General features: G+C 51.4%; 1 protein-coding gene across 21 annotated transcripts; it reads right to left on the bottom strand.

Moving 5' to 3' along the window:
• Positions 1–257: 257 nt before the first annotated feature.
• Positions 258–113070, bottom strand: LRRFIP1 (LRR binding FLII interacting protein 1). Of its 21 annotated transcripts, XM_081095825.1 has the most exons (24): positions 112918–113070; positions 58831–58917; positions 53206–53223; positions 50096–50143; positions 48528–48572; positions 47916–47966; positions 46673–46711; positions 42887–42946; positions 36048–36092; positions 34883–34948; positions 31162–31239; positions 24796–24831; positions 24269–24394; positions 22553–22624; positions 20784–20954; positions 19782–19874; positions 18657–18749; positions 17070–17162; positions 15355–15496; positions 5264–5313; positions 4127–4244; positions 3383–3462; positions 1965–2069; positions 258–684 (listed from the first exon to the last, which is right to left on the bottom strand). In XM_081095825.1, the coding sequence occupies exons 1-24, from the start codon at positions 113011–113013 to the stop codon at positions 574–576; spliced, it is 1923 nt and encodes a 640-aa protein (XP_080951951.1). In that variant the 5' UTR covers positions 113014–113070; the 3' UTR covers positions 258–573. The 21 variants fall into 21 exon arrangements, with proteins under 21 accessions (XP_080951951.1, XP_080951946.1, XP_080951947.1 ...); XM_081095820.1 differs by lacking the exons at positions 22553–22624; positions 34883–34948; positions 36048–36092; positions 42887–42946; positions 46673–46711; XM_081095821.1 differs by lacking the exons at positions 22553–22624; positions 34883–34948; positions 36048–36092; ... (1 more) ...; positions 46673–46711; positions 112918–113070 and adding an exon at positions 72302–72621.
• Positions 113071–121896: the final 8826 nt, after the last annotated feature.

The following is a 121896-nucleotide window of genomic DNA, read 5'->3' as shown; positions in this document are numbered from 1 at the left end:
ACGGATGCAAAAATCCCTTAGAAAAGCTTCATTTGTTGCCTGTAAAGAGTCTTCTTAAGGTCACTTTTGCGCCTAGACCACTCCCTTGTTTCTAGTGAAAGAGTTTCGCTTGGTAATGGCTTGTGGTTCCACAGTGTTCGTGTGTGAAAAGCGTAGACTAAGAGATACTACTGAAACCGCTCCAATCGCAGATTCTGCCATGAAAGGAAGTCCCAACCGTAACATTTCCCCTTATTTTCAGCAAGACACATGACAAGAAAACTCAAGTCCCACTTTAATCTTTACTCAGATGACCATTTTAAATGGCATGAAGAGGCTGCCGTGCTGTCGGGTACTGACCCCCACGGGCCCAGTGTGCTTATCGAACGACCTGCAGGTTGTGGGTGGCGCCCAGCTGGGTAGGGATCTGCGGGTCTGCGGACGGAGGCGTCGAGGCTGCTGGGGCTCCTGCGGCTGAGTCCTCGGGTGTCCTCTCAGAAGCAGGAAAAACGGCAGCTCCCAGACAGGAACGGAGAGAAAGCTTGCGTCCCAAGGCTCTCCATGCCCAGCCCGGCTCCCGTGCGGGGCTGGCGCTTACTGCTGGGATAAGAGCGCGCTCCTGTTCGCTTTCATTTTTTCCAGACGCTTCACTAAGTGGCCATTGCTCACCTCCAGCTCTTCGGTTTTGTCCAGTGCGGAGCGGAGCTGCGAACAAGGAGAGGCAGCTTTCAGGATCTGGCTTCCTCCAAACATAACAGGATTACCAAGCCGCAGTCCTACCGGAAACACAGTTTAACCTGGACCCACTGCGATCCCCACATCCATACTCACATGCACGTGTGAATGCACGTTTTTAAATTTAAATAGGCTAGGGGACTGTCTAGGGCGGGGGGATAAAATGGACACATATGTAATACCCTTTGTAATACTTTAAGCAATAAATAAAAAAAATAAAATAAAATTTAAAAAAAATTTAAATAGGCTCAGGATCCTGGCCTCATGAGCAACTTCCTCCTCTGAAACAACTAGACCCCAGACATGGAACAAGCTTGGGGATCATGGTGTCACAAAAGGCAAACAGGAGCTGACCCAGGCCCGCTGGAGGAGGTGGTCTCCGCAGCCCTGGGCAGCCAGGCAGAAACCAAAGCAGGAATGCGCAAGGCCAAGCGAGTGACGCCCGGGAGCGTGGGCCACAGAGCCTGGAACAATCTGCTTCCGATCCCAAACCCTCAAAGATGGGGGCTCGGGTCGTGGGACAGGTTAAACCCCATTGCCTTGCAAGCCCTCTTTGCAGGAAATTCCAAGTCAGGCCTGGAGTGTTCCTGCAAATTAAAATCCAGTGAACCTCACCAAACACCAAACACATGAAGGGACAAACCACTGGAGTCAGCAGAAGCAAAAACAGCACAGAATCAGACTCCTAAAGACTGAACAGGTTTCAGTTGCCAGGTGTGCAAAACAGCACAGCTGTGCACGGAATCTTTAAAGAATAAGGACACAATTAGGAAAGAGAGCATGCATGACCACACAACCAGGAAGTGTCAGGAATGAACACACCAGAAAAACAAAGGGAGGTGAACGGGGAGATCCCTGCCAAAACTATACCGCAGGCAACAGAGAGAGAGGTAAGGAGACGAGGCAGCCTTTAGTGGGTACATGGGAGGTTGCAATGAAAAGGTCTGATCTCTTACTGGACTCCCAGAGGGAAAGTGGAGAGAATAGGGATCGGGAATGACATAAGGAGATTATGGTTAAAAAAATTTCCAAAATCAAGAGAAAAGACTTACCAGAGCCAAGAAATGCGCACATTCCAAGCAGAATAACAACTCACACGTACCACATTAGAGTGAAACTGTAGGAAATCAGACTGAGCTTCGATCTCATGATGAGACGGTGGCTGATCCCCCCACATAAGTCCTCTCTCTGCTCGCCCAACTAGAATATTGCTACCCCTTGTTTTCTTAGAAACAGCCCAGAGCCGTTACCTCTCTTTGGAGTTTCCGTTTTTCAGCCTTCAGTTCATCTTCTATTTTTTCTGCATTTTCAGCAGCTGATTTATAACGTGATACTTGACTCTCTAACCTTATTACCTAAGAGGAAGGAAAAACCAGCTGCAAAAATGGATTGGCCTGTTTTCTTCCTCCAATTGCTTTATTACACTTGAGATCAAAGGATATAATTTAATAAAATGGGAAAGTACACCATCCAAAGAATTACGACCAAGCCTTCTTGACTATTAAATAGGTTCTAGTCAAGCAAGCTATTTGTTCTTTATTTTTGAGCAACCCAGGACTGACCCTATCAGGGACTCATTTCTTCTCTGGCCCTAGTCCAACAGCGTGGCTCCCATAAGAGCTGATACCCTGCCACCATCGTTCCCTTTTACAGGACGAATCTGCAGGAAAACGGGCTGGTCCAAGCAGAACAGAGCTGGGAAGCAAAGACTCCACCAGGCCCTCTGCTCCAGTCTGATCTCTCCCAGAGTGGGGTGAGGAGGCAGGAGAGGGAGGAGGAAAGGCAAGAGCTGAGACAGGAGTGAGAGGAGGAGGGTTCGGGTGGCATGGCACCGTCTGCCGGAGGCTTCCATTCTGCTGAGATCAAAGCAAGTTTCATAAAACTCATCACTTTCCATGTGCTCTCCTCACTCTGTCCCTATAAAAACTCCAGAAGGTTCCACCCACGTGTACACAATAGAGCGGGGAAGAGTGCCTGCTGTTACCTCTCCCTTGGTTAGGACACAGCTGGCTCCAACTGCCCAGCATGCGAGATGCATGAGTGCTCACGAGGGACCAGAGAGAGCCGGCCCGGCTGGGAGAGAGGAAAGGAGCCAGGCGAGAGGGCGTCCCTGAAGGAAGCATATTTTTTTAAAAAAATTAAATTATTGCCGAAACCGGTTTGGCTCAGTGGATAGAGCATCGGCCTGTGGACTGAAAGGTCCCAGGTTCGATTCCGGTCAAGGGCATGTACCTGGGTTGCGGGCACACCCCCAGTGGGAGATGTGCGGGAGGCAGCTGATCGATGTTTCTCTCTCATCGATGTTTCTAACTCTCTATCCCTCTCCCTTCCTCTCTGTAAAAAATCAACAAAATATATTTAAAAAAAAATTAAATTATTATTTTAGAAATTATTTTTAAAGAAAAAAAGAAAGAAACAGCAACCCTCCGTGGCCACATTAGTTACATCCTACAGCTAATCCATCTCTTACAAAGGGTCAGTATCGGTTACACAACTCAAATCCCAACAACGCCCTTTCTTTCCCTAAGTTCTCTCTGTGTTGGAAATACATTGAGGACCTTGACTTTCAGTTCTAAAAATGTCGGCTTCTTTTTGTCCTCAGCCTTTCAGGGGCGAGGTCGCGCACACATCGGTGTAGGTGCCTGTTACTGCTGGAGCGTGCACGTACATTTTGTTCTAGTGCAGTTATCTCTTGCTCAGATTTTGCAAGTTTAAATTTGAGGTCGCTGATCTGTCTGTTGGCATCCCCTAAAGGTTGAAAAAGAAGGAAAATTTGTTAAGCTCTTGGGCTTTTAAAATGTTGAAACAATAGTTACTGGGAACCAAGCCCTTACTTCCTGATCGCCTTGTAAATATGTTAAGTCCTGGCCCGTGGCCCCCCCAGCCCTCCTGAGCTGAGATAGGAGGGTGCTCTCTCTATGGACCCAGGCTGGGAAAGTGCCCAGGAGAGAGTGCGCCTGTGAGTAAAGAAGTGGTGGTGGTGGAGGGGGGGGGGGGGGCGCGCGGGGCGGGGGAGACTGGGCCTAATTGTATCTCCTTAAGCCCCTTCCTAGTTTACTGGCATAGAAAAAAAACACCTTCTAACTTTCCATGCAATCAGCAGGCCAAAAGGCAGCCGTATCCAGCACAGTAAGTGATTTCCTGCAGCACATCCTATGGTGGCCTCGCTGGGCACGATTTGGGGCACCTGTTCTGCTTCTTAGGCTCACACAGAAACATCCATGCCTTGCCCACCTGCCCGTCCTGTTCTGTCTTACTGAGAAATGTAATCAGGGCTTCTGGGGAGGGGGGGGGGCGGGGTGTGGGGAACACTGGGCTTCTCTCGCCACGGCATTTCTCCCCTCCCAAACAAGCACGCCAACAACATCCCACACGTCAGAGCGGTTGCTCCCGCACAAGGGTCGACATTTACTTTGCAGGTCCATCACGTGCACGTCTGTCCCGTTCTCTAAGACAGCGTCCTCAGGGCGCAGCGTGTCTAGCTTGCCATTCTTCTGTCTTTCTGCCAGCTGCCCTTTGAGTTTCTTAATCTGAAACACCCACCGAGAAAGGATGTTAATTCCTCTATTCCAAACAGACAGAGAAGTTGAGCCTAGAGCCTGCCAAAGGAAACAGCAGGTAAAGGAAAACACCCATAGGTAGAACTGGATGTTGCCTTGCAACTATTTCACACGGATGCCAACGAGACAGAGGTTACATAAATAAGCCCCAGAGAAATGCAGAAAAAGGTGACAATCCATGAGAAAGGGAGTGTCTCCTTTAATGAAGGAACGAACACAAATGAACAAATAAACTACCTTCTGCCAGTTAGTACTCCTCTCAGAAACTAAGTGCAATGAATGAAAATGCCATTATATTTACAATTTCAGGCACAGACCATTTTGTAACTTGGTGACAAGTTATTCGAAGGCTGCCGTTCCTCTTGAATTCAGGAGGAGAGCATACATAAAATCGTTTAAATGTTTGTCTGAGTGTTAGCAATTCAGGGTGCTATTAACCTCTGCTTGATTCTCTAAGGCAGTGGTCGGCAAACTGCGGCTTGCGAGCCACATGCGGCTCTCTGGCCCCTTGAGTGTGGCTCTTCCACAAAATACCGACTTCTGCGCATGGGCCACGAAGTTTCAATCGCACTGTACGTGCGCGCCCGCACCTGGGATTTTGTGGAAGAGCCACGCTCAAGGGGCCAAAGAGCCGCATGTGGCTTGTGAGCCGCAGTTTGCCGACCACTGCACTAAGGAGCCAGGAAGGGCCACCTGGGCCTCCTAGGCACAGAGGTGCTGAAACTGAGTCCCCACCAGGCGAGTCATGTTAGGCAGCAATCTGCGTGCTGCCTCCCCACCCAGCACGTGGCCGTGGCTCTCTGAGACCTCCTCTCCAAACCTCTCCTTTGACTTCAGACGGATACGAATTTCAAGAGCCCGAGCTGGCTTGATGGTTATTTTCAAGCGTGGTGCGTTAGGGGTCCGGACAAAGCAAGCAGGAAGGATGGGAAGGTTCCTGGCTTCAGGCGCCCCACTCGACAACTCGTAAAGCAGTAAAAGGTTGTTACCTGTTCCAGCAAGCACTCCCGTTCGTCAACAAGCTTTCTCAACCTAATGTCTGAAGAAATCAGAAAGACACAGGTTTAGGGGTCTCTGTGCACCGCACCGTCAGCAGACGGCTACACGGGAGAATGAGCACTCAGGTTAGTGAAACTGATGATGAGGGTATTAAACACGTACCACGCGAATGAGGCCACACACAGGACGGGGGAGGAGTTCAGCCTTGGGGGGTTGAGGTGGTCAACCTCCCAGCACATGCTTGTCTCGTCAGCGTCCGACCGCATGCAAACGGGCTAATCTTCTACTTGGGGTTAGCATGCAAGGGCTCTAGGGCCAAACCACACTGCAACACAAGATCTCACAGGCTTCATGGTTTAACATCATTAGCAAGGTACAAACACACTGGGCATTGCCACGACACATCACCGGCATTTTCATCAGCCCGCACCTCCTGACTGTACCCCCAGAGGTATTTCTCTCATGGGCTCACCCAGGCTGGAGTTCTGACTGTGACTACAAATCATAGTTTCCTGACTACATATGTGCCAACCCACTTGTCAAACACTTTTATTCTTTTGAGGAAGAATGCAGGAATAATTAGGTTCTGTCCTTCCTCCCACCCCAGATATATCAGGATGCATATATATATAAGCACCCAGAAATCTCCCTAAACATCTCCCTGAATGCAGTGTTCAGTGCAGGGGGGAACCACAGCCTGCAAGGAGTGTGGGTGTTTGGGCCAAATCCTACACAAGGAGAACCGGGTGTGACGTGATGAGAGCGATGCTCGTGTGTCCTGCGCCCACTCTGCGCCAGGCACGGCCACCAGCCTCTCTCTCCCATGAAGCCCTGCGGGTGGCTCTGTTATTCCGTCCTAAGACCCAAGGCCCAGAACAACTAAGCAACTTTCCGAGGGCTCACTACCCAGCCTCAGGGCGTCGCCCCTAACTGTGTCACTGCGCTGCTTTTCTAACCCTAAACTCAGACCTCAGAGCTGGGCCCGGACTCCCGGCCGGAGGGTCCTGTACCCGAGGGACCAGCGTTCTCACATTGCCTGCTTTTGATCAGCCACGTGAAATGGAAACAATTCACATAAAATGTACCTCTGTCTTCTTTTAAAAAGTCATGTAGCCCCACTCTAACCCAAGTTACATGCTCACTCCAATTGTTTTCCCAAACACCCCAAGTTGTTATTTTAGAAGGCACAGTAACAAACAAATCCAGAAAATGTGGAGCACAAGATTATTTCATGATCCTTTTGAACTCCATTTTGATTTACCCACAGTCAAACTGCTTCTGAGGGAGGATCCATTCTTTCCTTCTATAAACCCACCCAACACTGAAAAAAATTTTATAGTTATAAACCCAGATCTCTTATTCAATACCACTTTTCATTTTATCTTATCTATTTTATATTCCTATGTACAAAATCCCGGGCATCATAAGAAACTCTGAATATATCAGAAAGTGGACTTAAAGCTCATTTATTATACCATTTTATTATTTTTCTATTGGGAGACTTCAAATACCTTAGATAGCAAGTGAAAAACAAATGATAATTTGTAATAATAGTCTTAGGGGAAAAAATAAGGATCCTCTAACCTTGAGTCTCATAATGAGAATAGGAAAAATAGATGTGGAATTTTTAAGAAAGAGAAATTTTAAAGCAGAATTAAGATGGAAACGAAATAGTTTTAAGATAATGGAAACAAGAAAAAGGCAAAATTATTTAATATGAAGTAAATGAGTACTTTTAAAAATAGCTTTAAAAACCAACAGTCTAAATTGTTGAGTGAATGGTGTTACATCACTGGTATACTTATTGTAATTCTTAACAAGAACATTGCAAACCTATTACTACCCTAGTAGCACTGCTCACCATTGTTCTCTAACACCCGATTTTCAAACAAACCCATTTACAGACTTTGGACTTGCAGTTTTCAGAAACAAGGCATAAAGAACTTGAAGTCACAAAGACTCAAATGTAGGGCTTTCTTTCATAGTGGGAAGTTACAATGGGTGGCCATTGAAGGTATTTTAGTAATACTGGTAAGGATTACACTTTTAAAAAATCTGCTTTTTATACTAAATTCCAACACCTTTTCTGGTGTGCATTTGAGAAACAAAAAAGCTAATTAAGGCCTAGAGCCAGTCCCTGGGCAGCCGGACGAGCCTTGGATTCTCCGAGCCCTTCTGGTCACTTGTTCCTGTGGCCTCACATTGTCACCTCACTCGCCCGGGTACAGCAAGGTCCACAACGAGTCGCAGCCACATCACCAAGCAGTCCCTCTTTCTGGCGCTGTGACCGAGGTCTCTCAAGAAACCACTACGTGCCACTCCCTCCCCACAGGTCAGTTTCATAGCGTCTGTTTCGTCGGCCCTGGGCCAGGCCCCCAGGCCAGGACAATACCTCCTCCTTACTGTCAAAGGCAAACAGGTTGCTAAGGACGATTCTTTTTTCTCCTGTTTACAGGGCCCAGGAGGTCCGCTCAGATGGGAACTGTCCACACCAGCCCCGCTGGCTTCCGTTCCATTGAACAGCGGAAGCCATTCACATCTGGAAAAATGTTAAGTCTTTGATGTAAGGACAGTGGACAGGGTGAAAGGGAAAGAGAGGGTTTTTCTCCTGAAAGACAAAGTTTTCCCTATGTATGATCATCACACTGAACAAGCACACATGAACACACACACACCCACACACACACATACACACCCCTTTTTTCCTTCTGGAGTCTGGACGCTTGCAGTACATCTTACTGTGGTATTCACGGTGGCATACTAGGTAAGGTGCTCTCCTGGGGCAGGAGTCTATTGAAAGAAAACAGAAATCCCAAACTATCTAACCCCCGAGAAAGAGCATTCCAGGTCCTGTGACAGTGGGAATGTATATGATCAGGTCATTAACTGGAAATACTAACTTTATAGAAAGCAGTCAGTGCAATCCATCTCATTCCTAAAACCTCTCACAAACTTTACTACGTCCCAACCTTCATATATTATAAAATTGCAACCTATAATTCCAATCTTTTCTTTACATGCACCCACAGTGATACTTAATTATACTTCTGAAGGAAGATTCACATTCTACATACAGTAGCTGCATTCTGCTTTGGGGTGAGAAATATCCCAGCTTTTCGATGTGAGCTATTGTGATCAATGTGCTCCTCTGCTCTGTCTTATGGTGGAACCTCTGTGGTCTAGGTTCCCCTGGGGATGTGCTTGGCACGATGTGCTTGGATGATTTTCCGAGTCTGAATCTTTCGACACTGAAATGTTTCCAGGTTGCTGGGAATACCCCGTGCCTTGCTAAACCTCACAGGCCTAAGGTAACCCTTCCTTGATCATTTATGGGCCTCCACTGTGAGCAAAAGTTACTGTGCTGGGGTACACCGTCATCTCACACTTGGAGCAGAGGAACTGATGCTCACAATGAAGACTCAAGATGACCAGGAAACGGTTGGACTCTTCAGAGTCCTTCTCCTCTTTGGTGCTTCTGTCCTAATTCTCAGCTGTCCACTGCCACTGGGAGCTGGGTCCTATCTGCTTGTTCACTGCACAGGGCCTTTCCTATGTGAAGTGATGAACAATGTCTGCTTATGAAACATGTGACTAAGGGAGGCTGCTGGCTGGCTGGAGGAATGTGGAGTTTACCATAGTGTCCGCAGGTGTGCTGCGGAATAACCTGGGTAAGGGAGGAAAGAATGTAAGGTGGCTTAACGATCTCACACTTAGTGAGTTAGGCCCCAGAGGCCTTGGAAAGGAAGGCTGTTTCCCAGTGTGCACTCCGGTGTGAAAGCAGCTTTGCCGAAGTTAGAGACATCAGCTGAAGCCCTCTCAACTCCTCTGCCGCTCTTGGACTTGATTCTCCAGCAAGCCTCAGGCTTTTCTGTTCACAGGCACCCGTGGGCTTCTGGCAGCCCCATCACCCTCCACTCAAGACCCTTATGTAGAAAGTCAGCGTTTACCTGCCGTTCTCACCACACTCTTCAAAGCGCGCTAAGTCCTGGCCCATGGAATGGAGATCTTTCTCCTCAGAGCCACAGCTCCCAGGCGAGGCTGCGGGGGGAAGATCTCCGCGGTCCTCCCCAGATGACGCAACTTCAGCCCGTCTAGATGCCGGGAGAGAAGTTCAGTCCTTACTGACAAAGGGTGCTCAGCGGGAGTCCCTCCCGGGACCCCGACAGGGAATCAGTAACTTGGAAATGGGCACAACCTCACAGGTGAATTAGGTACAATAGCAGCCAAGGTCAGAATCCAAGGAGCCAAAAGAGTGGAACCACAGGCTTGTAAAACTAGAAAAATGTCTTTATTTCAAATACATGATAACAAGTTTGCCTCAAATTTTATTGAGGCTTTGGTCTTTTTTACATTCAATTATATCTTGTAACAGTACGATGAAGTAATATACTCTCATAAAGTGTTAACAGTATTCATAATGTTCATTCCCTTGTGATTTTAATATTTTACAATTATTTTTCAATTTAATGTTACAATTATTTTTTAAAATTCTTTTATATAGAAAATATATATTTTGTTCAGGAAAACCAGAACAAGAATTTTCCAATAAGACTATACGGAGACACAACAAATGCAAACATTTATACCAAAATACCAAAAGTGATTCAGCTACTGAAAACATCCTGTCATAGTCTAATTAGCAGTTTGCTGAAGAACAGTACTGTTTTCTATTGGTCTTCTGAATAATGATTAGACAAACAGAAAGAGAAGTAATTTTAAGGTTAAAAAATAAATTTTAGAAATGATTCTCCCCACCCTAATATTGTATAGAAAATGCAATTTCAACATACGTCTCTTCCAGAAAATAATTTTTAAAATCTGTGTGTAAAGTGACTTGGATACATAATTGGCATGAAATGAAGTCAAAATCTATAAAATAAGCCCTGGCCAGTGTTGCTAGTGGTTAGAATGTCAGCCATCACACCAAAGGGTGCAGGTTCGATTACTGGTCAAGGGCACATACCTGGGTTGCAAGTTTGATCCCCCGCCCCAGTCGGGGTGTGTGCGGGAGGCAACCAATCAATGTGTCTTTTTCTTTTTTTAAAATACATTTTATTGATTTTTTACAGAGAGGAAGGGAGAGGGATAGAGAGCTAGAAACATCGATGAGAGAGAAACATCGATCAGCTGCCTCCTGCACACTCCCCACTGGGGATGTGCACGCAACCAAGGTACATGCCCTTGACCGGAATCGAACCTGGGACCCTTTAGTCCGCAGGCCGACGCTCTATCCGCTGAGCCAAACCGGTCAGGGTCAATGTGTCTTTTTCACATTGATGTTTCTCTCTCTCCCCCCTTCCATCCCTCCCTCCCACTTAATTTCTTTAATTAAAATTTATTAATTTTTTTAAAAAAGAAAAAGAGAAAAAAAACTATAAAATAAACTCAGGTATCATGAACAATGAAGTCCAAAGCATTAGCTGAGATAAAATCCTTATATGAGGTAAAGGCAAGTAAGAGCTCCCAGGACTTTAAGATGTTCATTATCCCTAAAACGATGAGCTATTGTCCTAAGGTGCAAATCTTATCACTCAGGGACCTACATGATGTTTGGCCATTTATCTCCTTTTTAAATAAAATACCATGCAGGTTATCGTGTACATATCAAAAGCACATATGAAAGCACATATATTTGAATAAGACAAATTAATTTACTCATGATGTAGGAATCCTAGAATGCTATCTGGTCATTTCAATTAGATGCTGATATATTTGGTCAGGAATATCCACATTCATATCAGCCTAAGGCAGGCGTGAACTATGTTTATTTTGATTATAAGCAGAAATATAAACAGTGTATGTTATCATTTGATACTACTGGAATGCTCTCAGTTAAAACTTACGTGATAACAAATGTGTCTGTCTTTCTAATCTGGGTGAGAACCCTAATAAAATATAAATCTACAAGTAACAGTCTATAACTTAGAGTAGTAGATAACGTGGTGGCAGATTGTCACACATGTCTACCTCCATCTAGATCATTTCATGGATCTCACCAGCGGAGGAAACGGCAAGAGTCTGTTGCTTGGACTCACTGTGCTGTCCCGGACCCTCTCTGACTCCGCCCGACAAGCAAGCCTCGACCTATGACAAGGCGCAGTCTTCTTTGCTTTTGTCCTTCTCGCTTCTGCCCCTCGTCTCCTCTTTGCGCTCTGAATGGGAGTCCCCTGACTCCCTTGCTGGTGCCAAGTCATCGTTTTCTAGACTAGCGCTACCTAAAACCTTTCTCACTCCCTGGCTCGGCCCCTCGGACATCACACAGCCCTCTGTACCTTCTGTTTGTGAGGCGGCGTTACCGTCCTCGGAGGGACTTCCATTTCCGAGCCGGGCGCTGCTTGGCAAGTCTTCATTCTCTGGGGGGCGGCTGGGAGCAGCACTGGCTCCTTCAGCGACGGCTTTTACAGCTCCTTCTTCTGATCCCTCAGCACAGGCTCTGGAGCCTGAGGCCTGCCTGGTATCACCTTCAAACAGTTCTCCATCAGCTCTTCCTTTCCCCGCCTCGGCGTTTCCATCGCCATCTTCGTGGTTCAGTTTTCCAGCCAGCTCCATCTGAGGGTCCTCTGGAAAGCCCAGGTTGTCACTGCTGCCGGCCACAATGCTCTGTTTTGGATTTCCAGTGACCTCATTCTGTGTTTCCACACCTGATTTTTCATCAGGAGATTTTACCTGCTTTTCTTCCTCAGCTTCACTGAGATCTGGGTCCTGAAATGTTAACTCTTTCTTAACATCCTTAGGGGTTTCTACAGGTGCCGGTGACTTTTTCTTCTTGTTTTTCTTTTTCTTGTTTTTCGTCTTCTTTTGGGATGAACCCAATCCCTCCCCCTGTGGGTCGTTCTTTTCTTCACTGGGTTCTCTCTTGGCCTTTACCGTACGTGCACCTGCTGCCTCCTGAGCACGAGCGGCTGGAGAAGAGGGACCGGCCGGGACTTCTGTCTGGACTGGTTTCTCATTCAGGAACCCCCTCCCCTCATCCTCTTCCTCGCTGTGCTCCCCCCCTGCTCCCGTGCTCGGAACTGGGACCTCCCTGGGTTCAGCCCCTTCCTGGTTGGTGAGCTCTTTCTCTAAACCTGGGCCCAACTCTGTGGGGACGTCTACTGCACATGTGTCATGACTCCCTGTGCCATCGCTACACTTGGGAGGACGTGAGGCCACTGTGCCCGCTTGCTCCTCCAATCCAGCTAGCCCTGCCTCCACCGCACCCTGGGAGCTGCTCACCTTTTCAACTTCAGGTATTTGCACAGGAGCAGATTCCTGATGTGGTTTTGTGCTAACCTCTCCCAAACTGGTTTGAACATCTTGCTCTTCTTGTTCCTGTTTTTCTGCAGCTTCTTCGCTGTGGTTTTTGACATCCACGGCATTCCGGCTGCCCTGCCCAGTCGCAGGACCCGGGGTTTCACCAGCTGGTTCACTTGAACTCTTAGCCTGCTCAAGGGGAGCCCCAGTCCTAGCATCTGGGGTGCTTGTGAGCTCCCTGGACTCAACCTGCTCTGCATGTTCAAGGAAGGACGTGCTCTCTAGAACTGGGCTTCGGACCTGCCCCTCCTTTGTAGCTAATGCTCCTAGGGAGGGGGCACTGTCCTCAGAGGTTTTCGGGTCCTCGGCACTGCCACCAGGAGGCAGGACCTCAGCGTCCACACAATCCTCCACGGGGTCCTCTTTGTGCTGTTCCTGCTCAGTATTTTGCAAGATTTCTCTTTTCCCCACATTCTCCACAATTTCATTTTTCACCTCCACTGCAGTGGCTTTTCCTAAAAGACCATTGAGAAAATTGAAGGGACCCCATGATGTGACCACTTAAAATACACGACAAGGTAAACACAAGCTCTCATCCCCACCCAGCCCCACTCCTCGAGAGAGTCAGCACAGCGGCACCCGGAACGGAAGCCCGCCAGCTCTGTGCCACGAAGCAGCCACCGCACCCGCCCACAGCCCCCGGCCAAGGCCTGCCACCGCCTCCCGGCGAGTGGCTGCTGGTGCCCTCTTGTGTGAACTGATTTTCAAAGGTGAAGTTAAGTTTTAACAACTAGAAAGAGCTCTGGATCAGGCAGCCCAACAATCCAAAATGATGGGTTGTAAGGCCTTCAGGCGGGTGATCCCCATGCTCATTCCCAAATGCACGTCTGACAACTCACACATTGTCAGCTCTCAAACTGCACTGCAGATCCCACGGCCCTAAAGGCAACCTCCCATCAGTTTTAAAAGGAACATTCAGTTTGTCTTAAACACTCAGCCTCGAGGTGAGTCTTGAGGAAGATTCTTTTCCAATAGCTCAGACAAGATAAAAAGAAACCCACTCTCCTCCACCTAACCGCTGTCCCCCGAGAAAGTGGCCTGTGCCCCAAATACCTTCCCTCCGTTCCTCAAGGAACAGCGACTCCCAGCGGGAGGGAAACGCTTACATTAGGATGACCACTTAGCTAAATAATAAATGACTCATCAATTAAAAGATTATGCATTAACAAACATGTCACTGCTTCGGAATGAAGTTATGTTTTGGATTCTTCAGACAAACAGAACCGCAGCATATAAGATACCGAATCACTGAAGGTCAAAGCCTGACAATTTCATGACCCAGCGGTCTCCACGGTGGGTGCGGTGACCCGGGGAAAAGGGGGAAAGTAGTAGGACTTCCATTTATGGTTAGTTTTGCTTCAGCCTTTAGAGATTTCTATCAGTGCTGGTTTTATAATGTACATTTATATTAATGAAAGCTTACATGTATTTAAGTTAAAAATAGACGTATATATTGGGAAGTGCCCACAATTCTTTACTGTTAGTGTTTAAAGAACTTTTGGAGACCATTTATAAAACTGGTATTTCTGGTTCCTTAAGTGTCTGTTTCACAATGATTATCCAGGACTTGTAAAATGTGTATTTGAACAAGAGCAGCATGATCAAATTCCTAACTGCTCAGCTAGCTAGTACAAAGGTATGGTGGACATAACCAATGTATGTTCTTTCAGCGACCTTTACAGAATTAAAAGAGCTGTGTATTCCTTCAGTGTCATAAAGAGAGTGAGGCACCCCTGGGAAGCGAGCCCTGAGGTTTCTGCATTTCCACAAATAAAAAGGAGTAAGATGAAAGGTTCCACATGGAAACCACAGTCGCGGCCTGACCCCACTCTGGCCTCACTCTAAATCTGGGACACACAGGTGACCAGTGAGGCCCCACATGCAGTGGCAGCTTCAGGCTGCACATGATTCTGAAGCGTTATCCTCAGGCCAATTATTTTGACAAATATCAATCGGTGAGCCTTTCAGATATTCCTACAATCTACTGGAATCCCAACTTACATTCTTTCAGAAGCAAAAATGTGACATACATGGAAACGTCATCGCTGACAAAGGGGCAGATATATCCAATTCTCACTGGTAAAGAACACCATACTGGCCACCAGGGCCCCTGTCCCTCCCCCTCCCCACCAGGGCCCCTGTCCGTCCCCCTCCACCAGGGACACCTGTCCCTCTCCCTCTCCATCAGGGCCACCTGTCCCTCTCCCTCTCCATTAGGGCTGCCTGTCCCTCTCCCTCTCCACCATGGCTGTCTGTCCCTCTCAAGTGCTACACTGAGAATGGCAACCAAGACCTCTGTCACAGCCTCCACTTGCTGTCCACAGCCGCCTTAACCCCTCAGAGCATCTCATAGGCTGTGCCGTGTTGGCTTGCAAAAATGGTTGACTAACTTGATTTACAGCCTCTGCCATTTCCACCTTTGGGCAACTCCGTAACAGAGTAAGTTAAAAAGCCACCCTTGGCACATGTCCGAGGAAAGACAAGTAGCACTATCAAAACTGTCACTTGATTTTGAGACTATTTTCCTTGTGTTCACAGTCTCATGTGGCAGCTCTGAGAAGCAAGAGAAATGTATCCCCAGCCATGGATGGGGAGCACTGGTCAGAGGTGCACGCCAGACAACACGCGTGGGTGATCACATCGTGCGCAAGGAACTCCATGACGAGACAGACAGGTGGCATGCGGTGTGACTGTTAATGGGCAGTGATGACTGCTTCGACCCTGACAACGCAGTGAGGGTGAGCCAATGCTGTCTGGAGTGACAGGAGCCAGGAAAACAAGGACTTACCTAGGGTCCCGTCCCCTGTCGCCTTGAGGGCATTCAACTCTTCTTTTGTCATCTTGGTAGGACCTGGGTATCCAACACTATTTAGGGTGTCTGAAGTCTCTCCATTGGTAGCTGTTTCTGAATTTAGGATTATTCCATGTTTCTGGAACAAAAACAGGCTCGTCGTAATACTCACTGAGTGGTGTTAGCTTAAACTCTATTAATAATAATTTCAGAAGAAGCTATTTTTCCTGAAGTCGGGGAAAATTCTACAGAGTCAAGAAGAGCTGGGCACCATCCTCGTGGCTATTCTTTCTATCAACACACAGATCCAGGCTCTCCTGCAAGGGCTGGTCCTTCCGCAGGCCCCACCCATGTCCTGATGTGTGGTGACCGGGCGCTTTCAGCGGGAGCCCTTTTAAACTGGAGGCGATGCCTGCAGGCTGCCACCACAGGAAGCTTCGAGCAAGTCATGGTAAGGTGAACCTGACTTTTAAAACCCCGGATGGATTCTTTACAAAGAGATACAGAGAAAAAGAAAGAAATGTGTACATGTCTGGGAGGAGTGATGACATTTAAGTTAAGGAAGGAATTAGTCTGGCATATTAAAAAGAACTATAACTTGCCGTGGCCGGTGTGGCTCGGTTGGTTGGAGTATTGTCCCGAGCAAGTGCGCGCGCGCGCACACACACACACACACACACACACACACACACACGGTGCAGGGTCCAATCCCCAGTCAGGGCACATGCCCAAGTTGCAGGTTTGTTGTGAGTTGGTGCAGGAGGCAACCGATCAATGTTTCTCTCTTTCTTTCCCCTCTCTCTCTCTTTCCCCCTCCCTCTCTTTAAAGTCAATTATTTAAAATAAATTTAACTTCCGCTCACTCCATAGTGAAACATTTTAAAGCCAGCTGTGCCTCATGACTCCAGGATCTCCCTTGACTATGGATGACTCACCCCCACCCCCCGCACCCTCATCTGCTGCCCCAGCTCCCTCGTGTCCTGGGAGGGATCCCCAACCCTGCACTCACAGCCCTGGGGGAACCATCTGCCGAACGAACCTGAGCTCAAGCCTGCGCCATCTGGTTCACTGCTGTGGCCTTGAGCCTTGGATATAGCAGCCACAGACATGTCTCCGTTGACTATGCAAGAATTAGCCCATGGCCGTCCCTGCCTCAACACTGCCCCCTCCACCGCTCACAGCCCACCCAGAGCTCTGACCCCCACTGCTGCAGGCTGGGAGTTTTTTTTCGGTGTCCGGCCAGCAGCTGAAGACCCCTGGACACGGCCCAGACAGAGCATGACTTTCCTACAATCCAGTGGGCCTCAAAGTGTAAATGGCATGAGCCTAGCCCCACTACGTTCAGCTAGAGAAGTCCCTACAGTTGAGCCTTTGATTTAACAAACAAATGCACCCTCTAACTTTGGGGAGGGCCCGGGAGAACTTATTAACGAGCATGGAAAGTACTGACACAGTATATAAGAAAGTTCTTGGAAACCAGAGTTGCTTTCGAGCTCAGATATGCTTGTGAACATCTGGCCACGGGCTGACCCCACAGAACCTGGACTCGCTTTACACATCTCTTCGGTGTCAGTTAACCTCAGATTTGCATTGGTTAACAGAACGACATAAAAGGAATTAACGCCGGCGCACACACACATTCCTTCCTGGGAACCCCAGCATTCCCTGTGGCAACCGGGACTTTCTCTTTTAGCTGTTCTTGGGCTTCATACCTTTAGTTCCTCTTTCAGCACGACTACTTCTTCTCTAAGATCATCTCGTTCACTCCTGATGGAATCAAAGAACTCTTTCTGCCTCTCTAAGGCCTGAGTGTGCAGCGGAGCAGAGAGAGAGAAATTCACACAGGTAAGCAGGTGACGTCAGAAGCAGAGTAAGGAAGAGGCTTCTACTCTGTAAAATGCTACAGTCAGGGCGTTAGATATCACACGCTCAGAGATACAAACAAAATGCCAGTAACAAACTCTCCTCCAGTTTACGACAGCCGAGCAACGCTGCTGCCCATGCTCCTGAACGAAGGCACCGGAGGGCTGCATCTGCATCGCATTCTAGCTCAGTCCGGTTTCACAGCCGTGTCAGAGAACTATCAGAGGACATGTGGCCTTTAGATGAGGCATAAATACAGAAGAGGAGGAAATGCTGCAGAATCCCGTGACAACTACCGGGTGTCCCCCAAATATATACACACTTTAACAGCTGACAACACATAATTTTCAGGTTTAATTGATTTGAAACAATGGGTAAAGCCAGACTAAGCTTTGAACAAAGAAAATTGGTCCTAAAGTGACACTAGACTTTTTTTCAATGGGGATACATTAATGATAATTGGCAGCAGTCGACGAATTGAAGGCACACAAATACCAAACGAAATGATTCTGGATGTTTGTGATTCCACTGTTTTGCCTTATCAGCAGTGCCTGGACCAGAACGGTCATCAGTTTGAAAACAGGAGTTGACAAAAAATATTATTCATTTCTGTAGATTCTTTTAAATTTTGAAAATGTACTGTATGTTGAAAAACACTTATTTTATAATCATTCAAAGTGCGTATACATTTTTTGGGGATGCCCTGTATTTTAGCAATTGAGACTATTTCTCTACCTGGATTCTCAGCAACTGTTGGCACAGACAAACACAAAGTGGTCCTGAAGCAAACACAACATGCATGCATGCACACGTGCACGTGCACAAAACCCCGAGTAAGCATGGACGAGCGTATCAGAGTGAAGACAGGCGTGGCGTCATACTGTCAATGCTCTGATGACTTTGCTCGAGCGTTGGGGGACCGTCACCAGACCTATGTGGTATGACGGGCCACTACGTTCTGGAGCTACTGCCAGGAAGCACAGCAGGTGCTGTGAGTGGTCCTGTCCTTCCCCCTCATCACACCTGCAGGCAGGTGGGCTGCCTGTTGTGTTCTTGGGGAAGGAGGGGGTCTGAGGACCCTCTGGGGAGATTTCAAGCACTTGCCACCTTACAGCTTCCTCAGACCCCTTGAGAAAACGCCCCAAGACGAGCGGGGAAATGCGCACATGAGAGTGCCCGAGTGCCCCCTCATGGAGTGTCTCCCTCCGTCAGTCCCTGGCTGCTGGAGGGGCAGGCAGAGCCGGCTCATGCTGAGCAAGCGAGACTGTTCATGTGGGAAGCCAACTTCCAGTGAGTTCGTATTTGCTGCATGATTGAGTTTGCATCACGTGGGGCTGCATGCATACACATCCAAGCACACCAATGATCCTAAAAGCAACACACTTGTCAAGCATACAGCTTGTCTGAACAGATTTTCAAAGATTTGAGAGCCCTACCCCTATCTTTTTGTCTTTCCACTCTATCGTCTCCTGAAGATCAGAAATCTCCCTGATATAACTCGCCTGTTTCTGCTGCAGCTGTCGGATTTCCTGAAGAACAGCAACAGAGAGGAAGAGACAGATAAAGGGTTAAACAGGAAGGAATCCCAGTGTCTCCAGAGAGTCGCCAGGAGCCAGCAAACACAGGGAAGCACTGGCAGCTTCTCGCTAATCCCGAGCTCATTCTCGAAGGCCAGCAGGGCTCTGGGTTCTACTCCCAGCGTCCCAAAGCGCAGGAAGAAATTCGTCTGGGGGAATTTCTTACTGAGAGGCACTAAAGTTCTGATCAAGCCCAAAAGGTAAATAACCCTGTATGTTTCCTATTGGCACTGCAACAAATTAGCACAAATTCAGTGGTTTCAAACCACACAAATGACCCAGCCAGCGCGGCTCAGTGGTTAAGCACCGACCTATGAACCAGGAGGTTACGGTTCGATTCCCAGTCAGGGCACATGCCAGGGTTGCAGGTCCTATTCCCAGTAGGGGGCATGCAGGAGGCAGCCAATCAATGACGCTCTCTCATCATTGATGTTTCTCTCTCTTTCTCCCTCTCTGAAAACAAAATATATTAAGAGTGTATTCTAACAGTGTGCTGCAGCTCAGAAGTCCAAAATGAGTCTTACAGGCGGAGGCCACGGGGTGGGCAGCCTGGGTTCTTTTCTGGAGGCTCCAGGAGAATCCACTTCCTCCCTTCTTTTAGCTTCTAGAGGCTCCCAATTCCGTGGCTCAGGGCCCCTCCTCACATCACCCCCTACTTCTGCCTTTGACCTTCCTGCCTCCCTTCTGTAAGGACCCTGTGACACACCAGAAAACCTGGGATAATCTCCCACCACAAGGTCCCCTCTGCCGTGGAAGGTGACATTTTCACAGGTCCCAGGATTAGGACACATTACTCTGTCTGCCCCACCTCCTCCCTCACACACACACAGGACCACCCAGGAATGGGAGGAACAGGACGCCATCAACGAGGCATGGAGAATGAGCCTAAGCCCTCGGTTTCCAGAAAACCCGTGGCTTTAGTAATAAGCCAACAAAATGCTCCTGAGTGACACAAGAAGAGCAGAATGGGGAGCAGCTACCCACCTCGAGCATCTCCTCTCTCTGCTGCAGGGCGGCTTTCACTTGGGCGAACTGAAACTGCAGCAGGCTGTGGGTGTGCTTCTCCCGCTCGAATTCCTGCGGACGAGGAGCAGGGCATCAGGTGGGGGAGCCACGGTTTCCCGTTGGTCGAGTTCACGCCCCCTCGACTTACCTCTGCCTTGGAACGCATGACCTGGGACCACGTCAGCACAGTGTCCAAGGCCTTTTGAACACCATGAACCCATTTCTCTGGACTTTCTAGAAGACACCCTGTGGTTTACTATAAAATTATTGCAGTTGATGGAACGGACAGCGTTTCCTGGCTCCTCTCTAGGAGATAATGCCCTAGGAAGGGTCTCCGTGAAGGTGACTGACTGCTGTTGTCCACGGAGCTGGCTGTGCCGAGGGCCCCAGTGAGGACCCAGCTTTGCAAAGGATTTATACTAAAAGTATCCCTAACTTTGAAATATGACAGGGAATACCCTTTGGGTTAAAAAGGGGGCTAAATATGCCTACTTTGGTCAGCCTATCTCTTTAACAGAGGCTGACCAACTCTGCCCTCCAGGGACCAAACAGAAAAGGTGGGGGCAGCAGAAGAGCTTGGCAGCGCCCCCCTACCCTTCCCCCCGCCTCAGACCCTCCCCTTTACAAGACTCACTCCAGAGACCTGGCAACATGGCTCTCCGTTCTCTGTTTGATTCCCAGGAGGGCACATGCCTAGGTTGTGGGCTTGATCCCCAGTAGGGGGCTTGCAGGAGACAGCCAATTGATGTTTCTCTCCCTCTCCCATCCTCTCTCTCTAAAACCAATAAAAAAATAAAATAAACACACATACATGCATTGAAAATGAAAAAAATTATTAAAAAGAAAACTCAGACTTTTATGGAACCTGGAAAACACCCCCCCCGACACACAACCACACCGACACACCATATATGTACACACCATATACAAGTACATACATTTACGTATCTGTTCTACCGTTCTCACTACACTGAAGCTTACTTTGCTTTTCTCCTCATACTGCCGCCTAGACTCCGCCAGCTGTTCCTCCAGCTCCAGCAGCGTGTCCTTCAGGGTATCGACCTGGTACATGTAGTTCATCTTCTCATTGTCCAGCTGGGCGTTGGAAACCATCGCCTTCTTATACTTCTCTTCCACTTCTGCTAGAGAGTCCTGCAGAAGCCAGGCCATATTGTTGAAATTATAGTAAGAAAACAAAACAAAAAAAACCACAAAGTTTAGTCCGGCATTCTTAAAAACAAACAATTCAGCTCTAAATTTAGACTTTCTTAGAGCAAATGGATCAAAACAGGAAACACACGGCAATTTCAAACGCATAGAAATGCCTCCCTTTCAATGTGATCAAATTCTCGGCACTCAGGAAGTTAGTTGTTAGCTGTGCCCAGGGATGAAGATGGTTTACACAGTCACAGGACCAGGGAGACGCCTGATGGACAGGGTCTGGTCACAGGCAGTGAGTCCCAACCCCATGATGCAGCAGCTGCCTGGAGTGGGTCAGGCGGTTCAACAGGTTTCTGAAGTCATCGTTCAAGTGACGTGGCGAGAACTGGGGACCGCGCCAGCTTCTCTGAGAGAAGCAAACCCCTGCCCTGAGCTACCAGAGATCCTTGTCTGTACCCATGAACCAGGAAAGGATGAAGTGGAATTTCAGATTCTCAACCCACAGGAAAACTACACCAGGCACACAGGCCTCAGCGGGTGGCCCTGGAAAGACAGAGGCCATCCTGTGAGAGGACCGCCCAGGGGAGAGCACGCAGGGCCCTCACGTGGCTCCCGCCCTCGGAGGGCAGGCAGCCGAGAGAGCACAGTGGCATTTAGCTCCCAAAACAGAGAGCAGGGAAGGCGACTTCGGAGGCGAGAGCAGAGCGCCCGGCTGTAAGCCACCTAAAGCTAAAGGAGGCTGGCGCTGCTTGGTCAGCTGTCAGGGGCCAGTGCTGGTCTCACCTGCGCTCGCAAACCAGGGCAACGGTTTTGGGTGGGACCAGTGATTCCTGGGCTGCCTCACTGGCTCCCTTCTTGTGAGTTAAAGGCCAGGGTCTTAATTTTTCTTTTTAAAAAGAGGCGACAAATATGAAAGCGATTCGTTGTGTGATTTGTCACCTCTGCTCTGATGCCCCTGCGATACTGGGGGGTCCTTTCTGGGGAGCTCGGGGAAGTGACAGGTCTACCTTCTATTGCGAGATCGTGGTCTGCCAAGGCTGCCTACCAAAGACAGGACACAGGCCCTGACTGTTCCAGGAATGACAACTAAATGTCCTGGTTGGAACAACAGAGTGATTCCACGCCCTAATACGCAAATAAACCCAACACGAGGCGCTTTCAGACACTGCTCCAATCAGTACAGCGTGACAACATGCAAATGACTCGGGTGTTTCTAAGCATGGCCACAGGGACTGTGTTACTGCAGACATCAGATATGTGGCGAGGCAGATGAAGTAAGGCGGTGTGTGTACGTAACCGCTATGGAAAGCGGAGAAAACAAAAAACCCCTCTTCGCCTGTCTGCTTGCTCCTGGTTTCAGCCGGGGAGGAGGGCTGCGTGAGGACAAGATGTGAATCAGGAAACGTGTTAGTAGCTTTTTCTTGGTTCAAAGGCTTCACAAAGACATGCAGCGTGCACACACCATGTAGCTCTCCCCATTTGGAATCTGGGGCGTCAGTAGGGTTAGCATGCGCTTTGAACGTCTCCTTTAGGATGTTTTTAGGTTAAGCTAGGTTAATGTCATGAGCCCACACTCCATCCACTGGTACCTTCATCTGTTTCAGTCCCTGCATATATTTGCCTTCCACATCCTGAATCTGGTCCTTTAACTCACTGAGCTCCTGGGGGGATGGCAAGAAAGGCAAGTGATGTCAAGGGAGAGGTGGACAAGACCACAAAGACAGAGGCAAGAGCTTCCTGCTTCTGGGCGGCCTCCTCTAACAGTCTGAGCAGTGACTTCCTTCTTCTCCCACCCCTCCCCAATATGTTTGCATTGATTTTAGAGAGTGAGGAAGGGAGAGGAATAGAGAGTTAGAAACATCGATGAGAGAGAAACATCGATCAGCTGCCTCCTGCACACCTCCTACTGGGGATGTGCCCGCAACCACGGTACATGCCCTTGACCAGAATCGAACCTGGGACCCTTCAGTCTGCAGGCCGACGCTCTATTCACTGAGCCAAACCAGTTAGGGCTGTTGTTGTTTTTTTTTAAAGAGTTGGAGAGAAGGTTGCGTTGGTGGTATAGTGGTGAGCATAGCTGCCTTCCAAAGAGTTGGAGAAAAATAAAAGAAATTTCCATGTTACAAAGATTAAAATTCAGGTATTGTCACAAGATTTTATAAAGCTGAGGTCTATCTCATATGGTATATTTGCATAATTTTGTAAGACAGGCAAAAAAGATTCAGAAAATGGAACAAGACATATTCCTTGTGGTTAAGGGTGCACTCCAGCTCCTAGAGTTCTACTCTGTGCTGGATACAGTGCGACACCAGAGACAGAAGCCAGCACGCCTGTGCCCTGCATCACGGAGCCCCGGGCCCACTCCGCCCGTCCCCTTCACCACCACATCCCTGTGCCTGGCATCTGTGGGAGCCCGATGCTCCATAAGCACTTGTTGAACAAATGACTGGTGCTCACAACCTGGGGGCAGAGACAAACCCGGATTGCAGCAAACAGCAAATATGGCATTAGTGGAGCACAGGAATGAACAGAGCTGCAGGCGGCCCGGGGTTGGCCCAGGGCACATGTTAGGAAGAACAGTAAAAAGATACTCGTATGAAGCACAGGCCTCGCCAGGCACTTTCGAGGGACCTGGTCCACCCCCGCTGAGACTTAAATCTCTCCTCTGGCCTCCCTGGCAAACGGGCCCCCAGCGGTTCAGAAAGCCCCCGTGGCAGCTGGTTCTCTTTTATGCAGTTTAATTATTAGAAAGCGCTTCCATAGATGAAGCCAAATCTGAAGCTCGGAGCTCCTCCTCTGCTCTCGGAGGACACACCTGCCCTCTGCGTGGGCTCCTTTCAGATGCAGGTACTTTAACAACAGCACTGCATTCCCGTCTCACACCCAGTGTTGAGGATGGTACAGAGAACAGTGTCCACATCCCAGCGGAAGAGGAAAAAGCCACTCGAACAGCGTGGTGAGGTCTCCTGAAGGTGTGTGACACAGAAGGAATGGGCAGAGGTGTGCAGAGGGCAGGCGGACAGAGTGGCCCAGCACCTCTGTGTAGCGTGGTGAGTGCTGGCACAGGTGTGCCCCAGAGCTGAGGGGGAGCAGAGGCCTGGGTGCAGATGGGCCCTGCTGGGGTGGGGCAGGCAGGGACGGCCGCCTGGGGCGACCAGGTCTGCGCTGGGTCTTGGTGTTACGAGAACACCTGTTTATGGAGGCAGAGGAGACAGGACTGAGAAAAAACATCTGGCACTTTAGGAATTAAGCCTTTTTCCCCCTTGGAGACAGATCTGAATAAAGGGTCATTAGTAGAGCTTTACCTTGATCTCCCTAATGGACGCCTCGGTGTCGATGGAGATGGAGGTGTCCCCGCTCCCCCTCCGGGAGGAGGTGCCGCCCAGCGAGGCCAGTGTGGCTGCAGACAGGCCGGGCAGGTTACGAGACCCCTAGAGCATGGCAAGAATCAGACACGATTTTAGACAAAACCCAAATTCCCTGCACGGGACCTTCACTGGAATTCAGTCTCCCACTTGGAACACCTTCCGTGGGCTTGCGGAAGCCAGTACAGACAGCTGCACACTGAGGGGCCCACGGTGCCGGGAACTGGCATTCACCCTACCATCCGTCACTGTTCCGAGGGTTTAACGCACAAACTGGAAGTGACCCCCGGGGACCCCTCCCCCAAGGCTGTGACGCTGGCTGGTGGCCCACACTGTCCTGTTCACTCACTGGTGAAGACCTTTATTAAAGGTCAAGCAACGTATTTTCTTGTTAGTTTTACTCATACATTTTGGGACCCACTAGGTTCATTAATGACATAATATAAAGGCTTATAGAAATTCCTCACCTTCTCAGTGAAATCTTTTTCTGGTCTCTCTTCAACCTGGAGAGGAAAATGCACAAATATTAAACATAGGCTTTAAATGGATAATTGAGATGGAGGGTAAGATGGTAACACAATAGTTCCCTTTGTAGTTTAAAAACCACTTTGCCCATGAGACCCTCTGATATGCCTATGCCAGGCAACACAGACACTGCCCACAGCGGCTCAGGGAGCCAGGCTTCTCAACTGTTACGGTTTCCACCGGAACGTCATGACGCCGAAACCACACAGCGATCGCAGGAAGGCCCACGGTGAGGAGCTTGCTCAGGAACTCGGTTGAGCCCGTTTACTTTCCGATTCCTGCAGCTCGGTGTGCAGGTCTGTGTCCGCACAGGAGGGGACCGCACGCCCCACACCTGTCTACCCTCTGCAGCCACTGTGACTAGACAGCGAGAACATGGGGGTCCTGGGGCTGGAAGGTGCAACCACGGAGTGTTCATTTCCACTCGCACTGAGCGTGGCCTCTGAAGCAAGAGAAAGCAGCGAGCCAGCTGTAGCCGTTTCTTCAGTGACTGGGTCAGTGTGAACCTTCTGGTTCAAACATCTGGAGGTGAGTGCCAGATGTGGGAGGCTGGTTGGGGGGCACGGGAGAGGGGGGGCTGAAGGTACAGGAGACTTTGCCAGGTAAAAAGTGGGGCCCCAAGCATTTGCCTTTTCTCAGCTTTGCTGTTTGTATGTGGTTCCAAGGCCCGTCTTCTCCCTTCGGCAGGTAGGCGTCCCGGTGGGACGGGACGAGAGCAGCCACGCGGATGCATGAAGAGCAACCTGGCCACCCTTCGCCTCAAGAGGTCTCAGGAAGAGGCCACGCTGACAATGGCACTACTTCTTTCTCTGCTCAGTGTCCAACAAAAGAAACGTTTCTTTTCCTTTTTCCCTTTTTTGGTACACAGAGGGATCCTCTCCACAGCCCACTGGAAGGTCACAGAGGATGAGGAAACCCTGTGCTCAGCCGTCTCCAAACTCCCCGGGGAAAGCCGCCATTCATCATGCTTTCCCCGTCATGTCTCCAATCTGCCTCCGGAAGCTCAGAGTTTCTTCCATTCGAGGCCTGGGATCCACTGCGACGAACTGGTGAGGGCAGAGCACGGCTGAGCCAGTCAGCCTCATCAGTGACTGGGGACCCTCAGACCTCTGCATGCGTGCCCCACAGCCGGTCCAGACTCTGGGCTGAGACCTCCCCACGGAGCTGGGGCCCAGGCCATGCGGAGAGGCTCGTGAACACAGGAACTGTGACAGTGACGCTGCCTGTGGGGCAGCATTCGGGCGCAGGTGCTAAATACTGGTCAGGATGTCAAGGCAGTGACGCCCTGCAAACATGGCCACTTCCCGTCCTGTGTGCGCCCTGGGCCCACGCTGGGCAGCAGGCTCTCACTAGCCTGTCCCCCACCAAGAAGGCTCACCACCTGCCACCTTCTCTCCTCCAAACCTGCACCTCAACTTGCTCTCTGAGAGGAGGATGCCTGAATGGACCAGTAAAATGACACAGCAAAGCGTGACAGCTAATCACCAACCAAGGGGGTGAATGAAACCTGACAACATGCTCGGTCTTTCCGAAAGGAGGCAATTCCAAACCAGTTCTCAGCTCAGAATGGCCAAGCTCGACAGACCCAAGTTCACCCCGGGATCTGGCTCCCAGAGCACCTGTTGTCACCTGCCCGCCCGCACCTGGGCCTCCAAGGAGGAACTCTGCTCTCGTCTGAGTCTCCTTAGTTTCGGAAGAGCAGGAGGGGAAACAAGAGCAGGGACCATGTCCCTCGGGCCGGCCTCACGCCCTGGGGTGGGGCTTCAGATCCTGGGGCTCCCTGTGCCAGAGCACTCTCCTGTGCCCACAGCCGGCTGTCCTTCAGAGACCAGGGCAAAACGGTGTCTCATGGGAGCTTTCCAGAACTCTTGCCCACAGGCGCCCTTTTCACTCAGCTTGGCAGTTACATCCCATTATGGAGCTCTGACATTCCAGCCGCGTGCCACACCACCTGCACGTGTAAGAGTGCACATCTAGAACTGTTATGTTTTCAGATGTGCGTGCCACCTCGGCCTGACTAGATATTCTGGGAATCGAGGTGGCCTCGATCGAGAGGGTTCTATATCACCACCCTGTACCCCAGCTCTGAGCTGTGATGACTTTAGCCCTTCAGGGGTGGGTCTTCTCTCCACTTGGGAATAACATTACTGAAAATTTCAAAAGACTGATGAATTTCAGAGGAAAGGCGGGGGTGGGTGTGTGGGTGGGCAGTGATTAATTGGGGAACTTATACGCATACATGGACAGAGATAATAGAGTGGTGAAGGCCTGGGAGGGGCGGCGGCGGGGTGGAGGGGGTCAATGGGAAAAACGAAGGGGACATCTGTAATACTTTCAACAATAGAGAAAAACATTTCAAATAACCAAGGAGAAGCTAACTGTCAAGCACCCGGTTTGCTGGAAATCAATTCATTAAACCAGCTGGGCCCAAGGCCTTCAATCCCCCAAATAAGCTAATTTGCAGAACAAACAATAATGAGATGAAAATAAAAAGAGTAACTTAACTCTTAGTGGAAGAAGGCGGCCCCATTTAATAGACCGTCAAGCTATGTGGAGAAGCCCGCTGCTGCTTCGCTTCGTGGTTGAGTGGTAGCTTTTCTGACTGGTCATCAGCGACAGGCGAAGACTGTGTAGCTAAGTGAAGCCCCAGAAATCCCACGTTCACCTTCAAAGGTATCTGTCCCTATAAAAGGGCTCCACATTTTATTTTTTTAGTATTTCTTGCAAGAAAGATAAGAAAGAACAGACACAGAGCACAAGTATTGGTCACATAGGGACTTTAGGCCAGCTTCGCTCTGCGTCATTTCGCCTGTACCCAAAACGCAAATATTGTGTTTGTAATTCGCCAAAGAGCAAATGAGGAAGAAAAAAACCCCTAAAATCATAGTTTTCTCTTTAATTTTAAAACAAGTTTAAAAAAGTTTTAAAAAGGCCTTTGCTCTGAAATAGGTAATGGACTCAGAATGTGAACACTGATGTTTTTAATAGAGATCACGTAGAAAAATGACGTTCTCAAGGAAAGTTATAGCCAATCTATGCCTAACTGTTGCTGCCAATCTCTATTCTACATATTAGAGTACATGTGTTCTGTCTGCTTTCTGAGTGGCAAGGGGTGGGTGGTGTTTGCCCGCCTTCCTGAGACCCAAGTACCTGGAGCCCCGGGAAATGGACAGAGCAGCATGAAGCTGTTGCAGTGCCCGGGGCTCCCACTAGATGGCAGTGCGCCAAGCTGTCAGGCAGCTGCACCCACTTTAATAAAGCAGTCCCTTCCTTTCTCCCCCAAACAACGTAACCCAGATGGTGTGTTTAATTTTGACACAAAGCTCAGCAGTTTATCTCTGGAAATAATATACAAAGAGTCAAAACAAAGGAACAGCATGATGGCTGCTGCCCAGGCGGATGAACGGAACCCGACGACATGGTGTGGACGTGAGCAGTGAGACCAGGGACAGGCCCGGCCACACCAGCATGGACGTCTCATTCGTGGAAGGGCGACAGCGGCCACATATCTTGCAGCCGACTGCATTCATGACTTTCATCTCCTGAGCGATACTAAACACTGTAGGTCAGTGTGGCCACCTCATAGTAATAGGTTTAGGAATGACGTACAGGATTTCAGCCACAATTGGGTGCATACAAAACACAGCTGTTACAAATCTACTGGAAAGAGTCACTTCTAAAAATACTTCTGTGAAATTTTAAATTATGGCAACTCTTCCTTTGAAAAACAAATGCTGAAAGCAGTACATTAAATATTTAACTCCAGCCTTCTAACATCCTATAAATGAGTTTACTATGCAGACTCACTTAACCACAGCGTCTGGTGAGGTGTAAAATTTCAGGGTCTTCATACACCATCTGGCCTGCCTACCTCCCTAGAGTACAGTCTGTGGGCACAGAGAGACCCCAGCACAGGAACAGGGGCCAGGCACAAAGGACTTTTCCTCACGGTGTCCCCAAACTACCTCCCCCCAGCCAGCACCCTGACCCTGAATGGGCAACGGGGTCACAGAAACAATGTCACTGCACAGTCCCTCTCAACTGGTCGCCCGGCCGTGAGTTTTGGAACTGGCGGAAGGGGCCAGTGCAGTCTGAAGTCTCCTCAGCCAGACCCTCAGTTAAAAGGCAAGATTTATAACGGTGAGGGCCCTCCACCCATTGTGCTTCTTTCCCTGATGGCACCTGCAGAAAAAGCTGCGACCCCACCCACAGCTCCCAAGGGTGGAGACCTCACTGGGCCTCAGTTGCAGGGACACCCAGCTCTGGTCACCAGACCCTGGGGACACCAGGCACATTTCACGCTCCCCTCTGCTTATGGGCATCCACTAAACCTGTGATATGGGAGTAAATTTGTCACAATTTAGAAGCTTCTGACAAAGAAATCTCTATCTGATTTCAGTCTCTTCAGTCTGACTAGGTTGAGCCTGTTATTCTGTGGCGTCATCACGATGCCTGAATAAACCTGAACGTCAGATAACCACAGGTTTTACAATGCCGTGTGCTCAGGGGCCAGGGCCCTTTGCAAGTGGAGCCACAGACTTCGCTGGTCAGCTGTGACTCCTTCTTTCCAAAAGGAGGATGGGCTTGCCATTAACTTCCATGGAGAATGTTTCTTCCGAGGAGTTGGAAGGTTTCACACAGGTGAGTTGATGTGTGAAAACCTAGGGAAGAGCCGAGCTGGGAGGAGGCTCGCCCTGGGGGCCGGCAGGTGTGCCGGCCTCAGTCAGCAGGAATTTGAGTTCGAAAATAGTGCCCTTTGGTCATTTTGCAACATCTGTAAGAAGCAGCTTTGCCAGATTTTAAAAACGGAAGTTACATGATCTTGAACAGCTGAGTATCTCGCTCTTCCTGCCCGATGGGTGCTGGCGAGTGATGAGCACCTGGCCTGGAGGGGTGTCCTTACCGCCCGGCCGAGTGCGTTCAGGACGCGGCTTCTCCTGGTCCCCTCACGCCTGGTCTCCAGGATGGGTGGGAGGCTCCAGTGGCGGTGAGGGTGGGCGGGCAGGTGACACGGGCACAGAGGTGGTGCCTGCAGCCCACGCTGGGGACATCTTCTGTTCTAACACCCACCGCCTTGACCCATCTGCTGTTTTCTCACCCCCGCTGGGTAATGGTGGAGAGGGACATTTCTCCACTACCAGGAACACACCAGTGCAAGCCCAGAGGTGACTGGCACGGAGGCAGGACCCAGGGAGGGAGCACCAGGGCCGCCCACCCACCCCATTCAGCAATATGAGCCCAGTCTCCAGGGGTCCCTTTGCCTGCTTCCCCAGAAGCAGCTGACAGCTGCATTTGGTAGGGACCCTCGTGACTTTAAAAGACTGCATCTAATTTAAAGAACATACAAGCCACCAGTGCTCGTGGCCACGTGTGCCACGGAGAGCTCAGCTCCAGGCCTCTTCTCGGACTGCCAGGAGCACGGCCTAACTGAGTTCAGAACCACACTCGAGCGTCTCCATGATGGAGGAGTGGAGAAAACGGACCCACGCTGCCCAGCTTTCTTTCCTGTGTCCAGGGTTTACTGTGGCCCCGCTCCTGCTCACTGAGCACCCCTCCCTTGGTCACGGCCAGCCTCCCCCAGCCCCAGGAGTCCCCGGGCAAAACCACCCTATAAATCCCTTATTGTTCAAAGAATGTGTAGCAGCCACATACAAAGCATCCGATGAGGTGAAAGTGCCTGATGTTCCAAAGACTCAGGGAAACGCGTAATGATGACACTCCAAGGATGGGGACTAGATAGTAGGGCCCCTTATTTTCCGAAGCAAAACACAGGTCATTCCATGCCGAGTGACCAACAGGAGTGCATCCTGTGGTTTCGCACACACTGAAGAGGTTGAGACCCCCGGGGGTGGCGGGGTGGTGGGGACCGAGCACAGCTAGGGATGCCGCGGACTGTCAGGCCCACACCGCGTGGAAAAACCACCCGGGTCGAACAAGTAACATGTCAAACAGAAAGTTAAGTCAATCCTTCCAGTTTTCAAATAATAAAAAACAACACACTGATGCACATGACTACACTCCCCCCACTGTTCAAAGCTCCCTCTTCCTAGTAAGATCCACCTCCCAGCCCCGCTGTTTAAACAGCCCTCACCCGGTCCTTTAGAAACTCTGCAATGCAATTCCGGGATCACCAAATAGTAATACTCCAAACTGGGTAGTGCCCCGCCCCGCCCCCCGCACTTGTGTTTGTACTTAGACATAACAGATTAAAGAAGCCCTGCTACCTTCTCCTGCGTCCAGGCTTGTGGAGGCGGACAGAGGACAGACAGGTGAGGAGGGAGAGAGGCAGCAGACAGAGGCACACTCACCACTGGGCTGGCCCGCGCCGAGCTGGCTCTGGAGGAGGCGCGGGAGCTGGAGTTGAGGTGGCCGCTGTGCTCCGAGGGCTGTGTGCACAGCCCGGTGGGCCGCAGGCAGGCAGAGAGAAAGGGACAGGTTAGCAGAGATGCATGGAGGATAGAGGCCCCATTTGGGGCTGTTAGCTGAGAGGCAGCCCCGTGCAACGCAGACGAGAGGTGAGCATGGAGCAGGCTTCCCACTGAGCGAAACCATTCGTCATCACGTCAGAAGAACACAGAACGCTTGGTTAGTAAGGAGGAAGTGACACAAAGCCCCCGAGGACGTGGCGTGGAGTCGCGCCTGGTGGGTGCAGAGGGCCGCCTCACTGCTGTGGGAAGGACGTCTGAGAACGTGAGCCGCCTCCCGGCCCTGCACGGAGCGCGGAGAGCAGACACGGCCCGGGGCTGGTCAAGGGGAATGCTGGCTTCTCTACCTTCTTCCCAAGTGGAAGCACAGTAAGAGTTCAGGTTCAGACAAAAGACAGGCATCGATCTGCCTGTCCCCTACCTAAACCCTCTCCCGGGAAAGGAAAACTCCAGCTTATCTGGAGGCCACACCCTCTCAACTTCGATTTGTGGTCACGTCTGTCCTCATCCTAGATACGTTTCATGTTTCCTTGCTGCTGTTGTTTTCAAATTCTTACTTTCCTCTCGAGCACGGCAGGGTGGGATCACGGGCGTCCAGCAGGCTTGGCCCGGCCAGAGGAGCAGCCCTGCGGGGGGCGCTTCCCGACACAGACACAGGGCACCCACCGGGACACCCGCAGGAGTTACCCCATGCACATTACAGGGGCCAGAGCGCTGGGGTGCTCGCCATTGTCATCTTAAACACCAGCTCTTCATGGGCCTGTTTTCCCAGCAGATGTGATTCCCTAAGGGTGAGGACGGCATTGATATCATTCTGAATCCCAGGGACCAGGTAAGGCCTGGCACACAGTGTGCACTCAGAAAATACTTGTTGAATGAAAAATTTCATTTAGTCACACACACTCACAGGCAAGACGGTGTCTCAGGTGCACCGACAATGGTATGTAAGAGCCATGGCCATACGGGACATACGAGAAATGTACAGCATCACTAGCCTCCTCTTGTAGCTTTACTGTGCAAAATAAAAGAAAATACCTAATTGCACCTTAAGGCAGAAGACGTCGCCTTTGGGTTTGCAGATATGAGAGAGGAGACTTCCTCCGGCAGACAAGTCCTGCCAGTTCCTGTCACCCGCATCCTGGTTCAGGGTGCAGAGAGAAGGCAGAGTGTTCTGAGCTTACTGCCAGCCCAAGCCGCCCCAACTCCTAGGCAGAAACTGTCGCGATGGTCCGCGTGCCGCCCGGAGCTGCCTTTGTTTGGGAGTTAGTGTGATGCACAAGGGGCTGAGGGAAGTTGGAAAGATCTGAGTTCCGGTCCAGACTCCATCGGCTGGTGGCCATGAGACTTTGGAAAAGTGACTCAGCCTGTCATCTGTGACGGGAAGTGAGGACCCGGACCCCACCAGGCACCGAGGGCTAAGGGAGGACGCACGGTGGGCGTTTCCCCGCCTGCCTCTCACTCTTCTGCTAGAAAGACCGCCCACGGTTCCTGATCGCTGCCCGGTTCCTGATCGCTGCCCGGCGTGTCAAACAACCGAGAGCCACTGCACACGCAGCCATGCGTCCTTCTGCACCACGCACAGGGCTTGGTAATGGCAAGGGAGGCGTAAAGCAGCCAGGTTTTCAAGCAAAACAGCTCTACTTTCCAGAACCAGTCATTCAATCTCATGCTAATGAAGTCACTTAGCTGAAAACACGTCTTGTGGTGGAGGCTAACGTCTTGGGAGAATGGAGGCGAGAGGGGTCCTCCTAGAGCAATGCTGTCCCGGGCAGGCTGGGGGCAGCCTGGGCTCTGAGGTCGCTCTCGGGGTTCTGGAGAGGGTGGGCCCCGAACTTGCTCACAAGATGTGTGTATTTATCAGTGGCCACAGCTACTCTCTGGGCAGAGAGCCTGGGGGAGCTCTGCCAAGCCCCACCCTGAAAGGGGCCCCCTGTCCACGTGGAGAGGGACCGTGAGGCTGGTGAGATGGGGTGGGAGGTGGGAGCTCTTGAACCTTCCTCCCACTCAGCCAGCTGGTTTGCTGCTGAGAACAGAGCTGACGCCCCAAGATCTCTTCCGAGAAGTCTGACCCCAGGGTTCAACTTATTCAACTGAAGAAACAAACGCGTGCTGAGCTCCTCGCGCGTGGGAGGGCACTATTCAGCCGGGAAAGAATTTCTTCTTATTCTCTAATTTGTCTGCATGGTGGGATTCCAGGGACACGCGGCCCTATTTTAGGGACGAGAAGGCCTTTCATTTCCTTCACTCCAGGAAAGCCGCTCCCGCGAGGCGAGTCCTACCGGAGGCTGGACATACAGGAGCTACTGCCTCTGAGGGCCAAGGTCAGCTACTCCAGAAAAGTCCAGCCACAGAGGCGGCATTTAAAGAGAATCTATGGCACACGTCCCACCAGACACCAGAAGTTCTACTTGGGCCACAGGAAACGTAGCTGTTGGGGAAGTCTCGTTCTCTTAAAGAATGAGTATGCTGTCTCTTCTGATAAAAGAAAGTCATTTAGTGGCACTTATCCATCACATATGACCTAAAGCTGTTTCACCCATGAGCTTTATGAACTTCGTAATGGCCTACACAAATACCTAAGAACTGGGAAAAGCGGGCTCCACCACATGAAAGATGTTATGCAACATAAAATTGGTAAATGTCTCATTAGATGTCAACAAAAACTAATGCGATGTTCGTTAATTATTAGATATAATATTCATAAAAATCACATTCTAAAGAAAACTGTAGATGTTACTGGTTACTTTGTAAGAATCTCTGAATATTCATGATGATTGGAGAAATAGAAAAAATCATAAAATTGGATTATGTAACTAATTTATGAAGTAGCCAATCATTTTGGAAAGCAAAATTAAAAAAACACTTTCAAGTATTTCTTAGGAAGCCATTTTATTGCACGTGGGGCGTGGTGCATTTTTATGGGACTTTGTGGGGGTGCCCTGGGATGCAGAACTGCTGACCATGGGGAGGGCTGGTTAGGGCTGATGCTCCGTTTCCACTGGTCTGTGGGAGGGGCTCATTAGCTTCCTCGCTTCCCGGGACTGACTGTTCATTTCTCTATATGCTCACCTCTATCACCCACTCATTCACTCACCCAGTTTTTTCATTCAACAAGTATTTCATGTACAACTACCACACCTTTACTGAAATACCATTTCCAATCCTTTGAAGTGGGGGGAAGGCAAAATAAAATGAGGAAATGGCATCCGTGTAATGTTCTGAGTCTTTGAATGTGTTCATCGTCCTCGATGATCCAGAGGTGGAAATAACCGGTGGCCTGTCTGAGTCCTCTTCCTCCTCCTAAGACCAACCCCTTCACTACTTACGTACTGTCTGCCTGTGGCAGGGAAAGAGCTGATGAAGCTCAGCCCGGGTCAGTCTCCTCCCTGTGACTGCAATGAGTGAGGACAGGGAACTAACGCCCACAGGCTTCGTGATTCCCATTGTCCATGCCCCTTCGTCCATGGGAAATTGGGACGAGACAGTCCTTCCTCCCTGTGACCTAGGCCAGTTATCCCTGGGGCTGAACGGTGCCGGGCGGGGCGAGCCCCCCAGGTCATGCAGCAGACGGGAGGAAGCTCTGGGAGCACAGACAGCGCCTTACAGCATAGGAACCAGAGGCGCTTCCCCGCCGAGGCCCACCGAGACTGCCGTCCCCGAACACAGACGCCTGTGGAAAACAGACTGTCAGGACAGGGCGCCTTCCTCTCTCCTGGCGCCCAGAAAACTCCGCAACACAAGCCGAGGCAGACCGGCACATGCCGGGAGCGCGTCCTGAAAGACACCGAGAGGGAAGGCATGCAGGGAGGGCTCAAAGCTACCGTCCCAGGGCGAGTGCTGGGGAGCAGGGCAGGGATGTGCAAAACCCAAGGGAGAGACGTTTAGCTGCTGCTGACACCAGTAGGCTCTTTCAACCTATGACTCTGAAAAAGACGCCTCGCTGAGTGAAAACCTGTGAGCCCAGATTTAGCTGAGCAGATCATTCAAATATCCTGACTTTCATCACGGCATTCTTGTACCCGGCGTTTAGAAAATGACTCTAATATGAAGTGGCTTCGGAACAAAATAGGACATTGATTGCAGTTTGATTTTTATAATTATTTAAAATGTGTGAACTAGAAAACAGAATATCTGATTAACATGAAAATCCCATGTAATGAAACACCAAGGGTAACAGGAGTTTATAATACTGTGACTGGCCATGTCAGCCTTTGCCCAGCTCAAAGGGCCTCCCATTTCCCGTTTCCCCTGACACAGCTGGTTTGCTCAGCCAGTGACGTGTCTAATTCACAAGTGTGCAATCTGGTGGAGATTCAGAAAGTTATTAACCACTCAGCATAGCCACTTTGAATATTTAAGTTTCCCACTCACATAAGTACCTTGTATTTAAAACTGGAAATTTCCAAGGTAATACAGCACACAACGGATTAATACCTGTTAATGTTACACCAAAGCAATAAAAAACCGCCTTTCTTTCTGCCAATGAATTGAGTAAACGTTACCTTGCTCCATTCCTGTCCAGCAAGGCTAGACAAACACTGCCTTCCTGGGGACGGAAGCCGGGTGACAGTTACTGTCAGCTGTGGGGAGAATAAAACCCAGATCTGGCCAAAGGTGACAGACACCATGCAGGTGTGAGCGCCATGTCACCGGCAGGTCATCCCAGCAGGGCTGCTGACAGATGCAGGTGTGCGGGGTGGGGCGTGCATGCGCAGTGGGGGCACGACGGGGCGGGCAGAGAGGCCTGGAGGGGGGGCGAGCACACGCACCCGGGAACTCCCCGCTGGCCGGGCAGCGCTGTACAGACAGGAGGGCTGGAGGATGGAAGTAAATGGCAGGTTTTAAAAGTCTTGACAAAAAGGGCAACACATCCCAAGCCAGGTAATCAGATACTTTCGGTTAGCATGGCAGCCAAAGTGTTGTGCGACAGTTAGAAGAAGTCGATGTTTTCAGTGTATTTGATAGATACAAACGCAAGTTTACAGGAAAGAGAAATGCAAGATGATTGTTAACTTTAAAACACTATACTTCCCCAGCATCTTTGAAATATGACTATTTTCTTGTCATTTCTTTCCAGGTATTCCTGGAAGAAGGTGTGAGGGGATGAGGCAGAATGGTGACAAGGTAAACAACACCCACAAGAGCAACCAAACCCGCAGTCAAACCCCAGGTTAAGAAAGCATGGAGGAGTGTTAATCCACACACGTCCACGCAGGGAGAGGGAGCGGCAGTGCACTTATTTCTAGCAGAGGGTGCCGGGAGCAGCCTTCACGACACACAAGGAGCTGTCGGCCTGCGGCTGCTGGCCAGCCAGAGCCCTGCAGGGTGTGCTGGGACGTGAAGGCTGGTGTGGCCGCAGACTGAGCCCCAGAATAGCATCGTGACTCATTTCCAGGCACAGGCCATGGAAAGCCCGCAGCACAGGGCCACCGGGCCAGTCCTGGAATGTGCATGACCAGGGATGAGTCACCCAGCGACGCGGGGGACAGGACAATACAAGGAGAGGACAATTCAGCCTCCATGACTGGGTCCCTACTTGGAGCTCCGACAGGGCCCCCCTGCAGCTCACAGGCCCAGCACCCGCTGGCCTGCAGGCGGGCCCGTGCAAACAGGAAGCCAGGGGAGCGTGAGCCAAAGAAACAGGGCTGTCCCCCCTCCTCAGAGACAGAGGAGGCCGATCATGCCCCAAAGCCTTCCAAATTGCTTCCTGGACACACCAACCAGAGAAAAATATTTTTTAAGAAAACAAATGAAACCCCAAATGGGGAACAATTGCTGGAAGAGGAGGAGGGACCCAAGAGACCAATTTGGGGGCCCTGAGCTTTTGAAAAGACCCATTCGCTAGAGCCTCCTTCTTCCTAAATCCCCCTTTTCTATATAAGGTCTGAAGTTATGTGCGATAATGCTTTCAACAGTTGAGAAAAGCCTTAGCAAGTCAGTGAATGGAAACCACTGCTGGGCTCTGCTCCTGGGAGTTCATGTGGGAGAGGGTGAGTGTCCACACATTCACTCAGCCGTGGATGACACACAGGGAAGGAGGAGGAGGAAGCAGGGACGTGAGAAGGGGAGACAGACCCGGCTTCCACTCTGGGCGAACAGGACTTGGGGCGCAAGGCCACCGCGGGGAAGGCCGAGGTCAGAGCAGGACGGCCCCTGCAATCAGAGAACACAGCGGAGGGGACGAGGCTGTGGCTTCGTTTCATCCCCAAGGCACACCGCACTGTACATTCACACAAAACCACTTTTACAGCCAAACTGGTAACGGGCATGCACTGCCGGGGGCGGGAGACAGAGGGACGATCAGAAGGAAATAAAGACGGTCTGTTAACTGACGAACTACGGTGGGGACCACACCAGGACTTCCGAATCAGCACACAGGCAAACCAGATTTCACTATTTCCATCGGCAGCAAGACCACGGGGGCGTTGAACGTCTTTGTAATTGGAGTTCTGATTTTTAAAGTTTGGTGGGAAAAAGCTCAAAACCAAGAATTTGCGGAGATATCAACCTTTATTTTCTGTAGCGGAACATTTCATTGGAAATGGTCTTTGGCGTGGCCCCCTGGGTATTCGCACAAAGCAGGCACCCACAACTCACAGCAGACACGGCCAAGTCAGCGCTGTAATTCTGAGACCAAGGGTCTAGAGCAGCGGTTCTCAACCTATGGGTTGTGACCCCTTTGGGGGTCGAACGACCCTTTCACAGGGGTCGTCTAAGACCACCGGAAAACACATATATAATTACATATTGTTTTGTGATTAATCACTATGCTTTAATTATGTTCAATTTGTAACAATGAAATTGCGGGGTCACCACAACATGAAGGAACTGTATTAAAAGGTCAGGGCATTAGGAAGGTTGAGAACCACTGGTCTAGAGAATATTGCTGGAGGATACTACTCTATAAATTAATAATTTCCCCAAATAAAATGTTTTACCCAAACGAAAGGACCCTGGGAGAGGAAGTTCTTTGCTCCGTTTCTGTGCTCCAACCAGACAAGAACAGGGCCGCCCCTGAAGGTGAGGTGGTTCCGTTCAGGTAGCTGGGTGGCACCTTAAGATGCCCGCCACCCCTTCAAGGCCCATAACTTGTGCCTGCCCCCCTACACCTTGAATAAGAGGTACCAAAATGACCGGAGCAGGCAAGTGGAATTCTGGGCTAGACAGGAAGAAACTGAACTGCCTAGTATTTGGCGCAAATGGTGAGACTTGTTCCGGGGCTGAAAGCACGGGGCCCACGTGGCCACGTGGGAGAAAGGGCCTCCGGACACTGCACGGTCCAGTGCGGGGTCTGCTCCGGCGTGGCCGGCGGGAGATGCTCCTTAGAGAGGTCTTCAGTGCCACATACTGCACTGACAGCTTCCTGTTATTCGATTTAAGTGAAATTCAAAAGCCCAGCAACGGGCGGGGAGATGCTGAGGGCGGGCGAGTGACGGGTGCCGGGCAGCGTGATGGTGGGACACATACGACGAGCCTTATGCTTCCAAATGGCCAGCTCTCTTTGTGACTTCACCCCGGGGATGTGGTTCTTCTCTTACATGAATGTGAGTGAGTCAGACACATGCTGAGCTGTGGCGAATAAGTCCCTGGTGGGCACTGGGTCTCTACCACCATCTTCTATTGGAGAGCAAGCATCTCCGCTTGGAGAGTGAGCAGGAAGTTTTCTGAGGGACAAAGTGCTCTGTGTAATAGCAACAATTCCCCGGAGTTAAGAAAATGCACATAATACCCACAAAACTCTTAAAGTGTTAAACCCCATCAATAGTTTAACACTCAATAAGGTGTTAAAACCCACCCATATTTTTCTGCTTACAGCTCACTCAAAACTCTTGGGGGAAGAAAGGTACAGGGGCCCGGAGTGAGGCTGGAGTGTTGATTACTAACAGGGGCTGGGAGGCAGCGGTGGGCGTTTGGAAAGTGAGAGAGCAAGTGATGGGGCTGCCAGCAATGTCCCGGCCCCCGACCCCCGCACCAGAGGCAAAAGCAGGAAGCAGGAGGGGACCAGGCATGACAGAGGCGAGGAGACAGACTGCTGTGGCTCTACCTGGTTACTTTCCGCTTATTCTATCTTTCCCCCCTCTGTTTACACCTGAAGGTGAGCACACTTCTTAGTTATGACACTTCCTGGCAAAATGAGTTTCTCCCCATCACCCGCTGCACAGGGGTATCGGGCAGGTGGGCCTGTCTTCTGTTCCAGACGTAAACGCTAACATTTGTGATCCTCCTTCCTACACAAGCTCCGTGTTTGCTGTGAACACAAACCTGACTTAGGACAAGCAAGCCTCACCTCCCAGGGCCCTTAAACTATTGAGGACTATTTGCCTATCAAAACGGATGCACATCTGTGGGAAGGCACTCTGCTGTGTAGAGTGGACTTGGATTTGATTTTCTTGCCACCAAGTTTGCATGCACCCTAACACTAATTCTGTTTCCGGGGACTTTCGAGGAGAGACGTTCAAGCTTTCTTATTTTTTGTTTCCTTCTGATTAATTCTAACTACCAAACAGCCACATAAATACTTCCTTCCATTGTACCCAGCTGACCAGCACAATTCATCTGAATTAAACATATCATACTAATTACTGCTCAACAACCGACTTTACAATCCACCCAAATGAAAATCTGTAAAGAAGATGTTAAAAGAGAAAAGAGTGGAATTCACACACACGAGGTTGCATGCTATAGAACCTGTCGTTTCTGGAGAGAGGATGTGAAAGATTTAAATGGAAACGAACCAGCTTCTCCTCTCTGGACGAGGACACAGTAGAGGATCTGCCGTCACCGCTGTAGGTGGAGTTCTGGGCACCAAAGACATTGTAAGTGATGCACAGTTCCTTACCTTCATCCCCAAAGCCCGCCTGTCCCGGTCAAAGGCAAACACAGAGCACACAACCACACCACATCAGCCCTCCCTCAGAGGGAGGACAGAGACCTGCTGCCCTGTCGCAGAAATTCTTGGCACTAGCAGTGGTTCTCAACCTTCCTAATGCCGAGACCCTTTAAATACAATTCCTCATGTTGTGGTGACCCCCAACCATAAAATCATTTTCGTTGCTACTTCATAACTGTCATGTTGTTACTGTTATGAATCATCATGTAAATATCTGATATGCAGGAAGGTCTTAGGCGACCCCTGTGAAAGGGTCGTTAGACCGCCAAAGGGGTCGCAACCCACAGGTTGAGAACCGCTGCACTAGAGGCTCTGAGCTATCGTTCACGTTCCAGTGTTGACGTCTCCGTGATGCCCTGCAGTGTAACTATTATTGTTTTTCACAATTTCCCACCTCTAGTATTATTTGTAATTCCTTACTAAATCTTATGATGGACCATCTGTCACCTGCTATCTAAACTTAACAGTATTACATACCTTCTTAGCTACCTAAAACTCCATGGATGCAAATTCTGCAATCTTCCTTCAGGCCAGCGCCCTGAGGGCTCCCGCTCAGCTGGAGAGAGCCACCCCTTCCATCTGTGAACCACTATCCACAGAAAGCAACTGGCCTACAGCTGTCATTGTGGTTTTACGGGATATACACTCTAAAAACTCCCCAAACCAACCCAGAATTTAGATGGGGAGGCGACTGTAAATGCTACAAATGCAGACATGAGGTGGGGATCAAAACCATCAAGCGGACGGTCCCCCTATGGAGACTGAGTTCCCTGTAGAATGTTTCCAAACTCCTACCTTCAGCCTGGTCATTTACTCCTTCCCACACTGATATTCCCACATCTAAAAGCTTCCCAACCCACCCAGCCTTTCTCTAAGCCAGGGGTCCTCAAACTTTTTAAACAGGGGGCCAGTTCACTGTCCCTCAGACCGTTGGAGGGCCGGACTATAGTTTAAAAAAAAACTATGAACAAATTCCTATGCACACTGCACATATCCTATTTTGAAGTAAAAAAACAAAATGGGAATAAATACAATATTTGTATTTGCATGTGGCCCGCGGGCCATAGTTTGAGGACCCCTGCTCTAAGCTCACCCTCAGTGTGTGTGTGTGTGTATGTGTGTGTATGTGTGTGTGTATGTGTGTGTATGTGTGTGTGTGTGGGGGGCGGGGGGGGAGGTGTTCTGCCCCGGATCTGCCCAGCCACGCTGCTTGCTACAGTAGATGTAGGTTATTGGTTCTTCAATCATCATACTTCTTGATTACTTATTAAATCAGTTTTGTATCCAATTTTACTCTGCGGTGCACAGTTTTACAATGAAGTTCTTTTGTATTTCTAGAGGCATTACTTAAATCTTAATAATGCATAAAGCAGACTTTTATTCCAACAACATAAAAACCAGGGATTAAAATATTTGGCTGTATTTGTAGAACACGGAGCCTGATGTCCCCTTGTCCTGTCACAAAACGTGGCAACCACACATGTGGGATGTTCTAGAGAAGAAGGGGATATTGGCCTGAAGTTAGACTAAAGAGCTTCTACAGCAATTTCCAACTCTCAACGATAAGACTTCGTGATCAATGAAGGTGAACCGATACATTGAGGGTAAAAAGCTGCAAACTAGTCAATACAGCCCCGACGGGCAGACTGGGGCCCTCAGAGACCCTGTGGCTCTTGTCCTGAGGGCCAGCTGGGCACAGGCTGCAGGACACGATGGTGGGCCACGTGCTCTGTCCCAGAATGGACCGAAACGTAAAGAAACACGTAACAGGCTGGAGGAAGGCCACAGGAGGTCTGTGCAAAGAGCACGTAAGTAGGAAGGCAGCCTGTAAGCGAGAGGATGCTTTTCTTAGCCTGGAAGGAGAAAAGCGGACAAGAGACAGAGTATATGCAATCCCTAACAGGCAGGAGGGGAAACCTGATCAGCCGTTTCAGAAAGCTAAGGTGGGGCTGGGTGACCCCTTTGAAACCTGACCACAGAACTTAAGTCTACTTATGACATAGCTTAATATAATTAAGATAAATTTAAAGAAATGCTATGTTACACAACTAGTAAAAGAAAGTAAAGCAAACATTAATTACAGGAAGAGTTTACATAATATAATGTACGACAGATCTGCAGCAGGTCATGAAACAATTAAAAATGTAGGCAATTTAGCCTTTTGAAATCCACAGAGGCCTCCCTGATAAATGCCTAGGCCTCCCCGGCTCCTCTCCCGCACTCAGGCTTGGTCATCAACCCTTCCACCCCCTCCCCCGCCCCAGGATGACTTCCTTCTGCTTCCAACCCTGCACTGTGAGCATTCCAACGCTGGTATCCAGGAAAACACAGGCTCTGCCCGTCTTTAAAATTACAACTAGAAACGTGGAAGGGTGGAAATGTCAAATTTCAGTATATTTGAAAGCTGAACATACATAATATACACATACGGGGCCATAAAATAATGAAAGAGCTAACCTTTAGTTCTAGACCTTTTAAACCTAGGGATTCTTATCAATATGAATCTCTTACGCTACCACTTAGAATGTCAGAAGACTAACATTCTGAGAATGTTTCCTAGTTGAAAAACATTAGCTCTCATTCTGGTCATGTGCTAGGGGGGGAATAAAAAGAGAACCAGTGTAACACAGAAACAAAAGCAGCTAGATTAAGCAGTATTTTTAAAAGCTTCGCAGCAACCTGTTTGAATTCTGTGCCATGCAAATGTATTGTACTAACCCTGCCAGATCTTCTGCTCAGGGGCTGTGATCCATATAACTCTCCATCGTAACCATTTGTCTGTTTCAATGAAGAAAATTAGAAAGTGACATCAGCACACAAATGAAGGCAGATTATAGATAGATACAGATCAGCAAGGAAGAACCAACCAGGTATAAGGGGAGCGGGTGAGTGAGAGCCCGGGACAGCCTCCGCCTCCCATCTGCTCCTCTGCACCCCAGGAAAGTCCACTCAGTGTCACTTGTAACTACAGGGTATCTAAGCCTTAAGGCAAAATCCCTCCTCTGGAAGAAGCCCATGGGCCTGGGCGCAGTAGCTTTCGGGCAGTTTCTTCTCGTTCCCAGTTTGATGGCCGTGCTGCGGAAATCCCAGCGCACAAGAAGCCCGCCTGCCAGGCAAGGGGGGTCATGGTTTGGCCCGAGCCAGTCAGTGTTCAGTTCTGGGTTCGGGGTTAGTCCCTGATAATCGTGGCCCGTTATGAAGTTTTATTCAGAAAATTCAGATACAGCTTCTATTCAATCTATAATGAAATTTAAAAGTTCGTCATGGAAAAATAGTAGGATACATCCTCTATCCTCTACATTCGTTTTTCATGCACCCAGTCTTCTTATTCCCCCCCCACTCCAAAAATAAAATCTGAGGACATATTTCATAATTTGTCCTCCAGGAAAATGAGAACGATCAAGTTCATTATTGCCCGCCACTTCTCTTCTCTGCTCCCAGTTCAAGTTCCCCTGACCCAACGCGCTGGGCTGTCTAAGCTGCGCTCATTCATCTACGAGGACGTGTCTGCTGATTAACAGCTGTCAAGTGACAAAGACATACCAGCTCTTGTGACAGAGAAAGGAGGGCCAGGGCACAGAGCAGGCAAGAAAGGCGGGAGATACCAGGGGTCAGGGACACAAGTCCAAATTCCAAACAGAAGCTCTGTCATGTGACCTTAAGTTATTGAATCCCAGACGCCCTCTCCCTGGGCTGCGGAGTTGTGCACAGTAACGTATACTTTCCAAGGCCACCGTGAGGGTCAGATCTGATTAAAACGGGAGGGGAGGCGTTCGCCCATATTTTGCAGCCATGACATTAATGCAGAATAAGCAAACGAATTTCCGGACAGATTATAAATCCAGATTCACGGAACCTTGACTATAAAATTATGTGTTTACTTCTGATACGACTAAAAAAAAACCCCAACAACAGACCAACTTGAAGTTTCTAGGTCAGAGTTTGTAGAAATCCCTCAGCATTCAATCTGAAAACTCTGGGGGAAATATTAAAATTTCTGAAATAAGTGTAACAGAAAAAATATTTAGAGATGGGCAGGAATTTTACTCAGTCTCATTTCTTCTCTCCACTAACAAAGAGTATGTGATCCGGAAACCCGTGTCAGGGACTTGAATATTCCAGACCTCAGGCGCATTCTCCTGCTATCTGTTTAAAAGCTAGTTTCTGGAAAAAATGTAACCATGAAGGCTAACATGGAGCCACTTCGGGTAACCTTTACTGTACTATCATGAGTGAGGAATACAAACGGTTCACATATAAACACAGCATCTCCGCCGCTGCTGAGGAAGCGCAGGCTGCTGTAGGCAAGCCTTCCTTCTGGTCTCATTCTCTAAGGCCAGCAGCACGGAGCAAGGGTGGGTGGGGGCCGGGCAGGGGTCCTCTCTCACCCATCACCCTTTTTCTTTCGGCCTTTCATGACCACTCAGGGAACTCTTACTTTGAGGGCTTTGGGGAACACTCACCCTTTTCTGGTGGAAGAGAATTCTGTCATGGGGGATATAGTCCTAGGACAGGTTCCCAAATCTATGGGCTCTTAACCACACCTCTATAGTGACAGGCACTTGGACCTTCTGAGAGACACCAGCTATGCTCCTCCAGATGGTTTTGTGTGTTGTATGTTGATGGGTGGGGCTGCTTTATGTGCTGTGGTAGGGTCAAGAGAGCTGAAAATCAGAATAAGAAGTCCACAGACAGAACTTCCTTAAGTCAGACCTCTGATGTGCAACCAGCCTGTTCTACGGAATCGTTTCCCGCACTCTGGGCTGTGCAGGCCACCTGCACTGCGGTCACCTGGGCTGCCTCTGAGGACCGTGGGCCCCGGCCCAGGAAATCAGAACCCAGGGGCCCGGGAACATGCATTTGGATGAGCTCCCCGGGTGAGTCTTACATGCAGAGACATGGGGACACACTGCTATCAGAGAGGGCACTGGGCATGCACAGGTTAGCATTTTCTAAAAGAGGAGAAGACACAAAAATTAATGCTTCACCAGAACCCATCGCTCTAACTCGTGACTCGCGATTAGTCAGGAAGCGCACAACCACCGCTCAGCGCTCGCAAAACACCCACGAACTTCCACCCGCGAACGTCACACTTGCCCACGCGACTCAACTGTCAGCTTTTCTGATGAACAATGTGAGATTATTATTCTATCGAGGCAAAAGACGGCTAGCCTTCAAGGGCATGAGAGATGGGGAACAAAAGAAGAAAGGCAAAATCAAAACTCCCGCGTGCACTCCCCAATGCCCGGAACTTGGTTGTAAAAAGGAGTGAAACGGAAAATGAGAGTGAGCGCCAGAAGGTGTTCCTGACTGTCACCAACACATACACGCTTTCGCGCCCCTGGGCTGGGCCCCAAAAGGAATTCATTTTCAGTTGGAAAAAGGCTAAAAATTTAGAAACGTGTCACCAATACATTTAATAACTTAAAGAATAGAAAGGTGGCGAGAAATGGTCGTGTCACAGAAAAGCTAGTGTCACTGTGGAAGGTGGCCCAGGAGACGCTGGGAAGAGCGCTTTTTCAGTCTAATGAGGTGCTTCTCACCTCCCACTGTCCACAGCAGGCCCCAGTGGCTGGACCTCGAGGCTGGGCTGGACCGAGCATCTCCTTGACAACCCACCCCCGGAGTTCTCCTGCCCTTACGTGGAGACAGCAGCCCCACTAGGAGGCTCCAGGGATCCAGGGTGCTAGGTGGGTGGATGGCATTATCAACTTAAAAATAAAAATACCTATTTTTAAACACAGATATTTGCTAAATAATTTGGAAATGCAACAGAATGAATAAAGCACAAATGCTTCTAAAAAAGTTCCCAAAGGGAAGGGTGTGCGACCCACTCTCAGGATCGTAGTACCGAGCCACGTTCATGCCCAGCGCACTTTCTGGTGAGATGGGATTTTCTTCCGTGTGGTTCACGCTTATGGGCTTCGGAAAGCAGACAGCACAGAAACTCCTGGAGAGACGTAAGAGGATACTTTTGAATTTGAACCAAAAGCCTTCTTTTTGTTGCTGGGACTGGGGTCTTTCTGGCAAAGGAGCCCGGTTTTATGTTTAATTTGAATGGATACAGATTAGAAAACAATGGACTTTATGAGATAAAATGACCTTAAATTTAATATTTTAAAGGAACTACAGTTCTTGATCTGATTTGAGTTCCTTGAAGGCAAGACATCATCTTTTCCCTTGGGATTCAGAGCTGCTGGCACAGTGTGTGGCAAACCGCTGGTGCTCAAACAGTGTGTGCATGCCAGTCTGGGCCCAGAGCCCGACCAGGTGGGTCAGAGGGCGCCCAGGAGGCTCCAGGGAGAAGACCAAGCACTCTGGTCTGCACCCGCCTCTGGCCCGCGGCCCCCAGGTAGAGACTGGTGGGTGGCATGTGTGTCTTTTCTGACAAAGATGCACTCGGCTTTTTAGACAAACACCCATGAGGTTAGTGAGGACACCGCCGGTTATTATCTGTCACATGACACCACTAGGATCACACGGCAAGTCACCCCAACATCTCACCCAGCCGTAGGGACCCCCAGACTCCAGGTCAGGCTGCGACTGCCAGAGTAAGGATGGACCAGGAAAACGGCAGAAAAGAGAGGTGCCAAGAACCAGTTAAAAACCAAGACAGACGTAACAAAAACAGAAAACGGGCAATACTGGACATCTTAACAAAACTGTATTTTTATCATGCTTCCTAGGAGCTCATGTTTTGCAAAAGGAATTACGTTAGAGTGATAGCTACCACAAATCCCATAACGTTAAAGAGAACTTCCACGGCAGATGTTGCTAGAATTCCTAAAATCTGAAGCAGTTAGAGCAATTTTAACTCCTCCTCTAAAATCTGCCTCTGGCACCTGCAAAGAAATGAAACAGTGTAGCCCCTTCACAATTTACTGTTAGAACAGCAGAATCAAAGGCATTTTTAGTGCCCTACAAGAAGTCTAGGTGTGACATTGATTTGGTTGCCATGGTGACTTAAAACAAGCCTTCTGCTCTCGGCGGTCCTTAAGTCACACATGGTGGCTGCATGGAGCCCTATGACCACCAGCAGTGAGGGGCAGTTTCAGCCCTTTGGTAAACTAAACTGGCAAATTAATTCAATGCCTTAAAAACACAGTTTCCCTACGTCACTTCCCAAAGCACGCAACTTTTTCAAATATAATTATGAATATTTTTGGAAAGTTCAAGGAAAATATGTTGTTGTGTTTATCAGCCACTAAGCGACCGTGATGAAGAGATTTCACCAAGTCGACGAAAGGAGCGTTTCCTGGAGGCGAGCAGACGCGGCCCCCGGGGTCCAGGCGGCCCCACTTCCCACAGGAGGCGGCCGCAGAAACATCACTAAGAATGACTTCCACCGACAGTTACTGAACCTGAGATTCAGATGCGGCCGGGAGTGTGTGTGCAAATAGCACATGACTGGCAGCCTGCTCCTTCACACGCGCCTTTATCCCACCAGCCACGCCCAGCCAACTTCACCAGGATGTGGCAGTTTTGTGATGTGGACAGACATACAAAAACACTGTGACCTCCACTCTTGGAGAAAGACACAGTCCAGGTGCCTATGCTTATGCCCCTCACTGCTGGTGTAATCTTTCTACAGCAACCAGGAGACCCCCGCCATTGCATAGATCTTGTCAGTTGGATATTGACTACAAGACTACAAGGGGTAATGAGCGGGACGTGTGAATGCAGGGGTGAAAAGCGAAGGACTGGGACATAACTGAACCATGCAGACGCAAGCATTCAGGTTACTGACCCGCAGGCTTCCGCGACTACCCACTGACACGCGCTCATCTTCATCAGAAGCCTAGTAAGAGAAAGGATGGAACAGGCATGAAGTGACAATGCAACACAAAGCAGCCCACGCCAGCTCTCGACCGGAGGCGGCTGGCCGGACACCACAGCAGTGGGGCCGACTGGCAGCCTCCGAAAAGCTCTCGCCCTGAGCCGAGGTCCAAGCCAGCTCGGGCTTTGTGCGCCTCTGTTTATAGCAGGCTGTTTCCAGATGATAGGGCTTTCGATTGATTTTATTAAAGTGCTGTTATTTACTTCACCGGAGTCTACAACGACGTAGCCTCGATGCACATTATTTTGTGAAGTGTTCGTGGGTATTCGATAGCAAAAGAAGCATTAAAACTGTTATGAATATAGTAATACTCAGAAATTTCTCCAACACTCTCCCCTCCCCAAAGTTAGGTCAAAATGCTAAAAGCTGAGTTCATTGTCTTTGTTTACATAATAATATCAGTATTAACTTCTTTAATAAACATCATTGAGGTAATATATATATTAGTGATATATATATCACTAAAAATACAAATTAGATTTCCATCCTAACGCCTAAGTAGTGAATGAATGCAGTACTAACCGAGGTGTTCCTTCTGGATCTGCGCGAGCAGCGCTCACTGTCTTCCTACCAAAGGAGGAGAGAGCGTGAGGTTAGAGACGGACACAGGGAGGCTCTGACAGTCCAGCTGTGCCTCCGCACAGCACTCCTGATATAAATGGCACACATTTCCTTTGCCTTTGCTTAGAGGCTTCACTTAAATTGCCGGCGAGAAATGTTTTCTTCCAAAGGGAGGTATTGAAGCACGTGAATAATTGGCATATTTCATCTTGGCTTTCAAAACAAGTGTGTGGTGGAGGGGAAGCCGAGCCTTAATTTTTTTCTAACCTCTAAAGTCTGGTCCATGTCAACCCACCCACTTTTTTTCCTTACATTCAGAGCCTTGCTCTCCTCCCCTTGGGGGTCAGAAGAGAAACCATGTCCGTGAAAGAGCCATAAGGACGCACGCTCTCTGGTGTACTGTGTGCGTTCCCAGATGCATTTCCACACCGGGAAGCCGGCACAGAGCTGCTCACAACGATAACTAGCAGCCTTTCTCTTCCTCGGTGGCACAGAAACCAACGACCCCTTTCAACGGTGTCCTGAGATTGGCTACAAGGACATCTGCCTGTGCCACACAAGCCTAAAACGATGGCTCACACGTTGTGAAGGTTGTAGTTCACCATTTTTTAAACAGTGGAAGTGTGTGCTCCTTGTATTTCCAGAACTGCCTTTCGTATTTTATGCAGGCACCTGCGATGTTAGGAAGAAATTTTACGTTTCCTTAGATTATTTTATGTATCAGGGATATTTAGCAGGACATTTCCACACTGGCCAGATTCTCAAGTGCTAAAGGTATGTGACAATGACCAGGAGGCTGGTGACAAGGACAGGAGGAGGGGGCACACTCAGGTGCATGGATGAATGACGGGAGAAGCCATGTCCTCTCGGGACCATGGGCAGCACCCAGTGGGCGGTGGGCCACCCACACCCTCCTGGGAGGGTCCTAAGGACAGGGTAGGGGTGAGCTAGCTCTCAACTGACATAGGAAGATGGAGAAGCTGTTCTAGGAAATGGTGAGAAGGTACAGGAATGTTTTCGCCAGAGAACAGGGGTTTCAGTGGGAACACCGGGTGAGGTGGGGGCAGGGCAAACATTGAGGGCAGGTAAAGGTTGGAATGAGGGTAACCAGCCAGCCGAACACAATAGTGAGAGAAGAAAATGGAGCATCATTGTGGCCTCTGGGTTCCAACCAGAGCCCGGGAGGCAGGATGGAAATGGGTGAGTCCTCACGCCTGGGACACACGCCTGGCCCGAGTGTCCCTAGTGGACAGCACTCTGCCCCAGGAGGCCAGGGGGGCGTCGACCTCCACAAACACTGGCCTGGACACTCCAAGAGTCAGCTGCACAGACCAGACCAAAGGCCTGGTCAGGGCCCTCCTACCCAGGCCTCCGCTGGGAGGTAAACAACCAGGCCAGACGCAAGAGGAATGGCAGGAAATCTCTGGGGATTAAATTATGATGCAACAGGAATCTATTTATGTAATTAAACTGTGTAACAATCAAATTATAAACCATGCAAGTTTCTTAAAATCGTATCCAAGGCCTACCATCCACTGCTCGATGTCACCCCATTTCGTGTACAGCCCATAATATTTCTACGGACAGAAAGGAAAGACAATTAGGCGAGAAGGGAAATGGTAAATGCAAAGGGAGCTGTGTGACATGCATTCCCAAGCTGCTGCCCAGGCCACACGGTGCGGGGAACACGCCAAGTCAAAGCAGTGAGGCAGCGGAGCCGGGACACACCCCGCCCACCCGCTCCCACCTGCAAGCCCAGGGAGCTAGGACGATGCATTCCTGGGGCCCAGGGGGCCTAGAGACCAGGATGGACACCGAGCCACAGCACATGGAGCCCCCATACTGGTTCCGAGGGCTCTCCGCCTCAGAAATGTAGCAGAAAGGGAGCAACTGCGATTGCCCCCCAATTTCTGGCGCTCTTGTTCCTGCTCTCTGATACCCCTGCTGAACTTACAAACTTTGGGCGTCTTTACAGCTACGGAGGGGGAGGCCTTTGTACAGGGAACAAATAATGTTTGCAAGTTATGTTCTGATTTTCTGTAGCGAATGCCTCCATGTTTCCACCTGGCTTGTCTAAACTATGGCGGTCGGTCCAAGTGAGAAAAGCAGATTCAGACCGGCTGTCCCTGTTACTAAATACAATTCCAAAGGCAGGGGGACCCCAGGTACAGTTCAAAGAACGGGGTTTTACTCTTCTCTTTGCCCTGAATTTCCAAAGAGAAAATCAAGGAACTACCAACCACACCTCTGTAACGTAGATGTGATTTTCCTCTTTACACAGTACAACCTTCTCATCGGAAGGGTAAACAATAGGTGTGAGGAGTAAAACGAATTGTTGGGGCTATTTTACAGGGACCGCCACCCGATGCTGCTACAGTGGGTTCAGTCTCCGTTTCTTTCGAAGGGCGGCCAGGTTTAAGCTCCCCAACGGCCTTGCCCCTTCCGCTTAGAGGTGGTGTAAGTGGAGAACTGGAAGAGGAAAAATCAGGAGGGAGAATTTAGCAACGCCTTAAAAACTCAACCAGTACAGAACTGCAGTATCAAAAGTACATGAGCCAAAGCTTTTTCTATGAGTGATGTGCCCTAGACTATAAATCGCGACAGGAAAGACAATTACACACTTCCCAGTCATGTTTTAACATCAAATTAAGTAAAATCCAACAGCTTGAAGCTGTTGTGCATTCAATTCATATTAGCCCAACGCTCACTCTTGGATTCCAGGTAAGTATAACGTAATGCCATCGACCTCCTTTATCTTATGGCTTAATTATAAAGATAGAAAACGGGTTTTTAAAAAGGAGAAGGGCCATATAAGTTCACAAAATATGATTTAAATCCCAAAGGTATTCTCTGAGATGTTTTCCTATTACTCTTTTTGCCAATACTCTATCAAGTCCTGCACACTATTGCTCTTTTCATGATAAAAACGAGAACCAGTATCCAAAGCTTTCCATCTAGTTCATAGGTGGCCTGATAAACAGCGGCTGGAACTCTCGCTGTGTCTCCGCGTCCTCCCGCGGAAGGAGGGAGACCCCAGAAACCAACAGCGAGTGCAGTTGCTAGTTGCCCTGGCGCTAGCTTGCAGGCCGGCACAGCGGACTCCAGGAAGCACCCCGCACTTCAGAGGTGAACTAGTAGGGTTAGCTTAGCCGGTGAGTCATGCAGGGGAAGGGAGGGCCAGAGGAACGCAAAAGGTGCTTGGCTTTCAGAAATAGCTTTGATTCCATAGAAGAGAAGCCGTCACTCCAAGCAGCCAAACGGGCTGGAGAGCACACTCCCTGCCTCCCTGTCCTCGTCCTTGCAGTGACCTTGGACCCATCTTTATTATACAAATGTGTCTCTGCTTCTGCGAGGAGGACCGGTTTCACTCCGCATACAAATTTCCATTCTGGCCAAGTTCTCACTGGTGGGTGAGTGAGAAGAAAACAATAGCGATCTCGAGCGAGTAGCGAATGAGTGCATCCAAGTGGCAGCCGACCGTCTCTTGTGTCGGTCTGAGGACAGTCATGCCTGCTCTGTGGGGTACAGCCTGGGTTCCCGCCCTCCTTTTACCTGCCGCCTTTGCTCCGAGACTGTACATGTGCCTGGCTCTAGCTTCAGGTCACATTTTAATTCTCAGACCCCACAAAACCTAACAAGAGATGCTGGTGCCTACTTAAGTGATTCCTTTACCCTCTTCCCGGTGGTACTGCTGCAGACGGGGATGGGGCAGGACGGGAAGGCATTTCAGGGCTGTAGGTAGCAAAGGAACTCAAGGGCAGCACTTTAAATAGTGTGTCGAAAGGGCCCCCACGTCCTAACTTTTGAAGTTAAATGTAATTATTAGCCGCTCTAAAAGAAAAAACATAGTTGCTCTTTACCTAGAAAGTGAGTAAGTGTATAAAAAGAAACTATAGGTGTCATATGTAACAAACGAAACCCATTTATGGGGAGACTGTGTACACGTTCTATAAACTCCCAGGGAACCTCTCACTCCTCCCTTCATTCCTGCTGAATCAAGGGCCATGCACCTGGTGTTTTTCTCTTTAATTTCCGTGTCTGGCCTGCTCAGTGCATGTAGTTCTGAACCTCAGCTGCTTCTACAAAACACTGGGAAACAGCCACACATTAGCCCTCTCAATGTTAGGACAGAAGCAGGCTGACAGGAAGCCACAGAATTGTTTCGTTAGGTCATCATTTTCTTTCCTACTCAGGATTTTTAATAGTAAGGTAATAATCTCTTAACATATGGTAATGTGTACTGATGTTTTTAACGTTTTCTAATAAAATTATATGGAAGGATAATCTTTCCCTTTAAATACCTGATTTCAAAGGATTTCCCAAATTCTGAAATGTGATTTAATTTTGTCCTAGAATTCATTTTTTCCCCCTCAAAGAAACAGTTTTCTGATTTCTTGAGAAAAACGAAGATGAGGAAAGCATTCAGCACACACACATGCGTCCGAGGAGAGTTGCTCTTCACAGACAGAGGTGGGGACTTAAGCATCCCGCTGAAGTCGCTTCACACACAAAGCAGCGAGGGAAGCAGTGAGGGCTTCTATGTATTTTCAGCAAAAGGCATTATTTCTGAAAAGCGGCCAGGCCCTTGGCAGGAGAAAACCAGTGCATGCAAACAGAAAACCAGGAATGGAGAGCCTACCTTCTGGACCTGATAGATCTATAGAGAAGGCAAGAAAAACAGGAAGAGAAATATAAAATCCAATTTAGAAAGTAGATACACCAGACAGAAAGGCTTTGCAAGTACCCATATGTATGAGTAGAGGTACATTGGGGGAGGGGGGGGGACTGTGACTAATTGGTAAAGTATGAATTAAACAACGTTTGAAGTCTCATTGAAAGAACTGGTCATTTCATAACTTATCTGACATTCGTTACAGATCTATCAGTAGAACACGGCGCGCTCACCGGAGTCTCCATGAGAATCCTGGTATTACTCTAAGGCAGAAGTCTGTAACCTGTTACCATGAACGGGACAAAGGACTTCGTCCTCAATTTAAAATTTCTCCTCACAGCAATAGAAGTGTAACAGAAAAGTACAGAAACCTGATCAGAAAGCGAATGGGTCAAACCCACAAACTGCAAAGAGCGGTGCCCTCCTGTTCTCTCTCCGGTGGATACCGACAGAACACCAGGAAACCTCCAGCTAAGCAGGGTGGCCCTAGAATATAACTGAAATGTATCTTTGAAAAGCCTATTATCATACGTTGACATAGCAGTTTACTTCAGAGGTTTCTCCTAATCTTGTAGGAATCACTAGGTAAGAGATACCTGCTTCACTCACTCACTCAGCCCACAAAACACGGACTGCGTCAGGCATTGTTCAAGGCACTGCCGAATGGTAGGACTGGAAACTTGGCATTTCTAGTTTTACAAGGGCGAGCACAGGTGTGTGCACTCACCGTTAGGACTATTTCAAACATAGTATCCCCAACTAACTGTTTATCAAGTCAGATGCACCCTGGTCATCGCATCACCATTGTTTTCCTATGAGTGTAGGTTCTCACGGGAAATAAGAGGTTCACTTGGATTTCCCAAAGAGCATCTACATATCTTCTTCCTTAGCAAGTCCTCACAACGCTTAAACAGCCCCCAGAGCGAAGCTAAGGAAGTCAGTCCTCCCCATCTGAACTGGTGACGAGGCCCGTTATGGAGGGCACACACAGGCACACCCCCACGCCCCTCACTCCCGGACGTGGTCAGATCACGAAACAGCAGGAGAGCAGCCACTGCTTCCATGTTCTCTGTGAGACTAGTTAATATAATGGCCTATTTTGTGTGGATGAGACTGTGCCTTCAGTTCAGCACCAAGAGAAGAACTTGTTTGGCAAGGTGTGCTTCCCCCTGTGAAGCGACCAGGACTGTGCGGCTCGCCTGCGGCCCCCTTTGCTTCGAGTGCCGGCACGCTCACCGCCAGTTTCACCCCACGGTTAACGTGCCGACTCTGCCCTCGGTTTCTGTTTGCTTTCACTGCTGAGCATGCACCGATTCTGAGGCAGAGGGTGTACTGGGAAGGCTGCAAGCTTTGCAGCTTTTTCAGATCTAGATTGAAATCTTGGCCATTTTCTTGGCTGCGGGTAAAACCATCCGCCTCTCCAAGGCCTGATTTCCTCACCTGCCAATAAGACTCGGACTCCCCCTCACAGCCTGTGAGCGACAGTCCCCAGCCCAGCGCTGCCACACGGCGCCCCCGGGCTCCAGGATGGCCCTGCCATTCCCCTCTGCCCCACCCAGTTCTCGGGGACTAGCAGTAAAAGACACGTTTTATTTCAAATGTACACTTTCAGTGTGGTGCTCTCCTACTTCAAAGGCCCTGCATGCGTGAGAGCAAAGTTGTCGCCTGTGTAAGTCAGCGCTGCTGGGCTCATGTGATGGCCATGAACCCCAGGATGAAGCCGGGCCTCCACCCCACCCTGCACCCCTGCCCGGCTCTGCGCTCACCTGCCAGGTGCCACTGGGCTTTCCTGCTCTCGGCTGCCTTCATGCAAGGTCCCCACGGGCTGTGCTGACCCGAGTCCCTGTCTCCGATTCCCCCTGAACACACACTGGTTGTCACTGCACAACCCGACCACTCACAGCGTGGGGGCCGGTCTCCAGGCCTGCAACCTGACCCCAGTGGGAGTTCAAGTTCAGCAGAGGAGGCGTCTTCACGGTGTCCCTGCCCGTCCGTGAGGAGTGAGAGCACGGACAGACACACGATGCACACGGGACAGATAAACAGTGACGTGACCCAAGGTGTTTCCTCACAGGGAGGCCACGCCCCCCTCCCCCTCCTCCCACAGCTCAATCCCACGCACGGAAACCCTGTCCCGTGTCCCGGGCATCTCTGCTGGGGAGCGGGGTGCCCAGAGGACTCAAATCACCAGACTGCCTTCGTGTGAGACGGCCCATGCGGTGGAATCGACAAAAACCTCTGGCCCCTGTGAACCACTGAAGTCTTTTCAATGGGAGTGAAACCCACCGTCACGATGAGGAATTTCAAAATCTCAATGCCATCTACGGACGAAATGAGACGTGTGTGTATGACTGAGGGAGGCAACGGTGGCGTTTTTAATCGGGTTTTCCAGGTTTTAATCAGATTTTCTCTGCAAAGCCCAAGATCCTTAGCAAGTACTAAACACCCGAGGGCAGGCCAGGCTTCATGGGCCCTGAGCCCTGTAAACGCTCAGGTGCCGGCCCCCGCTGGCCTCGGGGTGCCCGGCCCTGTGTGACAGCCACCGAGACCCCTTTCGCACTACCAAAATTAAAGGGCCGTGACTTAACAGGCAGGGTTACCTTGGGTTGTAGAATTAAAATGAAACAGAAGACGACTTCCTTTGACTCAAACAGAGAAACATGGCTGGGTGTGTAAAGGACACCATTCAAACACACGGTTTCTTGGCTTAATTCCACTTCATTTTTATTGTCTGAATCAAGAACTTTGCAAGAACCTGCTTAGGTTATCAAGTGCACATTTAAATTAATTCTGTCTGTAATTAAGGAGAGGATAGATTTCATCTAAATGTATAATTTGGAAGACAGATATGTACATACACAAGCATGTCAAACTCCCAGTGGGTGGGTCAAGGCATGCGGCCCGCCGGCCACGAGTTTGACATGCTTGATATACGTTGTAACTCAGTTTCACCTTGATTTTGTACAAATGTTACACTGTATACTCGGTGAAAGTCACTTTCTCTTAAACGTGAGAGAAGCTATAAAAACGATGACTAACACCCCCACGAACACCGAAGGTCGGGCCCCTAAGACTCACTGTCCCCTCTCTCCTGAGCTGTTGGTTCAGCCCCAACAACAGAGCTCAGGGGACAGTTCAAGGGAGGAGGGGAGATCCCGTGTTGAAACTCAATCACCGTGGCAAAACCTGGCACAGCAACAAAAACTTGGGGCAAATTCTTCTTAGAGCTCTTTTAAGACCTTAATATAAAAAGGACTGGGAACTATTGGAGAACTGGAAAAGCCAATCAAAACCATTAGCCACCGAGAGGGTGGGAGGTTCCTGGTGCTGGCACCTGCCTCCACAAATGGTGATGCATCCTGAGAATGGGCTTCTGCCCACCGTGTGGGCACCCTGAGCTCTGAGGCCCTCTGCCCAGACGACCACTGCCCACCCAGGGAGCGCCCTGACCCCCTGCTGCCATTCTGATTTCCAGAGCAGAGGGGAGGGGCTCCCAGGGCCTGCAAGTGTCTACTGAATGAACAGAAGTATTCAAAGGGACATCGACACCAGGTGGCTTGAAAAAGCAACTTGTCCTTTCAAATACCCAGCTCTTTTAGTTCAGGCTAAAAGAACTATTCTATTGGGCGGCGTCCAATGACTGTGATGTATATCAGAGTCCATCCATGTGGGCAGAGGCTGCTGGTGTCAGGGTGGCTCCTAAGCTCAGGCGACACCCTCTCAGGTATGTGACGACGGCCTGCTCAACAAGACCTGCTCCTTCCTCCACGTCCCAGGCCAAACAGCTGACTTCGGATTTGAAAATGCTTCTTTGCATGAACCTCAAGAGTCACTCCAGGTCAGGCTCACCCCCCTCCCCCACCCCGAGTTCGTGGGCGGGTACTGATCAGGTTCCAGTCCTTGCCCTCAACCAAGATAATGGACAGGAAGGTGCTTCCAGAGAATCATCGGGCCTCAGGAAGTTTCAAAGTCCGAATCATTATTTCCAACTTAAAAATGATCAATGCAATTCTAGGGGGCAGGGCACTGAGAAAATGCTAAACCCACGCTTCTTCCAGTGAATTAAGAGAAAAAAATACAAACAATGAAAGCACTCAGTTAATTCAGAGTCAAGTATCATGGACACCAGAACTTGCTTCCAACTGTATTTGCATTTCCAGCAAGGCGGGGACGTGGTAACCTGCTTTCAAACACCTGTTTAGCCCATATTCACACAGAAACACAGCACGAGCACCACTACACTACAGTCCCTGCCCAGCACGCTGCGCGGGGCGCGGCCTCTCAGGGACCCGGACCTCTGCGCTTGAGTTTCTAATGACCTTCTACCTATTCCTCAAACCACAAGGAAGGTTTTCCTCCCCATACTCACCTCTGGCCGTGCCCCTCCCCAGGGACACACCTCCACAGGGAGTGACAGTCCCCTCAGGCAGAGCGTGACCCAGAGTCACCCAGGAGCCTCACCCTACAGGAAAGTGCGGAATCTGCAATGGTTTTAAGAGAAACTGGAAATCTAGATTTTATTTTTTCTTCCTGAAATCTCACAAGTTTTAAAACATCGGCTGGACTTTTACAATTTGCCTGCGGGAACCAAACAAGACTGTGTACGCAAACCAGCCCCGGGGAAGGCAGCTGGCCAGCTCTTTCCAACACACCACTCTCAAATTTTCTCAACAAGCAGAGCCTTCGGTGGGGCCTGGGGCGGATGGTCTCCAAGGGTGTGGCCCACAGGAGCACAGGGTCCCCTAGCGAGGGACGCCCTCATTCCCCCATGACCTCAAGGTCATGGAAAAGCCCTGGAAAAACTCAGAACTCTAACTGCCAGGTAGAGAGCCCTCAGCTGTCCATATGACTTCTGGCTCCAGCTCAAGACTATGAAAATAATAGCAAACACCTTTCACAGGTGTGTAAACACATCATTATCCGCTCTCCCGGGGGGGGGGGGGGGAGGGCGGCAATTTCTTCCCTGGCTATTGTCCATGGCGTTTATTCTGTGCTCTGTACTACACTTGGGATTCAGGCTTCATGAAACCTATTAAAAAGTGTAAAACAGGGAAGGGTGGGTGGTGGGAAGAGTTTGTACACATATAAGCATAACCCATGGGCACAGACAATAGGGTGGTGAAGGCCTGGGGTGGGCAGTGGGGAAGGGCTATAAGGGGTCAATGAGGGGGGAAAGGGGACTTATCTAATACTTTCAACAATAAAGATTTAATTTAAAAAAAGTGCAAAAACATTTTTAAACAAAACAGTTTAGTTAGTATAAAAACATAATCGTCTGTTCTTCTTTCATCTTTTTAATTCAGGGGATCGGGATTCTCGCAGAAGTAAGAGCTTGAAGTGCAGAGCCAGAAAGCCGGGCTGGGCGGACCTATGCAGGCAAGTGGCGCTGTCCGGATCCCGCAGGCCGGGCGGCAGGGACAGGCACGCTTGGCATCTGTGCTATGCACCCTCCCTGGCCTGACCTTGAACAGGAGTCACAGGCACAGTGCGTGCTGATCATGAGCCGTGTCCGATGGACAGGTGCCCCCGCACTCGCACACTCTACCCACCCTTAAACCGCCCGTGGAAAGAACCGGGAGAGGTCGGCATTACCTCCTTCTGCTGCCGCTCCAGCTCCTTCATCCGGATCTCTCGGGCCTCCGCGCGGGCCGCACGCTTCGCTGCCAGCCGGGCCTCCGCCTGAAACACACCGGAAGTTGTGTTAGAACACAGACCGGTGGCCCCTTCCAAGTACCTGGGTAGCAAGGATGCTACTGAAAGGAAACCTTGTTCAGAGGTTAGCGAATATACAGGAATGCATCGCAGACTCGTACGAGTTAACAGGGTCAGTGGTAGTGGCAGTTACGAGTAATGACGACTGCTGCCATTTACGGAGCCCTTACCAAACGCCACGGGCTCTATTCTAAGGGCCTTAGTTACATTAGCCATGTGCTCCTCGCATGGCTCTATTAAGCAGTTACTGTTACCGAATAGCCTATTAGGTAGATACAGTTAACATCCCCAGGTTATAGATGAGGGGACTAAGGCACAGAGAAGGTGAGTACCTTGCCCAAGGTCACCCAGCCCATAAGTGGCAGGACCGGGCAGCCTGCCTTCCTTTGAAGATACAACAGATTAATGCACGAAGCGAAACATTTGGGCAGGATGGGACCATGGGTCACTGGTTCAATCCCTCCCTTTACAGAGCAGGAAGTGGAGGCTGGGAGAGGCTGCCAGACATGTCCGAGGGCGGGGGGCTGGGACTGTGACCCAGATTTCCAGAACTCCTGTTTGGTCACCTCTCTACAAGCCTGCTGCCCTCAGCTTCCCCTTCAACACCTGCAGTGCTGGAAGCCATCTTTTCCAAGACCAAGACCAAAGCTGTTAGAAGTGTTACATTAAAGAAGAGCCTATCTTTCAGCCTGTGGCTGTTTTTTCCGTACTCTGCTTGCGAGTATTTGAAACGCCTGACCCGGGCCAACCAGGGCCGGGGAACCTGGCACCTGAACGCTGCTTCGTGCTGCGCAACCTCGAGCTCACCCACTACTCAGGAGGCGAGTGGCACAACGTGTCCGGGTCCAGGTCCCCTGGCGTCAAACACATTCCTCCTTCCATCCACTCAGTTTTCGGGGCTACCCTCGCAATTCTTCTACCAGATCTGTAGACGCATTTTTCAGCCGTCCCACTGTTCCCCGAAGAACCTTAAAACAGGGCCACTGGGGATGGCACCAGGCTTCCGGGGTGGTGGGTGGGCCAGCGAGCAGTGAGGTGGCCGAGTGTTGAGTCACACAGGGTCTCCCCAACGGTGGGCTCCCACGTGGCAGGCTCATGTCCGGACGGCGGGTCCTGGTGTCAGGGTCATCCATCACCCCATCCCAGGCTTGTACTGAATTAAGTTCATCTTTTTTCTAAATTCTCATCTAAGAGGAAAACTGACCATAGCTGAGCTGTCAGCGGTGACTGGCTTGTTCATGTGGTTCCTTCAAATCAAGGTGTCAAAATCGCAGCTGTGTCAGCACTTGTTTCCTCACTGCCATTTTCAATTTTCTGAACAGTGTGAGGGGCAGCGCCGGAGGGGAGGGGGAGGGAAGGTTCATTAAACTGACACTGGCTGCAGTGCTTTCTCCACACCCATGGACCGGCCAGTGAGAGGAGGACGCTCACACGGAGGGCAGCCACCGCCCAGCAGCCTGTGGGCTCAGTGTCTACACTGGCCAGACCAGGTGGCCACGGCCCACCAGCTGGGCGGGGTGGGACTGGGAGGGGGGCTGGGGAAAGAGAAGGCAGGGCATGGAGGAAGAAGGGGAGTGGAATGTAAGAGGAAGGGGCTGTGAGAGGGGGCAGAGGGAGACAGGAGTGTGTTGATGTCCCAACAGACCCCAGCTACCCAGGGGAGGGCTTCTGCTCGGTTTGCCGTCCCCTCTGGTCCTCATGTCCAGCCCGACATGTCTGTCCTGTCCCTGAGGACAACCCCCGATTGAAGGACATGAGCTTGGTTGATAAAGGAACCACACGAACAAAACCAAGTTATAGAATAAATTCCTTATAAGGACACAGCCAGCCAACCTCAAAGACAGATCAACTTGGTCCACAGATGATAATTTAGACAGGAGATACATGTGCAGTTCCATGCAATTTCAAATCCTGGCCATCACCTCCTCGTGAAGCACCCACGTGACTCACACGCGGACAGCAAAGCGCTCAGGATGCAGGAGGCAAGGATCATGCTTGTGGGGCTCTGGCCGAGGACCCGAGGCACCTGGGGGTCGGCGCTGCAGCACAAAACCTGTGCGCAGGCAACTTCGCCAGCGTGAGGCTGTTATCAGCAGAATAGCCCCAACGCCAGCCGGAGATGCTTCCAAGAAAAGCGCGGGAGTCCTCGCCACACGCTTCATCCTAAGACGCTGACATTGCCAAGAACGTGAAACAGCCCGGCGCGGAGCACAGGAGATAACGATCACTCACGTGAGAATATATCTGATATGGGCGAGTCTTTACATGAACAAAAATATAAGATGGCAACGGTCCGCCACAGTGACATGCAAACCCAAATTCATCCCCTCCAGTCGCCTGAGCCCGGCCCCACCTTCCAATTGCTGTCGGTTCAGGGGCCAGTGGGCCTCAGGCCAGCGCTTCCTCGGTGCAGGGCAAATCCATCACCGTCGACTTGTGTAAAATACACACTTGCACGCTGAGGTCACAGCCATGTCAGAGGGTTTGAGAGTTTCCAAATGCTACTTTCACTTTCTGTACTTAGCTTGCAGGGGGCCACCACTCACCAGCCGTCACCAGCCCAGGTCACCAGCCCGGCCACAGGAACTCACCGCACTGCCCACGGCCCGGGAAGGACTTTCAAAGTGCGGTTTGAAAGTCTTGGGATGCAGACGAAGCAATTGGTGAGCATGAACAAGGGACTAGTGCTACGGTGGGACTGGAGGGGAGGAGGGAACTTAACCCAATGCTAGTGTCGGGCGGGATTCCTAGGGGACGGAGCCCTAAGCCAGACCCTGAGGAGCAAAGAGGAGAGAGCCGGGGCCGGGGAGTGTGGGACGAGGGCATGTGGCCTGGTGGGAAGTCCCCAGGGCTGGGGTCCAGGCCCAGCCTTCAGCTCCTGTATCTGGAACCTTATCTTGAAGGAATGTAGAACCACTGAAGGCTTTTAAGCAGGAACACAGCAGGGCCTGACTTTTGACTTTGAAAGATCTCTCTGGCTAAAAGCTGGTGCAGGAACAGGAGCGGGGAGGGCAGCGGGAAGCCCCCAGCAAGTGAGAAGAGACTGCTTTTTGCTTTTGGGAGGATGGGCGAGGCTGTGAACATGAGCGCGGGGGGAGGGGGGGAGGGCTGGCTGAACCACAGGCCAAGGATGAGGCACAGCTGTGAGGCCACTGCGGGAGGTCAGGGGCCCACGGTCCCACAGAGACCCACGTGGTCCCAGAGGCCAGACAACCCTGGAGAAGAACCCCACCCGGCCGTCACCCTGAGGCACATGCACAGGATGCTCACCAAAACCTGGACACACCTCCCACCTCCAAGCCCGGGGGTTTTGGAGTTGGGGTATGGCCTCCGTGTTACCCGCCCCAGTCCCCAACCTCAAGGGAGATGGCACGAATGGAGGAAAGCAGACAGATCTATGGAATTTAGGAGACAAAGTATCAACTGCTCGGGGTGCAAAAAAACAGTTTAGACACAGGACCGTGACACCCCCCAGCCAGCCGTCAGTGGGCATGTGCCGGCCGCTCCATTGACGACTTCGCCCAAGCTCGCTCTCGACCTCTGCTGGCTCTCCAGGCTCTGGTCCCCAGCAGCTCCTGACCAGGGGCCTGCTGCACGGCCCTGGGGGCCTAGGCCGCTGTCTCCCCTGCTTGCAGGCGGTGGCCACAAGCCCACAGTTCATCCCCTCAGCCTGAGGTCTGGGCCCTGGACCCTCCCTCCTCTGCCCAATACCATCCTTGTTGATACACATTCAAATGTTTGAGGATGAAATGCTAGGGTTTTGCTCAGATTTGCCTTCACATAAACTGGGTGGGGACTCTGGGGTCCACATGGCTGTACGCGGACGGTGGTTGGGGCTGGAGGTGGGACGTGGGCTCTTTAAACCAATGGCTGTCACAGTGTCCTTCCCAGGGGAGAGGCCTCACGGGGACCTATCGGAGATGCAGCACCTGAGGCCCCACCCGGGCCCCCTGAGTCAGAACCTGGGAGGAGGCAGCCATCTGGGCTTCCCCATGCCCCGGCTCAAGTGTGGGGACCTCTGCTTTCTGTCATCCCAATTACGTCTGGTTGTCTGACAGTTTTCAAATAAATAGCAACATTTTTGGAAGGAAGGAAGGAAGCGGGGGGGGGGGGGGCCTGAGGAGGGGGACCTGGAAGGGAAGGGGGGTAGGGATGACAGAAGGAGGGAGGGGGTGAAGGGAGAGAGGAAGGAAGAAAATGAAGGTGCCCCAAACCGAAACCAAGCTCACTGCTGCTGGAAGGTGGCCGGGGTTCTGCTGCTACAACGTGCAGTGCTGTGCCCCCCACCCAAGAAAACTCTGGCCCCCTCTTTGTTCCGATGGAGGCACTGACCAGCCAGGGCTCCTCTGATGAGATCCAGGCTCCCTGGCTTCCTCAGGCACGCCCACAGTGCGGCTGGGAATGGCCGGGAAGCCCAGAGTTCCATCCTCGCCCCCCCCCCCCCCACACACACACAGGGGACACGGCCAGCCCCTCCCCCAAGGACCCTCCTGGCTTGGCCTGGAATCCAGTCAGCAGAGCTTTACCGACCTGGGTTTTCAAGTAAGGCCCCCTTGGATGGAGGACATGGTTGGGATGAGAAGACACCATTTATCACCTAAGCTGCCTCACTGTAATTCTAAAAATCTGAACCTTTGACCCCAAAGTTCCACTTTTACATTTTACTTGACCACAGACAAATATGACAGCACTCTGACACGATGGTATGAGGGATGCTAACTGTGCACAGAGAAGCCCAGATCTGAGCCTCAGCCCTCCAGTGCCCACTGAGGCCACAGATGCGATCGGCCAGGGGCCCGGCTAGGGGCGCACGGGCTGGCTGGGGAGAGAGACACTGCTCCCTGTGACCTGTCCTCTGGAGTGGCACAGGCTGGGCCCGGGTTGCAGAGCGCTGCAGAGAAATCACGGGCACAGCAGGCATCACTTTAGTGACGGGTTGGTCCCTGCGCAGCGCCCAGGGTTGATGACCTGCAGGTCTAACCCAACCACAGCGTGGAAGTGGGTTTCCCTGGAGCAGGACACAAAGGCTTCAGGATAAACAATCAGAAGCACGCCTGTCCCACCAGCGCTGGACAGGCCTGCTCCGAGCCAGGAATTCCAGAGATAACAGCTTCCTCCAAAGAAGAGGGCTGCTCCTTTCTGGGGGTCAGGGAGCTGGGAGAGCCCGACTCCGCTGGGGACTGAGGCCAAGCAGAAACAGACAGAGAAGCAACTGGCCAGGATGCAGGGAGAACCCCGGCAGAGGCGGGCCGTGCCCTCGCTGAGCTCGCACGTGGCTGCTGTCACACCGTCTTCCTGCCTGTGCTGGAGGGTTTGTAAGTGGTAGGAAGTGCTGCCCAGCACCCTGCGTAGGGACATCCGTGTCCTTCCTGTGGCTCTATCCGTTTACCCAGATGCCCCCATGATGCTCCTCAGAGAGCAGAGGCATGGTGGGCCAGGAGCCCTGGCCCTCGGGGAGGACAGAGGTGAGGGCAGGAGGCAGACTCGCTCCGTCCTTGCGAGCCCCACATCGCACCTCGTCGGGGACTCCTGGCTCCGTCTCTACTTGTCCTGAGCTTCGGAGCTTCCCTGGGACTCAGAGTATGGAATTCTACATCCCACGGCACCGCACCGGCTGTCTGAGAACCAGCGCTCATTCTGCTCTGAACTCTGCAGTTACCCAGGGCTGACGTGCTATGTGGAAGATGGAGGAGTTCATGAGCCTCAACTTTGGACTCTACAGAAACGGGCTGAGACGTGCTTTCGCCATCGCCGCCACCCTGAGAAAGCCTTGGGGTCAGGAAAGGCATCACGATGACAGCTGGGGAAGCCAGCTCCCCGCCCTGCAGAGCCAGGGGACACCTACAGCGCGCGGCTGACGTGCACATGGCCGCCAGGCTCTGCGATGCTGGCGCCGACGTTCCAGAAGCCGTTTGGGAGGGAACTGTCAGCGCACATGAAGACCAGCACCTGGATCAGGAGAGAGGCCAGGGCCTTGGACACGCATGCGGGACCCAGTGACGGCCGCCGCCCCGGTGTGTTGCCTCAGATGTCAAGTGGAAATGATGCCGCGCGGGGCTAAGGAGAGATGAGCAGTTTGTCCTCCGCATGGCATTCGATGAAGTCTTAATACTGACCGTACGCATCCACTTTGGCCTCCAGGTTGGAGAATTCTTCTGATAAACAAGCACAATTCCTTCAGGCCACATGACATAGCTATAGTTTACCCTCTCCCAGGAAAAGCTTAAGGATGCATTTTAAGTTCACTCCTGTCTCTGTGAGAGGAATATTGTGCCCGAGGTGGTTACAAAACCTGTTCTGTTCCAGGAACAAGCAGGGGACTTCTGTCCATATGTGATTCCTCCCTGTAGTGACAAAGGAACACAGCTCCCGGCAGGGCGAGCCTGGGACCCCGGAGACCACACATGCAGGCCGCGTTAAGGGACTTACAATGCGGGGCACGTTCCCGGCCGGAGCAGACAGCGCTGTGCACAGAGCCTACAAGGCTGTGACAGAGCCCTTTCCTGAGCAGCCTTTGCTACAGGAAGTGGAAACAGCCGCCAGCTTTTGTTTTCTACATAAACCCCCAGCCCCTCATATGCAGTCGAGTCTAAAAATAATCTGTTATTCAAAGCAACCAAGGGGACTGGGCGATGAGTGTTCCCCTGCACCCGTGTGAACGGGAACTCGCCAAGCCGGCAGCGCCCAAACGGCGACCGGTGCTGGCCTTGCACCATGTATCCACCGCCCGCCATGTCTCTCGGCTGCCACGGTGCATTTTACTGCAGTCTCAAACCGCATCTTCCCCAAACCCTCGCTTAGGCGGCCACAGTAAGCTCCCCCACTGAGGGGGCCTTTCTTTATGACCATCGCCACCAGGGGAAGGCACAGTTGTCATGGGGAGAGTGCCACCTCTGAGAGTATTTTGGAAATAGTGGTGTGTGTGTGGGGGGGGGGGGAGGAGGGGAAAGGCACAGTGATTGGAGGGGGTACTAATGGCATTTGGGGGCAAGCACCATCCTGCAGAGACAGGCTGCACAATGAGAGGCTTTCCCCCTGGCCATCAAGCAGACAAAAGAACCACCTGATCACTTTCAGATGGACAAACTGCAACTTACACATAAACTCGAAATGTGTTCTGCAGTTTTAACTTGCATTGACTATCTCAGGAATGCAATCAACAGGGAAGCAAGGGAAGATTATACTTGATTTTGTTCAGAACTTTCCTAAGAGTTAGTCATAATTTTGTGAGGTCAAATCACCGGCAGCTGTTTGGGTGTGAGGACAGCATGTCTGTATCAGTCTACGTTCTGCAGCTACGATGTATCTGAAGGCTGCATCAGCATTTAGGCATTGAAATTCACATTCCAGCGTTGCACCTTACTTTCTTTTTAATGTTACAGTGAAACATTCTATTAGCATGGTATTGTGCATGCTGGTAGATGTTACCATCAAGGAGTTTCATTTCAGGTTCATAATGAAGATGTTAAAAAATGTGTAATAAAGAAGAGGCATGGGGTCTGACGGGGCCGTGAACCACAGCCTTAAAACTGGAATGGAACGGAGCCCGGACCTCTGGTGCTCGGCCACACTCGTTCAAACAGCCTGGCCACAGGTTCAGGGCACAGGTCTGGGGGCCAGTGCGTAAGCCACAAAATAAACACGACACACTTTATCATTTTTACTTGAAGAATTGAAGGACACAAAGTTAAAGACTAAAGTTTAACTTGTTAAAGTTTAACACTATGTTTCCATCGAAAGCAACTCAGGTAAGTTATGGAGCACACCTTAAAATTATCATGGAATTTTGTGATAAAACAGCAGCCTTCAAAGAAGCCCTTATCTCGCTAAGTTGATCGTGACTGGGCCTGGGCCCCGAGGACCTGGCACCCCACCCTCTGGTCTTCGAGGACCGGGAGGAACAGCCCAAGAAGCAACGGGTGCCACCTTTGTCCAGACTGCATCCTCTCGGCCTCGCCCGGCGTTTCCAGAGGGAGGCTGTCCAGAGGGTGTCTCAAGGCCGAGCCACCAGTCTTGGCTCTACCACTGACCAATGATATGAGCTCGGACAAACTGCGTCCCTTCTGCCCATCAGCCCTCATTTCAGGGCTGGGCACCTCGAGGTGCTCCCGTCGCCTCTGAAAGATCATCTCCATACCAGGGGTCACGCACTGTCAATCTCTCCCCACGGCGCCGCTGGGAATCTCAGAATAAACTTCTTAAAAGTTTCAGAATAACAAACTTCTGAAAAGTACCCTACATACCGAAATAACAAACTTATATTAGCCAGGAACGAAATTATTCATGTTCCTTTATCGAGTGCAATGACTCGGAGCATCCAGCACAGCCCTGAGGGTGGGTAGGGACGCTGCACATCACCCTCGATGAAAATCACTTCCCCCTCTTGCTGTGAATACATGCGAGTTTTTTTCTGAGAAGAGTGAGTGTTTACATTTCCTTCAACAGTCTCAACAAGAGCTGCTGGAACTACCGACAAGAGCACGATGGCCACCCATCACCATGCATGCGGCTGACACGTGAGAGCAGCCACCTGTGTGGCTGGCTCTCCAGGTGACAGGCTCCCTGCAGCCCAGGCATCTGGCTCCTCCCCTTCCCATTCCCTGCTCCACGCAGGGTGTTTCCTGCAGATCCCACCCCTTCAAGGCGTCACACAGCATATTCCCTCTCAGAATAAGGCGGACGCTCACAGCACCGCGCTTTCCTCTAGGAGGCCGGACACAACTACTGACAGCCTTCCCTGATCCAATGGCAGTCCCGGAACCAGCCAGGGAAGAGTGAGAAGCCATCATTTCCACCCTCCGGGGGCCTACCGGGGTGGCATGGGGTTAGGGAGCAGCCACATGGGAAAAGGCTCAGCTCCGGGGTCCCGTGAGGGCTGACACAGTGACTGACAGTGACAGTGTTAGCCCAGCACACAAACTGGAAAAAGGAGAAAAGCCTGCCGCGCTCCCGTTTCTAGTATTCTCTTCCTTATTTAGAAAACTTCAGTCCATCGAGTGTTCCTTTGTTTTGAAAAGTTTTGAAAACTCCCAGAAATAGAAATGAAGCATTTGATACAATGAAGAGGTCTCGATATGCACTCAGGAGCAAGGGCTGGGATCTGAAGGGCCGTCCGTCTCAGGAAAAAGAAGCCCTTGGGCCCCGATCCTGCGTGTGAGGCCTGGAGCTGCAGAGAAGCCAGTGGCAGCCTCCAGCCTGAGACCCTGCCTGACGCTGTACACAGTGGTGACAGCTATCAGCACCAGCTCTGTCACAGGCCCCCTGCCTGCTAGCTGTGTGGACTTGGGAAAGTCCCCTGACCTTTCCGTTTCCTCTTTATCTGCAAGTGGAGATCACCGAGCCTCATGAGGTGGTGGCCAGGACTGGGAAGGCGCCACAGGAAACACTTGGCAAGGCAGACACTGGGGGGGGGGGGGGGGTGTTGGGAAATGCTACCTACTGTGACTAGTACCACAGCTGCAGGCCCAGCAGGGTGAGCTCAGCTCAGCTCAGGGTTAAGGGCAGCAGAGACAGGAAGGCTACACACCCAGGTACCGCAGGCAAGAAAAAAGATGCGAGGACAGGAATGAGGCTGCTTTCATAAGCTCTACCACACAAACATTAAAGTGAAAGATTTGGGTTAAAATTTAAAGTGAATCCTCACTACAGTCATTTAAGGTAAATTATGTCTCTTATTACAAAGTAGTTGTTCTTCAGATTCAGGGCAAAGCTGCTTTAAAGCTAAGTTACAGCCTTAAGGAGGAAACCACTGAAAGGCTGCCCTCCCTCCTGGCCCCCATGAATGAATGTCTCGGAATACACACCTGAATACACACCTGTGTGGTGGGGTTCCTGTTTGTTTTGGAGTTGGGCTGGGGGGTGGGGACTTCAGTGGTGGTCTGCGATCATATGCCTCGCAATTCTGAATGATTAAATCTTGGATGTAGTCAAAGTAATCCTTTGTTTAATTTAGGAGAAACAAGTTAATTTACTTAAGTTTCTCTAGATAGTTTGAATAATGAAAGTCCTAGTAAATCCATTCCTTAAAAGTAAGTTTCTTTATTCAAAAAAGCGAACTCTAGAGTTAAAACTGTGAGGCCATAAAAACTCTCTCCTGCCTACCCCACGACCAACTGACAGCAGGATATACCAGGCGTATTCCCTCACAGGTTAGTAATTCACACCTACGACCCCAGGCCGCCAGGATTAACATTCGTAAACACGAACGAGATTTTGGAAACTGGCATGTGAGCTAACTGGTCATACACGCTTCCTCTCTGAGTCACACAGCCCGATTTTCAGGGGTAAGGCATTCCTCTCGAACATTGCCTTTTGAGGAGCAAACACAGACCAACGGCAACCTCACAGACCTGTAAAAACGAGATGAGGACCTCACTCTAATAGGTAAATAGTCCCATCAACTTCGAGAGAAAACAGTGTTGCAACTATAAATAACCTGATTTCCTGTGCTCAGCATAAGTGGCAGTTCAGACTGCAGGGTTTAAAAATTTTTTTACTAAGGAGGCTTCCGCTCTGTGACATTACTTCTGGCTGCCCAGAAACTAGCTCTTAAAGAAAAAGGGAAATTTAGTCTCCATCTTTGCCCTAGTGGGACACTCTTAATATGTGAGAAAAGACCTAACTTTAGTATTTCTGTAATTTAACTGCTTGAGGAAGTGACCCATCTAAAACAAACCGTAGGATCTCAGGACTCAAAATCTCCAGCTGAGCTATGGCAGGACCAGCCCCCAGAGCACCGCCTTCGTCCCTGCATTCGTCAACACTCCCACTCAGGTAGGGACCTTGGCACAGGTGCCTAGTGGGATGGGGCTTGGCAGACTGTGCCCACGCTCTACCCAGACAAGACTCTCTCCGGACAGGACTGATGTTTGTCAGTTCATGCTAGTCAGGATGTGGAAAGCCACCAGAGGTGACACAACCCATCTCAAACACGGGAAGTTACAAAAGTGGGAGAAGTGCATGGTTTCCACACGGCCCCTCCCACGCTGGCACCGACTACCATGAAGGAGCTGGGCTCCCGCCCTCATCCTGCCGTTTCCTTTGCCAGGTAAGGTGGAGCTTGGCAATTCCGCTTCCTCCTGCCAGCCCCGGCTCTCCTCTGACACTGGGGTGGCCCCCAGCCCTCCTTCCCCGCTGCAGACCCCAGTTCCCAGACAACAGGGTCACTTAATGGGGAACACACTCGGCGGCAAACAAGCCGTCTGAAACGCCCAGAGGCCTCCTGCCGGACACTGCCTTGCCCAGGGTGGCTAGGGGTGACTCCCTTCTACGGCCCCCCTCCATTCTCAAAGGTGTTTGCTACTACTTGCTGAAAACAGCCCTCCCACAGGTTCACAACTGCTTACTGGAAATCCCGGACCAGGTGTGTCTAGGCTTCAACTAGGAAGGCCAGAAGACGCCGCCAGCACATACTCTGCCACAGTCCCGAGTTGCAGCCTTTAACCAAGTCCGTTAACGGGGCTGCAGAGGAACGTAGGGACGTGTTCACACGCAGAGGTAAAGACTGAAAAGTCGCCCACCAGCCAGGGCAGGTCTCACTGCCAAAGGAATTCTGCCACACACTTACCCAAAAAAGCAACAACTTCTGGTTTTCAGAACTTACTGGATCCTGGAATTGGTAGGGCAGCGATTTTCAACCTTTCCCATCTCATGGCACATACGTAATTAGTTACTAAAATTCTGCGGCTCACCAAAATACATATTTCCTGCCAATCTGACCAAAAAAGTAAGTATACTTTTGATTCATTCACACTGGATGGCAATTGTTGTGTGGACTGTTGCCACTTTTTATTTGATAATCTAAGGGAAAGCAGGGCAGTGCCCCTGACTAAACAAACGGTCAGGTACTGCATGCTTCCAAATGTCTGCGGCACACGGACTGAAAACGCTGGAGGAGGGGATGGTGGGCCAGTGAGGATGGAGCACCTCTCACCCAGGGCCCGGTCCAGACTCCCCTCTCACTGTTTCTATGAAGCAGGCGTCTCAGCCAGACCCAATCCAGGGTTCCGTGAAGGGTTAAGGAGACTTTTGCTCTCTCTACTCATTCCTCTGATGGACAGGTCCCTCCCTCCCTCACATCCTCGTTCTCCGCGCGTTTACTCTTTTCTTCTTTAAAAAGTCCCCGCCCAGAGTTCCTTCCTCTGAGCCAGAATCTCGCCCAGGATTAACATCGCCGGTCTTGGCCATCTAAGGCTTGCCTAGATGGCTCCTCAGAACGTCGGCCTCTGGCAGCTTTCCGCCCTTCCTTCTCCAAGGGCCCTTCCCTGACGGGGATTCCAGGGCCCCTCTGCAGGTTCCCAGGCCTAGAAACCGACTGGGTTAAGGGGTAGGAACCAGGGGGGAAGGTCTGGCCCAGGGCGGGAGCTCTACGTGAGGTGCCAGAAGCAGCACAGTAAAATGGACGCTACAAACCCACCTGACCATCCTCAGCAAGGAAGTTATCTCCCAAGTGTGCACTCAGCAGAGTCTGTTTCTATACCTTTCTCTGGTTTTACCTACTGGGAAACTCCTTCAAGGTAAGGGCGGTCTTCTCATTCTGAATCTCCCACAAACACCCAGCAGGTGATTAATTCCTACCTGGTGAAGGAGTGATTATTTTGGGCTCAAGTTCTCTGTAGTATAAACGTTAAACATCATAACATGTTTCTTTTCCAAAGTGCATCCTCTCACCTTTAGATATTCATGACCAACCACAAGCCTCAGGACAGTGGGTAATGACGAACCTTCCCCACCTCACCCCGGCCCGATTTTAACCCAAATACCCCACAGCCGTGGGTATTAAGCCAGATAACTGTGAAATCCTGCAGGGTCCTGTCCCCCAGGCCCCAGGAGACCAGCCAAAGTCTATTTGGGGACTGGGCTCCTTGGGGGAGGTGGAGAAGTCCTGCTCGGGTCGAAGGTCCAGGGCAGGGTACGTGCTCAGAACCGCCCGGCCACGGACGGCGCCAGCCTCAGGGCAAGGGCCCCGCTCTGGGCACCGGCTCCTAGCGCTGTGTTTTGTAAAATACCAAACGACCAACTGGGAGGGGCCCTCTAGCGCGGGCCTCAGACCTCCGCCCAGCCACACAGCTGGCAGAACCGGTCCCAAGGTCCGTTCGTTCGTCCCGGGAGGGGCGCCGTCCAACGAAACCTGCTCTCCTCGCAGGAGGAACTGAACGCACTGAACGGAGCGCAGGGCCGCCCCCACCCGCACTTCCTCGCGTGGGGACTTTCACTTCAGGGGACCCCAGCCAGGCGGAGTCCCCCCCACCCCAGCGCAGCCAAAGGTGCCCGCTGCCCTGGGCCTTAGAGCGCCAACAAGGACCAAACGTTAGCAGTCCGACGCGAAAGTTTCCCAATGTTTTCCTCTTACCAGCCTCTGAGCCTCGGGGCTCAGACAGTCTATTTCCTTGTTCTGCGTGGCCGCCGGGTTGGTCATCCTGCCGCTGCAAGTCCCCTCCGCACACCGCCGGGGAAGACTCGGAACGCGGGCTGTCGGTCCGCGGGCGCAGGCTCTCAGCTCAGCTGCATCCCGAGCGCGGCGGTTCCAGCCCACGGACAGACCCGCGACGGCACCGGACTCGCCCTTCCCGGGGCGGAGGCGCCCTCCCCGCTTCCCGGCTCGGGCGCGGCCGCATGGGCGTGACGCAGGTGGCCCCGGCCCGGGTGGGGGCCCCGGGCAGAGGAGCGGCACTCCCCGCGCGCCCCGCCCCCGACGGGCCCGCCCCCCATCGGCGCCCCACCTCCACCGCTCAACCGGCCCGCCCCGTCCTGTGTGCGCGCCCCGCCCCGCGACCCAGCTGCGCGGTTATCAATCACCGCGGCCTCCACCGGAAGGGGGGTGGGGGTGGGGGCGGAGGGGGGCGGGGGCATAAAGGACCCCAGCCGGCCCCGCCCACAGGCGCGGGGAGGGCGAGTTGAGAGGCGGTGGGAAACGGAAGCTGTGGGGAGAGGGACCGCGCGGGGAGGGCTCTGCTTGGGGCCTTGGGGGGCGGGGCCTGCGGGGCGGGGCGGGGCGAGCTGCCTCCGTACCCCCACTCTAGTCCCCGCAGTCCGCGCCGCCGGCTCCCGCAGGCTAGTGCCCCGTGACGTCCTCCAAACTCAGGCCGAAGTGAGCTTCTCCGGACCTGGCAGCCTCAGCCCGAGCCCAGCAGCACCTGCCGGCCGGGGACCCCCGTTAACGCGTCACCCCGAAAGGGGCCGGCTTCCCGGACAACAAAAGTGCGCGGCCCGCGGGGGTGAGAGCAAGCATGCCGGGCCGGTGCGCCCTCGCCCGCCTCCCTATCAGCAAGCCGGGGGCGCGGTGCCAGCGGTTCGGCGCGGATCCGGTGGCTCAGAGCCGGGGCCGTGCGGTCTAGGGTCTGGCCGGGAGGGCCTGCGGGGCAGGAGCCCAGCGGGGAGGGCGTGGGGAGGAGTCGTCCGGGTGCCGGGTCTGGAACCCGACCTCCCAGCACGCGCCCCGCCCGCCGCAGAACGCGCGCTGCTCCTTCTTTAAAAGTCCTGCAGACAAGGCAACGCGAGTCCTCGCCAGGCTCGGGCAGGAGCCAACGGGACATCCTCACATTTAACAGAATGTCTGCCTGTTCTGGCCAAGCCCGGAGCCTGCGGCGCCTGGGATGCCCCTGCCAGCCCCTGCGCCGGGGACACGTGTGTGAAAGCCCATCTCAGAAAAACCACCTCCCCGCCTCCAAACGGGAACTTCCTACAGAGTCGCTTGGCCTAATTCTCTGAAAAGGCCGCTCCCGAATTATTGAGAGACCACAAATTCACATTTAAATGTTACAACCCCCCAATTTCCCACTCCCTGCCCCACCTAACCTTGGGTAGCGTGTTGGAGCATGACTTTCCCACTCACCTTCCCACTGTGTACAGGGCGCCCCTGCGCACGTGGCTTGGCTTCTGGGGAGGGGCTCGGGAAGGAAGGGCTGGAGGGCCTAACCTAGGAGGGGTAGGGGAGACAGAAAAGAGGCGGAGGAAAGGCCCAGAGTGGCCGCTGGGGGAGAAATTCCGCAGGTTTCTACCTTGCTTAAGGTGAACAGCGCCAAGCTTTGACGGGTAGCATCCTTGGGCCCATAAAAATGAATTTTAAAGAGATTGAAATGCCTTTTATTACCTGATTTTCTTGCTCTAACACTTTTAAATATGTTCATGGATTACAATTCTTGGCTCTATGAAATCAAATGAATTGGAGAAAATGGTTCTAAATGGCTCTACATGAACAACTATAGGACTTAGGGAATTTATCATAAAAAGCAATTTGAATTTTAGTAGAGTAACAACTTTGCAGATGAGAATGATAGCCAACCATTAAGGTTTGGAGACTGGTGTGAATATTCCCACCGAGACAGGCAAAGGTTAGAGCTATGTGCCACCCCAAACCCTATGACCACCCGTCCCAGAGCGGGGCCCATGGAGCAGGCCCCGGCTACCTGCCCGTTTGTCCCTGAGGAAAACTGCTGCATGCCCCCCAACCCCAGGGGGCCACGGAGGGATGGGGCTAAGTGGCTCTGGAATGAAGCCATCTGGCCCAGTTTCTGGCTCTGACCCTTACTATGGGATGCTGAGCAAGTTACCTGGCCCCTGCGTCTCCAGTCTTATCTGAAACATGCCCATGATGGTGGTGCCCTCGATGTATGGAGGACAGGAGACACACACATGCAGACCAGCTAGGCCAGTGGTTGTCAAACTGCGGCCCCTTGAGTGTGGCTCTTCCACAAAATACCACGTGCGGGCGTGCACGTACAGTGCGATTGAAACTTCGTGGCCACACTCAAGGGACCAAAGAGCCACATGTGGCTCGCAAGCCGCAGTTTGCCGACCACTGAGCTAGGCCAGTGAGCATGCAACCCATCACCTCCCTTGCTGCCTCTAAGCCCGCTCTCTTCCCTCTGCTCCCAGGAAGTCCCCACCCAAGGTGCTCAGGCCTTCCTCCACAGCAGGAAGGAAGCTGGCAGTCCTGGGCTCAAATGGCATGACCAGGACAGACTGGGCAGCCCAGGAGGAAAACAAACCCAGAGCCCCCACAGAAGCTGCAGAAACTAGCTGACTAATTTCAGTTCCAGGAACAAACTACCAGCAATACAATCATAATAGTAGGTGCACAAGAGATGTCTTATTCCATTGAGTGTAGCATATTAGGGAAAACTGCTATTCTAACCTGCTTCTAGACGAGCGATTTTCTACCTTTTTCATCTCATGGCACACATAAACTAATCACTAAAATTCTCCGGCACAACAAAAAAATACTTTTTTTTTTGCCGATCTGATAAAAAAAATAGGTATAATATTGATTCATTCACACCAGACAGCTATTGTGTCGGCTGTTGTCATTTTTTTATTTGACGATCTAAGGGAAAATAGGTAAACCCTTGATTAAATAGGGAAGGGGCTAAGTGGCTCTGGAATGAGGCCATCTGGCCCAGTTTCTGGCTCTGACCCTGGGATGCGGAGCCCCCCCAGTAAAATTCTTGTGGCACACGGGTTGAAAGTCGCTGTTCTAGTCGGGAAAGCTACATTCTGACGTGTGTTAGCCCAGCCGTTCCATGCCGGGGCTGAGTCTCAAACCATAGGGCCAACGTTGGTCTATATCAGGGGTGGGCAAACTTTTTGACTCAAGGGCCACAATGGGTTCTTAAACTGGACCGGGGGGCCGGAACAAAAGCATGGATGGAGTGTTTGTGTGAACTAATATAAATTCAAAGTAAACATCATTACATAAAAGGGTACGGTCTTTTTTTTTTTTAGTTTTATTCATTTCAAACAGGCCGGATCCGGCCCGCGGGCCGTAGTTTGCCCACGGCTGGTCTATATTATGGGTGGAGTGCTGAACTCGGGCTCCTTGGGTTTATTATTTAGACCCCGGGCCCCAAGAATAAAGTTGCCTTCTGTGTTAATTTTGCTATAAATAGTTCTCTAATGAAAAGGACCCCCTTCTTGGGCAGGCCTTTCTCTCCTTTTTATTTTTAACTGATCGCAAGGCCACTTGTGAGGATGATTAATGAGGGACTGGTGGAACCCACAAATTTGGTTTCTTGGGGGAAATCCACTAGGAAGCCAAAGGAAGGGGCATGGCTGTGCAAATTGACATTGTGTGGCGTGAGAAACAGGGAGGGGCACCACATTTTCACCCCGTTCTCACAGCTCTGGAGGCGGCTTGGCAGAATAATATGAACACTTTACCTTGAAGAAAGCAAAACTAAAACCCCCTGAGAGTATCAGGTGAGAGGAAACCAGACAAGCAGCCCCGGGTTTCCATCCTCAGAAGGTCAGCAGAAGAGCCCGGTGTGGTGTGAGCAGCGGGGGGTGGGGGTTCAGCAAGAAGGTGACCACCCAGCTGGACCGCCCCAGCTTGGGCCTGGGGTCTCTTCGTAAAGAGCTTCGAGGTCGCTGCCACAGGTTCAGTTTTGTCTCCTGTGGTCAGTGTGCCACTTCCAACAGGTGGACCCTGCATTCTGGCCCTTCCAAGCTGCCAAGCCGTTAATGACCTGTTCACACAGCCGCTATCCACCCAGGGACGCTGTGCTAAGGGGGCCCCTGAGGTTTTGGGGAAGCTCTGGCTGTCTCGGGCATCCCTAAAAGCCTCCATGCTTGTGCCTTCTCAACAAAAATTAAAGGTCCCAAATCTAAAAAAAACGCAGTTCTCTGATGTATAAAACTTTATTTCTTTCCTGAGAAAAGAACAAAAGGTAAATAGAATGGTCTAATTTTGTTCTGGGAACATGAGACTCCCAGCTAACCAGCAAGTGCCAGAACATTTAACCAATTTGGGGCCACACCCAAGCTGGGCTGACTGGTCTCCATGGTGCTGGTCGGTTGCTAGGTTCACTAGCTTCGCCTCCTGCCGCGGTTTGGTTCTGAGTGCTAGAGCTGCAGAGACAAACCCTCCCAGAGGTCCTCCCGCAGAGCACGTGGCAGACGGGGCAGGGTGGCTCCCCGCCTCCCCATGAGTCAGATAACTGACACAAACCCGTTTTTCTAAATCACAGCCGGACATCTGTTTTCCATGAGTCACTAGCCATGTTGATGACAGCAGAGTAAACTTATCTATATCACGAACAGTAACATTATTACTTTGTTACTTCTGCAGACAGTTACATTATTACTTTATGTGGGTCCTTTGACTAGTATGAAAAAACACTCTTTGCCCTATCCCAGGGGTGGGCAAACTTTTTGACTCGAGGGCCACAATGGGTTCTTAAACTGGACCGGAGGGCCGGAACAAAAGCATGGATGGAGTGTTTGTGTGAACTAATATAAATTCAAAGTAAACATCATTACATAAAAGAGTACGGTCTTTTATTTCAATAGTTTTATTCATTTCAAACGGGCCGGGTCCGGCCTGCGGGCCGTAGTTTGCCCACGGCTGCCCTAGCCGGTTTGCCTCAGTGGATAGAGCATCGAACTGTGGACTGAGGGTCCTGGGTTCCATTCCGGTCACGGGCACATGCCTGGGTTGTGGGCTCGATCCCCAGTTGGGGGCGTGTAGGAGGCAGCCGATCAATGATTCTTTCTCGTCATTGACGTTTCTATCTCTCTCTTCCCTCTCCCTTCCTCTCTGAAATCAATAAAAATATATTTAAAAAACAAACAAAAAACACTCTTTATTATAAAGATGTTCGTGAAATGATCACCCAGATCCACACTGCACCCCAGTTTACAAAGCACTTCACACATACAGGGAGGCTCACAGAAGTTGTCTAACTTGTCACAGACACATGTGGGAAGAATGAAGCCAGGCTTTTAACCCAGGTCCCCACTCATGGCCCTCAGGGCTTAGCGTCCAGGACACCACCTGACACAGAACTGTCCCCCTCCCCCCACCCAGCCAGCCAGGGGTCCTCACTGGGAACAGTCAACAGACAGGCTTGGGAGTGTCCTCAGCCACCTCCCTGGGCTTAGCCTGCACCAAGGGCTTTGGCAAAGCAATGGCCACACCCAGGACGACCTGGGCCGTTAGCAGGAGCCTCGGATGGGGGAGCCTGCCCCTTCCTGCAGTCTGCAGAGAAAGCTATACACCATGGTCAGCTGGCCCAGCTCAGGCCCACAGTGAACTTGATCCTTGGCCAGGATCCTGATTGCCTCCAGTGGACAGGGCATCCGGGAGTAAAAAGCCCAGTGAGCTTGCTTCTAGCATTAAACAGCTCCCGCTAACTGAGCCCGCCCCTGTGCTGGGATGTCACACACGCTTCATCCTTAGGCCTGCCATGGCCTGTGCTCCCTCTCCCCTCCTCCCAGACTATGAGGGGGCTCTTCGGGTATGGGGGGCACCTTCTCACCACCCCATACATGATGATGGATGATTCTCCTAATAAAGTGAGGACTGATAGGTCGTCATTAACGCTCGTCAATCTCAACTATTTCATATTTTTGTAGCAACTGGAAATGGAAGCTCTCTTTTAAAAGGAGCACACCTTGCTCTGGCCAGTGTGGCTCAGTTGGTTGAGTGTCATCCTGGGCACTGAAAGGTTGCCGGTTTGAATCTTGGTCAGGGCACATGCCCAGGTCGCGGGCTCGATCCCTAGTGGGTGGCGTGCAGGAGACAGCCAATTGATGTTTGGCTCTCACATCAATGTTTCTCTCTCTCCCTCTCCCTCTCCCTTCCTCTCTCTCTAAAACTCAATAAAAAAATAAATAAAAGTGGCATGTCTTTAGGAATGACTACTCAGCTCCCAGCAATTCACCACACTTCTTCTTCATCTAGATTTAAAAGAAACTCCCTTTGGACTTTTAAAGGAAGGTGAAGAGTGGGAGTTTTAATTGGACTGAATCCGAGCCAGTGGCAGAAAGCGGGGTGCAGGTGTCCCGGGCACTTTACCCAGAAATACGAACTGGTGTAAGATGACGGTGAACATGGTAGCAGGCCTGGGAGAGAAGGAGGCTTGGATGCCTACACGGATTGAGTAAGAGGTATGTCAGGAACAAGCCAAGACAGACGGGTGGTTAGAGAAACAGAGAACAGAGGTGTCTCCTGGCAGCCAGCACTCGCCACATCCCCAGAGGCTGGTGTGAGCAAGGCAGCTGAACAATGCAGGTGAGGTGTAGAGAGCAGGCCGAGCAAGCGTTGCGTTTGCAGCCAGAAAAACCTGGGCTATTGCGTCCTGCTGTTGAAATTCTACAAAGAAACATTTTCAACGACATGGTGGATTGCAGCCCGAGAGGAAGGCCGGCTTTGGGGAGGGTTTTGAGGTGCGTGGAGATTTGTTCATTTGTCCGTCTGTTTGTAAGATGGATGAGAAAGACCCAGCGGAGCCTGCTTGGAGGTTGAGAAGTAGGAGTCCAAAGGAGAGAGGAAACAGTGAGGCGGGGTGGGAAGGGCCCGAGAGAGACCCGTGACTACGGGGAGGCAGGAGCAGGGTGGGGGGCGTGGATGGACTCCCAGGATTCTGAGCTAAATGGAGATGAGAAAGTCAAAGTGGGCAGAAGAGGACAGGCGACAAGAGGTGCTGTCTGTAGCAGGGACTGTGGCCCGGAGCTGGGGGAGGATGACCAGCAGGCGGAACCGAAATGGAAGGACCCGTCACAGGGCTGCCTCAGACCCAGCCCAGGAACAATTTTCAGAACCTGAGCAGAACCCTTCCATGGAGTTCCAGCAAGTCCAATAAGGCTGCCACAGGGTAAAATCTGACCCACATGGAGAACAATTTCTGATATATTTTACTCTGGAATTCAGTTGATCTCCTAAAGGGTCCAGGTATGAGTCCATAGCAACCTGGAGAACAAATGTACCCGTTTGCCAATCCAGCCCTCAGAACTGGGGGTCCTTAAAGCCTGGCCAGAGTGATCACAGAAACATCCCCCGTATATCGTCACCGAGGAAATGGCCACAAACGCCTTCGAGGGCATTTCTCAGGCCAACCAGTCAGTTGCTCATGAACACGGTGCACTGCAAGAGTCAGCTGATGGTTTTCTGAAACTGCTGAGAACAAAACAACTAAAACGCATTCTGTATTTCTCAGCCATATGGGAACACTCTGAAAAGTCCCCCAAGTGAACTATCATCCAAAGAGAACAACCTATATGCGCTGTCAGAACCGTACATCTAAATGATTTTGATCGGAATAGATGTGACTTGGGAAAGTCGGCTTTATTCTCGAGGACTGTATTCACCAGCCAACGGGGCACCCCACTGAGAAGAGATAAATAAATGGAATTAGAAAACGATGATAAAAAAACGAAAGCAACACCCACTCGTTTGGCTGGGGCCTCTGTCAGCCTGCCTGTGAGGGCAGCGCTCCGGGACAGACAGCAGGCTCCCCACAGTCAGCTCTCCGACACAGACCCTCGCCCGGCTAGCTGGAAAGTCCAGAAACCACCCATGTCCGCTGTTGTGACTGACAGCTGCCATTCACGGAAAGGAAGTGTGGGGGACACAGGGCCTTGTGGTACCATAGCAAACAGGGAAAGCCAAAGGCCCCGATGATGAACTCCGAGGTTTAGAAAACCAGGCACTCTTGCTGAGCAGCTGGACTTGAAGAGGAGCTGACTCAGAGACAGACAAAGACATCGGGAGGGAGCCACCTTCTTCCCACGGTGTGCAAATCCGACAAGAGCATCCCTAGAGCACTCTAAGAAAAGGAATTTCCCTAAAGGAAAAAAAACCCAACTGCCGCACACTTTAGCACAGAACTAAAAACACATGCCCACACCCCAGTGTGAGGGGTCCCCCCTGCAGTCTAGTCCCTGAGAAAAGCCAGCAACCATTCGAGGCCAGATTACGAGCGTTCGGTTGTTCACCTTCTTCATTAACAGCTGTATGAACACATCGGTACCTTTGCAGAAGCCGTTAGAGGAGAATATAAAAGCCTCACCTTTGAAAAATGAAGATTTTAGATGACCTTCAAGGGGAGTTTGAGGACGAGCGAAGAACAGCAGACTGGAGAGACATGCTTGGCCCGAGAGTGGAAATTCTGGAATAACTGGAGATCAAATAGCCACTCCTGACCACGTCATCTCCGAGTACCAGCAGAGAGGTCCATTAAACTCACCCTTCCACTCGACCTCACGGGGCAGCTGGGACCGCCTTCGACTCATGGAGGGGGTGGCCCCAGCCCACCGCAGCTTTCCAAGGGCTTCTCCTCACCAGGGGTCCGACTTGAGCTACTCAGATGGCCTTGGGGCCCGTCCTCTTATCCCCACTGCCACGGACCATCCCTGTTAAATGTGGGACTAGACTTTATAGGGAACTCTAATATAAACACAGAGCAGGGCTTCTTAACCTCGCACTGCTCACTTCTCGGGCCAATAATTCGTTGCTGTGACGCCTGCTCTGAGCCACAGCAGCCTGTCCTCACACACTCGGTGCCAGCAGTACTCTCCACCCTCGTCCTGACAACCCGACGTCTCTCCAGACACTGCCAAAGGTCCCCTGGGAGGCAAAAGGGTCCCCATAGAGGGCCCCTGGTCTGGAGGGGCTTGTACCTTTATCCAGGTGCCCACATTGTACAAGCAGGTTGACTGACCAGCCTGTACAGGTAAGTCATGCAAACCCATAGCTAAACATGCACAGAGGTGGTGGTCAAGGTGGAAATACTTCAACACATCATCTAATCTCAGTGGCCCGAGTTTTCACTCCGGAAGAACTCCAAGTGCATCTAAGAACTCCGAGCCCCCTAGTTACTGTGGTCAGGGTCAGGCAGAGCAGGAAGGTGGGCACCCTACCCTCAGGAATAGGAAGGGGCCACAGGGTGGGCAGGAAGCTGAGCTCAGGGACCACACGGTCATGCCATGGCCGAGCGTGTGATCGCAGAGGTGGGCTGCAAGCAACAAGACCAGAGAACTGATAACTGGAGACCACCTGCAGGGTTCACACAGAGAATGGGGGTGACGGCACAAAGCCCTCACACCTCCAGAGCACAGGTTTGGGAGGAAATCTACGTGGGATCCCCGCTCTGACACGTCTTAGCTTGTAGCTCTGGGCACTCCCGGGACCTCTTCCAGCTTCCTGAGCTTCCCGGCAGGACGGCAGTGACGGTGGGAGGCCAGTCTGGCATGAAGACGTGCCCTCACTGGACCTGCCGCACGTGTGGGGGTTATTCTAAAGCACAGATTACATTTCCTGCAAAATAAGGGACTCTGGGATTACAGTTTACATACAGGTTCTGGGAAGCCGTAGGCTGTCTGGCGTCACTTAATTAGCTTGGATTAGGTTTATGGCTTTCATCAGCACTTTTTGGGGTGCTCGGGGAGCGTTGCCCTCACCGGGGCAGCTGCCTACCTTCACGCCCAGAATTTTGGCTTTGCCCACTTGCTACTCGCAAAGCCAAGCTTGTGGCGTTTTTGTCCCCCGACAACTACGTTCTGACTGTGATTATGTGAAAACCGACGTTTACAAAGACTAGAAGGAAATGTGAGAAACAAAGAGCTGCTGTGTTTACGAGACGGGAGCGTGGGAATTTTACTGCTTTTCAGAACACCTTTAGATCTCGTCAGAATGCGCTCTAAAAAGCAAACAGGTGCTACTCGGGTTAAGGAGCCTGAACTTTATTCTGGAAGCAGTAAAGGACCCGCCGGCCGGCCGGCAGGATCTGAACAGGGAGGTAAGCCTTTGTTTGAACAGAGAATCTGCAGGCTCCAGGAAAGGTGGAAAACCACCCTCACTATTCTTTTCCAAAACCTCCTTGGCGGGTCTCACTATTTAGTCTTCCAGATTCACTTTAGAGTTTACTTGGTAAACTCTGAACCAACCGTCTCCCCTCAACTGGGATTTTACTTGAGTTACATTATATTTGTAAGTCACATCCCTTCCACGGTGGGCCTTCTCATTCAGAATTGAGGTAGCTCTGTCTCCATTTTTTAACCTGATGTGCCCTTCAGTCTATTGTTAGTTTGCTTCATAGAGGTCCTGCTTCTCTCTTTTTTTCTTTTAAGGAATGAAAATGCCTTTAATCTTTTTACTTTTTCACTTACAGTTGATAGACAATATTATGTTACTTTCAGGGGGTCCTGCTTATTTCTTTAGTCCTAAATGCTCCTTCGAATGGAATTTTACCTTCTTGCTGTTATTTAAAAACACACACACAAACACCCATCATCGTGGGATATGGGGATGCTGTGGATTTTTGTTTCTATCATTCGTTACAAAGTATTCCACTGACCTCTCAGTTTGAGCTGGATTTTTGGATTAGACACGCCCCTCATCTGCAAGTAGTTGCACATTTTATCTGCTTCTCAGGAGTTACAGTGCTGATTCGCTGTCCCGTCTGAGCAGCAGAACTCCCATTACTAGCCCGTTACAGGGGCCTGGCCTACCATCTCCTTCCGTTGGGTACCCTGCAATTAGGGAAAGAACGGGACACGGCGGCTGTGGGCGAGTGCTTGCACTGAGAAAACACAGGACAGGACAGGCTGGTAGAAGCTAAATAGCATCAAAACTGCCTGTAAAGAGAACCTGCTGTCGGTCGCCCACACGGCACCGGAGAGGAAACCAGTGACACGTCTCAGAACAAGACGCTCTCGCCTACGGGCTAGAAGAATCTAATTTTGATCAATAAGACATAAACAAGCAGAGAGACCTGGAGAAGGAATCGGGCGGAAGGCAGGGAGCGTGCATTCGTGTTCTGTTGAATACAATTGTTTTCTGCAGGGAGCGAGGGAAGGACACTGAGCTCAGGGCCTGGGGCCAGCACGGCCTCTGCCTGACCCGGGCTGTTGCCTTGGCCAGGGGCACAGCCCGTCTCTCTGCCTCAGCCTCCTCATGTGAGTAATAGCAGCACTAAGTGCATAGAGTTTATAAGGGTTAAGTGAGTGATTATTTGTAATCAGTGTTTGAATAAGAACCATGCTAAATGGTGTTGGTGTGTAGATGCACATTTTTGCCCTGGTCGGTGGGCTCAGGAGGTTGGAGCATTGTCCTTTCCCGGTCAGGGCACACACCCAGGTAACGGATTCCGTCCTCAGCCTGGGTGAGTACAGGAGGCAACTAATCAATGTTTCTCTATCACATTGATGTCTCTCTCTCTCTCTCTCTCTCTCTCTCTCTTTCTAAAACCAATAAAAACATTTAAAAAAAAGAATGCACATTCTTACAAAATAGTTTGAAGAGCATTTAATCTAAAGCTAATGCATCCAGTCATCATTTACAAAGAGACATGGGAGCTAACTTTTGTCCTAGACCAACCTGCCCCTCCCTATCTGCTTTCCTGCCCCGCCCTCTAGGCTCTATTTGGCCCTCCCTCTGTGCAGCTCAGAACCCACAGCATGCCCTGTGCACCCTGGGCGGGGTGGGGTGGGGGGGAGTGTGTGTGTGTGGGGGGGACTAGTTAAACCCACACGACCGAAATACTAACTAGAATTCTAAGTCACAAGGCACTAGTAGGAGTGATCTGATTACTTTTCTAGCACAAGAGGCTCAAACTTTGTGACAATTACTTTCTTTCAGGCCCAGTCACTTCCTGGTTGAGTTATGATCTAGATGGCTGAACTTGAACTTCTCCAGCCAGATAAGGAGGTATGGCTGTGTCTCCAAAGAATGGTATTGGGCAATAGAAGCTCAAGAACTTCCTTTTTGGGGTGAAGAGACTCCCCTATGGCATAGTTTTTTGAAAAAGAAGAAATTTTCTGCCCAGGGTGGAACAACTAAGAGAGTATCAAAAAGACAAAACTATTCAAAGCTTTGAGCTCTTATGTTCTACGATTATTTAAAATATTTGACCTACATTTAGAATAAAATATCGTAGAACGAACTCTGCCTGTTAGCATCTTTATCTCCGGAGGAAGGCAAAGGGGTGTGGGCAGAGAGAAACAGGAGAAATCAAAGGGAAACATACTGGTAGATCTTGGGGAAGGTGTTCACATTTCAACTGCTGCCCCCTGGCGGCCACAAGTAAGCATTTCCAAGGGGCCTAGGGTACAGGTTTCAGGTGGGCTTCACAGCATCAGGTAACCAACAAAATGCTAAAAAGGGACTCTAGTACCCGTTTAATCAGTATGTTAATTCACAGTAAAAAGTCTAATAATTAATATTAAATACAGAAAAAAATTTAGTCTTTTATAAGTGGAAGCAACCCAAGTGTCCGTCCACAGATGACTGAATAACAGCGAGGTCTACCCATACAAAGGAACATTATTGGGCTTTAAGAAAGGAAGGAAATCCCGACACATACCACCACATGGGAGAAACCTTGGAAACAGTACGGAAAGCGAAGGAAGCCAGGCCCAAAGGTCAGATACTACATGATCCCATGTGCACGAGATACTCAAACTGCCAAATCCACAGACAGAAAGCAGAACGCTGGCCAGGGGCTGGGGAGTTAGTGTGCAATGGGCACAGCGTTTCAGCTTGGGAAGATGGACAGAACTACGGATACGAGGGCGGTGACAGTTACACAACTTAAAACTGGGTAAGATGCCGAATTTAATGGTATGTGTTTTTTTTACCACAATTAAAAAAATAATTAACAAAAATCCAATTTACTCATCTGTTTATGCAAAACCACAAAAGGAGGAAGAGAACACCAGCGTGGAGCTTTCCCCAGAAAACAGAAGTGAGATGGCGCGAGCCCTGACGGGCTCCACATGCAACTGGCCACACGACAGATTAGAACGCCGGTGTGGAAAGAACCCTTCAGAGAATTTGACCAGAGCGAGCACGTCTCTGTTTAAAAATGATCTCCTTCCCATGAGCAATCTGCATTTGAAATCCACAGAAATGGGAAGATTTTAGCCATCAGGATCCTACATGAATTTTCAGAGAGCTTCAGAAAATAAGAACAGCCAGGGCTGGCAAGATGACATTCCATGCTGGGAGTGGCTAAGTTAATTTTTTTTTTTTTTTTAAAGAAAGAAGACAGGCAGGCATCAGCCAAACACTGCTTGCATTTAGTATATACGTGTAAGTCATTTTACCATGAACTTTTATTGGAAAAGCAACACACAATAGTAAAAACATATGTTCACCAAATTCATAGAGCCAGAAAGTGGAATGGTGACTGCCAGGGGCTGAGGGCAGGAGGGAATGGAGACCTGTGGTTTAATGGGGACAAAGTTTCCATTTGAGGATATAAAAGAATTCTAGAGGTGGATGGTGGTGATGGCTGCAGAACAAGTGAATGTCCTTAATGCCACTCAATGTACACCTAGAAATGGTTAAATGGCCACGATGGCCACAATGGCCATATTTTACCACAATGTAAAAATAATTTAGTATTAAAATTTTACATCCATCATAAGAAAATGGCCAAGTCAGCCTTGGGATATCAACTTTATGGCGCCCTGTCCAGCTATAAAGACGGTGTTTATAGCAAGTATGTAATAGAACGCACATGCTTATGACCATGTAGAGTGTACATGAGCACACATGGACCACCCCGCCCCCAATAAGATCTATGAAAAATAACAACAGCCAGGATTCTAAGAAAATAAATCAAAATAGAGCCATGGTTGTCTTTATGTCATAATAAAGTTATAGATAAAATAAAACCATTTTCCTTTCTGTTTTCTGATATTTTTTCAATGAGCAAGTACTATTTTTAAAGGGGAGGAAATAACTCAAAGTTCATTTATTTGAAAAGAAAGGAAGGATGAATGGAAAACAATGACCTTTTTGTTTTGTGTTCCTGGGGGCCTTGTAAGCAAAAGGGGGCACTGCAGTTCCTTCTTAGGACAGGTGCCCCTGCAGGCTGGGAAGGCCTGTGGCCAGTCTCAGAATAACATCTTTAAGTGCTTAAAACAAAGTACATAGGGTTACAAAGGAAATGGATCATCCTGAAACACATTATCAAGATACATCTTCAAATCGCGATATCCGGTATCCATCAGAGACCAGCCAGGGAAAAAGATAGTACACCGCTTATGTTAACACAAGTTATTTATTTATTTATATGATTTTATTGATTTCAGAGAGGAAGGGCGAGGGAAAGAGAGATAGAAACACCAATGATGAGAGAGAATCATTGATTGGCTGCCTCCATTGATTGAGCCTGAAACCCAGACATGTGCCATGACCGGGACTCCAACTGTGACCTCCTCGTTCATAGGTGGAGGCTCAACCACGAGCCACACCGGCCGGACAACAGAAGTAATTTAATACAGGGACCCGCTACACGGGCTGGATGGCTGAGCAGGCAAAGGGGACTCAGGAGACACAGAGGTGACAAGTGCGGGAACCCCTAGGCTAGGGCTGGGTTGTGGTACCTGGCGGGGGCGGGGGTGGGGGGGACAGCTCTGACAGGCTGCAGGATGGTGGTGGTTTCTGAGTGCGTGGAAAACACTAGAAACAGAACCAGCTGCAGCTGCCGGGGTGAGGAGCGTTGCTGGGGTGATGCTCCCAGAAACAGGAAGCAGACAGGGAGGGGCAGGCTCTTTCCCCTCTCTCCCCCACCGCCTCCCCCGAGCCTGCTGGCTCAGCCAGCTGAGAGGAGGTGTGCCCCGCTCTGGCCCGGCATCTCAGGGATGGGCACGACAGGAGGGCCTGGAGGGGCACCAGCTTAGAACCAGTACACGTATGTGTCTTTATTCATGTGTTAGGCAAGCGCTCTCACCTGCTGTAACACCGACACAGTGGCGTCCCCGCTGTCTGCGACCACTGTGACGTGTCATGAAAACACCCAGGGTTTCTATTGGTGACAAAGTCGCACATACTCTAACCCCACTGCCGTTTCTGGCCCACATTCATAATTGGTGAAAATGCTGCTTTTTTCCCTATCCAAGTCCAGGGAGCGCAGGAAATCTAACCCAAGGCCCTGCCTTTGCACATACCTCCCATTTAACGGACACAGCAGACACTCCTGCGTGGATCATATTTGGTCTACTTCCAAATGCCACAGAAAATAGACAACACACACGCTGGCCCATACTCAGGGGGCACATGTGAGGGCCCCTGGGTGGTCTTCAGAGCTCCCTGGGCTCTATCAGACCTACCACTTGTCCATGACCTATGCATCGCTGAGCCCCACAGCTCTATTTCTAATCCTGGCTTCTCTGAGCTTCCGCCCACCTCCAGCAGGACATCTCTGCCTGCAATTCCCACAGGCACCTCCTCCTCCACAACTCCAAACAACTCCAGTCGCCCCCTGGAGTCTGTCTCCTGCACTTCCTCCCAAGGTTTTAACATCAGTGCCTCCCCACCCTCATCTGCGAGGCAAGCACAGTAAGAGCTGGAGGTGCTGCTGTAAGGACCGAGGAGACCACGTTGCAGGGCGCACAGCACAGGGCCGTGGCTTCAGCCAATGCTGCCCGTGCCACGGCTGGCCCTCTTCTTAGACAACGTTCCTCCTCCCTTCCCCTCAACTCTCCATCCAGCCGACGTCTCTTTCTATTTTTTTTGGTCAATTCTCATTTGAGAACATTTTTTCCATTGATTTTTAGAGTGGAAGAGAGGGAGGGAGGGAGAGAGGGGGAGAAAGAGAGAGAGAGAGAGAGAGAGAGAGAGAGAGAGAGAGAGAGAGAGACATCGATTGGTTGCCTCCCGCACATGCCCTGATCAGGGTTGGGGATTGAGCCTGCAACCAATGTATGACCAGAATTGAACCCGGGACCCTTCAGTCCTTGGGCTGATGCTCTATCCACTGAACTACACCAGCTAGGGCTGACATCCTCTCCTCAAAGCGCCTCAGAGAACCCCCTTGGCACTGACTACTATTATGCCGCATGTCTCCTCAGAATGATTAGAATGATCCCTAACAGTCATCCCCAGACCCCTTATTGCTGCCGGTGTAATCTCATTCATTCATTCATTCACTCATACATTCATCCTGATCGCCCCTAACCCCCCTCCCCTGCCGGCTTGATCACCCCTACCCGCCTCTGCCTTAGCCCTCGACACTGTGGCTTTGTCCGGAAGGAGGACCGGACAGTGCAAAACCCAACTGGCAAATAGTCCTCAAAGTATGCGTTACTTTTCCCTTTCAGAGTTCTAACCATCCACCCCGCATTGTCGACTGTCCAAGAACTCAGGAAGCCTACTCCTCCCAGCTGGGCTTCGTTAGACGATTCGTTGTCTCATATTCAATCTGTCCAGACGCTCCTCACCGCTGCCAGGAGCTGACTCGGGCTGACTCAGGGCAGTGACTGTGAGGCTGCGTGTCAGATGGACACGCCTCACACGGGTGGCAGTTAAGGCAGCCCGGTAGGCTTCTGCTCGCTGGCCACTGTTTGAGCCAGTCCCCGTTTAAGGAGACGATCGTGTTGCTGTCTGTGGAAGAGTGGAATGGGTTTGAGGGTCTACCCAGGGCGGAGTCATCATGTGGTCCCCCTAACTCCAGCTTCCAGCTCTCCTTCTGCTCAGCACTCGGCTGGCTTCCAGGTCTTATAAGACGAAGTGTGGAGAACCTATTTTAGGGGCACAGGCAATGTTTCCACAATTTGAAAAAGAATTTCAAAACATAAGAATCGGCCCTGGCCAGGTGGCTCAGTTGGTTGGCGTGTCACCCATACCCCAAAAGGGGGCGGGTTCGAGTCCCAGTCAGGTCCCATACTTAGGTTGTGGGTTCGGTCCCTGGTTGGGGCTTCTGTGGGAGGCAACGATGTTTCTCTCACATTCATGCTTCTCTGTTCCTCTCTCACTAGAATCAATAAAAACATATCCTCAGGTGAGGATAGAAAGTAAGAAAGAAAGAAAGAAAGAGCCACCAGTTTTGTGCTATCCAACTGAGAAAGGCTGAGACGAATCACAGCACCTCACCTGTGGTGGGAAGGACAACAGGAGGCGAGTGTGACTGATACTGCTTCTCAGGAGAGCCACCTGGAGGCAAGCAGCGGGTTCCCGCACACTCATACTTCACATTTACATTTTGCCTGAGAAGCGGGACTCAGAGGGGATAAAACACCCAGCAGCTGGGACTGCCTAACAGCTGGAAAAGCAGCCTGCACCAGGAGTGACGGTGATCGCTGCTCCTGGGACAGCCGCTCCACGTGCAGACCAGCACGTGCTCGCCCAGGGGTGGGCCGACCCCAGAGCTAGCCCTGCACCAGGCTCTGCACCCAGTACGCTGTCCGGACACGTTGTTTAATTCTTACAACGAGCCCGTGGATTAGGGCCCTTTTCCAAATAAGGTTATTGATTCACAAGAAGGCACAATAGCCTGCCCCAAGTCGTGTGGCTGGAACCCTGAGGCATCTCCACGGGAGGCTGGGGGCTCCTGGGTGTCATGAACCAAAGACACTCGGGGTCAGGGGTCATTGGAGCAGAACTGAGTTGTCATGGAAACTCTCAGCATTTACCATCCAAAGACTGTCAGAGGCAGTCAGAGGACATTTGGAATGACTTATATAAAATGATATTTGCTCAAAATTTAAAAATTCAAACAGAAAATTTGCCCCAAGGCACGCCAGTGCTGACCACAGTCTGAGGAACTTTGAACAACGAAGAGCGGCTGTCCCTGCTCCGAGCGTGGGGCGTCCACCCACCCAGGCTGGGGGCTCCTGCGTCCTCCCCGAGCTGGTCCAGCCCAGCCCAGCCCAGCCCAGCCCAGCGGAGACTGTCTAACAGCCTCCACAAACCCACAGCGACGCAGTTCCATGCGCCCAGCCTTCCAGTTAAGCACGTTTATGGAGAGCAGTCTCATGGCTGCAGTGCCTCCTGGAAGCGCCACGGCAGGGAGCGAGTTCCTCAGAATAAAACTCCCACTTAAATGTTGTGCTGAGCCCGGCCCGTGTGCTCTGCTCGGCGGTTGAGTGTCGACCTATGAACCAGGAGGTCATGGTTTGATTCCCAGTCAGGGCACATGCCTGGGTTCTGGGCTTGATCCCTAGTAGGGGGGCGTGCAGGAGGCAGCCGATCAATGATTCTCTCTCAGCATTGATGTTTCTATCTCTCTTTCCCTCTCCCTTCCTCTATGAAATCAATAAAAATATATTAAACTATATATTAAAAATAAATATTGTGCTGATAGTAAACGAAGCACCCAATGAAGATATTTGGCTCATAGCTACTTCGGGGAGCCAACTCATCCTCATGTGAAGCTTGGATGCCCACCCGGCCGGCTTTCTAATTAAAAGCCGGGGGAGTTGGGATCCCTATGTTTTGAAGGTTACACGTTATTTCATTTATATGTGTTTTGTTCAAAATCTCAGGCTCCTAAAGTTATTTTAAGATATAAAGACATCAGGAGAACAATTCACTCCAGTCAATAAGAAAATCAGCATATTTTTCATTTTATAAAATATAAATTACTGCTGTATTTTACCTTAACATTGCTATGAAACTCTGAGACTTCAGTCTTGTCAACTTCGGGAGCTGGAGCCACGCCCTTCCTGGTTCTGCAGAAGGGCCACAGAGCGTGAGCAGTTTATTCCACAAGCAGAGAAGCAGGCTACTTCCCAGGGAGGAAGAAGCTCAGTTAAATGTTTCATGGATCATTCAAATCATAAACACTCAAGGTGAGAAACTTCACCATCAGAGTCAGCACAGTGCCCTGGGCGGGGATAAGCCCCCGTCCGCCCCCCTCCCATCAGCTTTATGAACGAGGTTCCTGGCCATGAGGCTCTGCGATGCGCTGGAAAACAAGGCGAGGAGGCGGGCATCAGTCTGCGCCAGGCTTCCCAGCGCTCGCAGCCTGGAGCCCAGCGTCCCCCTTTCAGCGTCGACCACAGACGCACGCAGATGACTAAACGGGTCTGTCCTCATATCACTACAGCAGAGGAGACGCAGGCTGAGTACATAGACTGACAAACGTAGAGAGAATACCACCCAGCCATTGCGGATATTTGGAATGACTTATATAAAAGGATATTTGCACAAAATTGAAAAATTCAAACAGAAAATTTCAAAGAAGGCAGCAAAACACACCTCCAGAGACCAGACTCTCACACCTTCAAGAGGAAGTCCATTTTAGAGCAGTGTTCCTTTCTGGAAAGTTCCTTTCCATGTAGAATAAAGCCCTGTCTCCTTGGAGCCTCTGCCCTCACGCAGAATATCACTTGCTTCTTCCAAAGGAGGCATCCAAGCCCCGGAGCCCACTGCCTCCTCTCCGGGCCCCTGGGCCTCGGGTGCTGGCTCCATGGGAGTGTCGTTAGGGGGAGTGTCCGCCCTGGCGTCCGGGTGCCTGGTGTCCAAGGCCGGCTCAGCCATTTACTTTCCAGCCAGCGACCTCTGAGTCTGTTGGCTCCCCACCCAACACACACACCCCCATTTCAGGGTAGCATTGGGAAGATGAAAGCAAAAGGCCTGGCCTGTAACGAGTACTCGGTAAATTCCAGTCACCCTTGAACAAGGGTTTCGGCTCCCAGAACAGCCGTCTCGCCGTGAAGTGGTCTTGCTGGGACGGCGGAGCCCAGGTGTCCCACAGGAGGTGCCTGAGATGCTGCCCCAAACGGCAAACAGGTTGGATACCAGGTGCTTCCCGAGCTCAGGGAAGAACAATCGTACCTGCTCCTGGGAGTCAGCCGCAGCATGGAGCCCCGACAGCAGCGATCAGCAAGAGCTGTGGCGGCCGGACGATGCACACGAGCAAATGGAGCCACACCCGAGAGAACCATGGTCTCTGCCGTGAGCCCAGCCCCAACCTGGGGCCCTGCCCCAGCCCACGGTCCCTTCAGTCTATGTGGTCCCTCCACCTCCACCTCCCCCTCCACGACGGCACCGAAACTGCTCCGGCTGAGCCACCGGGGCCTCCCGTCCCCAAGGCTCCAGCGACTTCTCTACTGGAGTCCCTTTGGGTCTCTCTGCTGCATGCGACACTGCCCACCTCCGTCCCCAGCCTGGGGACTCCCCGCCCTGGCGACACTTCCAGAATGAAACTCAACCCTCCCTGTCCCCCTCCCTGCCTTACCACCAGCTCCCCAGCCTCAGTCAGCGGCACCAGGACACGGCGCGGTCCTCCCCAGCCTCGCCATCGGAAGCCGGGGAGTCATGGCGCTCCTCGTTCCGCAGAAGGCCACAGTCTTCAGCTTTGCTTAAAACCGCAAATTCTAGTCGTTTTTGTTAAACAAGTTCCGGTTGTTAATGCTAACCAATGCACTCTGACCCAGAGGAAAAGAGGTTCCACTATAAATAGCCAGATAGAGAATGGGAGCATAAACTGCCCTAGTTATACGGTATTATTCGCGGATTTCGCTGCAGAACAAACACGTATTTCAGGTCAGTTTATGACATACCGTTACACATCTTCAAGTACAAGGGAAAGGAAAAAAATTCATCTTGTAGTTGGACCTGAAAAAAGGGCTTAAGAGCACATGACACGTGCCACACATTTCAGCCCTGAAAAACGAATCCACACACGTGGTGCTTAACGCAGCACCAGGCTGGACCCTGTCCTCCAGAACTCCATGCCCACCCAGAGCCCGTGACCTGGCCTTATCTGGAAGTGGCCTCTCTGCATTTGCCACAAGCTAAGCGGAGGTCACACCACAGTAGGGTGGGCCATCGTCCGATGACCGGTGTCCTTCTAAGAAGAGGAAGTGTGGAGAGAGACACAGAGAGAACGCTCTGTGAAGGCACGGAAGGTTTTGGGCGCCCACCAGGAGCGAGGAGAGGCGCAGCACAGTCTTCCTCGGCGCCTCCTGAAGGAACCACCCTGCCGACACCTGGATTTTGGACTTCCGGACTCCAGAACGGTGAGAGAATAATGCATCTCTGTTGTTTTAGGCCATCTGGAATGTGGCAATTTATTACGGCGGCCTCAGAAACCAATGCAAACACGCTGTCATGTGTCACCCGAGGCACACCGTCCGCGGCCACATCTGACGTTGTGCCCAAAGGGGTCTGGGTGACTCCTATTCTGGGCTGCACAGGTGCCTGGGGCAGGTGGTGGGCTGAGCAAACAGGAGAACGCGGTCGTCTTTCTTCCTGCAGCTGTCCCTGGGCACAGTGCTCAACCCTCCACTCCCATTAATTTGCCCTTTTTGGAATTTCCTCATTATTATTGCTTATTAATTTTTCCATAAAAGATTCAGGACCAAGTGGTCTAGTACCAAAAGAAATCATTTTGCTATTTTTACTGGGGCTTGCATTATGTCGGCTAACGTCGGAAGGCTTGGTATTTTTTTAAAAAAATATACTTTATTGATTTCTTACAGAGAGGAAGGGAGAGGGATAGAGAGTTAGAAACATCATGAGAGAGAAACATCGATCAGCTGCCTCCTGCACACTCCCCACTGGGGATGTGTCTGCAACCAAGGTACTTGCCCTTGACCGGAATCGAACCTGGGCCTCTTGAGTCCGCAGGCTGATGCTCTATCCACTGAGACAAACCGGCTAGGGCAAGGCTTGGTATTTTTATAATGTTAAGTCACCCTACCCAAGAACATGGTATGCCCTTCCCGCTGGTGAAACCTTTGGTGTCTCTATGTACTGTTTTAAAGTTTGCTTCACATAAACTGCACTCCTTATTAACCTTATTCCTTGGTATTTTATGTATTTTGCAGCTATTAAAAATGGGGCATCTCTTCCATTTTATCTTCTAACTGGTTGGGGCATGAACAAAGGGCGGCCATTGGTTTCTGAGCATACATGAGGCCACCTTGCTGAGCTCCTGCCTTGCTTGCAGTGGTTTTTCAGATCACATCATGCAGTGAGACATGTGCTGTGTGTCCAGCAAGCCGATCAGCTTCCTTCATTAGTGGGCTTGGCCCACCTGCCCACCTGCCCACACGCTCCCACTGGTTTCAAAGATGGCAGATTAGTAGTTAATTTATGAACCAACGGAATGCCATTTAGCGCTCAAGAGTGTGGATTTTAGTCCTCTACGTCACCATGATTTCAGCATCTTAGAAAAATTGCAAACATCGATGTTTCTTTTAAACATAAAAATCCTCTCCATGAAAACATGACGGATGCTGAGTCCTCTCAAATAAAAAATAAACCAACATCACTGTAACCTCTTGTTATGCAACTGCAATTTCAAAAATTAGTTTTGGTGGTTATGCCCTAGAAGAGTAGTTTGTATGTAGATTTATACATAAAAAATGCTTTTTAAAGTGACTGAGATGCATGAGCCGCACCCACGGCCCTGAGCCTCTCAGACTGAGGGACCCTTGAGAGGGAGGCCACCATGTGCTGCTTTCAAATTAGTGGTTCACGGTGTAAAAGAAAAACTAGCATTAGGACATGTTCTGGCCCTCGCTGGTCTGGCTCAGTGGATGGAGCGTCGGCCTGAGGACTGAAGGGTACCAGGTTTGATTCTGGTCAAGGGCACATGCCCCAGTTGCAGGCTTGATCTCCAGTAGGGGGCGTGCAGGAGGCAGCCGATCAATGATTCTCTCTCATCTTTAATGTTTCTATCTCTCTCTCCCACTCCCTTCCTCTCTGAAATCAATAAAAAAAAAAAAGTGTTCTGTATGTGTCAGACAGTTTTGACATTTAAAAAAGACACTTGTAAACACTGAAACCAACCAAATACCTCAGAAACATTAAAAAATCTTAATAAAAAATAAAATACACTAAAATAAAGAATTATGTAAATTTTAAAAAATTATGTGGATAAGAACTCCATGCACTATTTGGGCTGATACAGTTTGATCTAAATTAATTTCATTCTAGAGTAAGAGTTTGCTTCTAGCTTAAGTCACAGTCATTCATGGATTTCCCAAGATTGTCAGGTTTTCATTTCAAATGTGGAAAATGATCTCCTCCTTAAACAGACAGGCCTGTTGACGCTACAGAACCGCAGAATGGCAAGAACACCTTCCTAAAGCCTTTAAATTCAGCGACCAGGGGGCACTGGGCCTGATGTAAAGGAACAGTCCTGCCTGGGGCTACCAGGAAATGTGGGCTCCAGTCTGCGTCAGGACCCTAAGTTGGTGTGTGTCCTTGGGTGCACCATGGGGCCTCTGAATTTCATTTTCAGTAAAGGAAATGAGGTGGTGATAAATAATCTCTAATAACCCTAGCAGTTCTAAGTTATTTTGATCGTTTGATTTGATGCTATTAATCTAGGAGAGCACTTAGCAACCATCCCTGTTTGATCTGAGCAGACAGCTCAGTGAGGCTGCTTAATATGCACCCTTTATGCAGCCGGAACCAGGGCGGAAACAGCTGCTCTCCGTCGGAAGCCTGCATGCCTCCCCAACAATAAGCACCCCGGTGGGCATGTCCTCATGGCACCAGGGCCTGTGGCAGGCAGACAGGAGCGAGGTGATGAATGGCTGTGAAACAGAAGGCAGGGCCCCGAGCTATTTGCGGGACTGCTCTGCCGAGTTCCTATCTGCTGACCCTCTGTTGCTTCTTGGGCTGACGCCACCGGGTGGAAACAGTCCCAAGTGACAGACGGGGCTGCGGAAGCCGGGGCCCACCCTCCAAGACTCCTCGAGGGCTGCCCAGTCCACGGGCCAGCGAATGGCTGGTAGCTGAGGGAGCTGCCATGGCTGGCATCAGTTCGATGGCCCCCAACTGCAGGGAAGTCTTCCTCATGGGTGCCCAGAAGTAGAACCGAGACTCGCTGGGCCACTGAGTTGCCTCCGATGAGGTCACCATGTCTAGATTAGAACGCTCTCCAGTTCTGCACTGTGAAGGACCCAGACAGACGGCAGATACGGGAGGCGCAGCCCACTCCCCGTGACCACGCTCCTCTCCTGGTGAAATGGGGACAGCGGGCAGCGGGCAGGGCCTCTGTGTAAGGGACAAGCACGGATTCCAGGGAAGCACAGTTGTGTGTGTGTGTGTGTGTGTGTGTGTGTGTGTGTGTGTGAACAGCTTTACTGAGGTATAATTTACACACCATAAAATGCATCTGCTTTAAGTGTACCACTCAAGGATTTTTAGTAAATTGACGGTGAAGTGCAACCATCACCACATCTAATTTTAGTGCTGCCGTCACCCCAAAGGCATCTGCTTCGGGTCATCCGCTTGGTGTGGTGGGCGCTCCAGAGTCTCCTGGCGGCACCCTCAGCCCCGCCTAAAAGCGACGCTGAAGCCAGAGCTTCCTGACTGGAGTTTTTTGTTGCCTCTGAGGTCACCATGGAGAAATAGCCAAAAGCAAGCTTCCTCTTCTTAGCCTTGTACCATTTTTTTATGAATTCTTGATGCTCTATAGAGCCAAACTCCTCTGCAGGATAACTTCCGCATTTTCTCTTTTTCTACTTCTTTCTGGTCCCCACGTTCTCATCCCCACCTCCCCTCTGGCACTCACACCCCCGCTGCACACCTGCAGTCCAGTCGTACCTCAACGTCCCTTCTCCCCCTACCATTTTTTTTTTTGCGGTAAAATATACATAACATAAAATTTAACATTTTAACATCTTTAAGCGCATAGTTCAGTGGCATTAAGTACATTCATGCTGTTGTACAACCATCATCACCATCCATCTCCAGAACTTTTTCAGCTTCCCCAATAGAAACTCTGTCCCCATTAAACACCAACTCCCATTCTTCCTCCCCCAGCCTGCAGTCGGCATCACGTCTGCCATGCAAATTCCCTGGGGGCAGCCGGAAGGACACATCTCACCACAATATACACCCAGAGGGAGAAAGAGAGAAAATCCTGAAAAGCTGTGGGTCGTTCGGGAAATGGAGAAAATGAGGTAACAGGTAATAAACTTGCTAGATTTCAGGGGGTTCTTTTTTTCCGTGGAACCCCGACATCATTCCCTGCTTTGAGGAACCCTCTCTGGACCATGAGGCTTGGATTCCCACCTCCCCTGCCACCCCCTGTCTGGACTGCTTGGGCGGGGGAAATGAGGGTGTGCGGGGCTTTCTCAGAAAAGGGGTTTCAACTGCTCGCTACCCAAAGGCAGGAGAGGCAAAGAAAAGTTGAGGTTCCGTCACTTTCCAAGTTCAGAAAGCAAACATCCTCAGAGGCGAACTGGAACCTCGTTAAAATGTTAAATTTTATGTTACGTATATTTTACCGCAAAAAAAAAAAATGTTAGGGGGAGAAGGGACGTTGACGTGCGACTGGACTGCAGGGTGTCTTCTGAACTGTGGGTGTCCGTTGTATGGGCAGCAGCGGACACTCTGGACACTTGAATAAAACACCTCTGGTGTGTGGCCACATCGTCTCAGAAAAGAACAACCCCCAAATAGGGAAAGAGGAGGCCTGGGGGCCAGGAGGGGCCGGCAGCTGCCGGGAAGGCGAGGTGGGCGGCCATGGCTATTTCTGGCCTCCTGGGTCCTTAGTGCAATGGCCCCAGGGGACATTCGAGGGCCTCTGCCCACAGCTCATGGAGAAACAGCGAGTCCCTCAAACAAACTGTAACATGGGAACAGACGAGCATGACATCAGGACCAAATACAGACGGCAAAGCGGGGCCAGTGGCCGGTGCACGCGCACTCGGACTCAGCCCCAGGCTCCGTGAGGCTGCCCGCGGTGGTCAGAGGCAGCACTTGGTCTGTCAGAGCATCAAAGAAAAGAGGAAGTGCTTCCTCCAGGTCTGGAAACATCGCGAGCAAAGCTGGCTCCCACTTCAAGAACAGCCCGACTTCTCAGGAAAATCCCCACGAAGGCGTAAGGGAGGCGGATGCTACTCGGTCTCGGGAGACACAGCCGGGCCAGCATCTGGGACAGTTACAGCCACAGCTGCCCGGGGATGGGAAGGAAGTCCCCCCGCTTCCCTTCAGGACGTGCTCAGGTGCAGACCCGGCCCTGGGGCTAACAGGGTGGAATCCAGCCCCTGCTCCCCCACGGGCCACACTCCATCCGCCATCCAAGGGAAGGGCACCTCCTCCTGCCAGCCCTGCTCAGGTCCCTGGGTCTTCGTCCCTTTTCTACGTGGCACAAAGGCCCTCACATCCACCCCAGGAGCCCGCCCGGCATCCTCCCTGCCGTCCGTGCCGGAACGATGTGCCATTTCAGGGCAGGAGCGCTGAAAACCAGGGAGCAGGTCACCGTGGCCCCTGACCACGGCTGTGACGTGATGTGAGAAGCCCTGAGAAGACACTGCTACCGGGCAGGTCCCCTGGAGGCTGCGATGAGCCCCTCCCTGAGCCTCTCCCCTCTGACCTGCTGGGAGTCTAACGCAGCGGAGGGCAGCGTTTGCTGTTTCAGGCCTGGTGCCTGGAGCGCTCGCCATCCCATCTTGACCCCACTGGCCTAGGATGATACAAAGGCTTTCCAGGATCCGCACTGAAGAGAGAAGAATTCAAATGGAAAAAGGCAAATCCGTGGCAGCCCGGTGACCACGGGGAATAACTGGGCAGACGTACAATAAAGCTGTCACTGCAGGAAGCTTTACCAGCGGAACCTTGCGAACTGTCATGTGTATAAAGCACAACTGAGTCGTCAAGGACAGACCAACAGACCGTCAGGCACGTCACCTCTCCTTTCAGCGGCCTTCCCGCTGTGGACGCGGGAGTAAGGGCACCCACCTGTCCCGTCCGCTCGGGCGGCTGTGACACAGTCCACAGGCCGGGCACAAGCAATTCAACCATTTAAACAACAGAATCACCCACGGCATCGGCTCATCGAAGGAGGTGACAGGGAAAGCCGTGCTGCCGCCTCCGGGAATATCAGCGTAACTCACGCCACTCTTCGCCTCTGTGCTCAAAGGGGTGCTGTCTACGGCAAAGTCCAATAAAGGCGAAGAGCCCGGCTCCCACTGCCCTTCGAAGTGCTCCATTCAGTGATGTCCTTTGTGATGGACAGGACCCGACATGTGCACATATCAGGAGCTGCTCTCCTGAGACGGGGCCTGGCACCACGCATCTCTGTCCTGCACTGTGTGGCCTCACCCAGGGTCAGACGCAGGGTCAGAGGCCGAGGGTGTCAGTGAAGGCTGGGGAAGGCTGGGGAAGGCCCCGTGTCTGCCCCGGAGGCCCAGCCCCGACCGGCCTGTGGGGATCTGGGGTCCTCCTGGTGATGGCGCCTCTAGTCTACTCCGTCCTCACCTCCACACGGACCTGAAGGGTCCCGGGGCCTGGAAGCCCGGAGGGGGCCATGGTTCCTGCGCCTCCCTCCACACCCCTTCCCCCTACCTTTCCTGACAGACACGCTAGGCTCGAACCTGCTTCCTCTTCCGATGTGAGAAGGAAGCGAAGTCACCATCAAGAGACACAGAGGCTGCCTTTTCTTAAAGAAAATGCACGGCCATTGGTGGGAGAGCACGGCCTCGCGGACCAGGAGCAGCTGCAAAAGCCGGAATTCTGTGGGTGTCTGGGATTTATTTTACACTTTTCTGTCAATAACACCACTGCTTTCTCATATCTGCCAAGCTCTTTAGGGTTGGTGGGCACGATCTCCAATGCCTTCTCCTTTGGGCCTCACGTGAATCTATGAAGCAGGTGTACCCTCTTTAGTTCAGAAGGTCACCACTGAGCAGGACTTGTCCCTGGGCACCCTGCTCCAGCCCCCACTCCCCCACGTAGGCAGCTGGGGCTGGGGCTGGGTGGGGGCTGGGCTGGAGCCGACCTCTGTCTCACAGTCCTCGGCAGGCAGGTGGCCACAGCACACCCGTGGTTTGTGGCCACGACGACCCCCTGGGTGGTTCCTGAGGGTGTGTGTGAGGAGCCCGGATGCCCCGATGACTGGCAGGAGTCCCCCGTTCTAAGCATCATGCTTCCACCCCTCATCGAGTCCTCACAACCACGTGTCGCCTCCACGTAATGGGAGGGAGCACGAGGCTCAGAGAGGCCACCTGGCTTGTCCAAGGTGGCAGAGCCAGCAAGTGGGACGCGGGGCCTCCAACCCAGTCTCTGACCAGAGTCCCACCTGGCCCTCTACATGGCAGTGGCTCCATCGGACTCTAAAGAGGTCGCAAGGGTGTGCAAAATATCTCGCGTCGTGGGAATCAGGAGGCAAGTTTGATTTCACTGGCTTCACAGTTTCCCACGATGCTGTTCCCCACTCTAAAAGCGTCTTATCCTGCCAGGAGAAAACGTTTCAAAGCCCCTAACGCAGACCGGGCCCCAGCGGCAGCGACCAGGGTGACACTGGGGACGAGTGTGCTTTCTGGGTGGTGCTGGCCTCTTGCTGATGAGTCCTGACGGGGTCTTCAATCCGAGGACAGACAATTCTGTCTCCTGATCCTGTGACGGCCAGCGAGGGCGTCAGGATTCAGGATGAGGGACACATGATTCACACGGAATTCGGGCAAAGGGAGGTTAAGCTACTGGGGAGGAAACCCCACATTCACAGGTTGTCATGTTAATGAGAAGATGCTGGTCGCCATGTTGCAGGGAAATGCCCACTGTGCTCACCACCTTCATCCCTCAGGAGGCTCTCGGGGACCCGCATGGAGGTACGGGCCCCGGAAACAGGGCCGGCGCGGCCAGACGGCAGGGTCTGACGGGGAGAAGAAACAGCATCCCCGTGACAGGTGTGACAGGACAGCTGGGGACGCCCATGAAGGAAGCCCACCTCCGGCTGGGGTGGGAGACAGGTGGGCAGGGAGGTGTCCAGTAGGCCAGGCGAGGCCGGAGGCGACTGAGCCCTCTCCTGAGAGGCCAGACCGTGGCAGCCAACGTGTGTCATCTCCGAGTCCCGCACAGAGCTCTCCTCACCCCACAGGTAAGACTGAAGCTGTGAGACAGCAGAGTCCGGTCAGGGGCAGAGCTGGGCCCGCTTGTACCGGGAGGATAGCAGTAGGTTTACAGTTGTTCGTATGGAAAAAGACCTGCAGGTCACGATTATTACAATAGCTTTATTAACTCAAAATAATGGCTCAGTGGCACAGTGACCCCACTTTGGCCCGTGCTGTGTGTCTCTTGGAGAAATGGATCCTCTGTGTGAACGCGCCGGGGGCCCAGAAGGAAGCTGCCTGCCCCCGAAGACGGGGCATGAAGCCCTCCTGAGGGCTGGGCGTATCCTTTTCTGAAATAATTTAAAAATCCTAAGCACTGCATACGAAACTGGATGAGTGGAATTAGTTATCACTACACAGTGTCTGGTTAAATCACAATAGGCTTTTTGCCTGTCACTCTGTCCCTATTAAACCACATGGAACAGCAGGCCCCCGCGGCGCCCCTCCCACCACCTGGCCCAGGGCAGCCCATTAACTGCACGTGCTGGTTAGAGCAAAGGGATTAGGAACCAAAAGATACATTAAAATGGTGGCACTGCTCCCGAAAACCACAAACCCAAGTACAACAGATGTGCTAACCCAGAAGGGATCCGGAAGCTGAATTCTCAGTGAACGAGATGGCTGCTGTCTGGGGTGCTTTCCTCCTCAGATTCACAGAGAGACGGAAGCCAGATGTCTACACTCCCTGGGGATCGCGACAGGACACAGGACATTCATGTGGCTGTAGCCGCTTCCTGTCTCATCCTGCAGCCTGGGGACAGGGGACCGGGGAAGGGATGGAGGCCTTGGTGGATGGGGCTGAGCCCGGGGACATGGCTGGTTTTCAGGCTCTGTCACCAGGAACAGGAAGAAGGGAGAGAGGCCACGCTCACAGCACAGGCGTCCTGGGCTCTGGCCAGCTATTTTAAGAAGTTCAGCTGTGAATGGCAAAAGCAACATGCAACGTGCCTGGCAGGAGATACGGGGACACTGTTAATCCCGCGAAAATGTGCTGTCGCTGGTCTTTTAGTTTGTCCAACACTCAGGGCCCCCGATCTGGGTAGTGGGCCTCCCTGGGAGGAGGGGATCTGGGTATTAATGGGCCACCAGTCCCCCCGCCCTGCCCCCGCACCAGTGAGGCTGAGCAGGGGGCCCCCCTTACCCCTCCTCCAGCAGCACACTTGGGCTTCTCAGGGAGGAGGTGAAGCTGGGAGGGAGCTGGGTCACACCCTGGCACTTACTGAATGATGGCGGGCTCCCTGCACTTTGGGATTTTTAAATGGACAGAAGCATCACTTCCTGGCCCCTTCCCAGCCTACTGCCCTCTCTGGCCCAGTGGGCGCCTAAGGAAATGCCACCCTCAGGTGGCAGGGCCGGTGGAAGCACCTCGCTTAATGGCCCGGCAGCCTGACAATACTGTCTCCTCCCTGGTCTCCTGCCCACTCCCTGCTGTGAAGGCCACAGGGGCCAGGCAGAGCCCATGAGCAGCATGGGGATGTGACACCGCTGGCTCGGAAGGCAGCCCCGTGGCTGCTGACCCAGGTGGAGGCGGTGCTCAGCAGCTGTCACAGCAGCCACCACAGGGATGCCACCCTGGCCTGCTGTCCCTGGAGCACCCTGCGCCGTGGGGCCCCGGCCTTTTCCAGGAGAGAAAGACGTGTGTCTCCACCCCGCTCGCGCCCAGCTGAGCCAGGCTGCACCGACCCGCTGGCCTCCGGCACGCACGGGATCACTGGGAAACGGGAGTCTCCAAAAGGCAGAAAGGGGCCACTGGCCCCACAGGATGCCACTCAAAGACCCCCCCTCACCCACCTGCACCTTCGTGCCAACCCATCGTCCATAGAGGCAGCAAGAAGTTACTGCTGTGCCTGCAATTCACCCCTCTGTTCCCTCTCCTCACCCCGCCCACCATCAACTTGGCACAGCAGTAGCTTCTGGAGCACAGCAGAGTGCAGTCCCATTGGCAGCGGATGCCCAGCTTCCTGAGAGGGCACAGCTTCCCTAACCTGCCCCACCGAGCTTTCTGGGCACTCGGCCCTCCCACTCTCTTCCAGGAGGTTTTCGTGGGGAGAGCCCAGGAGGGAGAACGTGGCTTGGTCAGCCCCACTTCCTGGCCTCCTGGAGGACAGCCGTGCACCCGACAGGCGCTTCGTGTAAAGGATGCAGCGTGGGTCCTGAGGCCAGCGGCTCGAACACGTAAGTGATGGACACGCAGAGCAGCGTCCTCCTTGGCCATCTGCCCTGGGTGTTCGTCACTGTCTGGAGACCGCTTCGGTTGTCCCTCCTGGGGGTAGAAGCCGGATGCTGTTAAACGCCCTAACGAGGACAGGACAGCCCCACATCGGAGCGTTATCCGGCCCGAATGTCCAGCGCACGAGGCTGGGAAACCGGCAGAGAAGATGAGGAGGAAAACCCGGGAAATGAAGTGCAGAGTCGGGAGACTTCGCGGCCACCACTCACCACAACCCTGTGGCCGCTTCCCTCCGGTGCGGGCTCCAGGCCCGGGTGAGAGCCGCGCAGGCCGTGTGGTGCTTCTGAGAGGGCAGGCAGGCCCAGCGACACCCCCAGGAGTCAACCGCAGGCCGGCACCCAGGCCTGGCTATGACAACAGCTCAAAACACCTGGTGGCATCTCGCTGTTGAGTCTTAAATTCAAGACCAAGATGCAAAAGGTTCATGGAAGACAGAGGGTCCTTTTCTCGGTGATGGGGAAGAAGCCGGCCCACAGGTCTGCCACGTAACGCCCACACGCGGCCCACACGCGGCACTCAGAGCTTTGACTCTGAGCTCGTTTACCCAGTGCCAACGGTGGTCTGTACCCCTCCCCGCAGGCACAGACTTCCTGGCAATTTTCTCACGTCGTTCCTCCAGATCTCTCTCCTTTTCTTGCTTTTAGTATTTCCCCCCAATTCCATCAGCCAGCTCCCTTTTCTCTCCTCCCAGCCCTCATCTGATGACTGAGTTTCACCCCTCTCCTCGGGGTGCCTCCTGACCCTTCAAGCAGCGATGCCTCTCCCGCTAGAGCAGTGGTTCTCAACCTTCCTAATGCCGCGACCCTTTAATACAGTTCTTCATGTTGTGGTGACCCAACCATAAAATTATTTCCGTTGCTACTTCATAACTGTAATTTTGCTACTGTTATGAATCGTAATGTAAATATCTTGATATGCAGGATGTATTTAGGCGACCCCTGTGAAAGGGTCGTTCGACCCCCAGGCTGAGAACCGCTGCACTAGAGGGAACAGCCACAGGTACCAGGCAGCCTGGCTAAGATCCGCGTCCCCCTGTCCCCCCCGAATATTCCTCTTTTACAGACAAAGGAAGGAGATTTGGACATGTTAACGCGCCTGTGGGCACACAGCTTAGAAAGGCTGGTGGAGTTCTCTGCACTAACCGGCACGTGTCCCATGCTGGTCAGTTCCGGCGGCCACCCGGGTCATCAGGTCACTCCCCATCTACGCCAGGTGGTGAGAGACATGCAGCCCCACGGGACTCAACAACAATTCCATGTTATAGGCTGTGCCTCTAGGACAACATAGTCAACCAAGAGTTAATCACCGCTCTGAAGCTGTGCTGTCTCACTGGGGGCCGCTGCCATAGGTGGCTCTTTAAATGCAAATGAATTAAAATCAAGTGAAATTTAAAATGCAGCTCCCCAGGTGCACTAGCCACCTTTCGGGTGCTCGACAGCACTTGGGCCAGCGGCTGCCCTGACACCCGGCACAGGGACAGCATTCTGTCCCCACAGGAGGTCCTGCCAGCCAGCATGGCTGCCGCGGCTCTCGGTGAACCTGGGGTGACTTAACGCCGTGTCTTAGGGCGTCCAGGGAGGAGTCACACCAGCTGTTCAGTCAACATGGAATCCCACCTCTGAGTGTCAACCCAAAACCTCCACATGCCTAAGGGATGCCACAGAGAAGGTGAGCAATAAAAATAAAAGGACGCCAGGATAAGGGTAGAAAAATGGACAGCTATGTGACGGAGGTGAAAGTATAATGAACGTTAATCTCCCGGCTCTTTACGTGCAACCGTTCATTCACTCCCCAGGCCAAGAAGTGGTGGACACACTGCAAGATAATCCGCCCTGGAAGCTCTGGCCAGTTCTGGCTCCGGCATACTTGCTGACCCGAGGATTTCCCACTGCCAAGCCCCTATCACATTCTGCCTACCCAAACTCTCCAGGCATTCAGATCTGTGCTGTGGAAAGTATAGCTCAGTTCTTAGAGAATTTTCCAAACAAACAAATGTGTTATCCTTGAGGCCCGAAGCCATGAAAATCTCATTTTGTAACCCCCTTGGTTTGCTCACCTGATTTGACATTTTATTCCACTCTCAGTAGAAGACTTACCCAAATGACTTGTTTCCTTGTTTGTCCCATTTGGACATCAGATATGATGAACTGTGCTTCCCTGGTATACGGCTCAGATTAGCTTTCAACTTTCTTCTCAATGCCTACCACCTCCTTCATCAAAAACAAAACTCTATCTTTAGGCACCAAAACAGAGAAGTTTAGCTCCGTAGCACTGAGCAGCATTTCCTTCAACACTGACACTGTGGTGAAGGGCACTGGCCTGGAAGACAGGGGGCCCAGGCTGTGTGCCCATGCCCCCAGCAATGACCGAATGCCTGGTGGCAATGCTGCAGCCACCCCCCTGCACCACTGGTGTGGCCTGGTCGCAATCCTGTGCATCTCCCTCCTGGCCTTCCCCGGAATCGTCCCCGGAGGTTTTTAGTGCCTCACTCTCGCATCTGAATGGACAGCCAGGGATCCCCACACAGCTGGGGAGGCACCAAGGTGACAGACAGAGACCAGAGCAGGCAAAGGACGAAGAGAAACAGACATCATGCAGACGAAAAGTTCAGGCTAAAAAGAGAAAATCCTCAGGATGAGGCACCGTGGTAGTGAACCAAGAAAGAATATAAAAATGCTATAAAAAAGGGAACAAAGAAGAAGAAGAACAACAAAAAACTAAAAACATTTAGAAATTAAATACAGCCTGGCTGGGGTGGCTCAGTGGTTGAGAGTCAACCTGTGAGAGTCATGGTTCGATTCCTGGTCAGGGCACATGCCCAGGTTTTTGGCTTGGTCCCCAGTAAGGGGCGTGCAGGACACAGACAATTGATGATTCTCTCTCATCATTAATGTTTCTATCTCTCTCCCTCTTCGGTCCTCCCTCTCTGAAATCAATAAAAATATATTTTAAAAAGAGAAATTAAATACAGAACAGAGGAGTTTAGTAGAAGGAGTGGCAGATAAAGTTGAGCACCTCAACTTTCCAGGCAGGAATAATATGGAATTGATAGATCTGATCTGTTTAAAAACACAGAAACTCGTATTGTGAGGAGTTCTGTTGGAACGTTTGTGAAGCATTAGACATAATAGATATGTAGATAGAAGAGCAATTGGGGAAAAATAGAAATAACCCCTGAGAAGGCAGGAAGTCGTGCGAGGGAAGACACCACCAGCATTTACGATGTGCCAGTCATCGTCCTGAGGTCTTTGCAGGAGACAGCTCCCCCACCCTCATAAGCACCTGGAAGAAGAGCACTCTTAAATCCCCCATTTCACGCATGGGGGCGAGGGGGCAGGGGAGGCTGAGGCACAAAGTGCTCCCGTTCATGAAGCAAGTGGCAGAATCAGGATTTGAACCCAGGGACTCCAACTCTAGCCTCAGACTCTACCAGTGTCCTGACTGCGACTATTCATTAACCTAAACTCACAATGTAACTATGCTATGAAGATGAGGAGAAAGGAAAGTGGGGAGAGGGCCTGGGCTGCACCCCCGAATACCAAGTCCTCACCCCGCAAACCAGGAAGTACCTGAAATTCAAAACTCCATACACAGTGCATACGCATATCATTTATAAACAGGAGGTACTCACCGGACCAGTTAGTTTCACAAGGCCGTTATGGACATGGCATTTACCAGGTGGCATGAGAAGCCACTGGAGAGCTTTAATCAGAGAAGTGACATGATGTGACATATTTTAAAAGGATGGTCTGAGAATGTGGGACAAGGGTAAAAACATTTCTTATTTTAATTAAATAAAAATTAGTTTTGAAAAGATGAGAGAATTGAAAGAAGATGAGAATATGGGACTCTCCCATGAACTGCTATGCCGGGTGGCTCCGAGGTCAGCTGGGGACAACGGTCCCAGAGATGGGAGGCACGTCGGCCTGACTGCAGGGCACCGCCTAGAATAGGGCTGTGGACGGAGCCAAAAGCTGATGCAGGAGGGGCCTGGCGGAGGAACTGGGGCCTCTTAGTTATGGGGTGACCTTAGGCAAGTCACTTAGCACCTCCGAGCCCGCTGCTCTCAGTCAGACACTCAGAGATGCTCTAACCTGCAGCGATGGGACTTAATATAATTGTGGAGAGGAGCTTCTGGGGTACCTGACACCTTGGCCTCAAAAGCAGCCTCAGTTCCCGTCTCCCCACTTTCCAATCCCATCCCCTGACCAGGCTCACGGGGTACAGACTCAACTATAATCCAGGTCCCCTGATTTCCATGCTGCTGTGGAACCTCTTCATGCCATCCACACACAAATCACAGCCCTAATCACAGAACCAGTGAGTCACCCCAGGTTCACCCAGAAAAGGGACAGGGGACAGCTGGCTCTCGGACAAAAATAGCCAAGGGTGGGCCCAAGCCAATGGCAACCAGCAGGACTGCCCACAGCTGCATTTCTGAGTCCGTCTCTGACGAGGCCATCTTGCCGGGACTCACAGAAACAGCCCAAGGTCACGGGTGCAGGGTTTGCAATTCCCCGACAGCCCCGATGGTGATAAAAGTCCCCTGGAATCTTGTCCTGTCACATTCCTATCACCCGTGGGTGATGTGGCGCGATGCGTGTGTCTGTCTGAGGAAGATGAGCGATGGGAGGGGAAGGGGATTGGGAGGGAGGTTGGGGGGGTGGGACAGCGTCCCCCGAGTGCCTGCTGGGATGTGGGGCAGGTCAGTGCCCCCAAGAGCAGTATCTGTGCAGACTGTTGTCTAACCCAGCTCTTCCCACTCCCTTCTGGTCACAAACTGCTGGCCACATCGCATGACATGGTCCAGTCGGTATCCAGTTGGTGTTGGTCTGTTGGCCAGCCACAGGAAAGCATATTCATCCAGAAAAAAGGCATGAGGCTGACAGCGCAAACGAAGTGAAATGGGCTGTAGCAACCAGACTGCCTTCAGGTAAATGTGGGCCCGTGTCAGCCGCCCAAGGGCAGGGACTGCACCAGGAGATCTGGAGTGCGTCCTGCAGCTGGGCTCAGTCAGGACCCCAGAGGAGGCCATCTGTGGGAGCCCAGGAAGGTGGTGGAGGTCCCACACTGGGCCAGCTTTTGGGGTGCTCTGGAAGGAGCATGCATCCAACCCCGATTGGCCTGGAGGAGAAAAGGAGACAGGGTCCCTCTAACAGGCTGATCCATGAGGGCTATTTGGGAAAGACACGGGGGACTTAGGGTTAGAGTGACCTATGTTTATGGGACTCCCCAGAATGAAGCAGGGGGGTTGTCCTGAGTTGAGATCCCCAGAAGCAGAGCCTGAGGCAGGGACTTGAAAGGGATGGTGCCAGCAGAGGGGGTGAGGGGAGCAGAAAGGCCAGGGGAGGAGGTAGCCTCAGCTGGCTTTATCCCTCACCCCATCCCATAATCCCACGGGGGCTCTGGAGCCTGAATGCACCCCAGAGCTGGCTCCACCTGGAGGGACTGCCCCAGTCAGTAGCTGCAGCTGCCCCTGGCTGGGGTGGCATGTCCCTCCCCCACAAAGCGACTGCTAGGGGCCATGGGAGCATCTCTAGTGAAGGGGGCGTCTGTGACCCCTGACAGCCACTCACAGGCCAGGGAGTCAACACTTGCCAACAGGGGGATCTGGGCAGCCACCAACTGCACCCCTGCGGGGATCATGTGCTCTGAGGACACTGTTGCAGTGGGGCCAGTCCTGGGGGAGGGCACTGCATTGTGGGTGCGGAAGGAACAGGGACCATGGCCTGTGGCCACAGAGGGATGCGAACACTGCGACCATTGTCATCATTACTTTTCGTGTGCGTGTGGGGAAAGGCTCTCCGTTTGCAGGAATACTGTGAGGGCCTCTGGTGTCGTGAGGGCCGTATCATTTCACTCAGTGGCAGAGTGCTGAAGGCGAGATTTGGGAAGCTACCAGAAGTCATTAACAGGATGCTAATCGCGCCAGGAGCGACATGCACCTGCTCTGCAAACACCTCGGCCAGCTGTGAGAAACGGTACCCGTGCTTCCGTGGGGACGGCCTCAGAGTGCTTCCTGCACCTTCGTCCTGACAACGTTGAGCCCAAATGCCACCTCAGACAGACAGTGAGAAGCAAGCTACTCCTGCAAACACATCTACAGGGGTTGACAGTTGTACCTCCATTCCCTACAAACATGCCCTCGTTAAAACCCAATGTAACTGCAGAAATAGAAAGTATCACTTGCAGCGAGTCATCCCCTCTGCCCATCTGGCCTCCAGTGGGACTGGGCCCTGCCCCCCCCCAACTGGTGACCATCTCTGCCCAGAATTCTCCACTTAGGGTCCAGTGCACCTTTACTGGATGCCAGACCCACATCCACCCCCACTCCCGGCCAGTTTCTTCAGTGCTCCGCAGTTTTTATTCAGGCCCCACACCTCCCTAAAAGCTCCAGGTGGTCAAGTCCCACAGTCCCCGGATGGGCCTGACTGCCACAGCAGAGCACCCCGTCCCCTCGCCACAAGGATTGGTGTGGGCTACTGAGTCAACTGTCCTGGTCACAGAGCTCCGTGAGGAGCAGCCTAGGAAATATGACAGGAACGCGTATCCTAGCTCTCAGGAGAGACGGGGTGTGGGCTCATGCGGGGCAGCCTGGGAACATAGCAGCCAGTCTGCCGGATGCAAGTCACCCCGAGGACGAGGCCACCCATAGAGGATAGCCCGGCAGAGCCAGCTGCAGAGGTTGTGTGGACAGAGATGCCCGCGTTGCCAGTGAGGCTGGTGGGGAATCCGCACTCGAACCAATGTAGACGCCAGTCTAGGTTAGGGCTTCTGTTCCTTCGAGAATAACTCAAAAGCCCTAGCCGGTTTAGTTCAGTGGATAGAGTGTCGGCCCTTGGACTGAAGGGTCCCGGTTTGATCCTGGTCAAGGGCACAGTGCCTGGGTTGCAGGCTCGATCCCCGGGCCCAGTCAGGGCGTGTCTCTCTCACATCGATGTTTCTGTCTCTCTATCTCTCCACCTCCCTTCCACTCTCTCTAAAAATCAATGGAAAAGTATCCTCAGGTGAGCACAACAACAACAAAGTAACTCAAAATGCCACTTTCTCTGGGATGCCACCTCTGATCGCCATTCCTAGTCCCATCAGGAAGTGTAACTCTCATTTCCCATCCTCCAGAACACGATATCCATGCCCTTTTATATCAAATCTCTTCCTGCCTTCAATTCCTGCCACTGGTGTATGGTCAGGCCCCGTTCTGACCCAGTCCCTCCGGGGTGGCTCCTCTGGTCCAGCCCTGCCTCCCAGCCTCCCTGGCACGGGTGTAGGGAGCAGGGCAGGCATCCCCTCAATCACTGAGCAAATAAGAAAGTACCGGACTTAAGACCCTTCTGTTAATTTTCATAAGAACTCTATTTGAACAGTGATTCTAATGTTCACAGTTGGGAAATATAATTCAATTTGTAGAAGAAGATAAAATACTGCATCTGCTCCCTCCAGCTAGCATTTGTAACACCCATATCCATGGTTGGTTTGACTGTGAGGATGTGTGTGGGGTGGCTCTCAATTTACCTGCTTACTCGCTTTGCTTTCTTTAATCCTGACACCAAGGGGGGTTCATTTTCCCCATTTAGAAGCGAGGATATGGAGGCTGAGGGGGTGGGGGGGGTAGCTCTCTGCCCTGGGGTGGCACAGTCCGTGCGGAGCTGTGTACAGTTTCAAAGCCCACGTCTGATCCCACGTCTGATCCCACATCTGAATGTCACCTCCAACTGTGCCTCCCTGGCTGGGGGGCCGGACCACAGGTTCCCATTACACAGGACCTCAGGGTGTCAACCCAGGGAGTAGCAACCCAAGGCGTTTCCTTTCAATCCGTGTTTATAAAGACCAGCAGACAGGAGGTAGACTTCAGGAACTCTCATTCTTGTTTCCTCGTCCCAGACCACTGACAGAAAGATGAAGCCATGATCATTGGTGACCACTGACCTCCCAGAGAAATGTGTTTGGTCTTTTGGTCAAATACATACAGAAATACCTGTCTTTGATGGGGGGGATTATATTCAAGCTACTGCACTTAGCAAACAGCTATATTTAGCCAAGTGTACTGTAAGTGCCTTGTCCCTTTTTTTTTTTTTAAATTAATGAATGTACCAGGCACTGAGGAGCATCTACGATGTGCCTGGCTCTGTGTTGAGCTCTGGGGATTCCAAAGTAAGTCACTGCCCGCCTGGGTGTCACCTTCTACAGGGGTGACAAACAACGCCGAGCCCACATGACTACCTCAGCAGGCGGAGGGCCAACAGCTGAGGTACAGATGGAGGCAGGGAGGCTCTGCCTCACAGAGAACCAAATCTACCCTGGGCTTTAAGGGATGAATAGGAGTGTGCCTGGAAAGCCCTTTTCTTTCTCATAGAGAGAAAAACAAAAGTCTGTATTCAATCAATATTCAACAAATACTGATGGACAGCCATGTGTCCATAAAAGCAATAAACTGAAAACACCTAAGAACTGCTTCTGGAGTCCACGCAATAAACAGCTGACGGAGGCAACCCGACACCACAGACACGCAGCCTCATCCCTGGAAGTTTTTCCATTGAGAACAATGCTCGGTGGGACTCTCCTCTGCCCCAGCACGTGGAAGAGGGTGTAGAAGAGGGTTGCACTGCACCTGTGGTGTGAGTTCCTTATTAGCTTGTGAGCACTCCTGGCTTGCCTGCGCGCGCGTGCGCGCGCGCACACACACACACACACACACACACACACTGCACAGCTCAAAAGGTACAAAAGGGTGTACCCTGAAAGTTCAAGCTTCCTTGTCCACCCCAGGCCCAGGGAATGGCTCCCCTTCCCCAGGGAGCTGCTCCCAGTCCGCTGGGCGTCCTTTCAGCTGTCACGGGCTGCCCAACCTTCTGTGGCGCCCTCGCTGGAGAAGAGGCACGTGCACAGATCTGCACACGGTGAACCTGCGGCTGGGACGTGCATCGCCCATCTCCCTAGGATAAACTCTGCCCAGGAAACTTGGATGAAAACCTGTGTGCCTGGACCCCGTTTCAGGCTCGGTCCAGAAACAAGAGTCACACTGACCCCAAGCCCATGCCCAAGCTGCACCGTGTGTGACAATCCACTGCAAACGGTCACCGACAGGGGCCGGGCCATTCCCCAGGGCCATGTGGCCTCTGGGGACGTCCATGGGCCTCCAGGGTCGGGCCTACAGCACCCCCAGGGTGCAGTACAACAAAGCGGGGCGCCTGTCCCCCACCCGCTGTCTGGGCCACCTTGCACCAGGGGCGGCGCCCCAGCTCCACGCGCCTAGGGGGCAGCGGCCCAAGGGAGCCGGGGGCGGGGGAGGGGTCAGTGTCGCCGGCCTGTCCCCTGGGCTGCCGGAGAACAGGCGTCCCGCCCGCGAGACCCCGGCTGAGGCCCGCGGACAGACGGACTGACAGCCGCCTGACAGCTGCGCGCGCCCCCGCCGGGCATAACGGGCCTGCTCTTACCTCGCGCGCGATCTGGTTCAGTGCCTCGTCCTCCGCAGTCAGCCGCTCCCGGTTGGGGAGCCGCTTGCGGCCCGCGCCCTGGGTGCCCATGTCCATCGGCAGCGCCGCCGCCGCTGCTGCTGCGGGCCCGTTGCTCCCGCCGCTCGCGCCCCCGGCTCCGGGCCCGCCCCGCCCCTCCCCTCCCCTCCCTCCCCTCCCTCCGCCGGCGTCATGGCGTCAGCGGCGCGGGGACGCGGGGACGGGGCTGGGACGCGGGGACGGGGCTGGTCGCGGGGACCAAGGCAGCGGCAGGGGTTTTGGACGCGGCGGGCGGGACCAGGACTAGAGCTTGAAGCCGGCGGGAGGTTTGGGAGGTTTGGGGGCGGGGATGCGGGACGCGAGAGTGACTCAGCTGGGGACTCCGGGGAGGATGGGGCGCGGGGATGGTGGTGGTGGTGGTGCGGTGGGGGGTGGGTTAGAGGCGCCAGCGTCCGGGGACCAGGGCCTGAGCACTGCAGGGTGCACCCCCCGCTGCAACCACCCGCCCCAGGGCTGTGGGTACCGGGGCGCGGGGACCTCCGCAGGGCGTGGAGGGCTGGCGGGGATTGGGTGCCAGAGAGGTTTGCGCGGAGGGGTGGGCGCAGGGACGAGGTTCAGACTGGCGCTCTGTGAGCCTTGGTCCAGCACAGCCTGGCTGGGAGCAGGGTCCAGCCCAGGGTGGTCAGCTCCTTCTCCTGCTCCCAGGCCCTGTGACCTTGGCCGCCTCACCCTCCCACCCCCTCCCCAGCCTGACGGTGGGTTCAGAATCAGCGTGAGGATGGATAGGTCTCCTTCACATGCCTGTCCTCTGTGGCTCGTCACCCCACCCCTGTGTCCCCAACTTCTGGGAAGAGGCTGACACCGCAGCTGGTCTCAATAAATAGTCGTTGAGAAAGGAATGAATTTGCCTGAGCTTTTCCTCCCATACTCTACAGGTGGGTTTAAAAGTAAATAGGAGAAGCAGGTAAGGGTTACAAAGCCATCACCGTCCTGTCCATTGGGGTACAGGAAGAACGTACCAGAACGTCCCTGAGTATGTATTTTAAACTAAAAATAAGAATGTTATGTATCGAATACTAGCATTTCATATACAGCCTCAGTTTAAGGGGCCACCTGCCAGTCACAGGGCACCCCTGCGGGCAGCAGTGGCATTCTCTCCCATTAGAGCAGTGATGGCGAACCTATGACACGCGTGTCAGAGGTGACACGCGAACTCATTTTTTTGGTTGATTTTTCTTTGTTAAATGGCATTTAAATATATAAAATAAATATCAAAAATATAAGTCTTTGTTTTACTATGGTTGCAAATATCAAAAAATTTCTATGTGTGACATGGCACCAGAGTTAAGTTAGGGTTTTTCAAAATGCTGACACGCCGAGCTCAAAAGGTTCACCACCACTGCATTAGATCATTTTCAGAACATTCTGTTGTATCTGGACGAACCAGGTGAAATGGGTTTATGGATTACATAACCTAGTCTTAGCTAAAACTCAAAGAGTAGACAAATGGCTTCAAAGGATTGAAAAGATTCTCAGAGTTACTCCTCCAAATCGCAGACAAGAAAATGAGACGGTTTCCTTACTCCTGGGAGGAGTGCGGCATTGACCTCACTGTGAGGTATTAGCAATGAGAACAGTTAGCAATCATCAGAAACAACTTGAAACATGAGTTCCCATTGCCTGTCATTAATGATTCACCTCATTTTAAGTGGATATAGTGACGGATGATGATGATAATGACATAATTTATACAAAACTATATAAATATTTGGGGGCCTCTTAAAAAATACTTAGTGATAGAGTTCATGGTAAAAAAAAAAAAAAAAAAAAAAAAAGAAGTCTGGCCCTAGCCAGTTTGGCTCAGTGGATAGAGTGTCGGCCTGCAGACTGAAGGGTCCCAGGTTCTATCCCGGCCAAGGGCACATGCCTGGGTTGTAGGCTTGATCCCCAGTAGGGGACGTGCAGGAGGCAGCCGATCAATGATTCTCATCATTGATGTTTCTATATCTCTCTCCTTCTCTCTTCCTCTCTGAAATCAATTAAAAAAAATTAAAACAAAAAAGTCTGCGTTCTAGGCCAGTGGGTTTTCCATTTTCGGGGATTGTGAATGTCTTTGAGAATCTGATGAAAACTGGATTCCTCTTCCAGAAAAAAAAAAAAAAGCATATGAACAGGACATTTGAGTAGTTTTAAAGGGTGATAATTAGAAGTCCATCCACAGGCCCTCTGACTCCCGCCTATACTCTCCCCTGGGAGCCTTTCTAGCTACCAAAGCCAGGTAGCCTTCCCACACACTTTGCCACCGCACTCTCCAGACTGCGGGGCGGCTCCACAGTGCTATTGCAGCGGTTCTGGGGAGGAGAGCCCCAGCAGGTGGGAAACGTGTCGCTGGTCGTTTGTGGCTAGGGGCAGGGAAATGCTGAGGCTTGTGAAATTACTTGTTCTAAGTGTTGTTACCATAATAATTTCATCCTTACTGAGTGCTACCCCACGACAAGAATTTTGCATAAACAGGTGCCTTGGCCGGAGGATGTCACTCTCAGGGTAATTACATGCCATGGGTGTCTCTGGGGAGAAAGGCTGAGGGTGTCTGTTCTCCTGTACACAGTGCCAGCTCCTTAGCCGACCCCTTTGAGCAGCTCTGAGTGGCTCTCTCAGAATAGCGTTCCTGAGATTCAGGACCAAGATCATCTTTTCATCTCTCAGAGAGTCTTGTTCAGGGTTATGCATCTATGGGTGCTTAGAAAATGCATGTGGCCCTTTTGGAAGGTGCTATATGAATTAGGACGTGAAGTCCAATTCTCTTTTTACTTATGGAAGACAAATACTGCAAGGACTTATAGACTAACAATGGGATTGATTTTTTCCTAGCGTGGGTATTATTAACTATTAATTAAATTGTTTTTAAAGACAGGTGACAGAGGACTTTAGATTCTAGCAATGGAGATGCCACTTATATCATAGTAACCTTCCTGCCAATAGCAGTCATAAACCTCAAACAATATAGAAGAAGCAACTATGTGCAGGCACCGGAGAGGAACCAAAAGCAGATACGGACTTGAGTGGGTTCAACCTTTGAATTAAGACAGTTACTTCCCCACAGGATGTTCTCATCTTCACGGTGCACTGGGATTAGAACTCGAGACGTACTGGACTGAGGGGTTAGATGTTAGGGTCTGGGGCTGTGAGTGCAGCTGGAAATGTAGTGAGGAAATCCCAGAAAACTGGGGTACCTAGCGGGTTGAGCATCTGCATACTAACTTGTGCAGAACCCATGGCTGAATCCTGAACTGTGCATATGTGGGGCGAGACCCCAAGACACTCAGAAGAAAGCGACTGGAAGCCTGGGAGTGTTGTGTAGAGATTTCAGCAGCTGCCCAGTGTGGGGAGATAAAATTAGAAATTCGATTCCTACCAAGGGCTCAGTAAGCACCTTGAGTCTTTTATTGAAACCTCAGAAAGAATACACCTTAGAGTAGCGATTTTCAACCATTTTCATCTCATGGCACACATAAACTAATTACTAAAATTACGTGGCACACCAAAAAGTTTTTTTGTTGATCTGACAAAAATATAGGTAGAATTTTGATTCATTCACACCAGACAGCTATTGTTGTGTTGGCTGTTGTCATTTATTTATTTCACAACCTAAGGGAATAGAGGTCAGTACCTCTGACCAGTTGAAAATCACTGCCTTGGAGTAAGACAACACTTGAGGACAAAGGGCTAGGACAGAAAAATCAAAACACAATCACTGTAACAAAGCCTAGAACCAGTCTCAACAAGATGAAGGTGATATGCAGGATCAAGGTAACTTAATTCCCTGCTAGAACCAAATTCAAAAGTCTTCAAAAGCAGATAATAGAATCCACAATCTCTGAAATATATTCCCCACGATGACCAGTATATAATGAAGAATTACTATACGTAAGGAGAATCAGGAAAATGAGACTCGTAGTCAAGAGGGAAAATAATCGGAAAAGACTCACAGATAACTCAGATATTAAAATTGGCAGAGAGGTTGTATGAGATAACTTTTGGAAAATGGAGATAATGGATGAAGATAATTTTAGAGTCCTGGCTGGGTAGCTCAGTTGGTTAGAATGTTGTCCCGTACACCAAAAGGTTGGGGTTTCAATTCCTGGTCAGGGCACATGCCTAGGTTTCAGATTTCAGGTTCTATTCCTGATTGGGGCGCATACAGGAGGCAACCAATCTATGTGTCTCTCTCCGATGTTTCTCTCTCTCTTTTTCTCTCTCAAATCAACAGGCATATCTTCTGGTGAAGATAAAAAACCCCCATAGAATATTGGTGTGCATGTCTACATACATGTACAAGTCCATGCACACTTAACATTTGTGCATCTGATTATGTGTAGATTTTACTTCGATAAAAAAGAGGTTTTTTTTGTTTTTGTTTTTTTTTGTTTCTTTGTTTTGTTAATCTTCACCCAAGGATATCTTTCCATTGGTTTTTAGAGAGAAGGGATGGGGAGAGACAGAGAAAGAGAAACATCGCCCCAACCAGGGATAGAGCCTGCAACAGAGGTACATGCCCTAGACTGGAATCAGACCCACAACTTTTCAGTCCACAGACTGATGCTCTATCCACTGAGCCACACTGGCTAGGGCTAAAAAAAAAAAGAGTATTTTTGATAACAATGATGGAAAAACAACCAAACCAACGAAAACACAAGTAGGCAACAGAAGAACATTTACCCCTCAGGCATCACATTAAACTCATAGTTTTAATGTAATGACTTCTGGAAGGGACCACCACTTAAGGGGCCGCCTCACACATCGCTCTGTCACTTCCTCTAGGAAGTGGAGGCCAGGAAGGGATGCTGGTGGCCAGCATATCTGGCACCTGTCTGCTGGGAGAGTTAGGAGGCTGGAGGAGTTGCATCAGTGCCCCTGGCACTTGCTGTGGGACCCAGATACCTGTGGCATGCTGTTTTCCTGCAGAACGACCACAGGGAACAGGAGGACCTGCAGATAAGGAGGCGATGGGCCACAGTCTGGGTCGGCTCACTGTGCCAGCTGTGAGGGGAGTCATGAAGCTCACGTCTTGTTTACCCCTCTGTCAGTGAGTCCCATTTCCCGTGGTCCCTTCTTCCTGTCACCGTTGCTATGCTCATGGTCATTGGGTACCTATAGCCCGGAGCCCGGGAATTCTGGGCTGTGTTTAGATTTGTCTGTTTCCATTCAGTACCGCACAGGTGATCTTGGTCTCGGGCAGGTTCCCATGCAGCCAGGCAGTTTGCAAACATTGTGCATCTGGTGAGATGTGGGAGCAGAAACTCCCGGTGCTGCTCTACCTACAGGTACCAGTGAGCTCACTCGGCTCCTCCCCCTGGAGGAGTCACTGGACTGATTAGCCAAACACCACCCTTATCAGTTACTCCGCCCAGCCTGCAAAGTGGAAATTGGCACATACGGTGCAGATCTTTTTCCTTCTTTGACAGTGGTTTTTAAGAGCATTCTGTGTCCTTGGTTTGGCAATGTTTAAGCAGAGGAAACATTTCACCAAGTTTTTGTTATGCTGAGTACTGCTCTGAAGACATTCTCGTGAGAAAAATCTGGAAATTCTTTCTCTACATTAAGATAGAACCAAACAATGGAGAGCATCCCGGAGGGTCCTCCGCATTGCCTGGCTTTGCTCAGGGTCTGGGCCAAGATGCCGCGCTCTGTGCCAGCCTCTGATCTATTTTAGGAACATAATAGAAAAATAGTTTGCTACTTACTGGTTTGCTTCCTGTGCTCCACACTCCCACACAGAGAACAGTTTATAAAAATTTGCTACAAGCAGTTTATAAAACTCAGCTTTGTCTCAAGCAGAACAAAGATTACATGGTTTTCTCCCCACGAAACATTTTTCTTACAGTAAAATGTAGTCACAATACAAACAGGAGCGTTGAAACGACCACATGAAACCGCAGCCCCTGGCAGCGCCTGGCAACGTGCGGGGCCCCCGCTGGGGAACACAGCCTGCTGCCTGCAGCGCGGCCAGGAGAACAGGACGAGCAAGACGCGCTCCTACCTCCAGTGGGTCTCCCGGCGGCAAGCGGAGCAAAGAGTCGGGTACATGAACACCCGGGATCTCCGGGACAATCAGGAAGGCACGCTTGGCTTGTGGATAGATAGGATTTATTCCCTGGGGAAGAAGCAGTAGCAGAGGAAGCCGGGCAGTCAGCCTTGCTTCACCTGGCCTCAGGGGCCAGGATTTTCCTGCCTTCAGGGTGAAGGTCTTAAACGATACGAAGCCAACATCTGCCTCTTTGGCGTGAGGACCAGTCTGAGCTGATTATTGTGTGAAACAGCAAACAGAGACGCTCAGGAAACAGTAGAACTTGCCCTTTTGTAGAGCACTGTGCATGACTGAGGGAGATCGTCGAGTGTAAAGGTGTCTGCCTCCCGGAATCAGGGAGAGGAGACGGCTCGACACCAGCAGGGACTCTTATCCACGGAGAAGGCGCACAAGCTGCAAACAGCCTTGCCCGGCTGCCGTGCCTTTCCCGCGACCTCCCCATACCTGAGCTCTTTCTGTCTTTTGTCTTTAGCCGAAGATGGAATTTAAGCGCGTGGCTTAGGCCACCCGGGGAGTGACCGATGTCCCCTTGGCGTCTCCCATGAGGTATACATATGAATAAACTTCAGTTTGTTTTCTCTTATTACTCTGCCTTTTATTACAGGGGCCTCAGCCCAGAACTCAGAAGGGCAGGGGGAAAATTATATTTTCTCCCTTAAGCCCTCTCTGTGTCCTCTCCAAGGACTCCAGTCCTGTCACGCTGAGAGGGGGCTCTGGATCCTTGCTCAGCACCTTAGCTGTTGACCAAAGCCTCCGGCTGCCTCTCGGGGACAGACGGGAGATACACCTCCAAAGAAGGAGGAGGGCCTCTGGCCTTGGGGAGGAGAGTGGGCGTGGGACGGAAGGGACAGGGCTGAGGGATGGGCCAGGGCTGATCCCAGAAGGAGGGACGGCCATGCGGAGCAAGCCCAGATAAGGGGACAAAGACGTGCTGGTGCCCGACGGAGAGGAGAACAAAGAAGAGCCGAGACCCGGCTGCACATCCCAGGGTATGATTGCTGTGTTTGTGTTTGTGTGTGCTGTGTGGGCACACATGTATAGGGATCATCATTAACTTTCTGCTTCCCAGCCTTGGGCAAGAACTTGTTTTTTCTTTTCTGGGTGGTCGATGAGTGGGGGCAACCATCAAAATGCAGTCTACTCAAATTATGTCAGTCCCTAGAGAAAGTGTGTCCATCCATTCCCTCATTCACCGGCAGCTGGGAGAGGCCGGACAGATTCTCCTTCAGGGCCTCACAAAGAGCCAACCCTGCCCACACCTGGATCTCGAGCTGTGAGATAGTCTCCCACTGTTGGAGAGCCCAGACTGTGGTCCTTGGTAACAGCGGCCCCAGCACCTTGATATGCATAGTGTTTCCACTTCTCATAGGACAGGGCTTTCCCTCTGTCTGCATCATTCTTTAGTCCCGGCTGGCTCCCTCTGAATGTGGCTGTGAGCATCTCGGTCCCCCTCTCATCCCCCGCACACTCGCCCTCTGTGGCCTCTGCTGCTGGTCATGCTACCCAAGGCTGCCCAGGAATGGAAGGTGGGCCTTCTGGGTGGGTGCTGGGTGGGTCTGTTCCAGAGTCTCTTTCCTGGGGAGGACAGTCAGGAAACCCAGTGAAAATTGAGGAACCACTTAAAAAGGAAAAGAAAAGGGAATCCGATAGCCTGGAGCCCAGGTGATCTTAGATACAATGAAGTCAGGCCTCAGATGTTGATCCAGACAGAGCTCAATCCCACCCCCGACTCTCAGCTCCGATTTCTCACAAGGGTTCCTGCGTGCCGGCCTGCTGGGCATGTGGGTAATTTTATTGTCAGCATTGAGTGCAGCTAAAAGCTTCAATGAACTAAAGAACTGAGCCATTCTCTCCGAGTTCCAGCTGCTGCTGAGCGTGGGACCACAGCTGGGTTGAGGCTGCACTGTTCTTGGGCCCATGGACACGCATTCCCGTGTGTCTCCAGAAACGGTGCTGTCCACACGCCCAGCAGGGGTCTCTGCAGGGTGTCCATTCCCCCAAAGGGAGGGTATCTCCAGCCTTTGCCAAAACGCCATTCACAACGTTTAGCACACAGTGACCGTCCCCACATAGATGAAGAAACAGGAAAACATAACCCGTGGTCAACAAACAAACAACAAAACAAACCATCTATGGAATCAGACCCACACACTAACCAGCTGTTAGAATTAGTAGACGAGGAGTGTGACATACGATGACAGAAATGGTGATGCTTCTGTTGGGAAAGGTGCATACAACAGGCAAAGAAAATGGTGAATTTCAGGAGAGATTTAGAAATTCTAAAAAAGAATCAAATAAAAAGATATGCTATAATGACTTAAGAAACCAGGAAAGGAGATAGAATGAAATACTAAAAATACTCCATTAGATCAAAAGAAGGAAAGGGGGAAGGAAGGAATGAAGACAGTGGGAACAGATAGACATGCACAGAAGGTGGTAGACTCGAGCAGAACCATACCAGTGACCACATTAAAGGCACATGGGCCAGGCACCCTGACCAGAAGTCAGGACGAGAGAGCTGGTACTCAGCTCTGTGGGCTGTTCACCAGGGATGCACGTTAAGCAGGGATGCACGTATTACCCCACCGAGACAAGAAATGAGGCATAGCCGGGCTGCCACAGCCTGTGGTGCAGGTGTTTCATCAAGCATGCTAATGAGATGCTAACTCACACTGCATTAAATGGAGTCCGCGGAAGTGTCAGCGTCAGGGTGTTCAGTCTCTGGTCTGGGACATGTGAAGTGTCTTCATTTATCAAGTCTTCCTGTATCTCTGCACATGCTGCCCACTGTTGGCTGCCTCTTGGTCCCTTGGCCCTGGGCACACATGCTGGTGGCCTGGTTGGGAGGGTGCACCTAGGGCAGAGGCGTGCAG

This window comes from Myotis nattereri (assembly GCF_964212035.1).
Source record: "Myotis nattereri genome assembly, chromosome: 7".
Lineage (NCBI taxonomy): Eukaryota > Metazoa > Chordata > Mammalia > Chiroptera > Vespertilionidae > Myotis > Myotis nattereri.
The sequence above is the reverse complement of the archived record's forward strand: the minus strand, read 5'-3'. Positions and strand labels throughout refer to the sequence as shown.

Excerpts from the sequence above, each read along its gene's own strand:
- LRRFIP1 (XM_081095812.1), bottom strand. The coding sequence starts at position 113,013 with ATGGACATGGGCACCCAGGGCGCGGGCCGCAAGCGGCTCCCCAACCGG. Across the intron at positions 24,395-24,795 it reads AAAAAGATTTCACTGAGAAG|GGGTCTCGTAACCTGCCCGG; the intron begins GTGAGGAATTTC and ends GCCATGCTCTAG. Across the intron at positions 18,750-19,781 it reads AGAGAGAGGAGATGCTCGAG|GAAATCCGACAGCTGCAGCA; the intron begins GTGGGTAGCTGC and ends GCTGTTCTTCAG.